Source organism: Apteryx mantelli, chromosome 2, assembly GCF_036417845.1.
Source record: "Apteryx mantelli isolate bAptMan1 chromosome 2, bAptMan1.hap1, whole genome shotgun sequence".
Lineage (NCBI taxonomy): Eukaryota > Metazoa > Chordata > Aves > Apterygiformes > Apterygidae > Apteryx > Apteryx mantelli.
Window position 1 is genome coordinate 2,997,651 of NC_089979.1, and position 144,179 is coordinate 3,141,829.

The following is a 144,179-nucleotide window of genomic DNA, read 5'->3' on the forward strand; positions in this document are numbered from 1 at the left end:
CCTCAGCCACCAGCAGTGTAATGAGCATGGCAAGGAAGGAAGGCAATGCCTGGAGTTCCCAGGGACCTGTCTAAATATTACTCCAAAGCTTGTAAGTCATCAGTTCTACCTCCCCTCCAGCAACAGGTGCCACAGAGTTTACTGCTGTAGCACCTTGCACTTGTCTGGTTAAAGATTTTGCTTTCAGATTTCCAATTTCCAGACAGCCACATCCTTCTGGATAAGCATGACGTGGAACAACTCAGCTGGGCATAGTGCTTCAGTGGGATTTTCCGATGCCCTTTCTTTCACATGACTATTGGCTTGCAGTGCCTTCCTTGATTTTGTTGGTGGTGGTGGGTATTTTTTTCATTTTATTTTAAGCACATTTTCATCCCTGTTGCCAACTGTTGTTTCTGCTCACAGGGGCCACTCAAAAGTGTCAATGTCCAATGGTGATGGCTGGAGCTCAGATGGGTGACTACACTGTTGATGGAGAAGCCAACATACCACCAGGGTCCCAAACATCTTAGAATGCCAGGGAAAAGGAGAGGACCCTCCTCTGAAAGCATTGGTGATGCTGGGGGCTGGAGGCAGGAGGGAGTGATGGAGGTCCCATCCCAAAAGCACTGACTCTGATCTCTTCTCCTCCACTGTCCATCCCAGTGTCTCTCCTCCCTGCCTACGAGGGCAGGAGGTGATGGTGGGCAAAGGATGGCTCTCCAAAGCCATGCAGCCAGTGACGCAGAGCCAAGAGTGCCAGGGGTCCTCCTGCTGCCTTCCCATCCCACCAACCACCGCTGATGATTCACACCAGCTCCAGCCCCTTTCCCCGCCTTTCCCATGCCTCCTCTATGCTTGTGGGGACCACAGGAGCCTTGCTCACTGCTTTTGGCCAAAGTGTGGAGGGAGAAGGACCCTCACCCTTCCCTTCCAGCCTGCAGCTAGCTACTCCTGCCCTGGTCCCAGCCCTGGTTCCCACCACCCAGAAGAGATGCCCAAGGACACTGGGCTCTGAATGCATCGCCCTTTGGCCCTGGGGATTTGAGTGCGGGGGTAAGAGATAGAGGGACACATCTACCCATCTCCCCAAGGGCTGAGCTGCAGGGAGACCATCCCATTGCAAAGAGTGAGGGAGAGGAAAGGGGGCAAGTCATCATCCTAATTCTGCAAAATCACCCCTCCAGCCAGATCCGCAGGGATGAATGAGACTCGCTGAACACCCCAGGGTGCTTCATTGAAAGACAAAAATTTTCCTTTCCCTGATCACGTCCCGGATCTGTAGATTGGCATCTCCTACCCACCTCTGTCCATGTCCTGGAGCTCTGATGTGCTTTTCAGACTTCTCGTGTTTGCAGACCCCTTACAATTCCCCAGTGCCTGTGGAGACCCTGGTGAGACATGGTGCAGTCATCTTCTGCAGACTCCCAGGGAAGGCCAAAGGCTAGCAGCGGGTCAGGGACCAGAGAATCACTAGTCTGAGGATAAAAGCAAAGTGCACTTTTAGCAAAAAAACAGAGATTTTTCTAACTAGTGGGAAGCTACTAAAACATTAAAGATGCTTGTCCTGGAGGGAGCTGCATTATATCTGCCTGCATTACAGTGGGGCGCAGAGTGACGCTATTGCCAATAAAGTCGAAACCTGATCATCCCACATGGTCACATAAAGGGAATCTCTCTGAGTTCTCCGCTCTCCCTTATCCTTGGGATAAATCATATTCGCAAGTGGAAAGTGCTGAACGCCTTCTAAAAATAGCAGTGGTAATAATAATTAAAAAGTCTTTTTCCCACAATAGCTGTTGGAAACTGCTAGCCACTTTTCTAAAACCTTGGTTAACGCTAAAGGTTTCTTCGGTAATGGAAGAACAGTTTGATTTGTACAGCTTGCCTTGAGAATGCGTTTCCCAAGTAAAGCTATAGATGGCAGTACGTAGTATTTACGGAGTCACTTCCCCAAGTAAATCTCCTTATTTTAGTAGAAGGAGAGAGAATTTCATTTCCTTGTAGTTACAACACACTCAGAATAAAAACTCCTAAATCAAGGGAGGAAGAGGAAATACACAGCAAGAAGAGCCCTTCTTGCCTGGCTATTTGCAAACAGAACTTGAAATGTAAAATACCTGTGCGCTGAATAGGATTGTCCGTTCCCTTTCACAGGGATGATACCTAGGGAGTTGAACGGGAAATCAATTTTCTAGATTGGAAAAAGTTTAAGATCACAAAACTGGCTGCCCTAGAAATCTGAAATGAGCTAAAAATCCCGGGATTGCTTTCACAAATCTGCAGTTGAGCTCGGCATGTGGATTTAGTTTCAAGCCAATAAAAATATTTAATTTTGATTTCAACTTATATTTTTACTTTGTTATTTCTTTGCTATCACTGGGTTAGCTTTCAAACTTCAAATTATGTCTAGGTAATAATATGATTTCTTCTTCAAAAATACCCAAATTTCTTTTTTTCTCCTCCTAGGAGTAAAAACACTCCTTTAGCACAAATAGAAGCTTAATCTCTATGAGCTAACATTTCTAGCCCAAAGAAAGAGCTAAGAATCTCACTAAAAATGTATGCAACTTGTAGCAAGCTGCTTTCTCTTCCTGCTGGGAATCTGATGCATAGAAGCTACAGGGTGAAGGGACCTTATCCTTTGAAGCTTATTGTGTAGAAACTCCTAGGCTTCCTAACTAATGGGTACGAGTCCCAGTTTTGCATCAGATTTGGTAGAGTTGGGGCAAGCTCACATCTCCTCTGTCCTTGCAGCAGAAGCATTGACACTTGCACCTGAAGTTAAAGAAAACTTTGAAAACAACAAAAAATGCCTCCTGCAGGAACACTCCTTCCTTCCACTTTTCAAATTCGTCATATCAGTGAGCCCACTGAAAGGTGGCATCTCTGCCAGTCATTTCTCAATAACTGCCTAGCAGGTGGCCAAGCCTTTAGGACATCTTCTTGTCCCCACACTCCCACCACTCAGTGAATATGTCTAAGATGGTTTACACAGCAGGGCAATGACTGAAGTCAATACAACTAAGCCACCTGGAAAATTTTGCCCTGGCAGGGTTGAAAAATTTCTCCAAAAGCTCATGCATGTTTCCAGTCTCATTTTGCAGATTGCAATTCAAATCACCTCCCAAGTCCAATTCTTGGAAGCCCAAGTGCCTCCAAGCTCTCACAGATACCAGTAGAGCTGGAGAGTGCTCAGGACCTTGCAGAATCTGTTCATTTGATGCTCACATGAATGAAAGCCTGTGGTTTTCCCATGGCTACATTTGACCCAAGCATATTTCCTACCAGCTGAAATGCAAGATTGATCCCATAACTGTATATAGCTCATTGAATTTACTTTGGAAATCCTTAAGGGTAAGGCGGGATTATCCCTGAAGAAGGAAAGAAAAATGATGCTTATAAGACTAAATAATGGATTCACCCAAACTCAGCCCCATGATCTTTGTGTGTTTTTTTTTTCCCTCAAAGATAATTATAATGTATGCTGGAAAGCATCTGTTTATGGTAATGGGGAAGCCACTTGTCAGACAGCTTATCATTGTCTCCTGCCATAAATCATTGAAATCGCTTAGAGAAAGGCTGGCTGTTGAGCTGTTCAGTACCAAAGTGCAATTTACTCCTTAACGCTACAGGCGTTCATAAACACTCTATAGAGGCTGCCAGCAAAGTTCAAAACTTCTCCAGGTGTAACGCTTTTTCTAAATGTAAATGCAATGACCTGCGATTTATTTTACTTCTTAATGTCAAAGTGCTATTTGAGAATTTACACTCTTTCCTCATCGATATCTCCAGGGCTTTAACCGTGGAGACCAACTGTAGAGGTTTGGCAGTATCCTGTTTTATTAGCAGTGCCACCGTAGCCAAATTCTGTAGTCTCATAACACCCCTCCAAAGCAAGGCACTTCTTTCATCCCACTGTACCAAGGCAGAGCGGCAGCACGCAGTGAATGAGTGGTTTGCCCCAGGTCATACAAAAAGTCTGCGGCAGAGGATGCAACTGAACCCGGACTTTCCCAGGCTCAGTTTGACCATAAACGACAATGAGAGTTATTGTGCTGATGGAATGTTTTATCCTCATCTTCCTCAGGGACACGCCGTGACACTGCATTAGCACTTCTCTGCTTTCTTCGTATTAACATCCTAAAGTTTTAAGATTATTCCCTTTGAACAGAGTTCAGCAATCGTTTTGTTCTGAGCGCTCTTCTAGGGAGAAGCTACTTTTCCCTCTTCTTGCAGCTGTTTCCTTTAATCTGAAAATAAGTCACTTTAGACAGAAAGAACATGTTTTTCTCCCTCTGCGTTTTAAACATAACATCGCTGGTTGTGCATTAAGCCTGTTTCAATTATGGGGAACTTTCTTCTGTCTTGTTAAACTTAAAACCTCTATAAATTCCATATGTATTTGTGGACAGAACAAGAGAACAAAATTAAATGTTTAAATAAGCTTATGGGACACAGTCAGGTCATATTAAGCTCAAAATGTACAAGCCATGCAGTCATTTTATGGGTTTTTCTTTTCTATTTTTTTTTGCCTTTTCCTTCTTATCTTGAACAATCCTTTCTCTCAAGTTTTGTAGCTCACTGTACTTCTAGACCAGGCAAATGGAAAATTACTATAGCTTGAGGGAAACCTACCTCATTATTTTCATTATTTACTTTACTGGAAAACAAGGTCGTCTGCTTAAATGGGGGGTTCCTACTTAAGCACGGAGGGATCTTTGCTCTCTTCCCAGCATTTCCTACCCAAGAGACCGCAGACTCTGCAAACCATCTTCTCCTCTGGTCTGGCAGGTATTTAGGGTATAATTGCAGTGTTTGGAGGCCGCTGAAAAATTTGGAAGGCAATCTGAGAGGAAAGTAAGAACCACTGACGTGTCATTTATGCAGGGAAAAGCTGCTTATCTGCTTTGGAAAACATAGGCCTAAGGAGATTAAGAGAGAACAATTGTGATCCAGAGGTGTGGGGACGGAGCAGATGACCATTTCCAGCACCAGTTGTACCTCTGATCCTGCCTCACCTACATCAGATTGATCAATGCAATCTAAAAGCCCCACGTGCTAATTGCGTTTGTGCCTTCCTTCTTCATTAGTGAAATTTCTTTTCTACATTTCCTTGGAAGAAGGCTGTGCTTTTTAGAGGTTCATTTAATATAGAATTGCCTGTGTTTGGGTTTTCTCTTTTTTTTCTTTTTCTTTTTTTTTTTTCTAATAGGAGTACTTTTTACTTCAAGACCAGAATTCACACTCAGACATTACTAATTTCCTTCCCCGTCTTCCCATTCCTCAGCATGCAAAAGTCTCACAAGAGAGTGGCTGAAAATGGGGATGAGATCAACCACTGATAAAAATCAGCGGGGGTCCACTGGGATCAACAGAACAGGCAGAAGCCCATGCTGAGGTACCGGCTGGTGCTGGGGCCATGAGAAAGCAGAGTAGATTTCATTTTAATTTATGTATTTAGAGCAGGGTGTGAGAAATAGCCTCCTCATCAAGGCATAAAAATATCTGTTTTGGCAGACACAGAGTACGTGGTCAGCCCTATGAGCATGCAGGCACATGGACATGTGCATGTGTGCTTTTTTACCCCAAGCACCAACCCAGTTTTCCTTCTTTTTCTCCAGACTATATCACTGACTCCAAAGCAACCCTGCCACAGAAGGCCCATACCCTTGGAAAAGAATTGGTAAAATGAGAATAAGGCTCTCCAAGGTTGCTAAAACTCACAAAACCAGCAACTTCTTAGGGGTGTAGGAATGACTTGAAATAACTGCTGAGACTGAAGACATCCTACTCACTCCAGCTGCATGTTCCTTCCCTAACCCTGGTTTCCTTTTGTTTAGTGAGCTGGTTTATCTCAGGCTGCATAGGAAACTCTTGGAGGGCATCATGTCTTTTCCAGTATTGATAAAATATTTGGCCCAATGGTACGAATCCAACATTCCTGTGTGCATCACAAAGTGTGGAAGCCAGTCAACAGAGTCAAACATTGTAAATGGTTTGGGGCAGAGACCCTCTTTCTGTTCTGAGTTCCTTGAAGCTCTACGGAAAGAAGACCTAGGCACAACAGAAATTCTTATAATAACCCATGATTTTAACAACTCATAGCAGGTCTCTTGGGTTTACATGCTTCTGCCTTCCCCCAGGAGGGCTCAGAGCCTGTGTGACGTTAGCCATGTGCTGTTGATCACTGATGGAGACATTGATGAAGCCAGGATAGCAGAGACCCATGCCTTTAGAGCATGAATATTTCTGTTCCACCCTTTTGCAATGTAATCCTGACTGTCTGTGCTATACAGCTATTAAAAATAAAAACACATGGTGTGGAAACAACTGCAATGGCCTTGCAGTAGCAGCAGTCCCACATGTGCAGCGAGACCAACGAGCGCAGATGCCCCTGCCTCTGAGCAAATACACTCGTATTGGTGAACAGCAGGACTTCTTAGTCCACCTCACTACACAGCTGAGAGGTGGCAGGTTTAGCTTCAGATTTGCACACGTTCCCCATTTTCCAGAGGGGGTTTTCCTCCCTCGACAAAGATTTAGACAAATCCACAAAGAGTAAATTCATCAGTGCCTATTAAACAGGGTGATCGGCGTGTAACTTCCAGCACAGAAAGCGTGAAACCTGCTAGTTGCCAGAAGCTGGGAGGATACAGAGAAAAAAGATTGGTCTCTCTTTCCTACCAGGTACTGTCCCAGACGTCTTTTTCATGGAAGAAAAGGAACTGCTCGATGCTGAGGGAGCTGCTGAGGGAAGATGTTTCAGATTTGTTACAGGGGAACTGGAGGGCAATGTTGCACCGTGCCCCTAAACAGGACCAACCTCTCACCCTTCTCTGAGGGCTTGGCAATGCCAATGGCCAGAAATCAACCCCCCCTAATACAGTCCCCCCAGCTTGTGGCTGCTCTTCCAACCCTATAAACCAGACTCAGTTGGAGATGGGCTTTGCAGGGCCTGAGAGAGCACCTGTATACCTGGAGAAAGATCAAGGGGATCTAAGATTTCAGTGGGAAGTTCTGGAGGAGCCAGAAAAGGGACAACGACCCGGTGCGCTCTGTGCGGCAGAGCAAGGTTGCTCTTTCACAGCAGCATGGGCACAGCCAGGGACCTCTCTGACCAGGCCAGGCATGCACTCTGCTCTAGCATAGCTGTCCTTATGCAGGACAAGAAATAGCTGGTTCTAGCATTTACTTGCAAAGGACATAACCTGTTTACTGTGAGTCCAGCAGGAGAAAACACCTTGCCTTCCCATGCAGGTCCAAAGCCACTTCCACTCAGCTCTTTGCACATTTTTTCTTAACTGGGGACATTGCTGCATCTAGCCCATCACAGCATCTTCACTTTCTCCAGCAGTGGCTGTTTCAAAAGGCACTTACCTACCTTTAAAGGATATAATTAAGTCATGATTCTCATAGGTCTGTCTTTTAAAAAAAAGGATTGATCACTGAACCAGAAGACAGCCCAAAGCAGCCTGAGCTCCCAAGAAATTTTAAGCAAACACAACACTATGCCACAAACCACAAAATTGGATTTTTTTTCACAATTTCTAGAAGTATTTGGAGCAATAGCTTTTATACCATCTTCAGTGTCTCTCCTAGTCAGAATAGTGCATATCTACAATGAGGAATCTTTTCTACCTGCTCTTGTGTCAGGTACTTTCAAGCTAAATACTGCTGTGAAGCACATGGAAAGTACTGGGCACAGTGGAAATTGCTCCAGTGCAGAAGAAAATAGGGGAAATGCCAAACTACTTAGTGGCTAGAAGTATCAGAGAGAGACAAACTTGCTGGTAGGGCCACAGCTGGTTCCCGGTCCCAGGCTGAAAGAGCCAACGTTCAGGAAAAGGATGGTTGGGAGAGTCTCTGTAAGAGGATGATGCTGTAGTAAAAAGTTTACTGACAAGCAGGGAGCTGAATAATTAGCTAACGCAAAAGTGAATAAGTATCTCGTAACAGTCTATCCTCCAGTCTTAACCATCTCTAGCTGCTTGTTCAAAGGAAAGAAAACACAAAAATACAAAGCAAATCAAAGCCAAATCAGCTAAGCTGGTTACAGCTCCTGCCCACAGGGAAGGAGGAAAAAGACATTGTTATTTCTCTTAAACTCACTTGTTATTTGTATTTTCACTGGGGGGAAGTGTGCATTGCTGTGATGGAACCCAATTTTTTATTTAGATAAAGATGCTGTTGTTAGTCAGGCACTGTAGCATAGAAAAATGAAGTTTCAGAAGGTGCTGCCATGCCCCTGCAGGCACTGTTGCAGAAGAAGTGTGTTCAGCATACCAAAGTACCTGGATTCTGGTGCAAATCGAAACTCAGATTCCAACACCGACCCACTCTGATGCATTTGCACCACAAATTTCAGTAAGCCAGTTGCAAGTATTCCTGTTCCCGGAAACCAGAATAGAAAGATATTGTCCAGAAGACCTGTCTGCATATGTTTGAAGGATGTCTGCCTTACAGTGTGATCTCTCACCAGTTCTAGCAGAAGTGAGAGGCCAGACCTCCTGCTCAGCTGACTTCACTGCTGCTAAGCTGGCTCTGCATCACTGAGCAGGATGTTTCTGGCAAAAAGGTTCCTCTGGATGAACTTTAGAGTCAAAAAGGCTGTCAATCAGTGGTCATGATGCAGCAAAAGTCCTAGAAACAGGTCACCTCACCTCTGCAAGTCTTACAGTGTCCTGTCTACACATCAATGAATGAAACTCTTTCAAGATTAGGGTCATCTCTATCATAGATTGGCCATGACCTGGTCCTTGCAATCCAGTAAGAGCTGCACAGGGCTGAGCTGGAAAATCATCTGCAATGCATCAAGGACTATAGTTCCTCAGCTGAGCTAAGCTCAGCAGCAGTTGCTCCTTGCTTGGCTGGCAGAGCATCTTCCCTCTGGCTTCCCCGGAGGAGCAGCTCCTCACGGTCACAGCGCCAGGCTTGAGGACAACAGTGACACCAGAGACCAACACCGAGAAAAAGCTGCTCTTTACCCAAAGTGAAGCATTTAGAAGAAAGGCTGGCTGAGGAAGGAGCTGAGTTGGGTTTTCACTCATTCACATCCAGTGTGGAAAACATAGTGAGTGCCACTAATCCCAAACTGCTTAAATCTATTCTATTATCATTATTATTGCTCTATTGTTATTTCTATTATGTATGTTACTTATTCTCAATTATCTGGAGATCTAGAGTAATTTCTGGACACCCCCAAACACAGACAGTGTCACATTGTTTGCTAAACAGAGATGTGGGAATAACTGTTTTTTCATTTTGCTGCCGATTCCGCAAGGTAAGCAAATAAATGTATAAATTGGAGGCAGATCTGAAATGAAGCTGAAAAAAAATCGGCTAACTGAAAATGCAAAACAAATAAACAGACTAACAAGCCCAGCATATCTGAGTTTATATCTGAGTTTAAAAGAATGTTGTCTTCCACCCACAATGAATTTCTTCATGTTGTTTTCAAGCTTTATGATGTTTCCTAAGCACAGTAGAAAAAATCTAAATGGAACATCAGATCAAATCAAAAAAAGAAAGAAAAAAAGAAGGGTCTCATTTAGCAGAAAATCAAAGTGAAATGTTTTTTTGTTTTGTTTTATTTTGTTTATTTTTTTCCATAGATGAAAAAAAAAGTCAACCTCCTTGTCAGAAATTCACATGGCGTCTCTGTAAATTTGAATCTACCTTTTCCAACAATGTTGTTTCAGATGGAAATTTCTGACTGGCTTATTGCAAGTGTCAGATAATCAACTCTATGTCTGGGAAGCTGGAAATCTAGACTTGTGCTTCATGACAGCAGTCTCCTTAACCTAGTCACGACCGTAAGTTTTAAGTCACTAGCAGAGCAAGACAGTGTATATTAAAGAAACATGACCACTTGCTTGGAATTTACCTGAAATCACTGAGAAAAGTAAGTTCTAGTGGGTTGCAAAATGTACCCAGTCAGAAATGCAGGAATAACTTCTACGCTTTAATGAATATTGTATGTTTCTGTAATTGCTAGACACATTGTAACTTTAGGGATATGCATCATTACAATGTGAATCCATGAATCCCACAGCATTCATTAATAATGCAGATTAATAATTAAGTATTCAAGAATTTCTAATAGAGGAGTCATTGTCTGAAGCAGAAAATTAATCTTGTCAGAATGCTACTTTTAAACTTTCTATGAAAAGCTATTGATACGCCTTTCTCATAAACATCTGTTCAGCAATGGGCACTGGAGGATAGAAAACTTTCATGTCAACAATCAACTGGTAACACATGACAGTGAAACAAAGCTTTGATTTTTCTTATGCATAGAGAAGTGTGGAGTTGAAGTTTTGAACAAGCCACCAACCATAAAATTCTTCACCCAACTTCCAGTATCTAAAAATCTAGCTATTCTGTGTTAGCTATTTGCCTGGGCTGACCCTCTCCGGTCAATGGGAAGATGTTGACCTCTCCTGGAGGGTGGCTGCCCCACCTGCCACCTTGGGATGGGTTGAGTCACCACCAGGAAGAGCTGATCTCTCTCCATTGCTCCCCAAACAACTCAGACCGAGCACCTGCATGTAGCCAGTGTCATATCAGGCAGGTGAGATGGATCCTGCCTCCTCATTGCACATCTTCTCTTGTTTCTGCACAGTTCTGTGGTACTGTGTTGCGTGGGCAGAGCTTTTCAAATGCAATACCCTTCCCAGGTCTTTCAGGAGGAAACAAAAAAGAAGGCTGAATATAAAACTGCGGAGAGAGAATAACTGTAATGCAGACCAGCTGAAGGTTGTGCCAGTGGAAATGGAATAAGGGATAGCCAGAGAAACAACCTCTGAGAGGAGACCAATGGCAGGAGATAATATGTCACTCTAGAGGGTAGTTGGGCTTGGAAAACTGGCAGAGCTTGTCAAGGAGGTAAGAAAGGAAGAGAAAAACTTGGATTTATGTCCCACAAAACGGTACCTGTGACACATCTGGCTGACCATGTGTCCCCATCGGGGTATGATCTCCCTTCCTCCTTTTGCTGCTTGCCGTACGGTCTTACAGAATAGCCTGCAGAAATGGTTTCCCACTTTGATCCTCCCCATAGCCCTTTGCAACTTCAGCTGAGCCCAGGAAGGCAGGTTAGATGGAGCTGGCCAGCCAAAACGTGACCAGGACCAAGGATAGCATCTCAGGGCCTTCTGTGTTCTTATGTAGTAACCAGTATTTCCATCTCATATCCAGTCCTCAGCATTTAAAGTGCTGTATAAGTATTTAATTTTAAAGTTAGAGACTTTGCCTAAAAGAGCATTCAACTGTCTGTCAAGTCACAACAGGGGTCCGGCTCAAATTGCAAGAGCAGCAGTTTCCAGGCCCCATCTTCTCACTAACGTATTTCCCAGAAAACCCTTTAAGGTCTCTCATGGAGTCAAGGAGCTTCATTAGTCCCAGTCAACAGGAAAAGAGAATGAGGAGAGTGTCCAACACAGATCATGCTCTCACTATTGTTGTCTATGGGCCAGCAAAAGACAAGGACAAACCACTTTAGTTTGTCCATCTCTGGCTGCAGTCATCAGCTGTGTGTGGCCACAGCCCACTGCAGCGCTACCTGGTGTCAGAAAAAAATGTATGTGTGTATATATATATATATCATACATCCCCAAATTTCCTGATAAGAGTTCACATTTCTCCAGACAACGGACATGCACAAAATTCCACTGGTGTTAGCAACTGGCAAGCTCAGGGAAGAGGATCAACCTTTCCCAAGCACTAATTGAAACTAGACAGGTTACTGCTGCTATCACAGCAGCTCTGTTATTGATTTTCTAATGGGAACGCTTGTCTCCTGAGCGAGGCTCTTGTAGCGATAATAAGGCTGCTTAAAAAAAAATACAAAAATAAAAAATAATAATTGCCTCTCTGAGCTCTCATTTTATTTCACATTCAAAATCCAATTGCAGATCCTTCCGATAGCTAATAATTTAACGGTCATTTATGTACAGTTTAGGGTCCATTGTTAGCAACTTCAGAGCGAATAAGCCAATTAGATTAGCTGGATCTTACGTTCATGTAAAACAAATATATATCAAAGCAATTAAATGTGCAGTTTAATCGCTCCCAACCTACGAAGGAGACAGCTGCCTGAAGGTTCCAGCTCTTTTCGTGCCTCCCACTTCCAGCTCCTGACATCGATGCAGCAGGAGCCATTTGCTGTGTGGTTTTGGAAGCGATTATTTAGTATGGCAAGATGTGCAAGTGAATTATTGATCTCCGTATTTCCCAAGTGGGGAGGCTGCAGCCCTGAGGGAAGAGCAGTCCCTGGAAGACAGTGAAGGCGGTAGCAAGACGGGGAGAGGTGTTTTTTTTTTTATTTCCAGCTAAGGCAAATCAAAACCCTTGCTGCCCACATGCACTTCTGCCCCACAAGGTTCGGTGTTCCCTCCCAGCCTTCTCCCACACAGGTGAATGACTGATGCTTAGCACTGCTAAGGGTTGACATGTTTAGACTGACAGAGTATGGGAGACTGCAAATTGTTGGAATCTTGAAGCAGTGATTGCTACCCTGACAAATGAGGGGGTGATCTAATCCACCCTCTGCCAGAGACCCAGAAGGAAGAGATGAGTCCTACAGAGGGTGTCTATTGCTCCTGGGTGACACATGGATGTCCCTGATAGGTTATGGGTCCTTCCATCCAGGGCTGCTTGCCACCCGATCCCCATGGAGGCAAAAGTCATCCTCATGAGCAAACCCAGGGAGCTCTCTCTATCTTCCCATGGGGCCGGTAGGCAGCTCTTTGCATTACTTGGTGCTGATTATTTTTGAAGTTTTCTTTAATATGTAGCCACCCTTGGCTTGGCCACCTTAGGAATCCTTTTCTACTCTCATCAAAGTGCCAGAGGAATTGATCTGGGTCAGGATTATAAGATCCTCCAATGCAAGGGTGGGCAGTTACCCTCTCTGCCTGCCAGTGTTTCATCTCCTGATTGAATGTCCACCAGCTCTGAGGCTTTCCTACTCAAACGCTTGTATCACTTTTTTGTTGCTCCAGTACAGCCTCTCCCCTGCTCATTTTGATCTCTGTCTCTCAGCCATGTCTGGCCTGATCCCAAGGCTCTCCATGAGTTAGCAGTGTTGCAGGAGTTACTTTGGAAAATAGTAATCAAAAGGGTTTCCCAGATCACTGCAGAAGCCTTTCCTGACTCGCCATCCAGCCCCAGGTATCTCCCCATCTGCATTGCTAGAAGCTCTCTCCCTTGGCTCTAAAAATCCTCCACAACCCACTTACACATCTTTGCAGGCTGGAGAGTAGGAGATAAGAAACACGGAGAAGATTTCAAGCTTCTTAAAGGGAAACATCCCTGAAGGGTTGTCTCTGCATGTGTGGGAGAAACTGTGGTTTCTGTCAGAGGAAGAACAAGAAACTTAACCAAGAGCACCCACTTTAACAGAGAGAATGGCTCATGCCATCTCTCATGTCTTGCAGTAGCCTTGATGGTCTGCTCTTTTGCACAAGGCAGGGAGATGAAAGCATCTCCTTTATCAGCTAAGGGATGATCTCAGGAGAGTTTCAGAGGTCAGAATATATATATATCAATATATATCAACTGCATTTCAGGGAGATGTAGTGAATTGGGCTCTCAAATTCAGACTCTGTTGTGATAGGTTATTTAGTTTAGGATTCATCTCACCTATGGTTACACACTTGAGTTCAGCAACAAGTCACAGCTGGACTCTCTAATGGATAGAGAAAGATTCACACTTCCAGAGGGTGATTTGTTCCCTGTTTTAGACACTTACCTTGATGTGGAATGAGTCTTCATGTTCAAGTGGGTAAAGAGTGGGAGAAGCAACCCGTACTCGAACTCAGAGCTGAAAGTGGCTCTCAGAAGGAAGGTCTCAGATGCTTGGTCATTCAAATGCAGTCATTTAAACAAGACAAACAAGAACCTTTAGAAAAATAATATTAGACTTTTTTATTTTTTTAAGGTCTATACAAACCAAGGCCACAGTGAAATCTACTGGGCAGAATTCACTATCGATCTTCTCCCATTCAGGTACAGAAAGTAGTTTTTTTCTCTCTCTCTCTCTCTCTCTCTGTGTGTGTGTGTGTGTGTGTGTGTGTGTGTGTGTGTGTGTATGCATGTGAATTTGCAGCTCCATATATTGCAGCAAGATCCTCCTTAGACACATTTCTGTTCTTCAGCTCTAATTCCTTTTGCAACTGAAGCTAAACTCTGCAATGTTTCTGCTTTTACTGATGGCATCTGCCTAACTTTGCTCAGGACATCAAACCCAGAGGTACCAAGTCAATCCACATTTCACAGCAAAACCCAAACGACACGCAACCTCTTACAAGTCTTGCAGACCAAGTCCAAGTGGCTGATTTTGGAACAGGATTATGTCAAGCACCATCCCATTTGTACAAGGCTGTCAACTTTCTTTCTCTTTCGCGCAGTCTTTCCAGCATCATCATTTCAGCTGAGCCTGGAAGCATGAAAATGCCAGGTAACAGCATTAGCAATTGTATCACCATAAATGCATAAGTAGCAATGATCTCACCACTGCACCAAGAGTAAGAAGAAGAGTGTAGCTATGACTCTGACAGCAAATTTAAACTTGGACAAAATATTTAAAAATATACTTTGAGTCAGTATTTAAGGACTAGTTGTGTTCTTGCATGTATGCAGATGATTCTAACCAACTGAATCACTTGGACTGTCTCTTTTTACTCTCCAGACAGTATTTTCAGTGTTAGTTCCCCCAGAACATACCTGTTAACCAATCCAAACAACTTTTCACACAGGTTATTTGGGTATAACCCTTCCTGCGTGAGGAAAAACGGTTGGACCCAAGAGACCATTCCTTGCAGACAGACATGGTTGGTGAGCCACAGGTATGACAGCAATGATAACATGCATTTCTGTAGCAGCTTTCACCCAAGGCTCTTCAGAGACAGTGCTTGTATTTCAGTCCTAACATCTCTTCAGCTCGCCTTACTTGTATTCGCTGAAACTATCAATCCTCTCCGGTGTGGAAAGAGCTCAGAGGAATGAATATCAGCTCAGGTAGCAAACCTTCAAGCACACGTTGCGGTTTGACAAGGATTCGCAAGCCCTGTCACCTGGGGCCTTTTGGGCTCTGGGGAGACAACGTGATCTAGTATGTCAGCACAGGGTTGAAAAAAAAAAACCCTGTGTTCAAGCTCCTGTTCTGCAACTGATCTGGAGAACATCACCTCCTCACTGTTTTTCCCTTTGGCAAAGTGGAAGGTGGATGATGGCTTTGAAAGGCACTTTGAAAGCCAGGTACAACATGTGCTGTATGAAAGCCGGGTACCAGTATTGCTGCTACTGGGAGAAACCTGGAGGCTATGGGAAGGTCTTGGAATCTAGACCATTCGCTGGCAGGAGTCTGGGGCTGTGGGTCACTTATCCGCTAAGGTGAATGAGTTCTCTGTCTCCTGTGCTGCACATACCAAGACAAGCTCAGGCCTCCAGGATGGATCTCGCTCTGACAAGCCCAGGAACTCAGTGGACTCACTGGTGGAATGGCTGAATCCTTCCTGCCCTTCCTCCTACCCTCTCTCTGCCCCTCCTCTTTCTCTTTTCTTTTTCTTTCTTCTTTTTTTTTCCTTTATTTCTCTTTCTTTCTCTCTTTCTTTTTCTTTTTATTTTATTCTTTCTCTCTTTCTTTCCTTCTCTCTCCTTCTTTCCTTCCTTCCTTCCTTCCTTCCTTCCTTCCATCTTTCTCCTTATACAGGTGTAAATCAGGGGCAGGACTGTAGTTCAATATTATTCTTCAGTACTATCTCACAGTGCTCAGTATTAGCAAAGGCTGTTACCCGTGGGTTTTCCTTACACTGAGAATCATGTAACAAGTCGAAATACAGGTCAGCTAAAAAAGATGTGAAATTTGCCAAGCACTTTATTGACTGTTACTCTCTGGCTTCAGGATGACTCAGGGCTTTGGTAAGTGGGTTAAGGAGTTTTCCTGTCAAGGTCAGTGGCAGGAATCTGGTGCAAAGTGGTAATAACTACAAGGTGTTTACATTTGCTGGCCTACAGGAAGTTGATGAGTTTGGGTCCAGCTCCTGCTGAGAGGACAGCAGCATTGCAAAAAGCCTCTAATAATATTCATGAAGGTTTTTATTTTCTTTTCGTTTTTCCTTTTTTTTTCTTTTTCAGGCAGGAAAATATTTGAATGAATGCTAAGAGGACTGTTTTCTCTGAGGCAGGTGATGAAAAGTGCAGGAGAGGACAGACTCCACCCCAATGGCACGGCATTTTTGCAGGGTCTAATAGCATGGAGCAGTGGTCCCTGGATGCTATCCCTCATCCTTGCAAATTCCCTGTGACTATGAATGTCCATGCTATCCAAAGCATGTGCCCTGAGGTCAGCTGGTTGAATTTTAGTACCAGAATGACCTAACTGACTACTGTCCTGTTGGAGTATCTGTAGAAAAAGGGCCCAATGTTAGAGCATTAAGGCTTTAACACTAAATGTCAAACAGAAGGGTACGATAACACATTTTTCAGGGTCCAGTTCATCACAGCTAATCTTAGTTGTCTAGGATTAAGCCATCTAGCCAGTTCTAAGAGAGGCAGACACTTTCAGTAAGTGGCTCCTCAGTTTACTTAGACTTTTGTCCTGGGATGGGACTAATCACACTCTGCGGTGCAGGTATGGACGATCTGACTGTAAGCACTTCCAGTGCCTGACTTCTAGACAACTTGAATGGGATTCATCCCTCTAAATTTTAGCTGTCCACAATATAGCATCTCCATCAGTTGGGCAAATCCTATCCCTAAAGTTAAATCAGATAAATCACAGCCTCAGCATGTGACTAGTGGTCTGGTACCTAGGTATGCTAAAGAACTTGTCCTCTTGCTGTAGTTGTAAAGCATTCCTGTTATGAAGGAAATAATGTCATGGACAGAGAGAACTGCACTCACTACTGCTATGTACAACTGTGGAGAAGCTTCTGGGAAAGCTCTGTAATGGTCTCTCTGCCTCAGAGCTCTTGGACTTCTGTCAGTCCAGTTACAAACATGGAAATGTGACTGAAGTGGCCTTGCACATGAATCCTTTCTTAACGGCCATACTTATATCCTGAACCTGTCTTTGTTCCACCCTGGCTTCTGGAGAGAATTGAAGATGTCTGACTTGACCCATAGGGTCTTACATATTACAGGCCCCTAAAACTTGAGGTGTCCTTCCTGAGTCTTCACCATCGCGAGAGGAGAAGAACATGGGTTGAATACCCTTCAGACTGGACAAGGAAGAAGGCTGGTACCAAACTTCCCACCTGTACACAACATTTTTATGGTCCAGGCTATCTTGCATCTGTGGACCTGCCAGCCCTGCTGCAAAGCTCGCCAGCTTCATATGTGTTGGCACACCAGTGAGGTATGGGGTTCTCATGTTGTTTTCCAGTTTTCTTATTTCTGAGATTTACTCTGGTCACATACAGATGCTGGTTGTTTTTTTTTTTTTTTTTGGTTTCTTTTTTCCTGCCTGCAAATCCAAATATATTAATATTAATTATTTTTCTTCAGGCTTTGACGCCTTCTTCTTTACTAGAAAAATATAACTCATCCAGTGACAAATTCTTGATTCACGCCCACAAACTGGGACTGTGAACTCAGCCCTGGATTATAACGGTTCATTTACAGACAATCGGTTGGAAAGATAGAGAGGCACTCAAGTACTGCTGCTAACAATATGCTGACAAGCTCCACTGACTTGCAACGACACTTCCAGCCCCGTTTGTAATCTGTCAGGGTGCCTGCAAGGAAAAGCGTCTAGCTCAACTTCAACCTAGCAAAACTGAGCACATCCTGGCTAACACGGAAAAAAAATAAATTAAGAAACTTTTTGAGAAACACCACTTTGTCAGTGTGTACTGAAGACTTGTTTGCATTTGCTGTTGATTTCAAACACCAGTTCACATCCTCACCCCTGGGTTTAATACTACTTATAAAGCCACTTCATTAACTAGTCACTTAAGGACTTTCTTCAGAAAACAAGAATACCTAAGAGGAAAAGAAAAGGAGCAGAAGAGACCAATATAAACAAAATACGAGGGAGAAAACAGAAATTAAATAAAAACTTGTGCATAGTGTGATTTAAAACAGCATAAAATGATTTAAATCAGAAAAATAAAAAAGATGTGATGGAAAGAGTTTGAAACAGGTTCAATATTTGAATTCATGACAGATGTGCTTTCCTTTCATTGGAGGAGATGAAATTCAACTACTATTTTTTCTCTTCTTCCTTTTATCTTTTTCTTCCTCTCTTTTTTATTGAAAATAGAATAGTTGTCCAAAAATAGTAAGAGTGGGTAAAGTAAACTGGCAGGTATTAATTAGCTGGACAGGTAGCAAAAGTAAAAACTCCACGGCTCCACAATCTGGATTTTTTTTTTCCCGCACAAATCACATTTAAATATTTAATCAATTCTGTGATTTTTTTTTCATCATTTTTATTATTCAGTTAAAGGAGAGTAAGATGAATACTGCTGGTGTCCCGTTTTTCCTTCCATAAAATCTCTGCTGAATTTCTTGTACCAAACTGCCTTCTGCACCAAAGCCAGCAGCATTTCAACTATGAAAACACAATTCCAAGTTCTGGAACTGGTTATGAAAGAGTTAAACACATCCTGTGCTGCTCTCTGTATGCTTCATCTTCTCACATCTTCTGGTAAGGTCAGAGGGAGCATGTTCAGCATATCCTAAGTCCTGTCAAAGCAAAGAGATCTTAATCTTCCCCTTGGGTCCTCCAAAGCCATAAGAATCATGCTCTAATTCTTATATTGCACTGCCTTACTTCCTCCTGTACGAAGCTATTTCTGGGCCTGCATGCCTTTGAAAAACAGGGCTTCATGATACAGATGGGAGCACAGAAAATTTTCAGGAGAGGTTACTGTTTAACTCCCATTTCCTTTTATTACATCTTAAGACCATAAGCTGTTTTTGCACATGTGTAAACCCCCCAAGACATTTTTTTAAATACTCATGAACACCTGACCCTTACTCTCTGTACTTTTCACCTTTCAAATTCAAAGACTTTCAAAGCCACTCTCTCATCTAACTGACTTGAGTAGTAGGATCTTTTGCAGGGTTCATATATCAGTTTCTTGCCTTGGCTGGTAGAACATGTTTTCCCATAGAGCCATGGCATGTTAGAGACATCCCATTAACTGTATGTCCACCAGCTCTACATAACTAGGACAGTGTAGGGGAAGGTTCTTCCCAGGGCAGTTTCATAAGCCACAAATCTTCTAGTTTTCACCTCTCTGGTAGGAAAGTCAAGAGAAATGTCAGTTTTTCTTTATACAGTCCCATCATTGTACTTGACCATTTTGGGGGAGTAGCAAAAGTCCAGCCTCTATGACCTTTTCAGTTCTTATTTTTTCTCCTGAGACTGCCAAACAGGAATTCAGGTGTCAGGCTCCTCCGGAGAAGAACCATGAGCTGGAGGTGAATCATGTTCTATAAATGCACGAATACTAACCCAGCTGAGGGTTATGTGCTCTATGACTGCACACCATGCCACCTACTTACTGTCATCCTTCAGTTAGAAATGATCTGGGGTCATTGTTGATTGAAGACTGGGCTTCAACAAGTAACTAAAAAAATATAGATTAGCATACACAGAACAGCGATTGCCTCAAAAAGATAACTTGATTAGTTAACTTGTCAGCAAACAAAATTATGGAGGTCACCTTCTTTCAGCAATGTGACTTCTCAACATGTCAAAACATTTTCTAGTATTCTCTGTGGAATTACCACCAAGGTTAATTTAGTGCCATAAGCCTAAATTCCCCAAGTATTTCCTCTTGGAAACAATAAAATACAATAGAAGTGAAGAATCAGACAAAATTAAAACATTCCAAGACTCATTCTACCTGTCTGTCTCATACTTATTATCACTGAAACAACCCAAGAGTATTAAAGGAAAGAGGAATATAATTTGACAATATTAATATCATCAATCAATCTTCACCTTTGCTAAGATGCACACACACTCATGTTCCTAAAGGCAAGAATGTGCTTAAGTGCTTTGCTGGATTAGGTACATGAAGGCAAGTGACTGCACACATTAGATATACCCTGTTACACGATTTGCCCATTCTGTTATTCACCATTAATTCATTTCAGAGAAAAGCAGAGATCATGGAGTATTGATCAGATAGCTCCAGAAACACTTGCATCAGGAAATGCAAGCTTTAAAGCTAGGATATGTTTTTACTGGTTTTAGCTATCAAGAACTTAGATAAGCAGTCAGAGACAGTCATTTGGCATGCTCCAACAGCTGATGGAGAAAAAGCCAAAGCACTAGTTACTCCATAATAGGGGTCTGGGACAGTGTTAACTGATTTGGTGCATTTTCTGAAAAAATTTCAGAATGACAGCATGTTTAACTTCTGCCTGTGACTTTCATTATACTTAGCTTCCATCTCTTCCCTAGCCTGAAGATGAAGGTCTAATCCCTAGGCCATATTGCCAAGTCCTTTTCTCTAGATGAAAGATGCCACAATAAACAGCAGATGGATATAAACTAATAATGCAACACAATGAAGTCATAAGACAATGTTTGGTGTGACCATGCTCAAGATACCCATCCCTGACAATCATTCTCTTTGGGCGCTAGTTTCTGTGGACAGCTGCTTGGGAAGGGTTTGCAGAAGGAGTCATACCGTATCACCCCCAGTTTGAGAAACTTTGGGCTAGAGGAAAAAGTACCTTTTTCCCCCTTATGTTCTAGGGCTCTGCAAAGTCCTACATCCTGCCATAGCATATGTTCCCAGCTCTACTGAGATGCTTTTTTACACCTCTCTGAAGTGTGTCTCCAGCCCCCTCTAGCCCCAATACAGAAAAGGTAGGTTGGAAGCCTGGCACAAGTAACCTTACCACCAAAAGTGGCTAACAGCTATGGGAACAAAAATCTCAGGAGGTCTAAAGGAGGCAGAAAACAAGTTGCAGCAAAGGAAATGTGATGAAATATTAGGAAAATCATTTTAATCAAGACTGTCGTCAAAGGTTGGAACAGGGGGCCAGAGAGGCTGTCAAATCTCTGTCCATGCAGATACTCAAAACTCCACTGGACAAGGACCTTGAGCAACCTAAGCAACCTGTTCTGAGCAGAGTGTTGGATCAGAAACTGCTGGTTTGTCCTTCCCTGTGTTATTCTGTGATTCTAACTGTAAAATGCACATTAACATCACTCAGTGCAATGAAAAAAGACAGCTGCAAATGCTGAATGAGCCCCATGACCATCGTGTCTGCATCAAATATTGTTTGCTTCTGCTGCCTGGGCTGAAAATACAGTTTGAATGGTCTCCCCTGTGGTGGGCTGGCATTTCCCTTGTCTGCCAGAACCTGGAAGAGCAGTGGCACATTATTAGGAATAGCACGCGTCTTTTGGTGAGTGCCAGGACCTGGAAAAACTAGGACATGGAAAGCTTGGAAAAGATAACCCCACCTCCCAAAAATGCAGGTGTTTTGCTTGAGGGTGTTAGTGACTGTCAACAAATGTTGTCTTTGATCTGTGGGCAAATTCTGAACTCACAGGAGACAGTGGGCATACTAGCTACTTTTCATTCAGATTGAAGAGTGAAGCACTTCACCATTTTCCTGTTTGGTGATATAAGAATCCATGGAAGGTGCTGCCTGATGGTTGGTCCATCACAGCAGAGCAGAGGAACAAGCTTAACTATGATTGCCCAGAAGCTTTCCTGGAAACTGAGGAACAGCGCAAGGGTGGACAATGACTTGAATCACTGTTCAGTGCCTGACAGGCACAGAAAACCAGCAAAAGTAAAAAGAAAAGGCAAAGGGAACCAGAAGGAGCCTGGCACCATGGCCTTGTGAAGAAGCCAAAAGAGGGAACACATTTTTTGTTTAGTCAAGATCTACAGGGAAGTGGGCTTTAAAATTCATTCTTCTTATCTCTTGCTACCATGCCTTATAGATAAGATCACACCCCAAAATACATCCATCCCACTAGAAACGGCTTGGCAAAATCCCCGATGCCATCTCATTGGCTGGGTCAAGAGAGGTTACCTCAAGTTCTCACGAGGAGATGAAATATGGCAAGCATTTCCTTCATCTTAAACACTGCTAGAATTTGCTTCACAGGCAGGGGAGCATCTCTCCACAGCTCGTCATAGTTTCAGACCATCTTGTAGGCAGACCGAACATGCGCACCGCTACACATTCACAAAGGAGGTACTTCTTCCTAATACAAGGGAGACTGCTTGGTTGCAGTCCAGCTGCACATCTAACAAAAAGAAGATAGTTCTCCATTTTCACTAGCTTTCACTGAATGCTGAAGCGTTTTTTACGTGAGGGGTGAGGCGAGAAAGGTAAATGTACTGTTTCTGATGGCTAATATTCATGAGGCTGAGCGAGATAAATCCATCAGGAACTACCTATTCACAAGCACTCGTGGGAAATCTGTCTGCTCTTATCTCTGTGTTAATAATAATGTTTCCAGTTTAGAATACAGGAGCTGTAATGCAAGAACAAATTAATGTTTCATCAAAGCAAATTTTCAGAAGTGGCCAATGCTTACCGCATTGGGAAAAAGTGGTGCCTTTATTTTCCCTCCTTCCCCCAATCAGTCACTTCAGAAATTTTCTTATATTCATCTCTGTATCCAAAAGTTGATGCCCCAGTTCTTTCCTGTACAAAGTTTAAGGTACTTCTGCTTGGTCCGTTCCCTCTTAGAGATGCTGTGGGAAGGGCTAGCAGGAAAGAGCTTTTTGTGCTGGTTCTTGTTCTAGTTTCATAACCTAACACCTTTATGAGAGCTGCAAAACTCTGGAGGGTGTCAAGATTAATTTGAAACACTTCCTAAAGGTTGCAAAGGTGCTTATGTGAAAGGAACCACTGCTAAATTTGCCACACACTGTACTCAATTTTCACCACTGATAATCACTCCTCTTCCTTTCAGAACAGCAACAGAAGTTTAATTTCTTTAGTTCAAAGAGAGTAAAGGTTCTCACTAAGTGGACTAAGTGGATGGTAAAATTGAAATGCAAAAATGACCTAAAAACTTGTAGAGACACTAAAGGGAGTTGAGGTGTCTGGTGAAGAGCTCTGGCAAAAACCATGGAAGGGGATGCTAGGAGACACCAGAAGACATGAAGTCCCTGCCTGAAATCCTTCAGCCTGTTTGTCAAACAGGTGACACGTCTTTAGGGCCTATTGAATTTCTCGCTAAAGGGAGGTAGCTAAATAGCATTAGGGGCTAGAGAGGTCTTTTTCCACTTCTAGCTGACTAATAAAGCTGGACCTTTTAATGAGATAAAAATATATCCAGTGTGATATTTGCTCTTTTCATCCTAGGATGAGCAATACAGTTTTGCTGCATATAAAGTTGAAGAAGACCCTTGCACATACACTCCAGAGCACTCACAGTGTGGGTGCCCTCCTTCTCCTTTGCACCAGCCATCAGATATGCATCGCACTCAAATCTGTCCCCTTGCCAAAAAACAGTGGAAAACTTCTTTTTTCATCCTGGCCATTGGAGGGCCAAACCCACCCATCTGGAAATTCAACCTTTTATCTCTAAAATAGTTTAAATGGAAGAGCTGGGATGAAGAGCTCAGAATTAAGAGGGAAACCAAACAACTTCCCAGGACAGTTCCAGTGAATTGAAGGCCTGGCAGCCTTGAAGGCCATTAAAACACCTCCTTTCTTAAAAAAAAAAAAAACCCTATTAGAGCATCAGTTCCTAAACAGATGATCCAGAAGGTCATTGGTATTTTAGGCTATGGTAACCAGTTCCCAGCTGGTCCTTAGGACCGTATAAAAAATCATTATCAACCGCAAGTTTCATGTGTCGTGGTTTATAGGAAATTATGGTAGAAGGCAATTGATGCAAGAAATTTTGGAATCTCTACAGTGAGGATAAGAGTAATATTCAAAGCTTTTCTTCCCCAGCACACCTTAGAAGCCTAAAAAAACAATCAAACAAAAAAAACCCCACACAAAATGAAGCATATGCTTAGAATAAGAAAGCAAAAATATCCGAGGAGAGTCCCAGCCCTGAAAGAGGGTATCCAGAGACCCCATGAATTCCCCTGGTGGAGGACCTAACTAAGGCATGTAGTTTCCCTAGGCTCCAGTGTCAATGGAGCAAGATGAGCTCTTACCCATCCCTGCTAAAGGGGGGCACTGAAATTAGGAAACTAGTTTTCCTCCTCAGATTTGTGTGACAGTTACTCAGGTCCCAGAATGGTGGATCTATAAAAGCAAAACAGACTGAGATAGCTCAACCTGTTCCCCACTGCATAGCACACCACAGCAACTCAAGGTCACTCATACTGAAAGTGTTTACCTTGCTCACAGCAGCACATGTATCTTCTTTTTTCTTGGGCAATCGGCAGTGCACTTGCCTTTGGCCTTTTAAAGTTCCAGCAGCTCCATCAAAATACTCAGGAGAAGCCTTCAAAGCAGCTTAAGATTTGGGGAAAGCTTTCCAAATATAGCCTGCCTTCAGTGAAACCACAGGAAGACGCATTATCAGTAATATCAGAAGAAAGCTGCTGAGCACTTTGTTTTGCTTCCTGTAGCAGGCATCACAAGTGAGCAGCAAGCTAAAGCTTACCTGGATAAGTAGGTGTCAAAGAAATGTTATCGAGGGTATTTCATCTTGTATTCTAAACACAGTTCAGAATCTGGAGAGCTTTGAGATAGTCTTGAGGCTCTGAACACGGTAACCACAGACAATAAAATTATTTTTAAGTATAATTTCAAAAAATCAGTGACAGAGGAAGGAAGCCAAAGGGTAAAATTAAAGATTCATTTTTTCTTCTTGCCTTGTAACTTTGGAGGGCTACCAGTTCCCTGGAAATGCTGCTCCTCCAGAATGCACCTTTTGGGGACTGGCTGCAGCTGGTTAAGAAAAGAATGATGCAAACCCACTTGGGGGGGGTGGTCAACAGAAGGCAGTTTTCTTCGTTCACTGGGAGAAGGGCAGGGGTTGTCTCTGAGAAGAACTTCTTTCTAGGTTCAAAGCAAAATGTGAGTGGGAGATGTAACATCAGCATGATTTCAGCTGAACTCTTCATAACTGATGTCTTTCTTCTGTTTCATTGTGCACCCTCATTCAATCCAGCTGTTACTTCATTAGACCAAATGGTGGTGCAAGTCTCTGTGGAGAAGTGACATCTGGCTTTTATTATTATACTTCTTATTATTATATACATTATACTTCTCTGTAGGCACCATATAAACGCCCAGGTAATTATGACATTTGGAATCTAAGAAGATGTGTTATCTAGGTCAAATTAAAAAATAAAATAAAATAAAATAAAATAAAATAAAATAAAATAAAATAAACCTCTAAGTTCTTCTACGATCAAAATATAAACAAGTTCAGGTCATCAGCTCTTTGGAGGACGTGTTTTCAGGGACCAGCCTTATTCAGTTTGCTATTGGGAAAGAAGAAGAACGAATGAGAAATAAATTCATCAAGTATGATCTTACAACTGTTCCATGCAGAGACACTTCTTGGGAGTTATAAGAACATATATTTGTTTTACATCCTTTCAAATTCCACTTTGTGTTTCAGGTTCAAATTAACCCATTTCAAAGCAGATTTGGAATTATCACTTTTACTCATATGCACAAAAATAATAATAATAATAATAATAATAAAAAAGAACTTTAAGAAGTTTAGTCACTAAGTTGTAAATTGTGTCAAAATTATGATTAAACCTCTTGGCAGGACACTTTTTTTTTTTTACAAAATCCTATAAAATGAAGAATCTTCAAATATGGATCAGTTCAGAAGCAGACAGAAGCTTCAGTCTCAGTTCTCTTGTCTAAAACAGACCCAACAAAGAACCCAAAATCAAGCACTCTCAGATTTCAGAAGAATTCAGCTCCAGAACTGACATCTACAGTTATGACCTGGCTCTGCATTTTTTTCAGACAAGCACAAGCTGAATTTTATGCTCAGAACAAAGCCCCAAGCAAGCCGAGTTTCATTCCAAACAGCTCTCTTCTCAGCTATGGACAACAAATATTTCAGACAAAGTAGGATGTAGTCTGAAACTCTGCCCCAAATTCAGTCTTACCTTTGCTTGAGGTCCTGAAGTTCACTCTCATTTCCCTCCTGTATACACATGAATTTTTAATTTTACAGGGAAGGGTGCCTGTACTTCAGAGATCTGGAAAAGAATCAGATGAGTTAAACTGCCACACAATTAGACCTGCGTTTCTGCACAGCACCATACTGCCTGTTCCGGTTGCCACATCCTCACAGTCTTCCCCTCTGGTAGGTATGTTATGTTCGCTACCATCCACTAAAAGATGTGTAAGGGCTCATGGGCTGGGTGTCTGGAGATAGGTCCTTAGTTTCTCTGCTGTGCTACTAACTCTGGGCATGCACTACCAAGTTCTTCTCTACAGCAGTGTGGTGAGGTTGGATGGATGAATGTTTGTAAGACGTTTGTACTGGGGTCAATGCAGGCAGCTTATAGGAGTTAACTCGAATCTGCTCTTACCACTATGACATCGAATGTCATATAGGTAATGATGACTTTCTAATATTCAGGCAGCATCTTCTGGCCACAGGCATACACAAGATTTTAGAACCATTCCACTGATGTGAGAGTTACCTGACTGCACAGTGATGTGCTTCTGCCTCCGAGTGAAAAGAAAGAAAGGGCAAAGGCTCCTGAAATGCAGTTGGCAAAAGTTCAGCAATAAGCTGGTGAGCAAAGGGACAGATAAAACCCTGGCTGGACTGGAGGGGTTGCATGGACCCAGGGACATGAACCATGTAAGCTCTCGTCTTTTCCAAACACCTCAAAGCCCACAAGGACTCCCTTTCTTCCCCTCATTAAATCAATGCCTAGGGAAAGTGGATCCAGGTGCATCATGGAATGAAACTTTAAATACATCTCTCCTTTTCTATTTTATGACTCTGAATCCTGTCGCCTGCTTTACCGGGTACTCTCCCAACTCTTTCGTCCCCTTACCTGTACAAAGATGCCCAATTTATGCCTGTGTTTTTTACCAGCCTGACTCACCCCTGTGTTTATATAGCTTGCAGCTTTGGCCTTTCCAAGGATTTGAACATTCTTGGCATCTTCTTGTATTAAGTTCCACAATTCCCTTTTCTGCCCAAAACTTACTTGTCTTTGTCCTCGCCCAGGCTTTTATATTCCAAACGATCCCCCACAGGGGTCAGCAACCCCAGCCCTGCGTAAACCCTTTGAAAAGGACTTGAGAAACTCAGAGTTGTTCCACCTTTTAAGTTTAATTGATCTCTATAAAAATCTAAGCAGCTCTGTTAAGGGTGTTATGTGAATGAACACACACAAATGATATTTCTAACCATAGGAGCTAAAAAAAAAAAAAAAAAAGTTGGCTATTTTTAACTCTTTAATGGATAAAAATTATGGACCAAATCGGACGTAGCTCTTGAAGTCCAGGCACTGGATGGTGACTCAGGAGCTCCTCAGTCAGCCTCAGAATTGCTGCCTCACCTTGGGGAGATGGTTTAATATCAGTGTTTTCAAGGCATCTAATGATGCACAGAGAAACCTAGAGGAAATTTCGGGCCTGTTTTCAACTCACTTAACTGAGTGAGCCTCATGCAAATATTAAGGATCTGGCATATAAAGAGACATCTTGAGATGTTTATGGGAGGAACCACATTGTCTTTGGCTTCTTCTGTGTTCAATAGAGGGAGATGGGCATGAGCAGTGACTCAGATCTAAGCTTGGCTGAGTCACCCCTGAAAGAGGTTGACCTTTCCTACTGAAAACCTCAAATCCTCATCACTAAAAGAAGGATAATAAGCCTCCTGTCCTTGCTTCTTGCTTTCTTTTTCTATGTGTTCGCCTTCTCTCCTTAGATAGCAGGTTCCCTAGGAAAAGAAACATCTCTGACTAAGTATTTTAAAGTGATGCAAAGCATGATGCATTCACGTCTTGTCCAATAATATAAATTAGAACAACAATAACAAACACCCTGGAAGTTTAACAGCTGCTTCTGTACCTGGAAAGAGCTGCCCTTTAAACCTGTCTGTTAGCCTCAGGGAAGCTAGGGTATAGATGCATCCACACAACCCTATACCTAATAAAAATATTGCCCTTTATAGTGTGATTATAGCTACATTTTAGTAGCATATAGTAACTTACGGCAAAATAGCAGAAAAATAATTTTGGTGGTTGCATATGAGATGGAAGTATAGAGGAAGAAAATAATAAGACCATAAAAAGGGACAATTTAGTGAAGGAACGGATTGAAAGAAATCAGTGTAGCTCCACTCCTGAACTGTGCTCAAAGGCCACACAACAACAGATTCTGCTGCTGTCATGTCACTGATATCCACTGGAGCATGGTATTATTCAGCATAAGTATGTACTAGACTGTTGTCATCAACAAGCAAGATTAAGTGAGCTATTTGTTAGAATAATTTTAGAGATGATGGAAAAAAATCCCACCTGTCCTTCAGATAGATACAGAGAGAATTTTCCATTAAGCTCTTCCTCCTGCTCTGGACAGTTTAGCAGTTGCAGAAGTTAGTAATTTCAGCACACTATCAATTGTTTCGTAATCTCTACTCTGGAATAAAAAGCAAATCAATATACAATTAACTAAAAATATACTGTAATAAAAATACTCTTTTCAGCACTAGAGCAACACAAAGTGTAAATTTCCCCCTAGAATAGAGCCAAAGACCAAAAAATATGTCGAGGCCTCTTGGCATCCAGCGGCCAGCTTCCCCATGGAGGGTTATGTATTTGCTGGTCTTCATCCCTTTACTCTCTTCCTCCTGCAGTCTCCTAAAAGTCCTTTTATTCCACACCGGCCTATACAACCCATACCATTTTATTGTCCCTTTCTTCCTCCTTAACTACCCCCTGCTCCAGGCAGTCCCTGCTGTCCTTTGCAGCAACTCCACTGCTGTCTCCTCTATTCACGGTCCCTCCTTTCCACCAATGTTTTAAGACTCATCTTCTCCGGAAACTGAACTCACACTGCTGAGGCTCTGATAGTCTGGTTCTGCTGATTCTTCTCCCCAAAAGCTCCTGAACTCTTTGACTAATTTCAAACAAATCTGAACAAACACATCCTGTTGGAGGAGAGAGACCCTGTTAGTACTCCCGTTCAAAGAAACTGCTGTCGCATGTCAACTCTTATTAGTCATTGAAGAGTCCACATCGGAGAGAGATTATCAGAGCGATACTACAAATGCTCACTACTGAAAGGAAAGCTTTGGTCAAAGCCTGAGCCAACCATGAGAGACAAATCCAGAGGATTTCACTGATCAGAAAGTTATGCATTCGCAATCTCTTCCTCAAGTATTTCAGTATCGCCTACTAACACAAGGTGCAGTTTTGCTGCCAGTTGAAGCCAATTGAAGACTGTTTTCGTGTTGCCGCCAAAAAAGACTGCCCCACTTCCCTCCATGTGCTTGCTGTGTGTTCCCACAGCCGCTCTGGCAAGTGGGCTGACACACCGTGACTCTGCTCCCCTCCCTGACCCAGCAGAAAATTACCATGGAAAAGACAATAATTATCAAGCAGGAGAAGAGAGAGGGGCAAGGTGAGCCCATCTCTTTTCACATCTATGGGAAGAATAATGTGTCTTTTGGTAGCCACCTGGCAGGCAGCAAGTTAAGCCAAATGTGAAGTCACGTGCTGAGAGTTTCCTGGGAGCTCTGGACAATGATTCTTCTCCCTTTGCCCACACACATGGATCTTTATGCAGGTCCATGTGCACACACACACAGGAAAAATGATGGGAAAGAGTGCCTGAAGGCCTAGCTGATGCAGAAGAAGGAGCATTTATATGATGTTAGAGCCAGAAAAAATATCTGAGCTTTTCTTACTTTTTTTTTCTTTCATATTGAAGTCACATCATTTCATGTTTTTCCCACTGCCATTTCTTCTCTGACTGTATCCTACCTACACAATTTCTTCTCTGCAGTTTTATCCATGCCAATTACTGTGGGGAGAATCGTCCCAGCACTGGGTTGTGCACCTAAGATGGTATCCACCAGCCTGCCTGCATGAACCCCTGCCTCTCCCACCCCATGGGCACCACACCAGGCACCATAGCCATGGTGGACACCACTGCTGCTTCAGCTGTCATGGGGCATCCTGGAGTGTGGGGAAGACCACCACGGTGTGCTGAAGGATTATTCAGCTTGGAAGAGTGATGACTGAGGTGGAGATGAGCAGGCTATAAAATCATGAGGGGCCCACAGACAGTGAATAAGGAGATGATCATTTACTTCCCCTACTAACACAAGGAGGAAACCTGTTCAAAACCAACACAAGGAGATACTTCTGCACACAACAGAAGTTGTGCTAAGCTGTGGAAACTCTTTGCCGGAAGATACTGCTCATGCCAGAAGCTTACATGGTTTAAGAAGTGCTTGGGTAGAGTCACATAAGAAAAATCTGTGCGGAGCTACCTGGTGCAATCACACCAGCTCTCATTCAGGGAGTTCCTGCACCATGGAGGGGCTGGAGTACCCAGGGACGTGCTCCAGTGCATTTGCTCTGCTCTTGCACACCCATGGCATCTGCTCTGGCTGCCCCAGGGCTGGACCACCCTTTGCTGTGACCCACTACTGCCAGTATGCCGAACCTGGGAAAAGCACCTGGCTGGACCACATGGCAGGAGCCAGTTTCAAGACTCTTGACCTCAACACATGAGACCTGACCAGCTCATTGCTCCCTGTTGTCCTCCTACACCCTTCGGGCAGTCCCCTCACCCTTCGCAGTACCCCTGGCTCTCTCCCCCTCTTCCCAGGGCTCTCCTTCCCTTCCCCTTGCCTGCAGCGCACCTCCCATCCCCGCACACACCGCCTGGTCCTCCTCTGCGCCTCCCTCCCTCTCTGGCTCCTTTTCTTTCTGCTGTCATGCTTTCCACAGCGTGCAGCCCACCTCAGCGCTGAGACGCTAAACAAAGGGGCTGACGTTATGTTTGTTGCCCGCCAGCTTCTCCGAGCGCTCCCAGGACTTCGCTATTGCAGCTGCCCCCCCCCCCCCCAGCTCCCCAGACCTTTACTGAACAATTATCTTTGATGGGGAAGGAGCTTGCTCTCTATTTAAGAGCCCTGCGAACCAGAGAGGAGAGTGTAAGTATTCAAAGTGGAGCTGCCTCCACCTCTGCCCTTGCCCTTGCTCCTGCCCCTTGCTGCAGCTGGTGGGGCTTTCTCTGTCAAGGCAGGAAAGAGCTGAAAGACCCGTACTGGGATCCAGCTAATCCGCCCCACGTAGCTGTGCCCACCACCACCACCACCACCACCACCACCACGCCGTAAAATAACAAAGAAGTCTTGATTACTGACTCACCGTACCAGCCGAAGGAGAGAGAGAGAGAGAGAGACAAAAAAATGCATTGCATTCCCGTATAATAGTGGGCTTAGAGTCTGCTGGGGGATTGGCTGGCATTTCGGCAGCTGAGGGGGCTGCCCTGTGTCTGAGCTGTCACACTGACTCACCTGCCACCGCGGCAGCTCTGAAAGGCACCTCAGGAGGAGTGGGAGAGAAAGACGGAGCGCGAGGAGCGGTGACGGTGCCGGAGCGTGTCAGGGACAGGCAGGGAAGGAGGGAGGCTGCTCTCCACGCGGACGGGCGGAGGGAGGGTGTCTGTCTCCTCCGCGTCCCACTGCCCAGCTCTACCCCACGGATGCACACTTTGTGCCTTTCGGATGTCATTCGCGTTCCTCGTGCTTCCCTCCCACTTCTCTTTTCTTTTCTTTTTTTCCATTGAGAAGCAAGGCAAAAATTCAGCTCTTTTCCAAGCCCCTCTCATACGTAATCCAGATCCCCGTTTACATTTGTCACTGAGCAATACACTATAATGAAACCCGAAGTGAGAAGGAGGCTTCACCGAGGCCTCCCTTTGTGGGGGATGGGACCAGGGATGAGCCTGCAGCACTTTGCTCTTCTGGTCTGGAGCACTATGTCTTCACCGGAGGATGACCATGACCTTCTCCATCAGTGCCCAGCGATGCAGAGCAGTCCCTCGTCCTGAGTATGGAGGCAATAGGCAACTCTGGGGTGACTTCTAGAAGTGCCTCAAAGTCCCTGTCCAGTATTCGTGAGCAATTCCAGCATATGATGGAGAAAATCAATGGTTTTTATATTACCAGCTGCCTTTTCCCTTCGGGAAGTTCCCCAGTGCTTTGGGACCACAGAGAACTGGTTGTCAGGACATCATCTTCATCTTCTCATCTTGGTTGCTGCTCCCTCTTCCTTTCAACCTGTCTGCTGCCTTTTCCTCCCATGATTTCTCATCCAACATCTCCATCCTGACCCTTTCCATATATTCTTCCCTCTATCCTTGCCTTTGAAAGTCCTCTACATGAAAACAGATACCTGAGTGCCTGCCATTTGCATTGATGAAATATTATCTGAAAATAGCTGGGGAAAAAGGGTGATTACTCCAGGTTTATTTCCCAGTTTTCTTTGTGGGCTGGTAACTTTTTCATTACACTTTTTTTCCACTGCTCAGAGACCAGCCAGTTCCCCTCATCTTTAATGGCATCTTCAAAGGATTCAGTTTTTGCTCTGAAGGTGTCCAAAAAAGAAACTGAGAGAGAAGGGGAGTGCTTTGATAAAAGATTTTCAGAAAAACAGTAAGGAAGGATGAGCTAAAAGATCTCGAGGGTTGGGACTTGAGAAAAGATCAAAGGTCCAGAAAGGTGGCAGGTAAGAGGTAATTAGCAGGACAATGTCCTAACAACCAATAATTTTTTTTGTATTACCCCATCCAGCTAAAGTCCTATTGACCTTGCAATGAGCACTTGGACGTCAGCCTCACTGGTGTGGGCACTGTCTTCCTGTTCTGGGTTCACACAAGGGGTTTCTCATGCGTGGCTGTGGCTCCCCAATGCTTCCAGATGCATAAGAGTTAAGAATGACAATTGTTAGTTACTATGAAGTGTAATAACCTTCCTTTCATCTCCAGTCCTCATGAGGTCCAGAAAACATCAGAACCCCAGGGACGTTATTCTTAGGGACATTAAATCCCTGAAGAAGAAATCTAATGGTATCCAAGCTGCAAACCACAGGACACCCATCCAACACAAACACAAGCAATGAGAGAGAAGTGAAAGAAACCACTAATTCTGTGGAATTTTATTTCCCCTTCCAATACTGTGAGCACATGTTGAAGCTGTTTTCTTTCTCCCTACATAGAGGGCTTCAGTGTTTGATTTATACCCTGAGGCCTTGTTTACTGCCTTGCTTCTCAAACTGACTTGAATAGCATAAGAGCGATCAGTGAAAGCTCGCAGTTGTTTCATTCCTGGCAAAAGGAAAAGGAAGGAAAAGAGGAAAAAAAAAAGAAAAGGAGGGGGGAGGAGAACACCACAAGTGGGTTCAAAAGTTTGGAGAAGCATTGGGACCTTTTTGTTCTTTTTCAAAGGTAGCCCCTTTCACTGCTAATCAATATTGAGCTGGGAATAAATCCACAGGACTGATGCACACACTATTCTGAGTTATTTTATTTTGGCCTGTATTGGAAAATCATTTCCATGGTGTTTTCTGGCAGTTAGTGCTCTTCTCTCCACCTCTGACATGCTGGATTTTACTAGTAAGCCCTGCACGCAGAGGAGAGAAATAGGCTTAAAAGAGCCGGAGAGGAGACAAAGTAAAGAGCATCCCTTGGAAAGTAGAGAGCGGAGGGAGATGAGACAGCCACGTGGCAGAGAGAGAAGATGGGAGATGGTTTTGTGGGGGGGAGCGTGGTTTAGTGGCCATACAGAGGTCAGCTGGTTCTCACTTGGGACCTACTTTTATCTGACTGATTTTTTCCACGAGTATTGATGTCACTAGCTTGCTGGGCGACAGTTTGAACCCTTTCCTCTACAGATCTCATTTTCATCTCCCAGGGTGGTGGGAGATGGAGGAGTAGTTAGCTCTATGGTGCTAACTCTGAGATTTACATTGTACAGGAGTGGTTATGGAGCACAATATCCCCATGTCAATGTTTTAAATCCTTTCTCTACACTGAAAAGTTAGTTTAAGCGAAGGGAAGAGCTTGATTGCCAGCAGAGTAGCTCACTGATTAGCTGCCCTTGAGAGCAGCCCAGTTTGGTAGGCAGGGAGTTGTGCTCTCTTCAAGGAGTCGCAGGTCATTTTCCCGATGGTTGCAATGTAGGCAAAAAACAGTGTGTTTTTGAGAGTCATAGGTTTATCTTCACTGCCGGGTTGAGTGCTTCTCTGATGCACTCTCTTCGTATGACTCACGCCTGTGCTCCGGCAGAGTAACCTTCTGGCTACGCAGCCAAGCGCTCTCCAGCGCAGGACTGTGGTCCCCCATTCTGCACCCCTTCCTTTTCATTCACTCACCATTGACATGGGGACCTTTTCCAGCAAATTGTCATGTGCGCTGGCAATATGAACCCACTGACTGCTGACCCTCCGAGGACACCTGCAAGCAGCAGGTCAGTGGGGAGGCTGGAGTCGGCTGAGGGGGGCTTTCCCTTCCATTGCTCCCAGAGGTGCTTTCTCAAGACACAAGTCCTGACCTGAGTAGCAAAATCCCCATCTACTTTGCTGTCTGTCCTTGCCTACGGATCTCAGTCTGACTGCTTCTTAAATTCTCTCTTCCATTACCTACGTGTATTTGAACTTATTCCTCTTTATTTCCTCACATACAACCTCATTCTGGTCTTTTCTGCCATCAGTTCTAAATTCTCAGCCTTTTGATTTACTTTTCTTCCTTTGCTGGTTGGTTTAATCCTTGGTGCTTCAGGCACCTTTAAAAAAAGAAGGCATGAATATGTTACAAACTCACTTTTTAACTAAGAAGATAATTAAAGCTTTCATGGTCCCTGTTTCCATTCCATCCTCTGTGCTACACCTGGCCATCTGCTTGCAGTCTTTTACCGAGTTTCCAATTCATGCAGCAATGGAAATAAATCCAAGCTTCTCTGAATTAATGCTTTGGGGAAGATTAATGAGACACACAGGCTTTTTGACATTCCCTGGGCCTGGATTAACCCTTCATTCTGCAGGAAAAAAAAAACTTTTCGTGTGCTTAAGGAGAGGAACCAGATTAGTTTGCTGATTTCTGATCCTCCCTCTCTTGATCTTTGTTGATAGGTAGCTTTTGTGGCGATTTCCATTTTTTCTGCTGGATTTTGAGCTTGTTCCAAAGGCAGTCTTAGGTACGAATGAAGTGTCAATCCACTTCATAGCCAAGCTGGCTTCTGGATGGTCAAAGCTTAAGCCATGCACAGCTAACTGACATTTGACAAGGATGTCCCGGGGAGGAATGTCAGTAGAAAGCCTGCCCAGTCGCTCCCTTCCTAGCCCTCTCACCAGGACCCAAAAAGGTCAGCATATCGTCTGCTGGCCACCGCAGCAACAGCTGCCAACTGCCATGTAGAGACACAAGAATCTGACCTTCTTGCCTCCACTGGTGTCAGAAGCAGCGCAAGAAGTTTCTCTCCCACACACAGTGTTCGACTCTCCGGTTTTTATCCCACTGGGAATGCAGGCACAGCACACGCCCCCACATGCTTTGCAGTCACTAAAACACACCAGGCAAGATGCTGTTACCTAGGCAATGGTTATCACAAGTCTCTGGAAAAGGAGTGGGGGGAGACATACAGGACAATGCAGGCTTGGAGAAGGAGAAAAGGAAGCCACCAGAAGAGCTCAGACTGATATATCAGACCTGAAATGCTGTGATGCTGGCAGAGTTGGTAATGGGAGACTGGGTGTTAGACTTGTTTTTCAGTGCTAAACACGTCTGTGACAGCCAGAAGGACTTTGGTCCTTTGATTTCTAACCAGGAAGAGAGTGAGAGATAGCCCTATCTCATACGTTTGTGACCTTGGACATCATCCTTCGTTGCTGATGTACAGGGCAGAGGGGCAGGTTCCTGGCCAGAGCACACAAGAATTCTGCTTGATACCATGCCTGGCCAAGATTTTGGAGCAAGGCTTATCCTTCACAGAGGTGGGCTTGAGCAAGGTCCAGAAGAAGATGTCTCCCAGTGCTTTTTTTTCTTTTTTTTTTTTTGGTGAGATCTACCATAGCAGGTGTGGTTCCTCTCTCATTGGCCTTCAACCCAGACCCTTGGCATGGGCTCTCTAACCATCCCCCAAAGTGAGCAACTCTGAGTTTACAGCATAACTGTCCCAAAACAGAAAAAAAGACCACCAACAACACGTGATTTGGAGGTTGCAATGTAAGGAAACCTTTCATCTGCTGGCGTGGCTGAGTACCATGGCAAAGACGTGGTATCTGGATTAACAACAACTTCTCTATCTTCTGCCTCCCAGCAAGCTCTTTGAAGGACTGCCTGACTGCTGACCCTGAACCTAGGTATAACTCTTGTAGGGGTTGGCTACCCATGCCTCAAGTATGGGACAGACTCCCAGATGAGACGCAGAAATACATTTTTGCAGGAAAGCAGGAGGGTTTAGCTTCCCAGCTGGCTATGTCACTTTTCTGGAAGCAAAGCCAGGGGAGCGCTCACAGGCTCTCACCCATACAGTGCCCAGTGATACACGTTTTCAGCACTAGCTCCTCTCTCCTGTCACTGGTGCCAGGCATAACATTAGAAAAATTGAGCCCAGGCATCAGTACATAGCTCACACAGGGATAACTCAAGATCACAACTGCAGTGCTAATGAGCACTTCTGCGAAGCCTCGAAACCATTCAGAGGCAAGATCTGAACTGTTTTTGTGGCATGTTCTCATTCATGTAAATAACATTCTGCACTGAAATCAGAATGAAGGAAAAAAAAAACTCTCCAGCAAAAACACATCTCCAAAAATAAGACCAGCTGCAAACTCACATCCTGTGAGATGCTCTGTTACCTGATGCTGTTTCATTCACTTTTGCTGGGCTTGTGCTTGACAGTGGTCAAAGAATTCAACAGTCCTCTTTTTGGATATGTAATAAAATATCCCACGTGCAAGGTCTGCCCCTCCAAACCCCCCCATCAGCTCTCCCTGGGCTCACACAGTGACCAGGATCACCCTGGGAGTTAGCAGGACACAAAACCCCAACAGAAGTTTCCACGTGAGGGTCCCGTCGTGGTAAGGATGGAGAATTTCAGTCCCAGCCAGCCTCCTGAAGTGCCCTGCTCCCAGGAGCTACGTGGGTGATGTGGGCATGTGCAAGACACAACGAGATGAAATCTTTCACCTTCCTCTTCAAGCATTGCAATGAGAGCAGCTTATGAAAGTGAAGAAAAGGAAAGCTTGGCGGGCGGGGGCGGGGGCAGTGCTCTGCTTGCAGGTTTCATTGTCACTTGCTTTCAAATCAGCAGCAAGGAAGGGAAATGCAGAAAAGGGGACATACAGAAAAAAAGGGAAAGAACCCCCCCCCCCCCCAAATGCCAATACCTCCTTCCCTAGCAGCTCAAGTGTCACGGGGAGGCGATGGATTTTGCTTGCAGCATTTCCTGTGTCCGCCTCCCCACCGGGTCTTTGTGGCTTTGTGAAAGGGAAAGGATGTTGTGTACAAAAGGGACCAAACTGCCGGGGCGGAGAAGCGATGGGGGAGGACCAGGGAAAGGGGGAAAAGGAGGAGGGAATAATAAGGGACACAGAAACATCTTGCAATAAGTAGAGGGGTCTGGCGAGTTTAAGCCGCTTGTTGGATTGTTTATTCTTCCTTCCCAAAAGCAAGGTTGCTGATTGGTGGCCAAAATGGCATGTTGACGGTTTCCAAGGTGGTGAGGAGGGGGAAGTGGTGAAGGAATGATGTAACTTCTGTGCACAGCTTGGAGGGAGATCCAACACTGGCAGAAAAAGAGAGGCCTTGTTAAGAAGGCAGTGGGGTGGTCCCTGTGATGGACAACCCAGACAAGACTCCTTGGCATGGCTCAGACCAGCCACTCACCCATGCTTTGCTGCAGGGTAAGTCGGGAGTCCTCCAAGAAGCCTGGGGAGAGCACTGGGATCCCTCCTGGAGTTAGAGATGAGCACAGGCCAACTCACAGCCATGGCGAGCAGAGACTCTGGGGCGGAAGTCATTTAATTCAGGAGCTCTGCTATAGTGGGAGTCTATTCTCCGTTCACCTCACCCTGTTCAGTTAGCGGATGTGAAAACAGTGGGACTGAAGCAGATAGGTTGGATTTGTGGCATATGACCTGAACCAAAATTCTGACACGTCCAGCAACCCTATCTTCCAGATGTCCAGAAACCCATAAATCCAAGTTCCAAACAGCAGGCTGGGAGAATCCTACAAAATGAATCTAGAAGAGGTTACCCTATTAGTGTGGCATAGCTTGTGCAGGACTTTTTGTTCCTAGTGAAATCAGAGTATGAAATTACAGGGCTGAGAGAAACAGCTCTCAGCTGCTGAACTCTACTGTCAGCCCAACAAATGAGCCCTTCAGATCTCCTTGGGGGTCTGGGAGGAAGGCAGTGTGGAGAAAGGTCTCTGTGCAGTTTCTTCTAATCCTTATCTCCTCCATGGATGGGTACACAACTTCAAACCTGTCTCACAGCCCAGCACACAAGAATTTGACATGCTAATCAGGGATAGCAGTGCATGCTTGCAGAAGCAAAATTTTGTTAGACTGGATATTCCTGTCCACCTTGGATTTCCTTCTTTTTGAACACTTCTTCCAGGGAAATCATCTGCCTGTAGATAATCTAGAGGAAAACCAGACTTGACCAGATAAAGCCCTTGGACGGGTCACTCGAAAAGGCCAGTGGCCATAAATTTCTGCCTAGAATATCATACATTTCTGAGATATATGAAGGTTTGCTAGAACTTTGTGAGTCCCATAATGCACTTCTGTACCATACTTTTCAGACAGTGGTGATTCAGCACTTTCTATTCTCTATCATGAGTCACTTTGCAAAGAAAACTCTGGTTTAATAGTAAAGATGTTGTGCTGCCAGCACCCTCATTTTCTGTTGAAAAAGAGGAAGGGAGTCTAGTCATCGAACATCCCTTGGCCCAAGGTCCCTTTGTCAAGACAAGATTTCTTGGGGGAACGTGGGCATAGACTTGCTTGCCCCCTGATCTGGAGCGACCTTTACCAGCTTACTGGTGGTAATGTGTGATGTATGGGTTCAGATGAAAAGCCTGTGTCCTCCATAGCTAACAATCTGATGATTGCTCACTTCATCCCGTTTCACTTGTCAGGTTAAGCATTTGCCATTACTTATAAAAAGCACAGGTTACTGACTTAAAGACTGCAGTTTATCTACCTGATGTGCATGGGGAATAACACAGGCTGCATCTCTGAGAGTTCCCAAGGACCTGGATTGATTGTGCTTCGCTGTAGAAATCAAGGCACAATTAAGATGCATAAACATAAGCATCCAGTGTCTTTTTAGGCACTGTAAAGCATCTTGCCAGCCTCTGGCTGCCTCTCCAGAAATGTAAGAGTCTTCCTTAAATCCAGTGTCGTATCCACCAGCCCTATGGAGGTGCCTCAGACACCCTAGAGCATCTCAAATGGAGTAGGCACCATTTTCAGACAACTGAATCCCAACCATTGGGTGGGATTCAGGTCAAGGTGACAGTCCTACATTTAGACACCTAGTGCACATGAAAACAGCAAAATGTGTACCTTAACCTTTTCTCTAAGTTTGGAGCTCAGATGTCCTTACCTCCCTCTGCCATCCATGGAAAACATACCTCACTGAAGAGGGAGTTGCTGGTGACTCTGATCTTGTACAGGCAGCAATGTTAAGTATCTAACGGTGGTGGGAGGAATGCAGGCCTGGCTTGTTCATACCAGGATGTTCAACTACCTGGGTTTTTGTTCAACACATGTGAACCCTCAGATGAACTGAGTCAAGGCCAGCTCAGTGGATTGTGCTTTACTGTTGACTTTTTCTTTGTCTAATAAAGTAAGAAGCATCCAGGACAGGTCAGGAGAAACAGAAAGGTGTTCAGCTGTCTTATTCTACAAGCTACTCCATGTTCCCTGGCCTTGACATATGCCAGCTGTCCTGATAAATCCCTTTTTTTTTTGAGCTATTACTCATACAGAGGCAACCTAAAAGTTCTCATACCACCACTAACCCTGGACTCTGTGTTCTTTGCTTTGCTTGCAGAGTCTTTAAAGAATGAGAAGATGCTGCATCTATTCAAATGTCTCCGACAAGCACTGTGAATAAGCAGCCTTTGCTCCTTGCAGAGGATTTTCAGAGAGTGAGTTTTTAAAAGCGTAGATTATGAAGACGGGTTTTGTGTCATCACCATTACAATCAGCTTTGCTGAGCACAGTCAAATGGAAAAGAAGAAAAGTTAGTACAAGTAGAGAAAAATCTCCAAAAATAATGAAATAAAGAGCAAAAACCACTGGCCAACAGAAGTGATTGGTGAGTGGGCAAAGCATTGCATGTAAGGGTTTGCAGCCGAATCACAGCTTCAGAACATTAGAAGAAGAACATCTTACTGCCAACATCTGCCAGAATGCTAGGATAATTATAAAAGCTGGACACAGGAGTATCAAACCTTTATGACAAGTAGGCCAAACTATTAGATTTCAAGCTGACAGCGGCTGACAACTTGCAAACGTAACAGATTATCTGCATTAGGAACATTTACCATAATCAACGGCAGAGTGTTAGCAGTCATCCAGGAGAAACAGAATGTAGCAAAAGAAGATGCTGCCTATTTTTAAGGATTTCCAGAAAACCAACCACTAAGAAAAAAGTAACACACCTAGCCAGACAAAGACACAAGAAAACACAGCAACAATAAAATGGGATCCAAAGAACAATTCCACCTTTCTTATGCAACCCAGCCACTGCAGAACAACGTCTCCTAATAACAGGGAGGCTCCTGCTTATCAGAAGGTCTCAGCTATGCCCATGACCAGCATCCAACAACGTGCCTTTTAACCAAGACCTATCTGCACATGGGATTAATCTATTTCTTACCTGTTAATATTTTGTGAAAACTTCTTATTAATTTTTATTTGATTAAAAGAGAAAACAAAACACACAAAAAAAAGGAAATCAACTTTCTTGTTTTTCTCTCTCTCTCTTTTTTTTAAATTGTTTTCCTTTTAATGAAACTTAAATTAAAAATATGTTGCTCTAAATACCAAAGATTTGGCTGGACCCTTGACATGTGAAAGGAGTTTCAGCTTTTGCATCTCAAAGCCATACTGTGTGGTGACTCTGAAATGTAAATTTACCTTCCACCGCACAGCAGTTACAGCCTACTGACAAAACACACCTAGCACGCCTGGAATCGCTAACCCTCCTGCACCTATTCCACTGGCTGAAATCTCCAGTCACTAAAAGGGTTGATTCAATGTACCCGTCTTTTCTGCTGACGTTGTTTTATCCCTTGTCTCCAGCGGGAATGTATTATCTTTATTTCTTCTCAGAGCACTCAACATGAGGGGAAAGCTGTTGAAAATAAATTAGACTAAAATAAACTCCCATTGGAAATGCTAAGTACTGCATGTTCCTGCTTTAGGAAGATGAAATACTTCATTCACATTCCTGAAACAGGACTTGGGACAACTTCAAGTGTTGTGATTTTTTTTAAATCCTCCAGAAATAGTAAGTGAGTGTTATAAATTCTTACTCTTCCCATATGATAAGGAATGTATTCATTATTAATGTATAGCAAAGGTTGCCTCGCTAATGGCTTGTTTAATCAGAACTGGGCTTTCATTAGCTAACATGTCTGTATACTGCATGCAGTTTTTGCCAAGTACCTTAACAATAATATTAAGCTTTAAATGCCAATGCACCTTCCTAACATTTGAAGCTGAATTTTGCTTTCTGTGGGAATCTGTATCTGATCTAATGTGGAGGGGAATCTAAGTAACAGACTTCAGACCTTCCACTTGACCAGTCCTACTAGACACTTTACCACAAGGGACAGTGAGATGCTTACTCATAATAATGGTGTCTGCACCAGCCTAGAAAACTCACCATTGACTCACCTCCAATGAGTCCTGTCCCAGGCTAGCATCAATCATCCAGTATGCTCACCTGTGCAGCCTCTGACTTTGCTAGTTCCAGAGCTGACCTCAGGACTCTGAAACACAAACCCTCTTTCCCAAGGCACTGAGGCAGGTTGGACAGACAGAGAGATGGACAGACTGCACTTGAAATCCTCAGCTGGATGCCTGGATGATATTTTGGGTGACTGGAGGTGATGTGGGCTCTACCTTCCTATGTGTCTCACTTGTGGTCCCTTGCTTCATCTTGACTAGTGAGCTCCTGTTCATCATGCCTTTTTCCTAGGGTCTGTATCCATGTAGATGAAACTCTAACAGTAGAGCACAAGAGTGTTTCATGCTGCCAGGATGCTTACCTCAAGGAGTGACCTTCCAGCACCAGCCACGGGATCAGGAGGGAACAAGCTGGGTGTATGAGGATGGAGAACAAGTGAAGTCTCACAAGGGCACATTCGTTCAAGAGAAGTCCTTCTCCCTTAAGTCTATTTGCCCCATGGAGTTTCTCCTAGTTCCCCTCCATTTTCCTGACCCCATCTGGTCCCCTCAGAGCTTCGTCCCATCTAATTGGTTTCTCTGTCCCCCTCCTGCCTGCTTCACCTTAAAATCCATGTCTGGTTTGTCCTTTTAGGCTATATCCTCTCTCTAGTTTGTTCTTAAGAGTCCCACAGCTGGTTCTTGTGATCTCCATTCCTCTTTATATACTATCCTTTGTGTCCTTGTCCTGACTGAGGATGACTAAGAACTACTCCCTCTTTTTTTCTCAGAGCAGGCTGGGATCTTGAAGCAGGAAGAAGCTTTGAAATAGAGCAGGGGAGGCAGGCAGGGAGAGGGGAAATGAGAGAGCAGAAAGGACCCAGTGGCACAAAGACTTTTTGCTCCTTCCACCTTTCTCCCTCTTCTTCCTAAGGCTCCTCCCTTACAAGACATGATGTGAAAGGGCAATAGGGTCACTGTAGGTGGACCGTGTCCAGCTCTACAGCTGAAATCATCTGTAGTAAGATAAAGAGTAATGCACAGGGAGAGAATTTCTGCTGAGATTTTGCTGTGTCACTCAACACACTTGGCAGAGACCTAATGAAAGGTCTGAAAACCTCGGGATGATTAAATCATACTAAATAATACTTTAAATTATACTAAATAATACTAAGGAAAGGAAGTGTGTAATGGATTTGAATCAGTTACATTCTAGAGGTGATTTTTTTTAAGAGTTTAAAATGTTAATAAATGGTTACAGTAAAGTTACCACTTGTACCAGTGCCATAGGGTGTTTTGTCAAGATGCCCACGAGAACTTTAATATAGTGACAAAAGCAATTGTACCCGACATAGACAAGCAAAACACTGTAGGCAATATTGCATAGTATTTTTTTTTTCTGTTGTGGTACCTACAAGTCATTCCCATCTGATAATGTTTTTGGTAAGCGATAAGCTCTGACCTTTGAGTTTCTGATAAGCCCCATTTGTTTCATTGATATCCAGCCAAACTTACCTCATTTTTCACTTTGGACCAGCTGGAAGGTCCTGTTCAGTCTGTGGCTGGGGAGTACTCCGGGTTCTCAGACCTGTCAAGTCTTATATATTGAAGAAGAGTCATACTGCTGACTCTCACGTCACTTTACCCAGCAGCCTGGCCTGCATATCACTCACTTCTAGAACTGTCCTGCCTTTTCACTGCAGCCATCCCAGGCCATCGATCATCTGCCTTCAGCATATGGGCTCCCAGTGCAGAGCAGGAAACACCCCTCAGTGCTGCAGTTGGTGGGATGCCACCTGCCAGGACATGGTGTCCGGTAGAGCCCTGCTAAATGGTCTCACCCACCCAGCTGCCGCTGCCCCCACGGTTCCCCTGTCTGAGTGCACAGCTGTGGCCCCATCTCTTGCATGGAGGAGGAGAGCGGGATGAGGAAAAGAAGCAATCAAAGACCATCAGGTCATCAATGCACACACATATTCTTTCCTACGAAGAGATGTGGAAAGTCAAGGTGACCACTGCTGACGGAGCATCCAGCGGGATGGCCAAAGATGCTCCCATCATAGCTCCTCCAAGGAGCAGTGTTTACTGTTCTCACACCTCTCATCCCTTTAAACAGTAGAGACAAACCTGACCATTCAGGGCTCTCCCTGCAGCCCTCTGCCCCTGGTTCCCTTTCCTTCAACCCTTTTTCTTCCCCTGGCAGCCCCTATTCAGCTCTTGCCTAGCCTTCAATCATCATCATTCAGAATAACAAACAACCTTTGATTTTGTCTAGGGTGCTGAGAGACTCTGAGATGGCTCTATCTTCATTGTTTACAATGATGTTGTGACTATGATGATGTAAAAAGAAATTTTGACTACCAGAAAAGGTAGCTCAACTCTTGACCATTGGACAAGAACTCTTCCTTCCTACAAGCTTACTTGCTTGGGGAATGTGTTGTCTTATGTCACTGGAATAGCCTAACTTTGTATCAAGGTAAATCCTGAAGCCCTTGATTAATTTTAATCAGTCTTTACTCAGGTAGACTGGATTGTCTGCTTAAAAAAGGCATGAAGAAGAATCTTACAAACTCTAGACTATACACCTCATTAGGAGTGGTGCAAACCAGGAGGAAAAAATAGACAAGGACAAGCGAATCTCTGTTTTCGAAGTAGCACTCAGCACATTTAAGCAGATTCATAAAGACAGCTCCAAAAACAAATGGTTGATTAAATTAAATCAGATTAAATAAACAAAAGAAACAAAGGGAAAGCAAAGCTATGAATTTGGCTCTGTGACTCATATTATCATGGGGAAAACCAGTTAATTTAAAGTTTAAAAAAGATGCTATTTGTCAGGGTAGTTTCATCTGAACAGATCTATTTTGTCTGTGATACATTGCCAGATCCACTCTTTGTGAAGTCAACAGGGAAGATTAGTGTTCATTTTACCAGACCAGAGCTATGGTGAGGCTGACATGTTAACATGAAGTTTTCCAGTCAGGGAGAGCACTCTGGGCATTCATTCTTTTATGCATGTAAAGAGTTTTGTAGATGGGCAGCCCACTGGAGCCACTTGCATTTTGCTGTCCCAGGGTGTCCTTGTCTCAGTGTCAGAGGGGCAGGGACGTGTCACTTGCAGCACTGCTGCCATTGCAGATCTAGAGCCAGTCAAGGGGTGATGCAAAATGAAGCACCAGCTAAGCCAGTATCATTTTAGACAATGCATTTCGGAGACTGGGCAGCGCTAAGAGAGCGTTTTCATGATGAAACAGGTATGGTGGAAGGCTTCAAACTGGCAGAAATACAAGCAACAGAATACAATATGGGCCAGCCATGTGCCTCATGACCAAGGAATCTGACAGTATCTTGGGATTCATTAGGCAGAGCGCTGCCCATAGTTTGAGGGAGATGATCCTCCCCCTCTGCTCAGCACTGGTGAGACACATCTGGAGTGCTGTGTCCGGTGCTGGTCTCCCTACTACAAGAGAGATATGGACCTACTGGAGTGAGTCCAGTGAAGGGCCATAAAGATGGTTAAGGGACTGAAGCATTTCTCATATGAAGCAGCTGGGACTCTTCAGCGTGGAGAAGAGAAGGTTTGGGGTGGATCTTGCCACTGCGTACAGATACCTGGTGGGGGGAGTACAGAAGACAGAGCCAGACTTCTCAGTGGTGCAACACAAAGTCTTGTCTTTTCTCTTTATTTATTCTGACATGTAAATGGGAAGGTCAGGAAGACTTCAGAAATCTAAAGATGAAGAGAAAAAGCCAGGATTAGCTTTCTCAAAGTCAGGGAATTTATTACTCACGGGGTTAATTATACAACACTGAGTGGCAGTTTAAGGAGTGAATATTTATAAAGCCTTGAAATTGGCAATCCCAAATCACTTGCAACACACACAGGTGCTCCTCTTTGTTCAACACTGAACCACCAAACTTGAGGACTCCACCCAGCAGCTAGTCATCCCTTGTCTCCCTTCACAATGAAGTCTCTCAGCTTCCCCTCATATGAGAGGCCTTAAGGAACCAGGTAGGGTAAGTGCAGGCCTAACTCCCCTCCACTCCAACAGAGCAAAGGATGTACCAACTTCCACCCCCAAAACCTCTGTCCCAGAAAAGAAGGGGGTTTTATGAGGATGCAGTAGCAGTATGCCATCTAGGAAGCTGAGCAAAGCAATAAGCCCTTGATGAGGATCAGCTGGGCCTGCCACAAGAACCAAAGGCAGGACCATGCAGGTCTTCTGTATGACTGAACCATCACCAAAGTGGTCATCAGACCAGTCCTGAATTGTCTCTACCAGAAGAACAGCATTTATCTGGCTCTAGCTAATATTCCAAGCACTCTACTGGGATCCCAACCAGCTGTGGGGACTAAAATGCCTATGACTCAACCATTTTCCATGTTTGTCACTGATTTCTGGTATACTAGCAGGATGTTGATGATCACAAGGCTGAAGCAGAGAGCTTGGTGTATTCTCTACTTCCCGGAACTCCACCCTGAAGGCATTTTTCACAGGTACAAAGGTTGATACCCAGACTGGGGATGCTGGAGAAGGTCCATAACACTGCGGTCAGCCTCTCTATGAAGGATGGCTCTTCAAACTTTTCACCTGCATTGTGGGCTCAGAGTTAAGAATAACTGGTGTGAAATCCCCTTTGTCCATATCCTCCAGTGAGATAGGTCCATTAAACAGGGAGAAATGGGGTATTTCATCGAGGCAGTCTTATCTTAGTCAGCATTACAATAGCCACTCATAAAAAATAGCTGGCTGAAAAGGGGTTTGGTGCTGAGGAAAAGTGTGATGTGTGATGTCCGAAGACCCATAGAGATTTGCTCAACCTTATGATACCTGTTTCTCTCAACATCTCTGTTTTCTTCATGCAGTTTCTCCATCTTCATGTGATGACTGCAGAATGTTTCTACTCTTTCTTGAATGGAAACAAGGGGCCATCTGAGGTTCTTCATTCCAGTACTTCCCCTCTATGATGATTTTTGTTTTACAAGCCTCAGCTTTTTCCTGCAAACAGTCATTCACAGGGAAATGTTACTAGTGGCCCATGCTGTTCTTGCTCTACCTCATTAATATTAATTAAAGAGGAATCTACCAGCATTGATTAGAAAACACTCACATTAGCTGCATAAATGAACACAAAATGAAGATCGAAGTGGACAACCCTGTGGATCAGGACATAACAGTCAGCGTAGCATTGAATTCTGAAAAGGGAACAATGAATATTCTTGATTGCAAGCCATTCAAATACTATGTTCTTGAGCAGCAGAATTGAATGAAGCCAGATTTTCCACAGAACTGTGCGCGCTATGTTTTGTAAACAGTCCTACCACAATAGTCTCAGCTTTCCTCTCGTGTGCAGAATTATCTCCACCTACTGTGATACATTCAGGTCCTCTCCACGTCCCCAAGCTTGACAATACTTCTGCTTCTTAGATCTCAAGATCTCCAGGCCTCCACATCCATGAAACACAATAGCAGATAGCAATTCTGCAAAGCCGTCAGAGGTACACAGCCACTGACTGATGTGCTGCCAGGCCAAGTGGAACAGATAATTCTGGTGTTCACGCTGAAACCCTGCCCTCCATAGGCTCACAAATGCAGTCTTTCTCTTCTGTACATTTCCAAGAACAAATTCTTGGGACTCTGAATCATTCTTTAAATTTCATTGAAATTGGCAAGCGGACTAAAACATTATTAGTAGGGAAAAGTAGGACTGACAGTCAGATAAGACAGAGGGACAGTTAAAGTGTAATCACACTAAAAATGAGGACCAAAGTAAAGAAGCATTGTTAAAATGTATCCAAAACTTTAGCTATCTGTCAGTCCTTGTGTAAGTGCAGATAAAAGGTTTTGAATCAGCACCACTTCCAGCGGGATTATACCACGTGACACCTGCAACTGTAGGCGATGAAACTCTGTCTTGTGCAGCCCTCTGCAGTCATAATGCTCCTCACTAAAGGATGCACACACCTGCAGATCTCAAGGGCAAGCAAGGGCGTAACCAAAAGCAGCATTTGACAGCCTGTCATCTTCCAGGTGACTAGCAGTTCTGGTTACTCAGAGTTTAGCATTTTGCATCATGTCATGGGAAAGAGGCCATCCCGAGGGGTCGTATGCTGTCTGCTGTGGAGTCGTTCATGGCTGAACTCTGCAAGGTCAAGACTAGGGCTGTGCTGGAGACGGTTTGCCCCGTTTATGAGAACCAACTGCTCTGACAGACCTTTAGCGAGCCTCATTACCTCTCAGGTTCCCAGGAGCCATGAAACCCCACAGAGGCACCCCGACTCCAGCCTCTCCCAGCAACTCAGCTCTACGCTCCTGTCCCAGCCCAGCACTGGCTGTTACTGCTTCGGTGCCCCAGGATCTAGACAAGCATCCCACCAGCTCTCCTATGAACATCAGAATGCAAATCATCTTGCTGAACATAGGTGTCAGCAACTCAGGTATCTCCATCTGAGCAAGTCTCCCCAGGTTTCCTGTACAGGCAGCAGAGAGCCAGTGGAGTTTGGGGAGAAATTCCTAAAAGTTCCTAAAGAGTTCCTAAAGAAATTCCTAAAATAGATGCCTATAGTAGGTCAGGTCACAGCCTAAACTCTATGGATTCCCTATTGACTATATTGGGAGCCTTCATACTGTGCTTGGATAGAGACCTACCCTCTGAATAGATAATATGGGATTTAGTTGCTTGAAGATAGGCAGGTAGTGCCACTTGAAATGCTCTTGAAAAATCCCACTGGGAATGTGTTGACATCCCAGAAGAGCATAGTAGGTTGTCTAGCGTATCTACCAGCCCTACGCAGATGTCTTGGACACCGTGGGAACTCCTAAATAGCACAAGACTTTTATGCATGGGCAACTGAGCTCTGCCTCTAAACCTAAGAGAGGTGCACCACACACATGGCACCTAAACATCTAATGGCCTGGAGGTTTTTCAGGCAGTCATAAAATTTTCCTATTCTTCACATAGTGCACAGTACAGCAGGTTATAATTTAGGGTTGTAGATCCTGTCATAGTAATTTTAGTAGTGATAATAATAATTAGAAGAATTCAGACATTCAAAATCAGCTTATGAGAGACTGTGACCAAGAAGTCTAACAGCAAGAAACAACCCCATCTGTTTTCCCATCTGAAATTAGCTGGAAATAGTCTTGTTATCCCTTTGGCCCATGTATGTCATCTGAAACCATTTCTAAACATACGCTTTTCAAAATATATTAGCTTTGTTTTACAGGGTTTTGGCATAACATTTTTCCATCGTGATTTGCAAAGTCATCAAAATCTCAACCGTTTTTTAAGAATGCACTGATTTCAATTCAATGTTTCTTAAAAGACCTTTTCCATAATGAATTTTATCATTTAGTTGTGAAACTTTTTTCATTTGAAATGTATTTTATGATACATTGTTTATTCTGTTTTCTTTCATGTTATATGCTTAATTATTATGTTCTTGTTTTACTCTGCATTTCTGTTCATATTTAATTCTATATTCACTTTCTTATTTTAATTTCATATTTTTATGGTTTTACCTAGTAAAAATGGAATACTAGAAGCCAAGCAAAATATAAATGTTGAAATAGCTTTGTGATATATTCTCATTGACCCCCAAACACGATGCTTTTTTAAAACGCATTTGAAAGGTAAAAATCAAAATGTAGGTCTACATTCCATATTTAACTCCAAAAAAAAAAAGAATTCAGAACTACGGAATTTCCTATGACATTGAGATTCTAGTCTTCTACCAGCTCAGCTATGCATGCTGATATATACTTATTTCCTCTGTCAAAAATAAACATGCATTTTTTCTATCTAACACTGTCATTGGTTAAGCCATTAAAAATTGATTTACAAATATTTTTGCTTTTGTGAATAAACAGTCCATTTTGCTATGATTTCTTGAATTATATCATTACTGTGCCTGCGTGTTGGTTGCTGAATGTTTACACTTACTGATTTTGAATCCTCTTCAGTCTCATTCTAGATACCTCCTATTTCTCGTTAGAAGAACTAAAGAACACAGAGGTACTGCACAAGCATATGTGGCATTTGCTATTCCTTATCCTCAGGCTCAAAACACCGATTTCCTCAGTAAGGGAGAAGAAGCAGAACAATGCAAATTTTGTTAATTAACTATACATTGCAAATTCAGAAGAAGAAATAAAACAGTCTGGGAACACCCACGTACCAACAATTGTGTAAGATCTTTCCTTTGCCTGTAACTATTTGGCCAGTATTTAGTTGACAAATATATTTGGTGAGAGTTAGGCTTCATGCATCACCAGTTTGCTAACTAAAACATGTTTAGTAAACCTGGCTCCAGTTTATGCTTCCCTACTCCACTAGCTCAGTGAAAACCTTTAGAGAATACAGTAATCTGCCTTCCTATATCCCAGTAAAGAGAATATTAGGTAGAGATCTGCTTTTGTTTATGATTGCTTTTTAATGTCTTTTCACTATGGTAGATAGACCTGACGTCATTAAGCCTGTTGTTATTATATTTTGAGAGGATTACTAAGAGCATAATTGATATCAGTTTTCCTTCCGTTACTGATTATGCACTTTGGAGATCTTTTAAGAAAGTTTGGTAGCATTTATATAAGCATATTTCCAAAATACCATGTGAGACAAGAGAGCAGAACTGTCTTTCTTCATTATTTTAGTCAATGCTGATGTGTGCCTTGGTTTGTTTTCTCTTTCCTTTCCTGGATATGAAACATTGTTCTATGAAACACTAAGCTTTATGCAGATATTTAAAAGCCAGTAAAGTAGAATGCTGAGAGGAATCAATGTAATTTTAGAGGTGTCAAGGAAAGCACTTCCAGCCAGCCGTCCGTGGCAAGGGCCCTCCTGGTCTCAGTCCTTTTTCTTATACATGAAAGAATCTTTTTCTTTTGTTTTCCTTTAAAACCCCCTTAAATTCCCCAGTTTCCCCAAAGTTGTTAAGTAAATAGACAGCATCCCGTCATCCCTATATCACCACGATGAGGATCTCAGGTACAAACAGATGGACAGGTGACCATCGTACACTTTTTGTATTGACTTAAACCGGAGTGACATAGTCCTTTCCATCCAATATAACCTAGTAGCAGTGGAAGAGCTGGTCCTGCCTCATCTCACTCTCTGCACCACGGTCTCCGCATCCTGGGGATAGGGACTTTGTGGTGCCAGGGCTGGGATGTGCAGTTGGTCGGGTGAGAGGGGAGGGAGGGAGTTGGGACCAGGCTCTGATCCATCAGGGCTGCAGACAGACACCCTTCTCCGTACGTCTGGCTGTGTATCCAGAGGTGTCTTCTACACTTTCTCAGCAAAGCCTGACCCTCCACACCATCGTGTAATGGAAAGCTGGGTGTGAAGGAGGCGACATGGCACAGGGCAAGTCCTGTTGCTAAAACCTCCATGCTCTGCTAGCCCTCCCCTTAGAGTCGTTCAGAAAGGTGGACTTACAAAAAGGTAAAATAAGGAAAGACAGCAAAAATCACCAAAACAAACCCTCAAGGTAGGTGGAATATGGCACAGAAGCAGCCTGCCTCACTGCAGAAACACATTTTCACAGCTCAGATGCTCAGCGAGGACCATCTAACAGAGCCAGCAGGGGCTTCCAGCAGCAGAGGTGACAGCTTAACAGAAAGGTTATTTGTGTCTCCTCTTTCAGTCTCATCTTCCAGAGTTGGGAGTGAACTCCCAAACTGTTTGACACGTTTTCTTTTCCGTTTTTCAAAGCCAAGGCTTTCTCACCAGCTGCTCTTCACTTCATCTGAAACACTGGCAATATTTTCCCAGGACAAGCCAGCGTCACCTGCCCATCCTGTTGGCTGCAGTACCCCATGAGGAGTCCTCACAAAAGGCATCCAGCCGTGTGATAATTTGTAGGGACTGTTCACTTCTGCCAGGCTGGTGAGAGCTGGTGCCCTGAACTGTGAAAGACCCGGACTATTAACACTGATTTACATCCTAGTTCACCTAGTAGAATTGCATATTTGTATTCATCTCAGCACTGTGGAAATGCCTCATGTGCTCTGAATCATATTCAACTGTTTTTTTGCAGGAACACTGAGTAGTAGCACGCTTTTAAGTTTACCACAGTGATAATTTCCCACTTACTTTTCTTTGGTAGATGGAGTTTGCTCATTAGTGTTTCCATTGCATTGAGTATATACATATTTTTTCTTTTGTTTTCTCCTGTCTCCTCCTTTGTCCTGGTCTCCTTCATCTTTCAGAGTGTTTGGATTATTGAGAAACACAAGTAATCTCTAAGGATGCAGCCACACTGTCAAATAATTTAGCTCTCAGTCCGTTTTCCAGTCTCGGTCTCCAATGCATTGTATGGATGCAGCCCATCTCCTCAAGAGGGGATGGATTAGTTAGCTGTGGAAATGGAGTCACAGTGACCACACTGAGGTCCTAACCCAGCACTGAGCAAATTATCATTGCTGAGGATAGTCTATAACACCTTTGGTGTCTTATAGGAAGCAAGGATGTGAGAATATGGTGAAATGCTGTATATCCAGAGTTTTGAATGCGGTAAGCCAGGGGGGTTTCCACTGCACGACACCCTCTAACAAAGACCCTCAAAGCATCCATACAACACAGTAAGTTTTCATTCCCTGAGGGATGAAGGTACTGGTAAATCATCTATTTAACCAGGGGGAGGCTGACCATTATAAAATGGTTATAAATCATCCTGTAACTTAAAGTCTGAATGTAATTTTGGAAACATGCAGCAGACAAGGGGAAGGGGAGAAATGAACTATTAAGAAACTGTTATTTTGTTTCCAAAGCAATTGAGCAGCATGTAATGAGAACCAGCAGGGACAGATACTGAAGGAAGCGGTGCAGTTTCCTGCAAAATGAACTGACAGAAAGCAGCCAGGCTTTTGTATTGCTTATGGCTCTACCTAGAGTAATGCTGGTCGTACACAGTGATTCAGTCATCGCTAGCCAGCGAGCAAACCTCATCTCCACCCAGCAATCCCCAGTCCCAGTGTGCAACCTTCCCTGACCAGGAAGTGTCTCCAGGGCTTTTGCAAAGCTGACGGGTTTCACTGAGAGGAACCTTCCTCAATGAGATGAGCAACGTCACAGCTTGAGAACTCTTTCAGATAAAAACTGATTCATGTTTTTATTCATCCCCATGGCTTCCCGTTGTCTATAGATGCCTTTGCCTCACGGGTTACATCTCCACTTCTGAATTCAGCTGTCCAGGGAAAGATCCCAGGCCCCGTGCTGGAGAACAGCTTGTTTCCCTGCTGCTCATCCCTGCTGGATCCAGAACGTCCACGCTGTGCAGCACTTGGTCCTGGGTCTCCTCTGAGCCCATTGAGATGCTCCTGCAGCATACCCATAGTGGGGAGCAAGATTTGGTACAGTCTCATCCATACTGCCATTTGGAGCAGTCCTTGGAGAGAGGTATTGCCTGAACTGCTCCAGGTCTTGTTTCAGGAGGGAAATGGTAGCTTGTCTCCCGAGGAGAAAGTCCAGGAGTGCAGCAACATTTGGGGATATCAGGACCCAGGAGTGAACTGGGGAGCTCAGTTATTTGGTAGGTCAGAAAGCCTCCTGTGATCCCAACCCATGTGCCCATGTGGCCAGTGTTAGCACAGACTGACTCAGAGAGCAGGAGTCACTGCGATCACTCAGAGAGGATCTGCAGGGAGCTGGATATAGGGCATATGTATGAGCTGGGGGAGTTCCCCGTCCTCACCGCTCTCAGTGGCAGACAGCACTTGTTTTGTTTGCAGTGTATTACATGTTGTTTGCTACAGTCTTTTTAAAAGGCACTGACAGGGCTCCAGGGAAGAACGCTGTTTGCTTGCCTTTCCTGCTGCTGCATATTGGGATTTTTGTCCATCTGCTGCATATCGGTTTCCTGGACCTCAGTGGGAAAAGAGAGGAGGAAAAGAGAGGAGGAAGGTTTGTTTCCTTCCAGGGAGCTATGGACAAGGTTAAAGGGGAGAGATCTCCCCTGAGCACAGGGAACCTCAGCACAGGAGTTGCAGTTTGCTGAGACAAGCAAGGGGCAGAGGCACAGACAAACCTCTGTGGTGAGGACAATCCCCCAAGGGACTTCATGGAGTTTACTGCAAGCCAGGGAACAGCTGAGCTCAAGCCTGAAAGAAAGAGCATGCCTGCAAGGACACCATGGTCCTGGGTGATTTGTTTGCACATACCTTTAAGGAAGATAATATACCTCTTTTTGATTTTTTTTCTACTCTAAAAAGGTCTTTGTTGTCACTTATGCTCTAATAAAACCTGTGTTTTGGGTTCAAAAGCCCCTTTGGCCTTTCAGGCAAAGCCACCATTGAGCTCTGGCCAACCTCTGTCACGCTCCTACTGGCTCATCACAGTCTTCCCACTATCACTGCAGGCTTTGTAAGGGAAAGGTTTTGTCTTAAGACCAAGAAAGCTGTAAAACTCAAACGTCCTTATTGTTTGCTGCAAGATGTGAAACAAAACTGCCCATATTTGTTCTCACAAAATACTTTCTTGCTCCCTGCAAAAGAGGGCTGGAGAATGCCAAGGCTAGAGTAAATTGAAATCGCCAGGTATCTAACAGTCATTTCAGCATCTCCATGTGGTCCTTTGCACGGCTGGGGTTTCTGCATTCAGGCTAGGAAAACATTCTGTCATTTCAGTAGGTGTTTCCATTCGTCTTCACTTCTCAAAGAAAAACCTCTGCGGAGATGCTAGCACCTGCCCGGCTGTGCCTCAGACAGGGCGCCGTTGAGCAGCAAGATGGGGGAAGGAACGGATCCTCTGGAGAACAGCCTGGGCAGCCTTTTTGGGGGAAAGGTACGACACTCGTTAGCAAAATACTACTTAGTGTCATTTCTCTTAAAATATTGAAATTCTCTGTCGTCCCTATTTCTGTGGGAAATACTAGAATATCAGCAAAAGTCTCTTGCAGAAATATTGAAAATGCAAACAGGGACTTCTGGTTCACACATTACCACTAACTAATGGATGGCTTCTGTGTTCAGCAACTAACCACTCATGTTGTCTGAAGCTGTGTATACTATTCCCTTAAGCACCAGGAATGCTCCAATATATCTAAATTCAGCACAGAATTTGCTGTGGTTTAGGCAGCGGTTAATGAAAGATCTGAGTTTATTTTATGCTGCCAGCATCGTAATCAGTTTACTTGGGGATTCTGTTTTGAGATTAACAACTTCACAAAAAATGTTACGTTGGATACAGTTCCCAGGGGTACAAATGCCATTTTTGACGTGATTAACTGAGGAAAATTGCAAATGTAAATAGACACATATGGAGCTGGGAGGAACTAAGAAGTTGTGTTGCAAAGGGATGCTCAAAGCCCATTTCCACCCTGACTGACACTTTCTGTCAGTGTTATGGCCACTGCATTTCTTAGGCAGCCCCCATAATTTAGATGAACTCCTGGGACTGGATTATTTGCCAGTGAAAATTAAAGTAGATCCACTAGCAACCATGAAGCTGTGGCCAGTTTACATTTAGAAAGGCAAGCTGACGTCTTCCAACCAAAGTATTACATGTTGCATTGCAAATTGCCTGGCACTTGAAACAGAGATGAACTTCAACTTATTCCTTTGTAGTTAGACCCACTTTCATGTGGTGTGAAATGCAGCAGATTTCAGGACATTTCATTTTAAAGTGCCAGTTTCAGTTAATTTAAAAGATCTGTATCTAGACTCAAATAGAAACCGCAGTGGTCGCTCATGTGCTCCCAAACGCTTGTGTGAAAAGGTCTTGGAGGGAGGGTTTTACATCAAGCCATTTCTGGCAGCTCTCTTTGCGACAGAAATTGTCCACAGTGATTTATGTATGAAAGACACGTAGCATAATGGACCTTCAGCATAAGATGAGCCTCCATGCCTTTCTTCAAACGAAAATAATAGCACCTTACAAACAGATAAAAGGAAATGTGGGAGTAAAGAAAGCTGCCCAGCCCAGGACTGAGATACGACAATTTCACGGAGCCTTTTTTTTCCTGCTCCTTCCCTTCCAGGTCACTTCCCGGAACTTTATGGGCATTTTCTTCCACCAGTTTTTACTTTGTTCACAGAAAAAATGTACAAACAAAACTTGATGACCGGGGTGATGCTGTTGAGTAGAGCCTGCCCTGTCAGCTTGCTGTTTCTGGCTGGATCCTTCTAAACTTGTGGATGGCTCTGTAAGCCTTATTTACACTTATTTACTAAACTCCATCTGACAGAGAACACATCAGCTTACTTCCCCTCCTCTCTGTCACTTTGAGGAAGGACTCATGCAGGCAGAAACACAGTGCCCAGTGAATGGCAGAAAATGTGATGGGAATGGGTGTGAATCCTTGCTGTTAGTGGCACGGAAGAAAAAAAGGAGCAATATTTGTTCAGATGTTTTCAGGTAGACCTCTGTCAGAGACTCTTGCAAACTCAAATAAGGACAGTGATGCTTCTTACCAGGCAAATACCGTACCCTCTTCTAATTCAGACTGTTTCCCGGAGTAGAGGGTGTCACACTTTGAGGTGGAACCGACCAGCTGTTCAGCAAAACAGAGCAGTACCGAGAAAACAACACTAGGCAGCAAAGAGAAATTCTGCCTGGAAATGAAATGGCTGGGAAAATTGACGCAGGTAGGATGTAATTTCTCAGTAGCGTGCAGTCACAACACCTGCAGGAACACCATTAATCCAATAAAAACACCACCTGCTTCACTGAATTCAAGAGTGCTCTGAGCACCATGATGTCCACTGGGGACTCTGCAGTAGAAATAAGATGAAGCTCGCGCATCCCCAGCTGGTTCCTTAGAGCAGCCCCCCAAAATTTTGGGCTTCTGTCTGTAGAGTTTGCCACATGTGTTTTGGATGAGCTCCTACAGTCATGTTGGTTGACTAGCTATCAGGTGAGGTGTATGCTTCCAATTCCCACCAGAGATCTTACGGCTCTTCTGTTTTTGAAGATAAAACTATATGGTCATAATCCAAGCAAATCCCCATGGATTCTCCAGATGTTTTCCAAACTGAAACTTGTTAAGGGTTTCCCGTTATAGGACATCTATGTCTACACACATCTCCTGCAAAGGTTTTCTTGGCCTCCTTGTTATTTCAAGTGGGTGTAAGTCTACAGCAAATGTAATTAGGGCAAAGACAAGTCACAGGGAGATCATTAAAGTCTTCTGAAGAGTTACCCTGCCACTAAGATCATTTAAAAATCAGTCCAAGAGGGAAGCAGGTCTGCAGAGCATGAAGGTATGGTCTTGATGGGTACCTTTCTAATATCGACTGCACTACAATACCCCAAGAGTGACATTAAACCCAGTGAATACATTTCAGAGATCCCTCCCACAAACCACCTCCAATTAAAAATTAATTAGCTGCAACACATAACGATATAGCAGACACTCTGCTGCTCAGTTATATACATACACTGCAGACGCTAATGAAATACTGAGTATGATTTACGAACACAAACGCACTTAGCACTGGGTTTCTCACTGGTATCTAATTTTGTGCAAAACAAAGACGACTGCCATGCTGCTGATCATTGTTCCTGTTCTTAAATGAATGCCTGCCTCAATGATGTAATTACACAGTAATTTATGGGCAGCAGAGAAGGCAGAAGCAGAGAAATGCCCTACATAAAGTGACATCGCCTTACCCAGCAGAGGCAGAAGATGGCATTACCTGTGTGGGTGCCAGCTCCAAGAAGCCTCAGTGCAGCTGTTCCCTCAGGCTCCTGCCGTGATGTCTTTTGATATTGCATTGGACTGTAACACTACTTCCCTCTGCCTTTGGCTCGGCCCTTTCATTTGGGGCTAACATACACCTGGTTTTCCAGACATATATTTTTTCTTCCACCTCAAAGTTTTGTCAAGGTAAAATTTAAAGCCTTATGTGGATGCCAAGTATGGGACAACCTGAAATCTTGGATGTATCAAAATTACTATTTTGGTTTCCCTCTTCTGCCCTCCCCTCCCCAATATTGCAGTTTTCACACACACGCTGGCCCCAAATCATGGAGCTACTGGAGCAAGTCCAGCAGAGGATTACTAAAATGATGAAGGGCCTGAAGCATCTCTCATATGAGAAAAGGCTGAGAGAGCTGGGACTATTCAGCCTGGAGAAGAGAAGACCGAGGGTGGATCTTATCAAGGTGTATAAGTATCTGAAGGGAAGGTGTCAAGAGGACGGGGCCAGACTCTTTTCAGTGGTGCCCAGAGATAGGACAAGAGGCAACGGGCACAAACTGAAACACAGACAGTTCCGTCTGAACATGAGAAAAGTTCGTTACAGTGAGGGTGACAGAGCACTGGAACAGGTTGCCCAGAAAGGTTGTGGAGTCTCCATGCTTGGAGACATTCAAAAGCCGTCTGGACATGGTGCTGTGGAACTTGCTCTAGGTGACCTTGACAGAGCAGGGGGTTTGGACGAGATGATCTCCAGAGGTTCCTTCCAACTTCAACCGTTCCATAATCTGCAATCTATAATCACTGGAATTCCAAACAGAATTTTTAGCTAACTGTATTTAAAAAGACAACTATTTGTGGTTCAAGGGAACCAAAGGAGGGAGGAAGTTTCAATGCAACGTTTGAAAGCAAGGAAAGATGCTCTTACCTTCGTAGCACTGTGACATTCAAGGCAGAACAGTGGCTGGATTTTCAAACAACTTGATAGCACACATTGCAACTCTATAGCACTCACACGTGGACATGATGGTTAATTATATACTGGTAAGTTAACCATTGCCAGGGAATGCTGGAGGGCACTGAAACTCAATCATCTACAGTGCTAGGTTGTTAGAATGGTCCCTGGCATGTTTTTTGGCCTTTTTCAACTACCCCTGTGCCAAGCAGTTCCTGGACATGATTTGGGAGATAACCTGGTGCAAGGATCATTCCCACTAGGCAGTTTGGACTTGACTGGGAGTCTACAGTCTACAGAGTGGGTCAGAGACATCCTTGAACACTGCACATGCACACAGGATGGAGCATACATGGATGTCTTTCTGCTGCGGAAATCCCAGACCACCATGTCAAGCACTTGTAAAGATGAGCTCTCCTTATTTTTTCCTCTTTTCTTGTGTTTTTCAATCCGACATTTAGTTATTTTTTCTTCTTTTACACTCCACAGAGAAGAAAATATGATTAGACTCTGAAATATTAAAAAAAGATAGGACCTGGGCACCCATGACCCAGGCTGTGAGAACATTCTTTGACAGTATTTTAATTTTGGCTTGCTCTCATGGGGCTAGCACAGAGAGGCTAACAGGTGATGTGTACAAAGGAGGTAGCTGGAGCTGCTTATCTCGATCTTGTTCCTGGCACTCCCCTCACAATGGTCTCTTCCCACTTTGTCCTGAGCTTCAGGATGGAGGATATAAAATGGGGCTGATGCCCAAAGGATCTAGGTCAATAAATAAATACAACAAGACTTAAATCCTAAATGGATTTGTGGAAGAACTCTGAAATTTTTCACCACAGCATCTTACAAAATTAATGATAGTGAAGCATCAGTATTTCTGATTATTACTGAATTCCTCTTGTTATTATTGTTTCTGTTGTTTCTACTTCTGTTGTAACTGTTACCAAAATTATCATTATCATAAGGCTTAAGTCCATGACCAGCACTTCTGGAGCTTGGCCCAGTTTCTATGATATAGAGAAAATGGATTTTCCCTACATTTTTTTGAAGAGTAGTCTTTTCAGATGATAAATTATAGTCATCCAAAAGAAGGTTTGAACTGGAGAACTCAGACTGAAAGCTGGAGTTTTGCAGTTTGAGTAAAGATATCCAGAAAAAAAGTTGAAAAAAAAATTAGTTCCATAGAAGTCCATTTTTCACTTTTCCAGGGAGATTAGGAGACAAAAATCGTATTGATTTGCAGAGAGATTTACTGCATGTTCAGAGCATGGAATGGATCACAGAGAAGAGACACTTTCCCCTCTCCTTCTACCCCACCACCCCACGCTCTGAGTGCTAGAAGGAAGGTAGATAGTTAGCCCTAATGAAAGTCAGAGCTTATTAATGCACATTCAGGAGAGCACTACTGAGGCTAGACATCTATCAGGCCCAAGCCAGAGTCTCTACACTGCACTACACTGTGCCATGGGGTGACATAGTTCAGCTACAACAGCCAGGATCACGGTAAAGTCCTCCAAGGTACACGCCACATACAGATCTCCAGCTCCACTGTGCTATTCCCTGAAGGTTATCCTTTGCACATGGTGCTTCTTCAAGGAGACCATGTGGCAGCAGGACGTGATGGGTTGGGGCCTGCCCGTGTGCTCCTCATTGCCATCCACTTGGCCAAACTGTATGAGTTCAGTGCATGTTACAGGTCACTTTCCATCTTCCTGGCCAGATCTCTGAGGACAGCAGACGATGGATTTATTTTGAAAACAGCATTATACGCTGTTTTGAATAACTAATGTGAGGTGCACTGACCAGGGCAATTGTCAAAATACAGAAATCACTGGAATGAATAAATAAAAAGGCATCCTTCACTGGAAGCATTTCTGTAGTGAAACCAACTGCAAAGAGAGACGCAAGACAATCTTGCCAGTAATGGATAGCATTTATCACAGTCACAGATTCATGGAGCCATTTCGCACACCTGAGGCTGCTAACATAGTGGGGAACAGGGGGAGTTATACTAAAGGCCAACATATGGCCAGTAAATCTGGAATAGCTGAACACTGATAAATTCCCTGTAATAATTCAAGATGCTTCTATCAGTGTTTTGGGGCTGTGCTGCCCCTATTGCCCTGTAAAAAGGCATCAGGGTAAGGGATTAAAAGCATCTTCTCAGTGATGATTTACATGCAAAATCACTGGGTCCAAAAAAAGGTGAAATTCAGCTTTAAGAGCAAGGACTGCTAGACAAGAAGCTGGCAAGTGGTTGAACCCACAGGAAAGTGTTTTTTTTTTTTCCCCCAGCTGATTCTAAAAATTAGGCAGAAGCCTACAATAATCAGCAGAGACAAATAGTCACCTCTGGACAACAATTGTCATGTCAAGAGAAGAGTCGTGACCCATCTCTGGAGGAGTCTTGTTCCTTCCATGGATCATACAAGGAGTCCAGGTGGCCAGTCTGACCTAGACGCCTAACTCTTTTGTGACTCCCGCTAAGCTGTGTGAACGCCACAATGCTTGTAAAGGACAGAGCATTGCAATAACAAGATCACAGAGGAGAAAAATTGATGTTTTAATTTTTATTTTACCGATTATTTTTATGGGAACTCTGTTTGCCGTATTCCTGCAACTCTCAAAGGCAAGCAAGGAGATAATTAAGACATAATCTCTTTTGCTTGGTAAAATACGGAGCTATAAATGGCTGTTAAGATTGATAAGGGGCTGAAGCAAAGCACAAGCCTGGGGTGGATTTCACCTTGCTATTTCTCAGGATGATGCAAAGAAATTAAAGTTGGGCCTCTTGCATGGAAATCACATGCCAAACTGGGAAAAATAAGCCTTGTGTACAGCTCCTTTCCTTGGGGTGAGCCTGAATCGTTCTGCAGAGTTTCTGCCTCACATTGTCTAGAAGAACTGGACGAAAATCAGCTTCTTTGAATGGACAATAACACTTAAAAGGAAAATATAACTGAAAGCCCAGGGCAAAATATTCATATACATTGAAATGCATGCTTTTCTGAGCCACCTAACAGTCCAGAAAACCACTTCTGTCTGCCCAAAGCAACTTCAAAGAGTTATGGGGACAGGACTGAAGCCAGAAATCAGCCAGAAGGTTTGAGTGCCAGGCCGAAGTGCAGGGGAGCACAGCTGGAGTCATGAATAACCCCTGTAGGATGGGGAGGACACTAGGGAGGTTGCACAGGGCAGAAGTGATTACGAGCAAAGCAGGTGAAACCACTGAAAAATGGAAATCCTTTCTGCAGAAAGAGACCGCATTTTGCAAATGAACAAGTAATTCTACCCTGTGCCAAGCTGACTTGCCCTCTTTTTCTCTTTTTCTTCAAGAGTTTCCAAACTTACTGCATTTTGGGAGAGGGTATTTTCAGCTCATCAGCTGCCTTTTCACCTGGCTGAATGCCTGCCTACCTGCCTTCTCCTCCCACTCTTGGGCTGGCTCCTATCGTCCAGCTACCTGCCTGCAGGCAAACCTATAAATGATAAAGATCATTGAGGCTGGCAAGCAAGGACCATCACTTCAGTTTTTCCTGATAGACAAACCACAGTTTTGCTGAAAAAACAGAAATGAGAAATAGTCCCATAAAAATTTCAGTGTTGCAAAAAAACCTTTTTTTTGCTTTAGAAAGTCATGTCATCTAAGTTTTTCTCTTTTTTACCCATTGCGGTGACTGCAGGGATTGACTGCTCCCATGGACAAGGGCAACTGCAAGACTTCCTGAGATTAGAGCTGGAGATAGCAGATGCAAGAGGCAAATCTGAACACAGGAATAGGTGCGGCTTTATATTCATAGTCTAGTAGTCAATGGGTCCACCGCATGTCTTTAACTGAGGGCACACTCCTGCAAAATAACCTGATATAATGATTCCCATTCTGTGGTCTCTAGATCCTGTGCGATCCACAAGGTCGCCGTAAGTGATCTGCAGGATGCCCAGGGAAACATAGTGAACAGTAAAATGCACAGTGCTCTGAATGCAAAATCTGATGGTAAAGCAAGCAGCGTTGCTGAAGCAATATTGGTATGCAGCAGAGGCCTGCTGGTCTGAAAAGAGATCATGTAGCAAACCGTGCAAGCTTCTCTTTCCCCTTTCATGATCTCACACAAAGATAAAATGAGCCTCCTTGAAAGATATATATATATTTTTTATTTCACTTTTTGGATAGGGTTATAGCTAAACCCGGAGAAAGCAGCTGCTGTGGAAGGTGAATATTCCTCAGATTCCACCTCTGACTTCAAATTTCTCTCCCTCATATTTGTGCGCGTTCTCCTCCCTATCTGTAGGTCAGATATTAATATAAAAAAATAAAGAGAGAGATAACTTTCTTTAGATCTGGAAAATATACTGGGAACCAGGAAGCGGAGAGCAAAACGTTGCAGCACTCCGTTCAAGGAGACACAATCCTATCACGGTGCCTTTGAAAGCTAATCCGGTGATCACCAGTATCTGAGGCTTCCTCTACAGGGTGTGATAAAGGAGGAAGCTGAAATGGAGAGGAAGATGCACAAAATAAACTAATACTTTGAAAAATAAGTGTGTCCCAGGTCTGAAAGGATGAAGAAAGCTGTGACAGGGACGTTCAGCTTGAAGCCCGCCTGGAGATTGATGGAAGCAATCTTTTTTAACACATGGGGAAAGCACTTGGATTTGATCAGTGGCAACTTAGAGATCTCCAAAATGAATCAGACTGCTGCTGTTTTCTTGGTTTTTACCTCCTCCTCCCCTTTCTGATTCCTATGAGAAGGCCACCAGTGACGCAGCGGAAAACAAGCAAGCCAAACCTTCTGCTGGGGTAACTCAGCTTCACTCAGTGGGTCTGGGGAGGCTGATCTCTTCCCACTGAGGAGTTGCCATCACGGGATAGAGTTGCACAAACTGAACAGAGAGGGAAAGGCTCCGGTAGTCTGAGCTGCTGCAATTTACACCCTGAGAGGAGGGCGAACGCTTGACGAAGTGGCCAGAGAGGTTACTATAACGTGCAGCCTTCTATACACTCCTGCTAGACACATTTATCGCTTCACCTCAGTGAACCGCACAATTTAGAGACCCTTCGGCTCAGCGATCCTTCAGTCCTTACGGGGTGTAATTTAGCATTGAGTTCCATTAACTTCAGCGCAGTTGCACAAATTATGCCAGCTGAGATCTGGTCTTCAATAGTCCGTTAGACCCACTAGCCCATGTAGGAAACTACTCCATACATTAAACCCACCTTCACCGCACTCCTTCTTCTCCAGCCCTCTTTTATACACCACCACCTCAGGGCAGTTATGCCAGACTTGCACTATTGCGTCAGTGAACAAATTCCAACTCTCCACCTAGAAAATAAGATGTTTCCTCTTCTGCTTCTCTTCCCCTTGAAGATCCAACATTATTCTACCATCCTGTGTGGCTGCCACTGAACTGGTGATGAAGCAAAACCACACAGGGAGTAGGATAAGCCAGGAAAAGCCAGCTGAGCCACAGAGTATCAGAGAGATCATTTCTCACACAAAACGTCCACAAAAATGAAAAGTAATGAGCTGAGCTGTCCTCACCACCTTTTCATAGTACTAAGCATTGGGCAGCCAGTCAGGTGGAGAAAGAAAACTTATTTTTTCTTCTTTCCTTTTATTTTTAGCCAGAAAGTGTATTCAGTCCAAGGAAAGGAAATCTGTCATGTTGGTGGCTAGATTCTCCTTGCCCCAGCAACACTCTCAAATGGATAGCTGATGCTTATTTGAAAAGAGTAGCTTGTGCAGACAGAACTTCTGTATCCCCAAGGAGACACTTTACTAACTATTCCAAATGGGTCACTTCTCCCATCAACCTTGGGACGAGCACAGCAGTGCACATGCAGGGCAAGGATGAAGTGAAACCTTGCACAGAAATGAAGCTGCAGGAGAACTGAAATGGGTCAGACGTAATTTTCCAGGAGCCTTCAGCCAGGGCCCATGAGTCTACAACTCTCTGCTATGTTTCAGCTCAAGTTGCAGCACTGGTCACATCTATGCTGTAAGATAGTTCAGGTCTAGGACCATAGTTATATTCTGCTGGGCCTGCTGGCTTTTGCAAAGATAGCAGGGGGATTTGATCTGAAACAAATCGCCTAAAAGGACAGCATGCAGAGAGGAGGACAGAGGGGACAGTATTCATGTCCCCCAGCTTTAGGTATTTAACTGAATCAACTTGTCTTCCGGGTTCTCTGTACAATCCACGGAGACACACTGTAGGTGGGATTGATTTACCTGCCTTCAGGTATCTACCATCCAGGTTTCTACATCTGAATTGGTTGTCTGGCCTCCTATGGGAGTGGAGATCTGGTCAAAGGAGTAAGCAGAGGTAATGTCATAGGTCCATCCATCCTAAGAGAGGTGCCTACTTTTTGTCAGCTAAATTGTACACTGAACCTGGTTCAATAAGGAGAACCCAAAGTGACCTGCTCAGATGGACACAGCTGTACTGCAGACACCTTTCCTAGGTCAGAAAAATTTCACATATGGAGGGCAATTTGAAGAAGGTGTGTGGCCTGAGCGTGCTATATCTCTCTCTGAAGATCTCTCTTAGTTCTCTCCAGTGACTCCAGAAGAAACCTCGGGCGACCAGCTGTCTGAGTGTGAGTAGGGGGTTACAAGCCTGAGAACGCTGAGTGATACGTTTCCTATTTTGAACACAAACCTTTTCATGCAAATATCAATTTAAAATCAGAGCTCATCTATCTGACATCTCATATAACACAGGCCATCAAATTCCACTCAGGAACTCCGTTATTGGGTGAAATGATTACTGTTCCCTCCTTGCACATGGAAATGACTGTACTACCTGAGCTGTTAGGTGTATGGCACAGAGCCTTAAAAAACATCCGGACAAAATCTGACGGAGAAGCGTTTTCTTCCTGAAACAAACACACCTTTTCCTTGGCAGGACATGCGATTCATTCCAACACTGACCCAAATGCTCATTACTCAATCGGTAAAAGAGGAGTAAGCAATGATTGTTAAAAGACAACATATAAGATCAGTAAAAGAAAATGAGTGGAGAAACTCAATACAAAATTAAACTCTGTGAAATTTGAAGTCAAATAGGAATCTCAAGCTATCCATGGGACCAGGTCTTCCGAGTGTGAAAGGTTGATACTGACAAGCCTTTATTTACAAGAACTACACACCAGCGTCCAGCGAGTGACATGTGGATTCCTGCTTACAAATTGCCTGGCAAATACTTATGCACATCCCACAAAAGCCTCCTAATTAAATGTTAATTAAATGCAACAGATTAGGCTTAGCAGACACTCTGCTACTGAGTTATATACATACACTGCAGACACCCTAATGAAATACTTGACTTTGATTTACGAACATGAATGCCGTTAGAACTGGGTTTTGTGCTGGTATCTAATTTTGCGCAAAACAAAGGAGGCCGCTGTACTTCTGCTAATGGTTCCAGCTTTTTAATGAATACTTCCCACGATGATGTAATTACACAGTAACTCACAGGCGGGAAAGTGACACACGCAGAGAAATGCCTTGCATGAAGGGAACCTCCCCTCCTGGCAGAGGAAAAATATTCTGTCTGCTCTCCAATGGTAAACACCCTTCATCCCTTGCAGTGATCTCATTTCAGTCTTCATTGCTTTTGCTACCATTACAAAACTTATGTCTGGTCTAAAGAGTAAGATACAGCAGGTACAGCTCATACTATGTCATACCAGTTATAGTCAAGATGACAAAGTGCTACAGGTGTAAATCACTAAGAGAAAACTAGAGGTGTCGTGCTTCAGGAGTGAACCCGTTTGTGCCGATGATTTCTGATAGAGCTTCTTAATGCCATATTCACTCATTACACATACAAAATCATTAGCAGATTATTAACCTTTATGGTGAATATAAGGAAATATGCCTCATTCAGGTCCAAGTATAGAGTAATCTCGAGATTGCTTACTTTTTTTTTTTTAACTAGATGCCCAGCACTTCCAATGCAGAAGATGGCCTGCAATTTCAGAGCTATATTTATCTTTATTTCCATTAAACAGTGTGTAGCCTGGTGCACGGGATAGTTCTGAAACTCTACAGTCTTTATAATAGTATTCATTTTCTACCGGGCTTTGCTGTAGGATTCTCCTTTAGCATCCACAAAAGGAGGTAGATCTTATAGTGCCATGTCTTACAAGTCTTAAACTGTGTGGTGGCCCCTCTCACCACAAAAATACACGGGCAGAGTAAAAGTCTTTCAGTAGGTTTCACGTAAGAAGGCCTCCAGAGCACTAATTAGAGAAGCTGCTGTAGATCAGCACACTGATGCTGTATCTAATAGAGTAGATTAAGTTATTTCCAGAGCTGTTCTCTGACACTGAGACCAAATGGCATGGTCTATGTCCATACCACTGAACTCGCTTACTTCCTAAAACAAAGTGGATGCATCCAAACTGCCTACTGGGAATAGTCCCTGACCTGTGTTAATTCCAGTGCTCAGGAAAACTTCCTAGCACTGTTTCATTTAGCCTAAATGACCAAATGACTCAACCTGGCCAACAGAAAAAAGCTGCCTGGATGTAGGAAGCAATGACTTAAGGGTATCTTAAATTCCAGGCCCTTCTGGGGTGGTGGAGCAAGGTCTGTTCACTCCTGCCCTTTGAAACTGCTTTCCTCGGTACCTGGGAGAGTTCAAGATTCACAGAGATGGATCAAGAAGGGAGAGAGGCACCAGGGCTCTGTAGACTTGGCACATTTAATCTTAGTTTAATTATTTCCTCTCTCCACTGTGACTATTCTCTTTTTAGATCACAGATACCTTTCTCACTACTCTAAAAATAAATGGCTTATTCTTCAGTGTGGAGAAGACCATTGTTCTCTGAGCAAGCCCAGCAACACAGACAAGAGAAACCTGAAAATGATAATCTTTGCTGGAGTGTTAGGAGGCTCAAGTCACTCATGTTGGCATGGTACTTTGAGATTCCCAGGACTGCAGACATGGATGAAATGCACATTACTGTCTCAGGCACTGGATGTAAGAGAAATGATCAAATGAAATAATGGTGAGGAGAGGCAAAATAAACAAGTTCATTACCTCCCCGAGGGTAGGCAGTGTTGATTTTATGAATGTAGGAACCTATTCTTATCCTTACACGGGCATTTGTGGAAAATGGTGTCACTGTTGCATCCCTATATGTATACCCTGTCAAAAAGAGTGAGCATGGGGAAATTTAGTGCACCTTACACATTCTGCAGGAAGGCTCGTGGAACCAACCACATCTTTCTGGAGGGCTCTGCGTGCACTGCAGCTAACTAAAGAACCAGCAAGGTCAGAGACTGCTTTGGATATAGTCCTAGAAAACCATCCAGGCGCACTAAATAAAACAGAAGCCAGTAAGCATCTGGGGAGAAGTGATCTTAATGCATTCAGATCAGAAATGTCGCCAGCAGAAGGCTCAAGCAGCAAAGCTCAGAACATAAGACCATGGGAAACTTTACCTTAAACAGAGGTCCTTACTGGTGAGGAAACATGAACGGGCATTGAAAATTTCTATTCTTCTAGTCTTCTCATAGTGCTAAATGGAAGGGAGGGAGTCTTTCTTGGGAAGTCTCCCTTGCGACAGCAGAAGAAATTTCAGTATGAAGAATGCATAACAGTAAATGCTGCACTAACAATACTATAACAAAGCTTTGCTGGACATAGAGAAACCTTACTGGTTATCATGGAGTATGGAGCCCATAGCCCAAAAGCTGTGTCTAGCCTGCAAGCAATTACCAGTGAATGGCCCTGAACACTGAGCTGGTCACCTTCAGCCCTCCTTATACCAACAGAGAGAAACAAGCATCTGATGGTGTCAGCTGACCTACTGAAGACTTCCCCTCCAGGATGAGAAGATTCAAACCAAACAGTGCCTGTTTCTCTGTACTGTGTTTGGAGGGCAGACAAATACTACCTTGAGTCCCTGTAAACAACCTACTTGGTTTTTTGGCAAGACTGGAGGCAATTTAAAAGATTTGGACTCTTCAAGGGGTACCATACATGAATTTTGCTTCCAAAAACCTACAGTGCTTCACTTTTGTGGCTCCAAAAGCAGCTTAATAAGCTACAGTCAGCCAGGAGCAAAACATGCCCTTGAACTCAACTCATGAGCTCCACAAACTAGTTACCAGATTATGCTGATAATTTAGGAAACTGAAAAAGCTCTTGCCTTAAGCTTGCCTTTGTGGTTAAAACTCTTCCCTAGCCAAGGTTGACTGGAGGTGAAATGCCGTCTAAAACTTACCTAATCCAGAAGTCACACCAGTTTCAAAATATTCCTTGATTTTTGACAACTATGACTTGAATATTAAACAACCCCATGAAGTCCCAGTGCCTTTTTTCCCTTGAAATGGTTTGTTCTTCTCTCCTTCTCTACATGCAATAACTTCTTTGAATTTTTTTACCAAAGGTATTATAATATATTGCTGGACCACAAAGAGCTTAAAAGCAAGCATATATCATACTTCCCTTAAGCAAATTTCCAGAGAGGGAAACCAAAGTCAGTGGCTTAAAAAGCTGACTGGTCCACCTACTGCTCAGAATAATCTACTGTCAGGATGGCAAGAACTGAATGAAGCAATAAAAGGTGATAGCATCTAAGTTAATTCCAGTGAAATCTAAACATCAAATACTTTGAAGAAAGTAAATGCTGCTTACCTATCCGGTGGGGAGGACAGTGAGAAATTAAATAGAAAACTATAAAGCACTCTGGGTAGGAAAATGGACAAGTGAATGATCCACAGCAAACAAGCTATGCTAACAAATCAATGGCCACCTAGGGCTTCAGATCTGTCACCATGCAGTTATTCTCAACTTTGCAGCAGCAGGAGGGAATCAAGCCTACAGCTGCCGAGTCCAGTGAGCATTGGATAAGGCTGTTAATGTGTCTAACAGAGTTAAAGTGGAATGTTTTCTCTCTAGTGCTTCATGGTGTGTGGTCAATAGGGCAAGAATTTTGGCTCCCCCCAAAGAAGTAAGTAGAATTTATAAATTAGTGAGTTCAAAGCACTGTAAGAAGAGAAAGTGAGTAGCTCCATGGACACCAGAAATGTTGAAACCTAGTTTCCCATGAAACTGCATCGCACAATGTTTTAGTTGATTATGCTAAAGATATAGTTTGAACTCAACTCTGTTAGATGTCAGAGACAGAAGAGTGTCTGAAAATGCCTCATTTATGGAAAAAGCTTGAACAGGAATTTCTGCTCTTTTAGACACCAAAGGGGAGCAGGAGAGAAAATTTGCTTCTTTGGTGTCTAGCAGGGGCAGGGCCATTCTCTTTCTGGAGCCCTTCCCTGAGTGGGCCCACTAATTATGTCACTCTTCTCTACCCGGAGTTCCATCCATTTTCACCCAAGCTTGTGAGAAATTAACATTTTCCTTCTTCCAAATTTGGCTGAAATTGGCAAATGGACTCAAAAGTCATGAGAAGAGAACAACTGACAGACTTAAAAATAGTATGCAGTCTCAGCTGACTAAATCTAGCTGAGCAAAACCCATCAACAGTGAATTACAACACCCAGAGCTGCAGAGGCTGCCAGGAAAAGAATGAGGCACTCAGATCTCAGATATTTGGAAGAGAAAGATCAAGACAAAAGTATCTGTGTAACCACCATGGGGCTGAGGTACAAGGGAGAGACTTAAAAGGAAATAAGGAGGAAGCCAAAGCTTAGAATGTGAGGAGAGTCATAAGCTGGAGAATATAAAACTCTGGCAGCCAGAAAAAAGTGGAGAAAGCCTAGGAAAAATAGAGTGACTGGTAGTACAAGCTATTGCAGTAAGCCAAGTAGGGGATGACGAGCATGGATTGAAGTCTTCACTGTGGAGGATAGTGATTTACTATGAAAATGCTTGGAAGCTAAAGAAAGTGAGAGAGCAGAAAGACCTTCCAATAGGGATGAAAGGAGATGGTCAATGAAGAGGAAAATGGCCATCTATTTTTAGAAAGGGGAAGGGGAGATGGTTCATAACAGAAAGTTTGGGTCAGGCAACTCTGTGATGTCACCTGATAAAGCTGGGCAATGGCCCCTGTCTCCATTTTGCTGTCATGTGAGTGTCTGCAATGAGATTCACTCTGGGGAAAAAAATGAGTTCCCAAGAATCACAAAGTAGTAATTTAGGGGATGGAAATAATTTGGTCCTTTGTCAGGAAGCACAGCACAAATATTGTGAAAAGACAAAAAAGATGTATCATCAGGACAAGAGAGACATGGGAATTTTAGTGGGTGTTATAGTAATCTTCTTCCATTTTAAGGGAGTAAGCAGTGGTCGGTTTTAACAATAACACATTTAATCTTTCATACTGGCCACAACCAATTATGCCTGTGAGCTGGGTGGGGTATGGCCAATTAATAACAGAGGTATCAAGTACCTTCAGACAACCTACTATTAAGCCTGGCTTCATCACACCTACCTAAGAAGTGGGCATCCAGTCTAAGCTAGTTGGTCTTGGCTCCTTCCTCACTCAGCAGAACAAGAACAAGATTGGCACCTCTGAAGGTGATTCATCTCCATCTCCCCCCACATCTGAGATACCAAGCTTAGGACGGGATGACTCATCCTCTGGAGATATCATTCAACCTCTATAAGCTACTGAGAGAACCTACCTGGCTGTCTTAACTAAAGGTATAACTTTGAGTTGGTTAAAGTATAAATCCAGCCCAGGTATAAACTTTGCTGCTGGGATGACTTCTCTCTGTCTGGGGCATGAGTCTTCTGAGTTTGTGAGATGGGGTTTACCACTTCGTTAGCACTCTTCCAGGTGGCAGGGGTAGCATTGAACCCAAACACATTCACTCTCCCCACAGCAATAGCACCATTGGGTCCATGCTCACTTTATACCTCAGATCTCTTGATATTGCCAAGATATAATTTATAGCTACAAGAAGGAAAAGACTTCACATTTTGAAAGTGAGGAGCTGCTTGTTTTTCTCATGGTCACTGGTGTGCAATACCTGGTTATCCAGCTTTGGGTGACTAAGAGAGCCACAGAGGGCTTCCGAGACTCATCTTTGCTGCAATTTGCAGACACAGCTGCGTGAGTAATTTCTATACAAATGACCTTGAGGAAAATAATAACATGCTAATGAATCATTTGCATATGCTGCTGAACATGTTGTCATTTCAAACAAAGAGTTTGTCCAGAGCTCTTCGTCAGCAACTGGAGAAGCACAACAAGCTCCGTGAATAACTCTTACACTGAAAATCTCAGCCTGATATTCAAAAACATTGGCAACAAGCTTGTATTTTTTTTTGTGAAATGTTTCGAATGCCAGGTCACAGTAGAAGCAATGAGACTTGGGCACAGTAAAAATGGTGCTCAGTACTCAGAGTTTAATTTCAATCCATTTTCACCATTCCTCTCCTGATGATTTCCCATATGCTATGGCACTTCCTAAACACCAGAAAGGCAGGTTTCCTAATTTTGAGAACCTGAGCATGACAAACACATTCCATTTGTGTTTTCCTTAAAACCCTCTAAAATTTGAGCTGAGTTTTTAACAACCAGATACACCCAACAGAGCGAAACATCAACCCAGCCTTGACCATAGAGGTTTAGATATTTTAACTGTGCCATACCTCTCCCTGGCCCAGATCTATGATGCTTCCTTCTAAGTGATTTAGAAACTTCCCCCAAATGCCATCCAAAGTAGAAAAAAAGTGTAGCCTGATCATTTCTTTCTCCCTTCCTAGTATAACTTTCTCTCTGATTGGGAATTTATTGCATTTATTATGGGCATAGAAAGGACAATCTCAAACATGAAATACATACTTTGTATGCTAAAAGGGCTAATTTCTCAAAGCTGAGACAAAATTTGAAAGAAATTGACATAAGTGTAGACAGGAAATTGTGAATGAAAATTGAGAGTCTTTTTGGAATAATTTATTAGATGGCCAAAAGCCAAGCATCAGCAATCAAGGCAGAAGATAACTTTGACTATAAAGCCATTATGGTTTTCTGACAAAGTGAAAACATCAAGTATAAATATGTATATACAGGCATGTTGTCTTTATGTCTGTGTGCATTTATAATGTCTAATTGCTTCCTTACTTCATCTTTGTATATATGTGTATGAAAAAATATTCATTTATATAGTTGTTTATTTATAAATCCCAGATCGTCAAGGGCAGGAGGTAGAAGAGAAATAAAGTTTTCACAAGGATATAGGAAGGTGGGGAAAATCCCAAACTGTCAGGAATTAAGGATTATCAGAATAAGGGTTTTTTTTAAATATATTAGAATAAGAATTATTCTAATAATGGCAGAGGCCAACAATTTAACCATCTTCATGTAATGCTATTATAGAAGAAGGATAGGCAAAGGATAAACATTTCTATTCTACATTAGAAGATGTACTAATTATGCAAGGATGGTAAGGCACTTTACACTTACCTGATAACTAAAGGGAATAGTAAGCAAAATTCAACAAAGATGGGAATAGACCTTTTTTTAAATCTGCAGATGAGATTACTCGTATCCAAGTTCTAAAGACACTTGCTGAGATTTCCAGTCTTGGTAATGTTAATTTTTAATACATCCTGGAATCCTGGAGACATTTCAGAAGGCTCGGTAAGAGTTACTGTTATTCTAATGCCCTAAAAAGGCAAACTCGAAATTATAGACTGCTTAACCTGACATCAGTCCCAAGCAAAATATAGAAATATAGCAGTTAATTGATAAAGAATGGAAGAACAGGCATATAATTAATGTCGGTCAACATGGTTTTGTGCAAAATAACTAATGCAAAAAACTCAATCTGATTTCATTCTTTCAGGTTGCTTGCTAAAAGTAATTTGGAGTATTTTTAAGGCATTTTTAAGACATTTGTAAGGAATTTGACTTAGTGATGGATGGCATTACCATTAAAAACCAGCACGATGCAGTAGCAATACCATGTTAAGCAGATTATAAACTGAGTGACAGACAGTAGGAAATCATAATTTGATAGACCAGGGGACCACTGACTGGTGGTGAGGCTGGGGCAGTCCTATGGGGCAGGCTGGACCAGGTGCCCAGCTGGGCCCATTCCAACAAAATGTGGTTGAATCCAACCAAATGCCAAGAAGAAGTTGCACAGGCTGTGTTTATAGACCAGGAGATGGTTTTCTAGCTCACAGAGACCCTGAGTAGGGTTTTGGAGGCTGAGTGTTATTCATGACCTCCCAAATCAATGTTTAGGCAAGAGAAGCCTTTGGATGGATGAACAAGGAGGACATAAGTAGGAGAGAAAAGCAATGCTATAGCTGCAGATCGTATTGGTTGGACTTCTACTGCTGGATGTGGGTCATTTCATTGTCCATCCTCTTTGAAAGATCACTGGAGGTGCTGGAAAGTGCTGCACTATAAATTAAGATATAGAGGAAGCTCCCTTATTAAATGAGACATAAAGAGGTCACGTTGTTTATCAAAAAGATGCAGTGCCTAGGTTATGGCATAGCCATATCTGCATCAGAGGAAATGGTGGAGGCTCATGTTTCTTTAATCTAGCAGAGAAGGGCAAAACAAATACCAGAAGCTGAAAGCCAAAGGCAGAGAAATCCAAATTAGAGAAAAGGCACACATGATTAATGGTGATTAATCACTGAAACAAACTACCCAGGGAAGAGGCAGAACTTCATCTTCTGATGTTTTCAGAACAAATGTATTTGCTTTCTTAGGCAGGATGCTTTCAGTACGCATGAGCTATGGGTCAGAAGGAAGCAGCAAAATTTTTTTTAAATGCATTAAAAAATGACCTAACAACCACTATTCTCTTATCTTTTCTTCTAAGGTTTGTATGAGTCTATGAATCTTCATCTAATTAGCTACATTCAATCATTACAGAGATAATGAGAACATCTCAGTTACATTAGAATCAAGATACATTTGTAGAAGACACCTCCAAACAAGCACAGAAGTCTTGCAAAAATTGGCAAAAAAAAAAAAGGTTATTAATTGACAATTGGAAGGAAGATCAAATTTCCTGTACGGACAAAACATTTATTTTTATCTCTTATAGATTTTTATTCCCTTCTTGCCTCAGGAAGTTTGTCCTGACCTGGACAGCTCTGATCTGAGATGATATGTATGTTTCCATATCTGCCATTTTGCTTGTAACCCTATAAAAAAATTATTTTCTCTCAGATGTAAGTAAGATCTCTTCAGTTTGCTGTTTGCTACAGAAATTGTATTTAATGCTCTATTTTTTGAGGCTGAGCATGCAGCATTACTGGGAAACACCTTTCTGAAGATGTTGCAGATAGTCATTCCCAGATAGCAGATATTTTTAGATGACTAGGTGAAGAGAATCATATACCTTCAGTATTTTTGATCAGAACACAAATATTAAAGGCTATCATATAGTATCTTGACACAATTCGGTTTATGTTAATATGATCCCAAAGAAAAATATTGAATGCCAAAATTATGGTATCATTACTATTATTATGACATTATTAAATAATGCCACAATTAGCATTTTAAGCATCTTTCTTCTCTAACTACCTAATCCTAACCCAGAACATAGGCCTATTACAATATATAATGCTAAGGTTGGCAGGCTGGGAACAGAATGATTCTGGGGGTTGGAGAACTAATTAAGAGTGACTGAATTCTGATTTATTCTATTCCCATTCATCATCAGTGCTGAGGTGTTACCATTTTGATTCGGTTTCTGCTATTTACCTCAATTTCTTTGGCTTGTTAGCAGAGCATCCAGGATTCCTAGGCAGTCTCCCACCTAACTACTAGCCAGGCCTGGAAGCGTTTCATTTCCAAGAACAGATGAAAGCAGACACAGTCATTCCAACATGGGCATAGGCCAAAACATTCAATGCTCACAGCCAACTGCTCGTGAACCATCTACAAACCAGGAGTTATTGGCAGGCGGCACACGGCAAATGCATTACTCTTCAGAAAACCGTGAGCTCTTTGCAGGCCACTTTTAAGTAGATAAATGGACAAAATGGTTTGTTATGAATTATATACACCATTCCTATATGTCACCAGATGTGTTTCAGTGTAAAATCACCGTTCTGTTCTCCAGCCCATAATGATTACTTTTCTAGCCGAGTATGAGGAGAGCGTAGGATAGGTATATTTGGCTGGAATGTGCTAGCCGGTTTTTAAACACTGCCAAGCTAAATCAAATTATGCCCAGATATCAAACTGTGCCTAATAAATACTAGTGCTGATAATGAGCACATGTTTTTTCCACTGATATTTCTCAGGGTTGCACCAAAGACTTGTCACGAAGAGCAACCATTGTGAGCCAGCATAAGACTGACTAGTGCAATTGCTCCAGTAATTGACTATCGTCATAATGCCATTGATAGCAATTCAGATGAGGAAGATACCTTCAACCTTTGCCTCCACGCCAAATACAGGTCTGGACTCGTATCACTCATTGCCATGCTGAGAAGGTAACCTCACTCTTTGGTAGACTTCAGGATAGTGTCTCTGAAAGCTTTCCACCCCTCTGCAAAGAATGTCACCCCCTCCCCGAACTGGGCACAGGGTCCTTCCAAAAGACTACCCCTGAGGAGAGCTACTGTTGCAGCCAAAGTGAAGATTAATAGGCAAGGTTTGCTTATTTAAGTATTTTTACCATGTATCAATTACATATGTTTGAGTCCTTCCTTGTCCAGCTTTCTCTGTGTTTGCCAGATACATATATACATATACAAATAGTCTGTTTTAACAAATGATGAGTTGCCACCAATATAATTTCTTTTTCTTCCTTATTTTCTAGCGTGGTCATTGTTCAGTTGTTACAGTTGGATTTTACCCTTCCAATTTCCTCCCAATTTCCCTCTTTTACTATCAGCTGTTACATCATCGCAGTAAGCCTTGCCAATGTTCTTAGGTCTTTCTGTGTTATATTCCACTTTAGACCAAATTTTAACCCTTCCCTCTTGAATTCAGCAAGGTATCTTGTAATTTAGGAAAAGGGGAAAACAGAGTCATTATTTACACAGCAAGCTCCTGTCAGCCTATTCATACAGTTGTATCTCCGCAATAAAATAAGAGTTCAGAAAGAACTTAAGGTATAAGCTCAGGCAAAATCTTCCATACTAGAGCCATAGGGAAGAGCTCTTCAATGAGAAGAAATTTCCTGAAAAGCACAGAGGCAATAAGAAACCTTGAAATAATTAGAAACCTGGAAAAGAGGGATCCATTCAACCTATAGCCCAGAACATCATGGTGATCAGTTAGGGCTCTCCAAAGCGGCAACAGGTTGTCGAGAAGAGCCAACACCATTTCAGTCAGTATCTCAGCAACAGATGCTTCCAGTCCTTACCTAGATGCCGATGCACAGTACATTCTGAAAAGACTGTGACATACCACCAAGACTATGGACCACCAAATCCCACGTGTACTGTGTACAGCCTTGGCAGTTCAATGCAGGGAGCACTGGGCAACCGAACGCCTGCAAAGTCAACCGTGCAGAAACACAAGTATATCAAAAAAACGGCATTCACTCTCTCCCCTGCCGTCTTCCGTACCCTTCTCTCAGACACTCAGACTTTCTGCTGGAATAGCTGGTTGATTGATGCTGGGGTGCTGACCCAGGCTGGAAGGTGAACTTTCTCTTCATGCTTACATAGCCTGATTTTAATTTAACGTTTCTCTTTCTCCCTTGTGGGTTCCTCTCCCTGCCTTGCTCTGCGAGTTCGCTGGATTTTATGAGTTATGCTAATCAGTCCGCTGTGTCTGTGCTAATTCATCATCTGTGCTCCAGTAGAGGAATCAAGCTGGATGGCTGTGCTCCCCCTCTGTTCCTTACAGCCTCCAGCAATCTGAAGGAAGAGGGTAGCGGGCAGGAGCTAGACCTACTGAGAAGAGGTAAGGAAGGACTACTTGGCAGAATAAAAAGGGCAAAGGGAAACCCATTTCGCTCCATCATTTTGGAAGTGGATCGCCTCTCTCCATGCAACTTTTCTTCAAGATGCCACAACTCCCCTGAAATTCAATTTGAAGATGGGGTGTTGGGGAGCTTCTGAGAGCAGCAAACGTGTCAATAAGCTGTCAGGAACCAGCCTTATTCATCATGGCTATTGGGTAACTGCCAAGGACCCTACAGTAATTTGGGTGAGTTTCTTCTCTGCAAAATGAGTTTACAGTGATGAATAGTGTTTGCTGGGTAATTTAATAATATTAATGGGATCTCATTAGTTTTTCATTCATTTACATTCTTGAAGGTGTATCCCCTGCTGGCAGTCTTTGGAAAGACTGGGGTGGACAGGAAAACCAATATCCTAATTCATTCACATCCCTAAATACTTCCAATAAGGTGAAGGTTTTAAAACACTTTATTGGTTCTGTTTATTTAATTTACATTGCTCTTTGTGTACTGTGGTTTTATTTCCTACACAGGCAGTAAAACCAATATTGTTTAGTCGAAAGTGCCCTCAAGAAAGATGATGTTAGAGTTAGAAATAGATATCAAAATGCCCAGAATTATTATTATTATTATCCAAGAAAGAGAGGATGGAAATGCAATAATTCACTCGAGATAAATATCTCTTCCACTAGGGCACAAGTAACCTATCTGTATTGAGACAAGCAGCAGTGGTAGGACTGTTAGTCGTTATCCTGGTCAACGCTCCAGCTATTGAAAAGGGAACTGGCAGAAAGAAGTAATTTGTACTGCTCATTTTGATCTCCTTGAATGAGAGCCTCTGTAAGACTCTTATTTTTCCATAGAGTGGGACATGTAGCATGTCTAGACAAAGAGGTTCTACCCTCATACATCCTTTGAGATGGCAGCTGACCTCCTCTCCCGGGCTGATGGCAATCCTGCAGGGTGGAGGGGATGGATGCACAGCATGAACTCACCATCCTTCCCTGGTTCACTAACTGCAGTTGCTCCAGCCTCGGCAAGAGTTTGTGGCAGCTTAGGGACTGCTCTCAACCTCTGTGGATCCTAGAGATATTCTAAGATACAGTCATCTGCAATTCACCTTGCTATCCACACAACCCCATTGCTGGACGAATCAATATCAGTGAGGGTCGAAGGGACCCTGGTGCAGTGGAGTCAGTACAGGTCATTTGTGTACCAACTTTTAGTTTACCTGATGTTTTGGAAACAGGATCAGGAACACCCCAGGGCGTTTTATCCTGAAAAACATCTTTTCCGTGTACTGAGGACCCAATGGAAGGGCCACTGGTATCAACTGAAAGAAAATCACTAATCTTTTCAGTCTGGCTCTTGGCTATGAGTCCAAAAACACTAGAGATCTTAACAGTCCTCAGCCTTGCTACACTCCTATGATGAAGATCCCTGGCCTTTGGGACTGCTGGGGTCAGCGCCCGTGAGACTTGGTGGAAAGTTTGTCATAGGGTTGGTCTCAGGCATTTGGAGAAGCTCTCTTAGCCCATATATTGCATGACCTGCAGACCACTGAAGGACTGCTTGCCGCAGTATGTTTTGCATACTTAGTGTAGTCCAGTTGTCAAGCTAAACAATGCGAAAGTAAAGCACATAAAACCCAGAAATGCCCTCCAGCTAGAGTGCGGCAGCAATTGGCACTGCTGTAAGTTTTAGCTTTTTTTCATTAAATTCCATATGTCCTGTTTGAAACCTCCTCTCTCTTTTTGTCTCACAGGAGACATGACAGCACAAATCATCATGTGACATTATCAATAGGAATAACAGGATCAGGGCACAGAATCCTTCAAGAAGTGAAGATGCCACCAGGAGCCAGGAAGCTCCAAAAGATGCCACAGTGGCAAAATGAATGGGAAAGTTAAGTTAAAAATTGTTTGGAAAAAAAAAAAATATATATATATATATATATGTTTCTATGCTCCATGTTCCCATAGCCCTCTTAGGTGAAGGTAACCAGATCATAACATTGAGCGCAACTTAATTTTCTGGGACAATGAAAAATCTTCTGCACAATTTTTCCTTGGAGACTAGTGTGTAAGATACTAGCTTTCACCCATATGCTCCCTGATATTTATTTCTTCCATTTTTTTCCTATTCAGATCATTTCTCAGTACTTTTAAAGAAAAACTTACTCTTAGGAGCTTATACTAGAGGTAACTGTAAAAATCTTGATTTTACAAGGAAACTTTTCTCTTCAGTAAACATTAATTTCCTTTTTTGGGGGAAAAATGTAATAAAATGAAATTTCAATTTTTTCATCTTTACTTTTCATACTTTTTATGTTTCATGATGCTGGCTGTAATATTGGATGTGGGAAGGATTAAACAATTCATTATTGTGTTGCATTTTTATTAATTTTTTTAATAAGTATAGACAAGAGGGATATTTTTAATAAAAGATATTATTCAATCAAAAAACCCCCCACATTTTTCATCACAAATTTCAGATGGATTTTTTTTTTTTTTAGGCCAGCTGTAGTTTACCTTTAATACCAGAATAAAAATCCCTATCATGCTAAAAACCTCCACATCCTCAGAGCTCATATTTCATGCCATTTTTGCACCAGAAGAGTGAATAATTCAGCAGATTGGAGTAATGAATCATTTTCTCATCCCAAGGTGGCTGCTGCTCGCGATGATTAATACTGATTTATTTATTACTCACGACAGTCTCAACCAGGTCAGGGCCTCACTATGTGACATACTGTACGAGATACAATGAATAAACGGTTCCTGCCCCAAAGAGCTTGCAGTGTAAGTGTTTGTTTTTCAGGTGACATCCTTGCGAGTGGATAACTGTCCTGAGCGAGCAGTCAACCTTTACCCACACCAGCCATGGGAAGGGGTTATGAATGGAGGGGAGAAGGTAATTCCGTTGCAGGGGAAACCCTGCCAGTTTAGCAGTTTATCCTGCCTTTGATAAGCAGAAGATACTTATTTTCTCAACAGCCTGACTTAATGTCACCTGGCAAAAAGCTGCATGATGAGACGTTTCTGCAAACAGGGATCCCACTAAGAGACATTTATAGGCTTCCTGACAGTGTTATCAGGAGTTGCAGTTACATTATTCAGCTCCCCGTGCCTGGATGTGTGTGTAGGCTTTTTGACAAGCTGAAGTCCCAGGCCAGCGGGGAGCACAAAGCTGAAATACAGGCAACACGCAACCCTGTTTCTCCGCATGCATTAGCTGTGGTTCCTTTTAAAGAAATACTGATGAGACTTCAATATACAAGCCCACTGATCCATGCAAAGGCCACCAATTAGGTTATGTTCTCTTTGCAGTGGAAGCAGTTTGCATAAAGCTGATTCTGCCCAGGAAGAAGAGTCAACCACTGTACAAGTGCAAGAGAAGAAGAATTACTGCACCTTCTCAAAATAACGCAATAGACTGCACTTTCTGATCATGGTCTGTTTAGGAATAGCAAAAAACAAACAAACAAACAACAAAAAAAACCCTTTTCACTTCTAAGTATAAATTTTGTCTTAGGAGTCCACGTTTTCTCAGAAACACTGAAGAAGCCTGTGTAGGTAGAGTCTGCACTATCATTCTTATTTCCCAAGAAGAGATTACATAGGCCGTTGTCAAACAAAAGTGTCAGGGCAATAAAAGAGGAATCCTTGGCTTTGTCCATTGCTCCATTCGGTCCACAATACGGGACTGCACTGATCTCCCTGGCACCTCTCTAGCTGGCCAGCTAGACTCTCCTTCCATAGCAAAACAGGGGAAGGAGAGGATTGCTGGGATCTCTTAGGGAAGTGCTGGTTTACTTCTCATCCTGACATTGCATTGAGCTATATCTCTTAATTCCCTCCAGCATCATAAATGACATCTATTAATTCTGTACCGAGCAGTGTGTGATACCGTTCCACCCAGAGTCCCATCTTCCTGCCATCCCTGACAGGTGCTTTTATCCAGTCATCTTTGAAAAAAATAGCTCTGCTAAATTCAAGCTAAATTCAAGCTAACAGAGTTTACCCACAATTCTTCTTCTCATTCCTGCACTCCATAATAAGGAATCTTTTGAGGAATCTTTTGCAATTTTATCCCTGAAGGAGATAATTCCGTAGAAGGAGCCTGACTCACACATGCCCAGCTACCATATAAGTGAACTGGCAACTGCAGACCAGGATCAAGTCTCATCTTTAAAATAGGATGGTTTAGCTGTCGAAGGCAAACCTCTTGTCTGTGGACGATGCTCTGTAAGGCTCCACCTTGGAGGAGAAAAAGAACTTTATTATTCAGAAGCATCTGCCCAGAAATATTCAGCAGCCATCACTAAAGCTACATCAGCGACACATCCATACCTGCAGAATGTGTCTCCTGCTATTTCCTTTTCAAACAAGCATCTTTTCTCTTGTTGCCCTGCACTAGAGAGGAACAATCACAATCATTTTCAGCATGAAATCTCCGCTAGTCAATGATTACAATAACAGGGACATTATTCCCCCCCCTTCCCCCCCAAAAAAAAGGAATTATCATGCTGGCCTGCATTTTCTGCTGGAGAGTCCAAAAAGCAGTTGCATCAATTTATCCTGACCAGTAGCTTCTCCCTGAAGAAGAAACACTGTCCCAAGCTCATGTTCACACTCTCAACTTGCTGTGTCTTGTACTTTGAGGTAATGGGCAGATCCGGGATCACCTATTTGTCATTCTTCATCTCTTCTGTCTCCTTTTCGCACTATTAACTATTAAGGGATTAAGAGTTTGTTTGGTTTTGTTTTATTTTAGATTTTCTTTCATCTCAGTCTCCAGATTCTGAGCTCAAGTCTTTTGTGGAGGGTCCCCAGACCTCCTCTCACCACTTCTCTCTGAAACTCATCTACAAACATACATTCAACTACTGTCTTTATGCAAGGGCACCATAAAAATACTTCTCTGTGTCGGCTATGTCTGCTTCTGTCCAAATGGATATCTTATCCTTTCTCTCTGACGCTGCCTCCTAAATGTCCCATCGTCTGCTCAAATTAATCTATTTTAGGTTATTTCTTTCCCACCAGTTCCTTCCTCTCCCATTCCCCTCAGTTGAAAACACCCAGACAAACCAGCCAACCAACACAATCTTTTATGCTGTCTACTTTCTTAAACTCTGTGGCAAACAATTTTCTGAACTGTCATACAGGTCCTTAATGTGTAACAGCTTCAGATTAGACCTGTCTCTCATTCTCACATCCCGCGTGTGCCGTGGACTTGCAGATTCACCCTGAATAATTAGTCTACAATCTCACCTTTCTAACCCCTGCTGCTAAATCCATAGGCCAAGATCTCCTTGCGCATCTTGCCCACAGCGTCAGCCTTCACTGTGCTCCCACCACACATAACACTGCTGTGAAAGTCATCTTCACAGGCCATGTAAACATGTCTCTGCTGACTCCACCGCTTCTGCTTCTCTATAGATAAAACATACGACACAGTATTTTAAACACAGCCTGCTCCTCACCTCCCTGCTCTTTCTTCTTCCTCTACCATCTCTTTGGGAAGATGCAAACGTGCTTCCCCATGGGCAGGATTTCTCTCTACCTGGTAATTCCTGTCCCCCTTTCCGGTGTGAGTGAGACCATAAGAGCCCAAGAATTATTGAGTTCAGACACGTACAGAGGCTAACTTGTGAAACCTACTGTATATTCATCCGTACCAGAGCTTGTCACTTAAGGTTCCCTATATAGTCTGCGAAAAACATAGATATTCTAGGTCCAATTGACCCACTTCATTTTTAGAGGTCTATTCTTGAAGGCAAGAAGAATTGTACCCAACACTTGACTGACTATACTGAATATATCTTCACCAATTATAGTGGAGCTGAGGGTAACTGTTTCCAGTGGGGATGTCACACCGTAGATCTCTGCACACACTTACATGAATCCTGCTTATATTTTCAAGTGCAAAAAGAGTTTGTAGCTGTCAACTGCACAACCTTTTTTCCCATGACCAGGTGAAAACATTTAGCTTGCTTGTAGGAAGAAGCCACTGGCAAGATGTAAGCTCTGAATACAAATCCAGAAATAACACTTGAAGAACTAACTGCTTCCTTGGGAATGAAAACACAGACAGAAAATTTATGTGCTTTCAGCCTGGGTCATTTTATTCAGCGTCCACAACAGTTTCCACACAGGACACTTTGGGTTAATTGGGTCAGCTCAGATTAGTCAGAGCTCTCTTAAGGAACATTTTTAAATAGGCCTCTCTTCTAAGGGCCGTATGCAATTAGTAATAGTCTGGTCAAAATACATGCACATAACAGCACTTTCTGGGCTAGGGCTTTAGAAAGTTTACTTAGAGAAAGTCATTAAAAAAGCCAAGTTCTAGTTCAGCTCCCCCTGAGCTCTACGAAACAAATAGTACCCCTGTAGCTCCAAGATTTGTCTCTGGAAGTAAGCAAAATAAGGGATACTTGCCCTCTCTGCCCTTTGATTTCAGACCTCCAGACTAGACTGATGGCTGGCTGCCCATACATTCAATAAAATGTGTCCATTATTACAGTCTGTAAAATAGAACAATAAGGTCGTGCTGCCTTACAGAAAATACTCAGAGGAAAAATAATGTTGTGGTGGGTTTTTTTTTTCATGACTGCTGTTCTGTGTCACCTGTGCCATCCTAAACCCTTCATCCCTTGCCCCCAACCATCCGAGTGACCACTGCAATTCAGAATAATTCTGAGCTGATGAAAAGACTCTGCAGGGTGCAGTAGGCCCATATCTATCTAGTAGATGTGATCGTGTTGTGGGTCCCAGGGCTACAACTCACAAGTCTAGGGACCTAGTGAGCACCAAAACTTGTAGAATCACCTCTTAGATATTTGCAGGAGGCCCAGTGGCCACTGCGCACATGGTGGGGTAGTCACATACCTGGGATCCATGGAATGTCCTTCAGATGGCTACCCAGCAGCCCATCTCAAGCCAGTGTAACTCTCAGCGACGATGATCCTCCCGCTCCTTTTGCTGACCCTGCAGGTACTTCAGCATGGCCGGGGGTTTGCTCCGTGTGCGTTATGGCTGGGTGAGGTCATTCCCTCTATGGGCATGCTCTCTCCGGGTGGATATGATTGTGGTGGAGGGGTGGGGTGGGGGCCATGACAGCTCAAGCTCTTGGGCTGTGATGGATCTGCAGAGAAAGCTGGCCAGAGCGGTGTCACGCCTTGTTGCGCCTGGCCTCATCACCATGAACAGGCAATAAGGGTGATGCTCAGGGATGTTTCAAGTTAAATTCCTGTCTCTCTAAACCAATGGCATCCTGCGTAGGTACTGGGAGAGGAGAGAAAGAATGGGACTGGAAGAGCTAATATGAGGTCTGGCACAAGATCTGACCCACTCTCCCATTCCTATTCCCTCTGACCCTTTGGCTAGCCCATGCTTCTGCTTTTTCCCTTATAGCTTGCTAGGATTCCCCCCAAAGCTCCCTTACTTTTAGCTCTCACTGAGACAGATGACCCGGAAACAGGCCCAACAGTGTTTTGCCCTTGTCCCTCAGGTATTACTGGTGGAAGAGGGGGGTTTCCACTGAACAGGTCAAGCATTTGTTGAGAAAGGTTGTGCCCATCTCATCCTCAGCCCCTTTGGGATGGAAACAGGCCATGGCCAGCTGTTAGCACTTCCTGAGGCAGTAGAGGAAGAGGTTTAACTGTCTCTCAACCCACCACCTCTCCTGGGGTCTGCCAGCCCACCAGCAATGGCAGTACATTGCTCTGTGGAAGAAGATCCCCTGGCCTGAAAAAGAATTGCCAACCTTGGCTCGGTTGTAGGTCTCCCTCAGGTTTTTACCTCCATCCACGTGCTGGTAGCGATCTTGCCAAGGCATGTCTTAATGTGTATGGGTGGTTACCACAAGTTCTCATTCCATAACTATGATCCTGCGCACAATTCTTCCAAATGGAGCGGAAAACATAAGATTCCTCCTTCTCCAAGTTGCAATCTCAGTTACAGCCTCCAGTCTGGTGGGGATGCTGTCCTAGCTTGCACTGAGGTGAATTAAAGAGCTACATGCTTTGCCTTTGCTGTGAAGATCTGAAGTGACTTACCATGAATGGAAGCAGGCCCAGCACAGCCCATGACAAAGAGGCTCCAGGGACAGAGAGAGGTCAATGCAGGCAGAAATAGTCTCCAGTGCATCTCCAAACAGGTGCGCAGGAGCCAAGGCAAACAGGGTGCATGTTCGTCCATCTGCATTCCTAAAACACGAAATGACCCCAAGGCAAAGACTTATTTTTAAAATAGCCTTTTCACTCTGATTTGTTGCAATAGAGAGAGGGGCCATCTGTCAGGAGCTGACAGTCCTCCCAAATCCCCTACACACTTTGAAAGTCATTTTTGCAGGAGGGAGTCAAAGAGCTAAGACACCCTCACACTTGCTTTATATAACTGTTACAGGTGTGTTCAGCATGATAAAATAACATTAACTAAAAGGAGAAGGCAAAATGAACAAACAAAATATACAAAACCAAATAACAGGACAAGAATTGACATTTCAAAATGTGTAGCATAGTTTATGAAGTCCTAATAGTGACCATCACTATTATTGGGAACTGAAAGTGGTTTCCTGAGTCCAGTTTTATACCCACTGTGTGTAACAGTGGCTGCTCCTACCAGTCTCTGCTCCTCCTGGCAATGGTGTACTGTCCACCAAAAGCAGTGTAGAAGGGAGTCCATGGGAGAGGGGGATGAAAAGAATAGAGGAAGCTCTCTGAAGCTCCAGGTGCAAATATGCTGGAGCTTTCTGGCACTTTCTGACAAATAGAAATCTTTCAGCTTCCGGAATAAATTTCTTCACGTCTCATTGGATCTTGCACCAACATGAAATTTTACAGATTTAGTGTAAAGCTGGATATATACAGACAGGTTTTTACAGTTCAGCACCCATGTGCTAATCCCTGTACGACAGGCAAACAAGTGTCCAGCAAGAGCCTTTTTGAGCAGGCCTCTGGCTGAGTGCCGTGAGGTCCATCTGAAGTTGTGAAAGAGCTCACATGCCGAATGTGGGTGAGTTACACAAGCATCGTTCCAGTTTCTGTGACGAACCTGACACCTCTCTCCCCATTTCAGACCTTGTGCTTGCAGATGCAGCAGGGCTGCACTGACACCACGAAGTGACAGCTTCAGAGAGACTTTTAGAAGCTCGCTGGAAACATCTCAGGTGTGTATTTTTAGCATGCTACATCTGGAAACTATTAGAACTGCTCACCAATACTCCTGCACTATCGCTCAGGCTAAAGAAATGTGGGAGCAGGCAGAGAGGAATGTGGAGCGTGTCCTAACAAGGAATTAACCACCATCAAATGATCACCATTTGGGTACCAGAGACCTGAACTTGTGTCCCGGTTTTACCATCTTCCTTCCTTTTTCAGGTTGGCAGAAATGCAGGAAGGGCCAAATCATCTCTAGAGGGACTTTAACAGAGGAATGAAAGTTTTGGGGAGGAGAAGTGCAGCCTTCGTAGGTGCCCCAACAAGCTCGCTCTGATGTTTTTACTCAGACTTCTGCACAGGGCATTAAGTGTTTCACGCATAAATGAGCAAAATGTTTGGTCTTGCTGGCCATCTACGCCTCACTCCATCACACCATGTGTTTGCCATTACTTTCATTTATGAAGGGAATTTTCAAAGCAAGGCCTCTCTGTTCTCAGGACTAGGTAGGAATGGACTTTGCCACTGAAGACCCTCCAGATAGCAATGTCTGGATGGTTTGTGGCCCAAGACAAGTGTGATTTGAAGGTCTGGAGGGCCTTTCATGAAGTAGGGTGAGGTGTCAGCCACCAAAAGGAAAGCCAGAAGTGTTTGAGCATAGAAGAACTGGGGGGAGCAGGAGCTTGGAGGGGGGCATGAAATTCCTGCTTAGTCTGTTACTAGTCCACATGAGAAAATGCATTAATTAAATTAAACAGAGACTGCCACAGAGTATGCAGCTAGACAATAAAACCTAAAGGAGCATTATAGCTAATTCCAGAGCAAAAAGTCAGCTTCAGTTCTGCAGAAGGGCAACTGGTCAGAAATTTAGCATGACAGAGGTTATGCTGCTTGGGTACATTGCTTAAAGCCTGGCAGAGCTCAACTAGACAGGAAAGACAGAGACCCACGGAGTCTGGAGCTGCGGTAGAGCATACTGACACAAGGAAACTTGATTGCTAGTGCCGCAAGGTGGCTCGGCCCCTTTAGAAGCTGCCCCTGTGTCCCCTGTGCACATTCCTGGAAATGCTTTTAGAGGTCCTCACACTGATATTGTCCCTTTGGAGACTCACACTTCCCCCTGGGGTGAAACAGGCAGAGGCCATCATCCCTCTCCCTTGGGATGTGCATCAGATGATAGCTGCTGATCTGAAGTCTCAGCTGGGAGTTGGAAGACGGGGAGATTTCTAAGCAAAAATCTCAATAAAGATTAGGTAAATCTAAAACCTTTGAGCCTTTCGGAAACTGAAAGAAACTCTTGCACCCAGTCATGGTCAGAAAGTTCTGGACCCTTCATGGCTAGGATGGCAAGTGGTATGGTGAGAAAAACAGTTGTTTGGAGGCTAATTTGAGGTGGGATAAAAGGTAGCCCATCATGGAAATAAGGCAAGAAGCCTGGTAGGGAGAGCAGTAGCAGAGGCAAATGGCCCATTGGGAATGAAACTGAGCAACACCTGCTATTTTTCTGAGACTTGATGTGCTTTGGATTCAGAAGAGGTTCTGATTAATACTCATCCTGCATTTACAAAATTAAATTAGGCTATTTAAAATTAAAAATACATATTTATTTTAACCAGACTGGGTATTCTGAATGAACTGGAAAGGAAAGAGGACGAAATATTACAAATGAGACAATTAAGCAAAGTGAGCAGGAGAAATTGTATAAAATACAGTCCTATGATGAAATGGTATTTTGATATGGGGGAGGGGAGATGGCAAGGACTCCAGTGGCCAGAGTTGGAAAGCACTGGGGAGGGGATGGTGGAAAAGAAGTTACAGAAAAAAAAATAAAAAGAACGCTGAGAAAATCAATTAGTATTGATTTAAGGAGGTAACCAAGGGGAAACAGTCTCAAAAGGACAGGATGAAGTGGTAACATTAACACATGAAAGCTCAGGGCCTTAAACAGCTCTTTAGACTTCATTATTACCCTCTGGGAGAGCTTCAGGTCCAACTCCAACACCTCCTGGCCTGGCTGGATTTCCAACACCTGCCAGCTATGATGAAGCTCATGGGTGTGAAATAGCATCAGATCAGACCTGAAAGCTCTTCCCTTGGACAACATTCAGGATGAGACCATACATAAATTAGTAAAAGCAGAAGTAAAAATGGTTGCTGGGGTTGGATGTAAGCCAAGGGGACAAGAGAACCAGCAGCTTTCAGTTCATGAGTGCCAGTGTGTTTATTCAAAAGTTGTCATTTCTGGAACTGTCTTCAAGGAAGATTCCAACAAACCCAAAAGTACAATGAAGAGCCCATCGTCCTCCCTTTCCTGTATAGATCACAGACCACTATCAGAGCAAAACATCTGTGCAAGAAAACATTACAGGAAAGGATGCAGCTTTTCCAAGGAACAATAATGTCCTGTCGACTTTTTTACCCTGGGATTTTGGAGCATCTGCTTTTACCTAGGAGGAGAGGAGGAAGCCGGCCATGGACAGTGTTCTCAGCTTGCTGGAGACTACAGAAGCTCAGGGCCTTGAAGAATCAGGCTCCAGACGTGCAAATTATTCCTGCATAAAAAACAGACTAGCCTTTCTCTTGAGTATACTGAAATGTTTCCCTTAGTTTGCTTGAAAGGAAACATCAGGGTGCTTTTGCAAGAATGTAGGCATATACATGAAGTTTGACATATGCCCTTAAAAACATAGCCATGCTACACAAAGAGCTCTGAAGTACATGAGCTTTACTCTGTGAAGTAGGTCCTCAACACTGCGGGGTATTAGAGGAGGGTCTCTATAACAGGGGGGCAGAGAGTGCATGCAGAGGGGTTCTGGAGCAGTCAGTCTAGCTCAGCTGGACCCCAAAGAGAAGGGAAGAGTCCCTCTGTTATGTTCCTCATAGAGTTGTCTTTAAATTCTGTTGTCAACATATCACTGAGATTTGACTTTATGTGTATGTGGCTATGCAAGCTTCTATGCATGCTTAAAATACATGGTTTATATTCATTTCTTGAATAATTTCACAGAATCACAGAATCATAGAATAGTTGGGATTGGAAGGGACCTCTGGGGATCATCTGGTCCAACCCCTCTGCTCAAGTAGCGTCACTTACAGCAGGCTACCTAGGACTATGTCCAGTCATGTTTTGAATATCCCACCCACCTGACATGCGGACATTTCACCTGAGCTCTTATACAAGTCCTGTTATAGCTGCCAGATCCTAAAGTCATATTTTCCAGTGTATCAAACTTTCTCTTTTTAATGTTTGATCAGGAAAACTTGTATATAAAAGCCCCAGGACTCCTGAGTTCTAGCCCTATATTGCTCACAAACTGCACAACCTGCCATATCCCAATTTTCCAAAATACAAACTGGAATGAAGGAACTCTGCTGGCCCTAGAGACTAATCAGTATCTGAGCCTTGCAGACTTGTCTCCATGAGGATGATAAATCAACAAACTGGCTCCGGTTTATTCTTTGGTGCAGTCCTGCCTATTTGCAAAGAACATCCTATTTCCTGAACATGGGAGAAGCAAAGAAGTTGCAGTTTCTTTGCTCCTCATTGCCTAAGTGGGTCTTCTTGCAGTTGTGTGCCCAGCACAGTCTGTCTGCCTGCTTCCATCCTCAGACATGTTCATTCTACCACTCTTCATCCCTGGCTTTTTCCTTTCCATTTTTCTCACCCCCTCCAATTTCTAGTCTCCATTTTGCAAATAGTCCTAGGGAAACACTTTTTAGTCTTTTGGTATTTGTTGGTACAGGTGTGGGTTTTTTGCTCAAAATTATCCCAGGGATCCATGCCTTGGCAGGCACCAATTCTATTATCTCTAACTATGTTATAGATGAAGGGACGTTTAATTGCTTCTTCTACTTATCTTGTGAGATGGGTTCTTTGCAGACCTATCAACTGTAGTTCTTGGATCAGAGATCTACTCAATCACTGACCTCAGTACTGTTGAATACAACATTACTTACATTCTTTCAGAGCTTGCTGCACTACCCTGTTTAGCTATCCACTGCAGAAATATATATATATAAAACTACTATATAAATGCAAAGTGGTATTATTAAGAGGAGAATAGAATTGCCATATCAATCTAAATAATATGCTGTTAACTGTCAAAGAGCAAGCACACTTTCTGCTAACAGGTTTTTCTAATTCTAGTGGAAGAATAACAAGGCTGGAGGCTGGAAGACATTTAACAGCAAATATGAAAATAGGTTGGTTTGTTCTCATTCTTTGTTCCCTAAACTCTCTGCGCTTTGCTGCATGCCTGTTTTACAAAGCTGAAAAGCACTTTCACCCTACAGCAAGCTCTGAAAGCAATTCCACATGGCCAGCAGAGCTGAAGGGGGGGGCAAAGGGGAACCAGATTGACTTTTCTATACAGACAAATGAAATAAGACATGCAGAGACCCGTGAGACAGGGAGGCAGCATGGAGAAAGAACGAAGCTGCAAGTTTGGATCTCCTAGGGGCTAGTATTCCCTTCATGAAATTGGTTTCTGGTGATATATATCCATTTGGATTCCTTCTGGGTCAAATATTTTGTGCTGAGAGAGTTACATTCTCTGAAGCAAAACATGGGGAGCTTAGCCCATTCTCTGTCTTCCCCTCATGCCAATATAAGGTAGAGATGCTCCACTATCAACTGAAAGCCACACAAGAAGCCAGCTGAGGCTTAGAGGCCAACCCAATTACATGGTCAGGTAACTGGGCGATAGCGTCTTCTTCTGCCCTAACCACTGGTCTGCATTGCAGCCTCCTATTCAGGTATCAAATCTCTCCTCTTCAGAACCCAACATGTCAATAATAGTCAAGTTTGAAGCTTACAGGCACATTTTGTTGATGTTCCTAGGGCATCTGCAAAGCAAAGGGAAGCAGTATTGCAGTGAGCCCCTGTATGATTCCAGATGTGTGAAGCAGATAAAAGATATCATCGATCATGTTGTTTCATGAGCTACAGATGGTACACAGATACTTCACGAACAGGAGCAGTAGCTGAATCAGTACAGAAGAAAATGTATGTGTGTAGTCTGTGCTTAAATTGCCACATGACTAGTGCCACATAAGAGTATTACAAAGAACGAGCACTACCAGGAGGGCAATATAGAGATGTTCAGCTCAGATCTAGAGATGATCTAACTGGGATAGTCAGTGCTGTCCCCGAGCTAACAAGTCCTGACTCCTAACAGGCTATTCTAGCCTCCCCAGCATCTCTGCTCCATGCTTCCCTATGCTTTCTGATGAAGGATGAGTTGTCCCTGTCAATGGAAATGTGCCTATCCTATTTTCCTCACTTGCATCTCCAAGGTAAAAGAGCATTTCTCTTTTCCAAGTGTGACACAAGTACAAGACCTCATTTTCATCTCACTTGCAATAGCATCTTCACTCACTTTGTCTGGAGGAAGCAAAAGAAGCCTAAAGATCCGCTGGTTCTTCTGCATAGCATGTGTGAAGTGTTTGGCTTAACAGTCCTGCAGAAATGATGCCACAGTTTATCATGAGGAGACCGTTCTGTCATGCTATATTTCTATTCACAAATAAAATGTGTCAGAGCCTATCTTCTGGCTCTAAGGTCAAGTTACCCCTTGTGTGGTGTAGTTTTATCCACAAGACTAAACTTCTCCACCCCTCCCATCCAAAGCATAGTACCATATATTTCTGGCTCAATGGGAACAATCTGTCCCCCCAAACCTGCCAAGACGTAGCCTGAGCATTTGTTGGTATGGGCCAAATCTGTGCCGGGGAGCACATTAACAGTTATACAGGATGGATGATTATGGGAGAGCATCTAAGCCTGTGCCAAGGATGCACAATGTACTCTCTGGATATGAACAGGAGAGGTACCATAAGGAAACCTTGACACTGTGATGTGAGAACCTGAAAGGTTCAAGCTGACCGTGATGCTCATGTTTCAGATCTGCAGGACACACAGAATGCTGATGCCTGTCACCAAAATAAGAATCAATAAGGAGGGTTGTGGGTCAGGCAGATTAAAAGCTTTGTTTTGGCCTTATTAGACATGGTTTGAGGTTAGCCACCAAGAGATGCTAGATGAAGACAGTGTGCAATGGTAGTCTGGGCAAAAGCCATAGCATCGATCTCATTTAACTTAAGGGATCTTTACTATAAACCGTCTCCTCTTATCGAATCATCCAAAGTCCCTTCAGTCAATGGAGAGATGTGCATTTCTAGGGTTCATTTCATCACCTACTCAGAGAGACCTCTGGAGTATGTCTTAAAAATTGTGTCTGAAAAGTATCTATTTATCTCTGTTGACTATAAAGATAGTTTTCATAATTAGCTCAGATGCAGAATTGTCTCTTGAATTTGCATAAAATCATGCAAGTTAATCCCACCTGAAGAGACCATCTGATGCAAAGAGAAATTCTTGAAGCAGTTACGTAGAGGTGGGAACTGAATTTGTGTCTGTAGATGAAACTCTCTGGTATACGGAACGGTAGACAAGAGAAACAGGTACCCAAGCTTGCCGAAATCCTGAGCTAGTGCAAATATAAGGATAATCCTTCTCAGGAGTTGTGAGAGGGACTGGAAGACAACAAAGTTATGGAAATGAAGAGAGGACAAGAGGATTCCACAGGACTTTGGCACTGTCAAAGTGAGCGGAGAGCTCAAGGAGAGTAAGGAGCAGTGCTGGGGCTCGTCTTTGGCTTGTAGAAGGTCATCATTTTTCCTGTTTCATAGCTTACCTTCTGGAAAGCACTAATATCAAGAAACTGTGCCGGCATCTGGAAGAACTGTTAAACTTCAGCAAAGGACAAGGTGGAAATTTCCCCACAGACATAAGTCAGATTTTTCTTAATTTTATCAGCATCCCTTTGTTCAAAGAGCCCTAGTGTTGATTCCATGAGTCACATTTTAAATAGTTCTGAGAAAAGTCTTTGATAACATTCTTGTCATTGAACGCCCTGATCAGGAGTAGAGAGATGCGAATTCACCTATCGGCTGTGGCACCAATTCCCTTTATGGTGTCAGCCTATTATATTAAAAACTCTCTGCCTCAGTTTCCAATCGCTAAAGCAAGTTTAAACCTATATTCTTTGTCCTGTTTATTCATATTATAAATGCCTGAAATTTCTTGCTCTGGGTTACTTCAGCATGTAGAGCAATACAATCCTGATCTCATCTGAGGTCCTGCAAGCACTGTGATATAAATAACAACCATATCCAATTTCCTGCAGTCTTACTAAAAAGTTTTTTCTCCTTCTGCCTCTCTCCATATACATATGTATGAATATTAATCCTGCCAAAAGAAGGGGGGGAAAAAAAAAAAGACAGAGAGAAGGGTGATAAAAATTCAGTACATCAAACTGATTTTTCTTGATTTACAGCAGATAATTATCATTCTTTACGCACGGCCAGTCTCCTGTTGTGAGCAAGCAGAGCAGGTGGAGCGCTGCTTGTCCGATAGCCTTCCCCCCCCGACAATCCCCTCCACCTGCAAACTCCCCGTGCACCTGCACTGAGAGAGGCGTTGTCAAGACCAGGCACAAGGATGGATGAGAAAGACAGATGGAGGCAGCTGAACAGAAGCAGCTGGAAAAGTTGGTTTTGCCCACAGTTGGACAGGCTTGAAATCTTCCTTAGCATCCTCTTTCTTGCTTAACTTGCTATAGCAATGGCTCTATGTTTTAACTGTGGGGATTAAAAAAAAAAAAAGCAGTAAAATTAAAGGGCATAAAAGAAGTGTGGATTGATAATTAGAATTTTTCCTGTAATGGATTAAAATTATTACAAGTTCCATGATCTAAATCTGAATGGTGGGGGAAGGGGAAGAGGGGAGTAAACTGATAGGAATTGATTTTCAAAGAATACTAAAAATTATTACAAGTAAAATTTACAAGTGCTGTAGATCACACTCACTGCTGCTTTATTTGTAACAGAAATATCCAATTCCAAAATGAATTGGGCTGTGCTAAAACTAACTCTTGCTGATTGTGGCAAGTTGTTAATTAAATGACACTTTTGTGGTGTTCATTCTGAAAGTTTCTGGAAAGATAACCCAAAGTTCTCAGCTCCTGAAACAACTGGGGAGAGGTGAGCAAGCACAGTCTTATAGACTGCAGGGGAAGAAAAATATTCCTTTCAGGGATATGGTCCAAGGGACAGGATTTTATCACATAGACAACAACCAAGCAGGGGTTAGACGCTTTGAGGGGAAATTGAGGGAGCTAATTGGGACGGTGTCCACAACTCAGAACTGCACGCTCTTCTCTCAGAAAATTTATGTTGCTAAAAGAGCTATTCTGTGATGAGTTCAAAAGGCTCCTAGGTGCCCCTGGACCATAAAGCTTTGGTTTGGCCGTGCACTGTGGGATGCAACACTCTGCCTAAATTCCACGGGGCTGTCAACACAGGTAGCACTACACAGGTGCATAAAGCCTTGGCTGAAGGAAGATCTAGGTGCCCTGTTGCCCAAACCACTTCCCACCTCAGTTAGTTATATTGAGCCTTGGGTAATTCCTTCGGCACTTTCCATTGGACTTCTCTGCCTGACTTGATAAATACGTGGCTGCATGAGTATAAGCGCTCCAGGTAATCTTTAATCATGCACCCTCCCAGCGGCGTTGAGCAGTTAGAGTTTTACAGAGGGGTCTAACAAGACAGAGAGACAAGTCCTGCGTGAAACCTGGCTGAATCTCTCCACCCTGAATCCCTCCACAGCATTTTAGTACACTCCTAACCCCAAACTTACGTAACTTTCCATAGGCCTTAGAAGGGATCTGTTATGGAAAAAAATAACCTGAACTCCTACAGGAATCACTTACAGGAATGGCTGTAGTCTTTGTTTCCACATCTATAGCTCTGCCAACCACCCACGGAAGATTTAAGTATTTCCCTCATATTTGGTTAAAAATCAGAACAGGAGGAGCCAGATTCACCTTTGGTATCATCAGACACCTTCCCGGTGAAGTCAGTGAAGCCATGTCTTTTTCCACTAGAAGAGATGCTAACACGAAGAATATTTTGGCTCCCTGTCAGCAGTCAAAATCCACCCAGCCCAGGCAAGTGGCAAGGGAAAGTTATTTCCTTTCAGATATCCCTCTTCCCATTCAAATCGCTGCACTGGGACACAGTGACTGGCCGTATCAGGTGATCCTACAACTGTTACTCACCGAAACAGACCCCACCTAGGTTTTTCTTACATTTTTCCTTTGTTTTCTTCATGCAGTCTGTTCCTTGGGCCTCACACAGCTGACAAACTTTTCATTTTCATGCTGATCCTGCCATCCTATCCTGGCACTGTTCTCTGCAGCCTTTACAGGGAAGAGTGAAATATAGCTGGAGTGGTTCAGCTTACTCATAGAGTAGCTCATTCCTCACTTACAGGCAATATATTTTTCACGGTGGGGATCTTATCTCTTTCATTTTACTACCTTTATTTATTTGTTTCATACAATGGAGCAGCTTATTTTTGACTCGTATTTTTGGGTGCAGGGGGCTGGTTTTAGTGATGGCAGTGAGAACAGGAGGAACTTACTAGGAATAGGAAAGGAGATTCTAACAGCTGGGGGCATTTGACTCACCTTCTCCTATCCCATATACTAGGTGGTAGTGTCTCTCTGACCAGCAGAGACCTGGGTTGTCATTTATTCTGGAGTCCCACCAGCAGGCATGGAATTATCAAAGTGAATGAGGTAGGGAAAATGTTAACAGGGTTGTATCAGCTCAATCCCCCAGTTTGCCCGACCAGTTCTCGCTTACAGCCCTGGGCTTTAGGAGAGCAGATTTCAGCCTGTTCAGGGAGCTGGCTGGGGAGTCCTATAGGAGACTGCCTGGAGGGCAAAGGGGCCCAGAAGATCTTCAAGGAAAACCTTCTCAAGGCAAAAGAACAGTCCATTTCAACGTGCAGAAGCTGAGCAGGCATGGCAACAGGCCAGCATGGATGAACAAGAAACTCCTGGAGGAGCCCAAGCATTCAAAAGGGGGGATGAGGGAATGAATAGGCTACCCAGGAGGAATATAGAGGCATTGCTCGAGCAATCCAGGGATGGATTTGGGAAAGTCAAAGCTCAGATGGGGTTGAAACTGTCAAGGAATATGAGGGTAAACATGAAGAGCTTATCTAAGTACATCAGTGGAAAAAAGAAACCTAAGAAAAATGTAAGCCTGCTGTTCAATGGGGCAGGAGACCCGGAAACAAAGGACATGGAAAACTGAGGTAGCCAATGCTTTCTTTGGCTTGGAGTTTACTCATAAGGTTTTCCATCAGGCCACTCAGGTCCCTATGCTCGATGGCAGAGTCTGGGGGAGTGCGCTGTTACCCATGGTAGAGGAAGATACAACTAGAGACCACTTGAGCAAATAGGACAAGTCCATGCGACCATGCATCTGGAAATGCTGAGCAAGCTGGCCAATGTCATTGCGAGGCCACTCTCTATCATATTTGAAAGGTCATGGCAATCAGAGGAGGTTCCTGATGTTTGAAAAAAGGCAAATGTCACATCCATCTTCAAGAAAGACAAAAAGGAGGATACAGGTAACTATAAGCTGGTTAGCCTAGCCTCAGCCTCTGGAAAGGTTACGGAACAAATCCTCTTGGAAACAATACCCAGAAACATGAGGGACAAAAAAGTGACTAAGAACAACTAGAATTAATTTATCATGGGTAAGTCATATATGGCCAACTTCATTGCTTTCTATGATGATATGTCTCATTCCATAGAAAGAGGGAGAGCAGTGAATTGTCATTGACTTGACTTTCGCAATGGGTTTCAACATAGTATCCTTGTAGCTGTATTGGAGAGGGACAGACTGGATAGGTGGGCTAAAAGGTGGATGGAAAACTGGTTGGCCAACTGAGCTCAAAGGGTAGTGATAAGTGGTGTGAAATCCAGCTGGCAGCCTGTTGGATTCTTCCCCTTTATTCAGCACTTGTGAAATCACCTTTGGAGTACCGTGTCTAATTTGGGGCTCCCCACTGCAAGGAGAGGCTGAGAGAACTGTCTCAGTTCAACCTGGAGAAAAGAAGACAAAGAGGGTGCTGTCTTCCACTTCCTAATAGGAGATTACAACAAAGATGGAGCTAGACTCTTCTCCAAGGTATACAACAAAAGAATGAGTTGGAACAAGAAAATTTCAATAGATATTACCAGAAAAAAAATCACTGTAAGGGTGGGCAAACATTGGAATGGATGTCTGTGATAACAGGGCCTCATGATGCAGCCACTCTTTTGTCCAGTATGGATCCGATCCTCATTGACAGTAATAGTTCAGAGAGGCAAAAACATTCAGGCAAGAGTCAAGCTAAAGGTCCAATGCTGAAAGCTCAAAAATGTGCCTGAAGTCACATATATGAAATATTTTTCTAAGATTTCACTCCAGAATAGTGGTAATCTTCTCATATCATCAAGATTTGCAAAGTCCCAGACCTCTGCATCACAAAAATGGTGAGAGAGAATATCCAACTCCCTACGTCTGGGACAGAGCTGTGGTCACATGAGAGGATTTGTGCCCATTTTTGTGAACTCCAAAATTCAAAAGGACCAGATTCAAGGATATTCCAGGTTCCAGAACATATTCAGGAGCAATACAAAATTCTGGTCAAGAGTCAGAGAACAGCTGAAATGTTTGATCAAAATGCTTTTGCCGCCAGCTCCCTCAGAAAGACAATAGTTAAGACAGTATCTGTGCGACTGTCATGTACAAGAAGCTCTCCTATCCTGGGCATCATCTACCAGCTGTATATCTAAGAGGGGAACAACCCCTTTTGCGTCTCTCCAACTTCAAGAGGTAAATATTCAACCTGGGTTAGACTAGGGTCATGTAACTGCAGACGTCTAGAAGATCTGGGCTGAAAAAGTCAAAGCAAGCTGTCTTTATAATCAATGGAGAGATACAGTCATTTTTAAGGAGTGAGTCACCTGACCTGTTTGTAAGTCTGCTTCAGAATTAGATGAATCATGCCCTGAACTCCCCTGTCTGTGTTGAGTAGCTCCCCGTTTACTACTCCAATGAAGATATTTATTTAGTCAGATGCCGCCCCAAGCATACGCAGGAAATCACCTCTCTGTACCTGCCTTGCATTTATAGTCTTACCAGAAGTGTTCATGACCACCAGCTGTCACAGACAGGATAGCTGGGCTGATGGGCAGGCCTGACCTGCTGGAGCTGCCATCACAGTCCTCTTTAAATCATGCTCCTTCACCAAGTCCTCCACACGAAAAGGCTAGAAATCAGACCCAGCGTCACACTGATGGAGAGTGATGGGGAAGAGATGACGTGAGCTTTGCACAGAAGCAGAGACAAGCAACCTGATGTCCTTTTCCACGAGCGCCCTTTACCCATACAAATCGAAACGAGAACCAGGCTCACAACAGCTTATCAAAGAAATGTTTCCAACACGACCTGTAGGTCTCCTACATGGTGATCACATACGCACTCTGCTGTTTCTCCTCCTTCTTCCCAATGGCCTGAGCATGGCAAGGCCACATCCTGCGGAAGGCTTTACTGTAATTAAGATAAATCCTCTGGGAGTTTGTTACCTATTGTCTTTAGAGAATCTGAGCCTAAATGGCCCAGCTCTTGGTAGCAGGGACATGGGATCTTCCACCTCTAAATTCCCAAATCCTCAAAGAGGATCTGCAGATCCTCTTTGAGCCTCCCAAATCAGGATTTGAAAGATCTTGGTACAGTTTCTGATGGTCACAGCTCCCCATCCTTAAAATGCCCACCTCCTCCCCACAACACCTGGCTGAAGAGCCAAAAAGGAAGAGAAGTCCAGAAGCTGCCTGGGCCCGGCTCAGAGGTCAGACTCCTTGGGATGAGTGGTGGGGAGGAAAGAAAGGGGAGGATTCACTCGTCAGTAGCCCATGCTGAGATAATCCTGTGGCCAGAATCAGTCTAGTCTTTCTGATCAGAGCCTCGAGCACAGAAGCACCACAAAATCATTACGAATAACAAGCAGCATGGAATGAATGCAAAGGGGAGAAAGGAATTATACCGGGGGGAAAAAAAATGTTTTCCTTGACAGAATTATAAAATTATTGGGTGAAGGGAAATTTGCAGATTTAATACGCCAGTTAATGACGTGGCATTTGAAACAGTCCTTCACAAAATACTGCTCACAGTATTAATTGGTATTGTCTCTGAGAGGACTGCTGGGTTTAAAATTGGTGAATGCATAGGAAACAAAGAATAACCTTTATCTAGCCAAGTGTATACACTCAAAATGCTCTCAATAAATTTCAATTTTGGTAAAAAACATTAATAATGTCTTTAAGTACTAAAGCACAGGATTTTGTTTTGCTTTTCTTTTCCCTTTTACCAGAATACAGAAAAATCAGCTCTCAGGAGTTTAAAGTAATTTGTTGCACAGAGTGTTTTCAATATAATTTAGAGCAATTCCATGGGATTTACCCTCTCCTGTTGGCTGTGGCAACAGTTATATCGGATGCCTGACTGAGAGACCTAACTCTGGTCCAGTTAGCTCTGGTGACCAAATGAGGTGCTGCACTAAGTGACTGAGGTCAATCAAATTACTGCCTTGCTGCGTCCTGACAAGTGACAGGATATACAAACCTCTGTTTTTCCAAACACACAGTGAGCTACAGATTGGCCAGCCGGCCAGTCGACCATGTACTTCAGTCCTCAGTAGAGAAATGTTCGTGTGGCCATAGATAATACAGTAACCGCACAAACTTCAGTAAATGCGTCCCGAAAACTCCCCCCTTGCAGAAGGGCAGTATTGTTAATCCTTCTGTATTGAGAGAAAAAAATAGTTCAAATGAACTAACACCTCTGTGCAAACTCATCCAGAAGCTAAATGAGAGGAATGGACAAAAATAATAAATTAAAAAATATATATATATATATATATCACCAGAATCCAAATCCAGTACCTTAAAGACAGACTGTCCTACTTTGGGCTATAGTGTATGTGTGAGTCACAAGGAGGTGTCACTTGCATTACAGTGTGGATCAATCTGCTTAACAACCTTATTAGCAATATGGGAGAAGGACGTCAGAGAATCGTAATGGCCATTGCAGGTTGGAGCCTGGTTCAGGAATCAGTAAGGGCATAGGGAGCACACAAGGGAGGAAACAACAAAATGCATTCAACTTGATAGAGGACAATGTCCTACAAGGAAGCTGACTCGTGGGGAAGACATATGATGAAAGCCAGTCCATCGCCACAACTTCCCTTTGGAAGAGGCAGAAACAGCAGTCCTGGGAGGACTGAAGGGGTGGAGAGTTAGGATCAGACCTAAATGCTGGACAAGTCAGGGAACAGTCTAATCTTTTTGAGTGATGCACGGTTATAGAAGTTGGGTACCGTTGTTCTAGGTGTTTGGTAAAATGGAATATGCCAAGCACTGTGAGCAACCTGAAAATGGTGATTAGAAAATCAAATGCAATATAATAGCATGCAATGAAAAAGAAAAGTGATAACAGCTCATGTCAATGATGATATCTGAAGTGTACAGAAAGGATACAGGAAAACCTAGAAACATCAATTAAAAGGTCATGCACTTTGGGAAAGAAAGAAGAAAATAATAGTGATGTGGAGCCCAGTGCTAGATAGAGATGGTCCATTTTTATAACATCTTAGAAAAATAAAGCATTCAGTAATTATTTATCTTTGTCCCTTTGGAATTAAAATAAAGTGGAAATGTTAACATCCTCTTAGGATAGCAAAGCCTTTCTCAGTCAGTCAGAAACCAAGAGCATTCTAACACATATCTACTGATAGGAATGTATTGAATATTCAGGCAAAGTGACTCTCATCCCAAAATTCTAAAAGACAGGGCAAATAACTGGTCAGCTTTGGAGATATCTTGGACTGTGAGAAGAAATCCAGAACAAGGGAAGAGACACATGGAAGGAGATTCATATTACTCAGCTACAACTGTGCTGGTTATCTTACTCTTTAAAGTCAGCTGAGAATAACAGGCACATACAGAGCATGCGAAATCTGTCCTCATTTAGACGTTGGCTTCAGATCATACTCAGAAGTGTCCATTCCTCTCCACTGGCTATAAAGGCACTCCAGAAACCTAGCTCAGAGACACGTCTGCAAGGAGCATCAAGCGACGAATCCCATCTTTATTCACATATTCAGTTTTAATTTCAATGGGCCGAGTGGTATTTGAGATGTCAGCAGTTATCCGGACATCCAATGGGACTCGTGGATGAGACGCAGAATGTGCAGGGACCGAGGTTTTTGTGGAGCAGCAGTAGGAGGCTAATGGACTATCATCGGGCAACTTAAATGCAATGTTCACATAAGTATACCATACCCTTTGTGTCTATCTTTAAAAGGGTGAACGTGAAATGAGCTGTGATCTAGGACTCGAATAATGAATGTGCAAGAGTGTGAATGCCAGTCCACACAGGTCTGTGGGAACTGGAATCAAACTGGTCTGGTGTTACAAAGCTATAACATTGCATTCTTCTCCTTTTATTACAGGCTGAGTAACTGACCTTCCCAAAGCATTTGAATTAGTAGCGATGACAAAATCAGCATTTGAAGATATTGGTAAAGCACATGATAAATAGATCTAATGGTTAAATAGAAGTTAGTAATGTCTAGTCATCAGTGGGGAATGGAGGTGTTTCTAGTGGGATATCGAGTGACGACTTCGGTGCCTGATCCATTCGGCACGTGCACCACCAATAACAATAGCATTAATAAGCATCTGTGGCCTGATTCAGTGAACTGGTAAATCAAGAAGGGAATGAAGGCTCCTATAGAGAGCTATGCAAATCTCTGGGCAAGCCAATCACCATGATTTTCCGATGCAGTGCTTTGGTAAAAAGACATATTTCAGTCCCTGGCTTTATGGAGTGATGAATAAGAATAATACTTCTATTCATTTCTTCTATTCCTCTCTTCCTCCTCCTCTTTCTCTCTCTCTCTCTCCTTTTTATTTTGGCAGCAGGTAAGGAGAAAGGGAGAAAAACAGAGAGAGGAAAAGGACTGAAAAACTGTAAATTGAACACTGATGGATTTTTACCACTAACAACAGGAAAATGTGAAAATGAGAAATAATGCTTTTTTTGTTTGTTTGTTTGGGGGAAAAAGTCATTTTTATCAAACAGAAAACTTTAAAAGAAAATATTGCAAATAGCCCTACTTAGGACTCTGGAAACAAGGCTGAACTTAAAGCCAAGGAAGCCTCTGTAGAGAGTAAATGAGGCACCAAAAGACTTTATAATTGCTCCATTAGCCTTCTTTCATCTTTTACATCTATGACACAATCAACACAGACACCCTGAGAGCCTGGGAGAAAGGGTTTTCACTTGCATTCTGGATGATACTGTATAGTACAAGATATCCAATTTGCACTGAACTCTCCCAGCCCAGTTAATTTATGCTGCAATAGGGAAAGAGCAGCCTCAAAGGAATTTATTATTTCTTTTCTTCTGCCCAGAAAAATAGAGGAACGAAGGGCACAGAGTCACTGCCAAGGAGTCGCACGGTTGTCATCTAAACTGTAATTCACCCAGAGCAGAATGGAGGGGCATCAGCCTTGTTGGGCCTGGAGCTGCAGAATTAATGGAGCTGAAGTGGAGGAGAGGCTTTTTTAAATGCAATTCAGGAAATGTCTAGACTTTGTGAGAAACCTGTTAAATTAGAGTGGCAGGATGTTGGGAAGAGGGAAGTTCTTGCTCTTGGCAAAAGGATCAGTTAAGGTAGCGGGGGAAGCAGCAGGATTGATAGCTGGGTGGTTTCTGGTTGTTGCTACTTGGGGAGTGACGGAGTGGTTGGCAAGGTGAAGCATGACCTGACTCAGGACTCCTGTCTCTAAATGAGGGTGGCGGATGGCCTGAAGGCCTCGTAGATAGGCCTGCAATGAAATTGCAGCCCTATGGCAAAACTGTTGTTGATCCCAGCAACAGCTGGGGAGGAAGGAAGAAAGATTGCCAAGACTGGAAGGTCAGAGAAATCATTTGGGGGTCTTCCTGTCAACAGGAGACCATCCTGGTTTATTTAGATATGTGTTCAAGCTTTCCCAAGCTGAGGCTTTTTAACAAGCACAAGAAGACAAGTCACACCAGGTTGACCAAGGTCGCTGCGAGTATGGTTGCCCTGTGTGATCCATTGATGGGATCAGTTACTCTGTTTAAGACAGCACAGGTAGTAACTTTCCAACTGGACAACAATTTCCACCAACTCAGCCTGTGCTTGCTACTTCAAAATCCCTTGCTGCTTCCACTAAACCCTGTAACTTCTGTTACTACCTTGGTTTCAGTGCTAGCTCCAAATCTTCACTTTATCAGAACTGATTACGCCAACAAATACAACTGTTTTCCCAAGATGGGATACTGGGTCTTATGAGGAGGAGAGAAAGAGCAGAGGTTGCATCCCGGCATTAGAACAGCTCTGGACAGTGTTTCACATGACATTTTCCTATGCAAGAAAAGGAAATGCAGTGCAGATGAACTTGAAAAAAGTGGGTACTCAGAGCGATGATCGGTGGCACAGCGTCAAAATGAATGCAGGCATCTAAGAAGAATCTGCAGGAGTCTGCTCTGGGCCTTGCTTTCTTTCGTGTTGTCATTGCTGACTGGGACACAGAGTTGGGAACGGATCATAACCTGAAGATGAATCAGCAATATCATGCTATTATTAAAAAAGAAAATTAAAAAAAAAAAAAAGGTAAATGAGACTAAGATATGCACGCAGGAGTGCAGCTTACAAGACACACACATCTTTGCTCAAGGCTACTATCCACTTTTTTCAGCACTAGCGAGGTCTCACATCAAGTCACAGTTTTGAGAATCACACTTTAAAAAACGTGGCGCTTTGGTGAAAGCTTGTTAGGGGAGAGCAGTGAGAAGAATGAAGTGCCAGAAAGATGGCTTGGGAGGAAGGGCTGAACAAACTGAGACCAAGGAAGAAACTGGGGATGGGAAAGATGGTAGCAGTCGTCCAGAACATGGCAGGCTGTCCAAAGAAGGAAGGGCAATTTCTGTTCTCACATCAGTGCTGATAAAGTCCTGAGCTTGGATCACAGCAAGTAAGATTCAGGTTAGACTTTCTAACACCAAGGGTAGTAAACGCAGAACAGATCACCCGGGGAAAATATCATTGCTAAATCTGCAGGTCCGTAAGAACAACCTGATAAAAAAAGGTCAAGAATTACTCAGATGCAGAGGAATAGGCAAGGTGATTTTTTCAGGGTCTCTTAGCCCTGTGATGCTTGTCCTTCAAACACAGCTCTTACCTCTGTGTGAAAACACCAGTGCTCTCGTAACTCATAAATTATGCCCTCCATGAAGAGCTTAGCCATCCTTTGAGAAAGGAGGTCCTATGTTAAATGGAATTTAATTGGGACACATTTTCCAGACATTTGAAGGCGGTTCTGCATCTGTGACACATAGACACGGATTGCCCAGGGAAGCTCCCTATGAAATGCTTTCAGAACCAAGGAGATGACTGAAATCCTGGAGAAAAGTTCTCCAGAACTCTGCTCCTCAGGCATGGTCTTAGGCACAGAAAAAACGAGGAACAGAATTAAGCCAAAGAGAATATCTCTGGGGAGAAAACAAACAAACAAACAAACCTTATAGTCCCATTTCCCTGAACATATTCAACTGAATATTTAACCAAGATGCATTCTTCCCCAGGATGAGACACCCAAAATTGAAGGTTAAGAGGCCAACAAATTAGGTGGGAGCTTTCCAGGAAAAATGTGACATTCTTCTGACACAGAGAAAACATCTTTGGGATGAAATAGGGATTCCCCTGGAGTTGCCACAGCTCCTTCCTCCGGGGAATGGAAAATGAACTGCGAGAGAAGAGGATGTGGGTTGGGGGTTTTGTGAAGCAATTGCTTAAAAAATGTGAAAGATGCCCTCACACTCAGATTGGCCTGCCACTACCAGCTGCTTTGCACAATTACTGCTCTGGCTAGGGATGCGAGCCCAAGTAAGGCACAGATTCAGGCTGACAGTCACACACAAGGGAAAGTTTGAGGGCCTGACAGACACGCATATTCTGATCTACCACAGCAGCTTGGTCATTTCCTAAATCTTTTATAGGAGACACCAGGGAATGGGCCTCTTTCTTCTCCACCCGCTCTCATTCTGTCACTGCTCTTTTCATTTTCTTTATCTATAATGTTAATAATCCTAAAGGTATTTTTAGTGGATTCCCTAGGAGATATAACTCTTCCAGTCTTCATGTTTCCTCGAATACCAATAGTTGGAGATAGTGATATCATGATTATCTGCTAAAATGATTTAATTAAAAAAAAATAAATTTGCCCACTTAAAAATTCAATAAAATGTGGTTTCCAAATTACTTCCATCCTGTGAAAGTATCTGCAAGAGAAAATAGTTTTTAAAATGTCATTTGTTACTGCTATATTTTCAAATTAATTGCAAGTTAATGAGAATTATTGTTCCAGACAATCCCAAATGAGATTTTCCAAACTTTTTTTTCCCATTGATATTTGCCAGCTATGATCATCTTTCATAACTCACAATGCAGAATTATTCAGTAGTTTTAAATGGGAAAGCTCATTTGCTTGTTTGTTTACAAAAATGGAAAGAAAAGCCTCTTTTTTACTGAATAGGCATTGATTCAGCAAAGCGTTTAAACTTCTGCTGTTCCTCACAGTTCCCTCATCATGACTAACTTGAATAACTGTGCATTAGGTGTATATTTAGTCACATTGTTGCTAGCTGTTTTCTTCCAGAGCATGAATGACTGTATTCTAGAAACCTGCCCCTCATTAACATGGTAAAGGTAATAAAGGTAATAGCTGTGCTCTTTCCAGACATGGTCTCGGGCAGCTTTCTCATATCTAAAATGAAAAGTCTTTGGAAGATGGATCTGATTCCAGCCTGTCGTGGGACTAGGGAAGCACTGACCTTGCACTTTTAGGATTCAGCATAAAGAGGAGTGAAACAGCCAGCTGATGCACCAAAACGTGTTTTCCAAAGAGCACCTATCCTTTCTCTTCCCAAAGTCCTTTTCCAAAAAACTCTCTCTGTCTGGTATTTCCCAGACAGGCAAAGACTTTCAGGAGAAGAAAGAGGGGACAGCTAAAGCAGAGAAGATAAGACAGTAGCGATATAAAATGAAGGTGCCTCCAGCCCTGCATAATCAATGTCCTAAATCAGCCAAAACATTCTGCCTGGGTTAAATAAAAGAAGCAGTTTCGGGATGCGCTTTGTTTGTCTACTGCTTGGCCAGAGAGAAACTTGACAGTTCGGAGCAGTAGCTCAAACTAACAAGTGTCTGTGTCCTTACTCTGCAGCAGAGGCAACTAGCAGGCAGCAAATTTATGTGCTGGTGAAAATCACCTTATTATTTTCAGCAGTAAATTAAGCCCTGAGCGCCCGCAGGCAAAGAAGCATTCACACGCCTTGGCTCACAAGCCTCGATGCACGCTTACACGTAAGGGTACATGCACACATGAACACACGCTAACATAAAAATGATTGCATAAAAACACGTATAAACCCTGAGCAATGCATTCACAAGGTCATATACAGGTGAGGATTCATCCCTGAACAAAGCTGCAAATTTATATTAATGATTAACAGCGCAGGCCCTGCCTGTCCATCCGCAGAGAATAAGGAGCGATTATGTTGAGTCAGTTCTAGGGCGATGCTAGCCCCAAATCTTCCCAGTTATCAGGCCCTTAACAGTGACGTGAAATCTCACATAACGGCTATGCAGCTACGTGGCTATGGGGAAACCTGTCTTCCTACCACGAATAAAACAGTCACCAACTTCCTCAAAATGCGATGCTCATTCAAACACAGGGAAGCTTCGTTCAAGAGAGTTGTTCTTTACCTATTCTAATAAATGGCCAGAATCATTCACTCAGATCTCTATTAGTTATAGACCTGCTAGGCTAGAAACAAGCCTATGGTCTCCTGCGGACAGCACTGGCTGAGATAGCTCCTTCAACCCACATAATTAAAGGAGCTGCTTTTTAAGAAACATAAGGCTCAGCTATGCGATGCTGTCGGTACGTTACCACCCAACAGCTGAGCTGTGGTAATTATCAATCTGTATGTTTTCTTTGCTCACTAAGGTTCAAGCTAAACTATTGCAATTCCCAATGGCATTGGGCTAAGAGTACGCTCGAAAACAGTTATTGCAGCTTAGCTCAAAGGCAGTAGCCAACTGTGCACCTGGGTCTCAGCGCTATCCCTACTCAAGGACCTTTGCTACCTGTGAAGACGTATGTTCACAGAGTTGCAGGAGATGCTAGGTCATGATTCAGTAAAGGAATCACTAATTCCCAAGTCTTCAGAGTCAGTTATCTTCACCAGCACCCAATTCACTCAAAAATGCCAGCACAGCTAAAATGAGATGGTAGTTGCAGAAAAGCATATTAGCATCAATATGCTGGCTTTAACTGCGTTTTTCTTTTTTTTTCCATCTTGCACCAAAATAGTTTTCCTACATATGGAAGAGATCATTCCAAATGATTTATCTATCTCATTGACTTCCTGGTTCCATAGCTTATGAAGATGTGGGGAGGAAGCTCAAGTAAGCATCAGAAAGAGGCAAACTGGGTTTTCATGGCCCCACGCTACTTTATTCAATTACACTTTCCCATGTGAGGGCATCCCACTGGGGTCTCACCCTTGGATTCACTCTTTTTAATGATAGTCAATCATTTTGTGCTGAAGACAGTCATTTTCATAGCTGCTTGCATAATAAATTCACAGAGTTACATGCTCACTGGTTCTCTAATTATACCCCATTCCTGCACAACAAAATGATTAAACTGAGTTTCTACTAAAAAAAAATTCTTGTGAATCAGCAGTTTTATTTTACTGAAAAAGTTTGAATCCATTTGTTTTCGTTTGAGATTTTCTTTTGCAGATTGGAAGCTCACTGTGTATAAAGGTTAAAAAATAAAATAAAATAAAAAATTATTGGGCCAGCAAATCTTTGCCCAGTGAGTTTGGGGGAATATTCCGTATTCTGCTCCTGACTCTACCTAAATTGATCTGAGTGACCTTGGGAAAGTAAATCTGTATAAGTTTGAAGTTTGTGATACGGTGCTATGCAGAGATAGCAGGACCCATTTGAACTAAATGAGTTTCAGACCTGGAGGCAGCATAGCTCCTACAAAGAAAAAAAAAAGAAAGAAAAAAAAAATCATTCAGTAGATGTCTGGTAGAGAATGGAGCATGAACTATTCATCTATATTTAAGTTAGTCCAATCACATAACTCAATGTAATCTAAAACTGGTTTGTTTTCATGTTTGTGAAGTTACTAGGTAAGTAAATCTGGGAAGCTCCGGAGGAGGTGGTGGTGGAAAAGAACAGATCTATACAGGTCTGGGTTAGTATTATTTTAGGCATTCTGTGTTAAATATTGCAACCAACTGTTGGCTGTAAAGTTTTCTGAGCATCTTCAGTTATCACAAATCATTGTAATTCCCCTTACTTCAGTGGTTCTGCAACAGGTGATACAGGTTGAGGATTGGCATCTGGACATGCAGGCACTGAATTCAGTTGTTTCAGGCACTGGCTGTACCAACTATTTGCAAGACAAGGCATGAATATGGTTCAGAGCTGAAGTCCAGCTGAACATGGGAAGAAGAAAATTTCCCAGGGGTAACCACAAACAATAAATCTGCAAGGCTTCGCCAGTCTTCCTAATCCATGCCACAACATCATACCACCCTTCTGTAAATGGCCCCTCCAACACAACCGCTGGGCACAGAAGTCTCAAGATGTAAAAAAGCACTGACACAGACTGGGTGGAAGAAGAAGGGTAAAACATGCCTCTATGGACATGCTTGGGTAATTGTCAGTGTCATCCAGACCAGCCCTTAGCTTCGCTGATCTGCCACACTGAGGAACCTTTCCAGTTAATCATTTGCAGATGCAAGGAAGTAACCAGGAACAAAGGCGATGGATGCTTAACTTATAGGTCTTCCCTGCATAAAGAAATAAAAGTTTCTTTCCTTTCCACTACGAAAAATTTTGGTTAAAAACACCCGTGCAATCATGACTAGCGGACTTGCTAGACACAAGCAACACATGCTGACACTGTCTCTTCTGCAGCTCAGGAAGACATGCCCAAAGTATCTTTAAATTATCTCACTTGGGTACAGCCAGGAGTGTGTCTATGGTAGCAGGGAGCTCAATATGGGTTTAATCACCTGCAATCAGTTGAGTTTTTCCAGCAAGCACCAGTGCATCTACATGCAGTCTCTGCAACTGAGCAGGTTGCTGCTCTGCAGAGGCAGCAATGCAGGCTTGTACTGAAGAGGGATTCACCTCACCTGGCTCAAGGGATAGGATCTGTCTGACCAAATACAGACAAAAATGGGACGGCCAATGCCCTAAGCACAACTGGCCCTACTGTCTCTCTCTCTTCATTGACTGTAAAGGGAGCCAGGAGTTACTGGCTTCAACGATAGCACTTCCAATGTAAACAACATCTTAGTCAGGCAAATTCTGCCCTAAGCAAGTCCAACTCACTTAACCAAGCTTTCCTTCTCACACCCATGCACGATATAGCTATCCTTACGCTCCTGTTTTGTTTCTCTCAACTTTGGCAAATACATGCTTTCCCATGTTTATTATGGTAGATATTTTGGAGAAAAAAATTCCATCTCCTACTCTTGCTATCAGGGTAGAAAAGAGGCCAATATATACCTTAATAGGCCACCCATGAGTTGAGACTGTGGTCTTCAACCTTCTTCTGCTGTATGGCAGCTTTGACCACATATTGTCTTGGAGAGACTGGTCTGTACAATCCGCATTTACTCAGCACAGTCTGTCTTGTATGGACCTGGCGAGTACAGTCAGTGATCAATAAGCCTGATATAGTCTCAGTTAACAGAACCGTGTTTTGCAGGCAGAGCAGTAGGAGTTTGTCTTCTGAGAGGGCAGTGGGTAAGTCTGCACAGCCTACAGCCCATATGCAGTGCAGGATCTCACCTTGTGCTGAAGTTGCTAGCGGCTGCAACAGCAAAACGTCTGAGACGCTCACAGTTCTCATGTTCCCTCCGTCTCCTGCCAGATCGCCTACCCAGATGTCAGACTTCAGCATCCTCATTTTTAAGGCACTACTGGAAAGATCCTTAGTCCTTGGCATATGCATAACAGAACACAGTTAATTGCAGCCATTACTGTGTGGAGAGAAGATCTGCACAATCACTGCTTGTTTCCCACTGCTGGCTTCTGTAGCCACCAATCCCTCATCTTTGTTGCCTTTCCAGGTCATAATTCTTCACAGCACAGAACTTGCTCTCTAATTTGTCTGTTAAATGTCTAGTCTACAAATTAGTCCCAGCCATCCTCATTAGCAATAGCTTGTACTTATTCCTTCATAAACTGATGGATGAAAAGCTCTATAAAAGTGCAAAATAATATTATTTCCCCCAAGAGGAGGGTTTGCAATGCCATTGCTCAAAGAATGCAGACTTTCCCATCTAACTGAAATCCGCCACAGCACAACTCTGTTGCCAGAAGCATATCTTGTTTTCCTCTCCCTTTTTTAATTTTCCTTTATCTTCTGATTGTTTTGCTTATGAAATTAAAAGAGATTATGATTTTAACTCTCTGGTTTTAGAACCATGAGCAACAAGAGCTTCTAGTACTGCCATCTGCAAATTGCAAGAGACATAAAACAGTGTAAAAGAAAGGAAAAATAAGTGTTTTTCACTTAACGGTGTATTTCAGCAGAAAATTAACTTGCTGTCTGACACTTGGTGCCTATTGTTTGCAAACTCCAGGTCTGCAGCTGCATATCAGGCTGAAAATGTCATCTAATTAAAGAGGAGGCGATCTAACAAGAAACCATTCACATATGTCTTCCTTCAGGTTATACACTTACCACGTGTATGAGAAAACTATCACAGGAGCAGAGGCCCACGAGCACAGGACACATCTGTGCCCATAAAAGCCTCTTCCCCAAGAGGTTATTTCAGCCAAGCTATGGTTCATGCACTCACCCTTATCTCAGTAAAGACAAGGCATCACTGATGCCATGGCACAAGCACTCTTGAGATGACACCCCGACCCGGCGTGCAGTTCTGCCGACTCCTGTTCCACAAAGAGACGTTCAGGCTGGAATAGAAGAGAAAGTCTGAAGGATGAGCAAGGAAAAAAGGGAGTCCTCTGGGTCGCAGAAGACAACTTTTAAGACATGAATGCTAAAGTGAGAAGTCAACACAGTGATCCAGGGGATTCCTCTACTCCTGTCTTCCGTATGAGTAAGACTTTGCTAAAAGAATGGGCCAGGAGTACAGCCTTGAGTACGCTGCAGGAAAAAAAAGAATTTTTTTTTTTTTTTTAAATCAAGACTTGTTTGAACTCTATTAAATCTCTGCTTCACTGGTTCTAAGCCTGTCTCAGCCAACCTGAATGATTATTGCTACTATTAGTAACAGAGCACTAAGTGAGAAAAGAGAGTTTTTATTTAAATAAGTTATTCTTCCTGCAGCTGGCTGTGCTGCAGAGGCCTGGCCACAGTTCATATTACGGACAGTAAAGATTCCTTAGAGCTTTTCATGTGAGAAGCTTACCTTGACATTCTTGTCAACTCTTCTTTCCCCCATTTGTTGTGCAAAGATTGGATGATGCCCTCTCCCAGCAGTAACTGCATTTTAAAGAACTATCTGTGCAGCTCTCTTAACTGAGGACTTTTCTGTGGTATTTCTATTCCCTGCTGTTTACCAAACAAACCAGTTTCGTGAATTAAATAAGGTTTTCCTGTTCTTTCCTACCTGGCAGATAAAACTCAGCTGTAACTACATAAATCTATAAAAAAAATCAGCACAAAGATCTGGGAAATAAATAAACAAATAAAAAATAACATTAGAACAAATATACTGGGTCTGATCAAAAAACAATTTCAGCCCATGTCCTGATGGAGAGTGGTCACAGAGGAGTACAAGAACAAGGTAGGCATACACTGATACTGTCCCAGTACTCTCCAGTGATTTATAATTAAGAAAGTTCCTGAGCCAGATGATGTATTTGTATTTAATGACCCTCGGTGGACTTTTCTTCCACAACTTTGCCCATAAGCAAACAACATCATCCTGTGGCCACGAGCTCCACAGCTCAACGATATGCTGCTTGCAAAGAAGCTACCTCATTCCCTGTCACTGATTTCATCCACTGTCAGCCCCATACCCCCAAATTAGCTCTTTTCAAGCCTGAAGAGCCCACATCTATTTAATCATTCTTTCTACTGCAGCTGTTCCTTACAATCCTTTTATCATCTTCTCTGAGCCTCTTCCAGGTCTGCTGTATCCTTTTGGGATGGAAGGACAAGAACTGCACGCAATATTCAAGATGCAGGCCCAAAATGGATTTATACAGTGGCATTACAATGATTTCTGTTTGTCTTTCTATTCCCTCCTTAATAATCCCTAACATTCAATTTCCTTTTTTTTTTGATTGCTATAGAGCAGCAAGCTCGTAATTTCATTCAGCTGTCCATTATAACCCCCAAATGTCATTCCTCAGCAGCAATAATCAGCTCAGAGCCCACTGCTGCGTATGCAGAGGTAGAACGTTGTTTTCCCCTGTGTGCATCACTTGCATTTATTGCCACTGAATTTCACCTGATATTTTACTACCTGGCCATTCAGTACAGCAAGGTACCATTACATGAGGTCAGGAAGAGGCAAGAAGGGGGCTGCTCCAGTGGGGAAGGTGAGTTGGAAGCCAAGGGTGACACCAAGGCAGAGGGAGCAGCCCCACCAGCAAGGACACAGCCCCTTGGTACCCAAGGAGGACAAGCAGAGCATGGCAGGTGGCAATAACCGGTCCCACCAAAACTCCAGTGAGCACGCAGCAAATGCAAAGCGACAGGTCAGGCCTGAGGTCAACCTAGGAAACCCAGTCAGCAAGTCAGGAGTAGCAGGGCCAAGCACAGACCTATCTACAACACAGCTTAAACAGGGCTTGAGGTCATGAGTCTGAGCTTAAATGGAGCTCCTGGGCCATGGGGGACTGGAGGTCCAGGTGAGGCTGGTCAAAGCAATTAATGCCTGTTGGTGCACTCTGGGCACCAGCATGGCCTTCTGATTTACCATCCCGAAAAGCACAGTGTCATTAGCAAACTGTCACCTCACCAGTTAGTGGAGTAGTAATTCCATATATTGGGGGCTTTCTGGGTAAAATCTGCCCCTCACACCTAGGTTGATCCTTTCTGATCCAAACATACCGCTCTCCTCCTTTTGGGTGATAGCACAGCCTTCTTTAGAGTTGTGTGTTTGACTTTTGCAAACTAATTAAACAGTTTCTAGCCTGGCCAGCTGACAGAGATAACGTAGTATTGCGATCTTGCAGTTCATTTCAACTGGAAGTGTCTGCTGCACCAAATCACCTCATGTATTTCTACTAATGAATCTCAGTAGCTGTGTTAGCTGTGTTAGAGAAAACCTAAGTGCTCCCAACTCAATCCCCCAGACAACTATAAAGTCTTTCCATGTAGCCAAATAAAGAGTTACCCCAAAATAAGATAGCTGATACTGGGACTCTTTCAGGCTAGACCCCAGGAGTCCTCTAAGGAAGAGCTGTAGATGATCTTTTCTGCTGGATGTTGTCACCAGAAGTTTAGCTAAAGGCTTCACATATCAGTAGACCTGTCTGCCCAGCTGGTAAGTGAGATAAATGTGGGATGCTAGAAGCATGGTACAGCCACGCTTTTCTTTGCAAGTACCGACTAGGATGGCACCCCCTGCGTCCCCAAGAGCTCTTCTGCAGAGAGCTGTGTGGTTGGGTAGGTAACTGCTGCAGCCTGAGGGTCAGTTCGTACCTCCGTGGGGGCACAGCTATTAAAACTAGGCGCTGGGAAGCCGCGCAGGCTGCATGACATCGTGGCGATGGCTCAGTCCTCTCTGGTGCCGCCGCTCATTTTAATGACTGGGAGTCTCTCTGCAGACAGCAGGCAGGGGATGCTGACAGAACAGAATGAGCTGACCCGAGGAACCTTTGGTTCACCAGACTTGACAAGTGCTTCTTCTCAGACGTTCATTAGCTGATGTCAAAATTTCAGAACAGAGCTATTATTGCATAAAATAGAAAGGAGTCGCCAAAGGGCTTTGCTGCGCTCATCCAATACAAAGGCAAATTATTGGTGAGGGACGCAACAGTCTGGTTTTCCAGTCTCTGTGTTGATTGCTTTACTAGGTAAATGTGTTAACATGGTCCTGCTCCTGTTTTGTGAAGGGATTATAAAATAACTCTCTCTCCACACAGTAGTTCAGTGAAGAACTTTAGTTAGCAGAGCATGAGGTACGCATCGAAAGGCCAGAGCATCCTCCACGGAGAAAATGTATCTTCTGAGGTGTTCTGCGTAAAAGACCATTTTATCTTCATGTTGTTCCCCATTAGTAATAATGCAAGATTTATCCCAGTGGAAGTAGAACATTGCCCCAGCTCCATTTAAAGGGATATGCTAGAAGAGGCACAAAAAAGAGTTTTTATTATAAGAAAGCGCATATGGACATGGGCATTTGGAAATGTGCGGAAAGCTGGGTTATTACAATGCTGCTAATGACAACAATACATCATTTGAACTTGTTGATTTTTCTTTCTTTGATTTCCAGATTATCCGGCTGTTCCTTATCCCCTACCCATTCTGGGAGCAAACAAAGACACCATGTGCCTGAGCTGCCAAAAAAGTTACTTCCAGCAGCAATTAACTTTTTTTTTTCCCTCTTCCCCTCACAGAAAAGTCAATCTCTTATCCTTCTCACTTACATTGTATTCTGCCTATCAACATGATCATCACAGTCACTGGATTTTACCCTCATAACATCTCAGTGAGTTATGGAAGTATTATATCTATTCTAGACATAGGGAAAAGTGTGTCAGAGGGTAGCTTAATCTCTTGCATGAAGTCCCACAGGATGTCTGCAAGAGGGTTAGGAGGAGAAGCTGCTTCTCTGGAGTCCCAGCTCAGTGTGCTCAAGGCTACCCGAACGATGGACTTGAACCAGATGCCACCAGGAGGGAATTTTTCCTCACGTCTCACCAAGACCCCAGACATAGGAAATCTCTGGTATTGCTGTGGGAAACATGGCTTTCCTTACCCTTCTCCTAGTCTCCTGGAGAAGTGCTGCAGTGCAGTGCCATCCCCGGCTACAAGGTGCAATACCTCATCAGGTCTGGTGAAACAAGAGCTAGAGCACAGCTTCCAGCTCAAGGAAGTGTAGGAAAATTATCCAAAAGGCCTCAGTGAGATCCCATGGGCCTCAGCAAGATTGCCTAGAGGTTCTCTGTAAAGAATATGGTAGCCTTGGATCTATTTGCTATTTTCCTTCTCTGTTTTGGATGTAACCCTCTTTTGTCATGCTTGCAAATGCTTTCATATTTTTTCCAGGGAGCAACTCTGTTTTGAAAGGGCCATGAATCACATCCATCAATCTTCAAGTGAAAAATAATCAACAGATGGTCATTAAGCATCACATGATTCCATTTAAATCAGGAGATGTAGCAGAAAATGAGCTCTCTCTTTCTCTTCATTATGGTTCTTTAATGCAGTCATGCTTTCAGCTGAGCCCAGGCTAGCAGGAAACACATGATAACGCCAGTGCTTTGGGTATGGTACCAACATCAACACACAAAGCTCCAGCTTCTCCAAACATAGTCAGAGAAGAACATTTATCCCTGTTGACCAGAAGGAGAAACGGAGGCATGTATTTCAGGCCGCAGGAAAGAAATACGGTATTGCTGAGAAACAAGTGCAGAGGTTGGGTTCCAGACCGGTGCACAAGCCACAGCTCTCTCCCAACTTACCATCTTCCTTTGCACATGCACACACAAAAAACCCACATCCATTTACAACACCAATAATTGTGAGGGAAAAGCTTCAAAATGGAAATTAAGTGTATCTTATGCAGAAGTGTTTATCTGAGCTTGCAGAGAGCCTTAGAGGTGTCAGCTAACCAGTCACTGCAGTAAGGGATTAACTCAGACAACCAGTGTGGATACCGATTATTTTTGCTTTGGACAGCTGATTTTAAGTGCAAGGCATTTTGAAGGATGGAATTTGTCCCCAGATATCTATTATTACCCTTTGATTTATGTCTGTGCTGTACGGGACCTAGCCAGGGCTGGAACCCAGAGCGCACCAGCTCTAGCTCCCTTATTGCCCTTGGAGCCTGCCTGAACTCAAATCGCCAATGATCTCTCGCTGTCCTTGTGACAGATGTTTCAGGGGCCTTTCTAAGCCTGTATGTACTGAAATGGGGGTCATTCTCCCGGCCAACTGGATGCCCTTTGATTCTGTAATAATGACAGCTAAAAATAGAACTGATCAAAAAATGATGGCCATATGCTACAGAAACTCCTAAGGGGGTGGGGAACAGTTGAGGTATACTTATTTGTGATATTATAGAAAAAAAAATCCTTTGAAATACTAAAATTTTCTCTAAAACTTCTCTAAAATGTCTTCCAATATCTATTCTTTTCGGCTGATGCCTCAAAAAGGAAGAAGTTCATGGTCCGGAACCCACAGACAAAGGTTCTGTAAAGTCCTTTCACTGATGATGTTGTAACTGTTGGAAAAAAACCCAAAGTCATCAAAGAGGACAGGAGGCATCCTGTGCAATTACTTACTTAGGGGAATGAAAACATCTTCAGGGGACATTTTTAGCAGCTTGCTGGGAAAAATCTTTTCCCAATTTCCAACAGACCTTGGAAAACAAGTTGTATCTTCCATTTTCACACACATACTCCTTCATTGACTCATTTTTCTGTCACTGGAGGAGGAACATGCTATACCTCTGAGGCAGGGAGGTATGTTGAGAGGTTTTGGCTTTGGATTCATTTTTTAAATACACACCTAATCACTGGCATGCTTTTACACTGTGCTCCACACCTACACAGCACGCTCTTGTCTAGCAGATAGATACCACGACACGAAGCAAATGCAAGGGGTAAAGAACGCTTCCCAGATACATAATCCCAGCTTGGCTGTTCCTTTCAGCCAGAGTTTTTGGCCTGGGTACAGAAAGCATTTTGGTTGCAGGCAGCAAGTATTTCACGCCAACCTGGAATCTGCTTTTCTTGCCGCAGTGGGGCAACCACACATACTGCAGATTCTCTCAGGGGTCACTGTGAAAGCAAAACACCCAGGTAGAGTTTTCCCATCATTTTTATCCAGCTCTCGAGAATGACACTTTTGCTTTCTTCGTGTTTTATCTGCCCCCAGTGACTCTCCATTGCAAAATGAAAATTGGATCAGAAAAGATTTCATTTCAGATAATCACTTCCAGTTCCCAAAGCCCACCTGAATCACCCCAACATCAGTGTCTATCATGAGTAATGCATGGGATGGAACCACACACAGTCTGTTCAAGACACTGAAACCATGGAAACACTCCTGACGAGAGTTGTTACTTGGGATGATCATAGGAAATAGCGGCTAAAGGAAGCTCATCTTGTCCCTCCCTCTTGCCCAAGGCCAGATCATCTCTCCCTCAGTGTATATAGTATTAGGGACTTCAAGAGTATCAGACTTCACCCCTGGAAGACTGCTGACAGTTTTAGTTAACAGAAAATCCTAAATAAGACCAGAAATTGGCAACTGTTGGATTTCACCTGCGAGATCTAAACACTCAGAACTGGTAGCATGGGTTTCAGGTCTGACTCCATGTGACCAAACCATCTTCATAACCTCTGGTTACCTTTGGATGCAAACCCAGGTGTGGAAGCAGGACAGTTTACTCCAGTTACCCCCTCCGGTGTGGTCAGCGAGATGACCAGGACTGTGGGCCATACTGTGAACAGTGCAGCTGCTTCATAGCTTAGACACACTCCTTGATTTAAAAGACACCTTTTGGTGAAAGGCCGAGGAAGGGGAGGGCTGAAAGAAGGAAGAGGCTGAGGAAGAGCTTACAAGAGCTGCATCTCACCTCTGTAATTAGCATGTTTAGGAAGGTATCCACAGCACTCCAGAAGCGAGTTGGGTACTAGTTCCTTTCTTCTGGGCAGTTTGTCTGCACTGCAGGAAATGCCATAGTTAAAATAGGCTCCAGGTTTTCAAGAACATCATTATGGGGTTGTTGAATTGCTGTGCAATGCTCCCCCTGATATCTTTGGAAAGACAGTCCAAAGATGGGCACTTAAAATTGCCAGTTCTTTTACAGATTTTGGCTGTGTAGGAGTACAGGCCAGGGAAAGACTACAATAATTGGTAGGCCAGATATGTCTCAGGGAGAAGGGTAACTGGCAGAGGGAAACGGCTTACCGAGTCTGAGATGTGGAAAGAGCAGAAAGAGCATCAAAGATTAGGTAGTCTCCAGTCTGCCTCTTGTGCCCATCAGCCTCCCTGTTGAGACATTTTAGTGATGGGAGAAATTAGAATAGGTGGAGGAAATACTTCTTCTTTTCACTTTGTTTTCTAGTCATGCTCATGATAGTTAGACCAGTAACAAGAGCAGTTTAGATGTAATATCCCAATTTCTCAGTGTTGCTGCATGCCACAAATTCTCAAAAACAATTTATTTTTCATGAGTTTCATCATGCCTTCTCCTCCCCTCATGATCAGCTTTTCCAGGCTCAGAACAAAACTCATTCCTTCACTCACACACACAGTCCCATGACACCTGATCCTTCTCCCATCTATTCGGAAGCGTTTCCAAAGGCAGGGCAGGACCCTCTCTACTTATGGGGCACATTTGAATGACACAGAGCAGTAATTACATCTAAAACAGCCATCCTTTAGAGGGGAAGCAAAGGCTAAAAGTAAGCTATAATCTGAAAATTTGGAAGGAAAAAAAAAATCTCAGGCTAGTTATTTTGCAGCTTCTTGAGTCACCCATGTGGAGGCAAGCAGCTGCTGGGTGAGATAGAGTGATACATATACTGCAATGGAGCTTCTTCCAGGATCCAGTGAAGCTTCAAAAAGTATTAAGGAGATATATAGCACATATTTGGAGTGCTACATCCACCTCTGCAGTGAAATGGAAGAAAGGTCTGATGAAAAAACTCCTAAAAACATCTGTGGGCTGTGGAGAAGCCATGGCTTTTCAACAAGGCTCAAAAAACTTGCAGCGACATCAGAGCCTGAGTCAGCAAGTTCTTGAGTAACTTTTCTTACCTGAACAGGTCCAGAAAACATCAAAGAGATTGCCACATACTTAAAATAACTATGCACTTAAATTAGTGGCTTCCAAAAACTTCCCCATCTGTGAGGTGGTGATGAGCCTGAGCATAGCTAGGAACGGAGTCTAAATCTGGATGTGAACCAGAGTTTAGTCAATACTTTTAAGCTATATTTCATGTCTCTCCTCTTTCTCTGTCTTCCCTCATCGACGTGCATAAACAGCACAGCCTGATTTCTGATCTCAGTCTCGCTTCAGTGAAGAAATTATGTCACTTTTTAGTGGGTGAATCTTGATTCATAGGAGATGAAGCAAAGGGGGACACAACCCCGTTGAATAATGGAAATGGCTAGTAATCATCTAATGTTTCTGTTCCTAGGTGGTAACTTTCCCAAGGAAAACTCATTCTCCTTCATCAGCAGAGGAAGTCAAACTATGTTGCATTTCAACAAAAGGATGCTTGCTAGTGTTTACTGCTACTTAAATTATTCTGCATATACCATACACCATGAATGCCACATTATAAAATGCAGAGATGACTTAATAAGTAATAGTCATGCAGCTGTGTCATTCTTCCAATATGATGGAGAAAGTGTTATATTTCTGATTTACCAGGTGTCCAGTAAATAAAATTAGTATATTATATTTCACAATCCCTGTAAGTGGTATTGTCCCTGTTAGAATTAAAATAAATGACACTAATAAAATAAGCAGGTTAGAATATATTTTTAGGAGGGGAGATAAAAGTATATTAAACTTGTTGATATGCATATTAAAATCAATGTGAACAAAAAAAACCCCACATTTTCCCATTAAAATGATTGATTAAAGAGGCAAAATCACAGTGAAAGAGGATTGGACAGCTCTGCGTAACTCTAAGGCGAAGGGGCACAAGAATTCCTAGTACCTGAGTTCTCTGTTCAGTCTGAGCAGCAAATATGAGCACAACAGGGAATTTAACCGCTACTCAGATACATCTTAACGGATCAACTGATAGATTTCAAGTAAAACAAGCAAGACAGCCGGAGTGTAATGGCAATTTTAAAACTATTTTACAGCCAGTGCTAAGCAGTTATCCTTCTTGATCAGTTATGAACACAAAGAAAATACGTGACTGTTGCAGTTCTTGGCAGCTGGCGCTGAAGTTTGTGAAAGATGAGGCAGGCTGGGTTCAGCTCAGTAAAATGTGTTTTAACTCCTCTCTGTGCAAGGTGAAATTTTAACAAAGAAGAATGGGAATTGCAGACAGGGAAGGGGACTGTGCCTTGTGCAAAGCCCCTTCAGCCAGGTACGTGGATCCCTAGTGAACGGTAGCTGCTGTCCTCTGTTGTAGAGGGTGATGAAAAAAAACTGGAACAGTTTCAGACCAGACCTGTAAAAGTGAGCCAGGACCTGGAAAGCTGGAGGGATCAAGGAGCTGAAAAGCAAAAGGGAATGGGATCAGCCGTATTCATGCAACGCAAGCAAAGCACCTGGCAGTCTTTTGGGTGAGCTAAAGAAACTACTACAGGCACTTGAACGTCGAACGTTTTCTCTAGCCTTGCAACAACATTTGCAAGCCAGACCCATGGCCAGGGGTGTAGATGTGTATTTCTGTTTTGAGGGAGGTTTGGTAGTGACGTGGCAGGAGTCAGGTGAGTGTCTCCCATTCAACACGTGTACAGATATAAAAAGTGAGTTTTCTTCCCCATTCTCTGTGTGTTTGGTGCAGCCATGGATGCCAGGGCTGAAAATTTTCTGTAGTTTCTTCTGGAAAGCTGGACTCTATCATGTTATGAAAAAAGAGTGGGAGTTCACAGCCTTTCATATTCCATCATATTCCATTAATGTGCACTGGTTTAAAGAAAATAATAGATCTGGTTGGGAGTTTCCCAATGGAATTATGTTCTCAGAGAAACCTGACATTCCAGTTTATCAATTATTTTCCTACGGGAAAGATTTTAAATTTCGCCAGAAGTTTTCTATATTCTGCTGCTACATGGTTCTTGGCTTTCCTTCAGGATCATCAGCTCCCATCTTTTCCACAGCTGACAGACTGGGTTCCAGGCTCTTCAGTGAGCTTCAGATATGCTTCAAAAAGATTTAAAGGAAATTCCCTCACACCATCTAAACTGAGCGTGCTAGTTCCCATTCCACAGGAGATTTGAGTTGCATTCCATTTTAGAAAAAAATATTTATAAAAAGGAAAAAAAAAAGAAAATGGGGGGGGGAATTTTCCGTGGAATTTCCAGGGAGTTCCAGTTTCGAGCCAAATCTATAGATAGACATAGTTTATTCAGTGCTCGGAAATAAACTGTGAATCTTTCTAGCCAGTAGCGAGGATCCATCCAGAATGCAACAACTTCATACGGGATTCCAAAACGCACAGAAATACATGGGCTTCTTGCCGCAGCTCAATCCTTGGCAGAAATCCCACCCCTCATTCAATTATATTTTCAGAGAATCCAACCTTTTCTATATTGCAGCCTCCTCTGGAGAGAAAGTCTCTCACGGAGTAGAGCAGTCCAGTCTGAAAAAAGGCGGATATGTGCACATATTTGTCTACTTTGTCTAAATATTCTTCCTAGTTTAATAAAGGTTATTGCCTCTACCTACAATCCATGTCTTGCCTACAGCATGGATAAGGATACCCCAGTGCTACTATCTTGGATACCCCAGTAGTACTGCCATTTGGGTATGGAAGATACTGAGCTTGAAATGGAGACTACAAGACACAGAGAAGAAAGAAGTCATACTGCACCATGACTCTACTTCCTAAGTTCACCTTTGCTGGTATCTACTTTGGAAGCTTTTGCTTCAATTTCAGACCTGAAGAAGAGCTAGTGGGCACTAAAGCCTACAGTCCCAGGTGTGGTAATCAGCATTTTGAATGTGAAGCTTAGCCATTTTTACTGTGAAGTCAATCGTTTTAGGCTTGGTTGCAGGCCCAGCCAAGAAACTGCAGTGAAGACAAGCCCTTAAAGCAGAAGTCAAATTAAAGGAACCATACCTATTTCTTATGCCTTTAAGCCATTACAATTAGAAAACTCCACCAGTGCACAAATGTACTATTACTTATATACTTTAAAACCCTGACGCTTCTAGGTAGACAGATACCTGGCATTTTGGAGCTGGTTATGCAGGATGGCCAGAGTGTGTGGTGGAGGGAATACCAGCAGGAGATCTCTCTGCCTATATTTGAAGCTGGTGAAGGATGAGTTCACCCCTGAAAACCGCCCAGCCCAGTGCTGTATGCGAGGTTCAAGGCCCAGCAAAGAGGAAGGAGATAAAAGGTGATGGGCAGCACCATGCTCATACAGCTTCTGCAGACTGGCTTGCATGATGTATGAGGCCCTGCAGGTCTGCTTGTGCGCACAGACACGTCTTGAGGAGTTTAACTCCTCCATACATCCCTGAAGGTCCCCAATGCCCTCTGCTGTGTAGCCCTTCACTGGGGGCCACCTGGCCCTTTTGTTGCCTCCTGGTAAACTCATTCGTGTCTCTGCCTTGGGCTACAGTGACTGCTGCTTTCAGCTGCTAAAGCCTTGGTTCAGGTCTTACCGCCGGTCCCTCTTGGAGGCGTTGTTACAAGACAACAAAACAAACCAGCTAGGGCTTGCTTCACCTTTGCAGGAACCCCACCTCACTGTTTTCCCTCTCCTCCGTAAATTACAGCGATCTACATTTAACGTCGGAATAAAAAACATTCTCTATTCCAAGCAGGCAGCAGGCTGCAGTCACGTGGACCTGCCAGTTACCAGCGGCAGTGCCTGGACGGAGCGGAGAAACACAAACAATCCCTCTGTACTGTACGATAATCAACAAAAATTAGCTGCCTAAGGGAACCAGGAAACTGTGCCATGAATGCAGCCGTTAGAGACTGAGCCTATTTATTTAACAGGTGTCCCCTGAGCTGGGATGCCAGGCTCTGTTTGCCAAATTTGCGGAGAGAGGGAGACAGCTTGAATAAATAGGGGCAAGAGGGAACAATCCTGAAGGCATTTTCTTTGTTTTTTTTCTAACAACTTTTTTATTGTAAGAAAGTATACGCTAGCTCTTGGCTGCGCATACTCAGAAAGAAGGAGCTGTGTGACTATCTCGTCTCCCTCCTCGTGATGGTGCGTGATCTAGCTCAGCCACAGGCCAAAGTGAGCACTGCTGGATGGCTTCATGATTGGTTTGTTTGTTCAGTTTAATTAAAATACAGTATGGGGTATGGCTTGGCTTTAAACCCACACCACGCTGTTAAGAAGCCGGAGCCAATAACGTCAGGCTGCTCCGTCTAAATCATCTCCCTACCCGTTCTCGAAGCAGTGGAAAAGTGCCTCTGAACACAAGTTCTTGTGATTATTGCTGTAGTGCCTGGAAGTCTTGGAACAGGTCAGGTGTCACAGCACCACGCGTTGCACACGCTGCATCTCACGGTCCCTGCTCCAAAAACACTCACTCTGGAGGCAAGAGAGGGGCGCGGATACACTGCCTCTGAAAGAGAAGGCAAAGCCAAGCCCCTCACGAAGGATTTCGGTGAGCTCCGGAGTGTGTTAAATGAGGAAGCACAAGTGAATCCTTAACTTCCTTCTGGAGAGGTCTCCTCCAGTGATTCTTTTGCTATATATATCCCTCAGTGACTTACAGTAACACCGGAAGGCCAGTGCAAGGCAGAGGAGTCAGCGGAGAGACTTTGCAGAAGGCCCACTGCAGCATGCAACAGGGCACTTTGCAATCTGCAGGCTCCTAAGAAACAGGTATCTTCTTGCCTGTGACGTGCTCAGATGGGTGCTCACGGGGTGCACTGGGGAGCAGGGACAGTTTAGATCACACCCTGTCTGGGGCTCCTGTGGACAGTAAAAGTCTCACAGCAGTGAGACCCTGTTGACCAGCCTGAAACGCAATGTTCTGGCAAGGCAACGGTTCAAAGCTTCGGGAAGAACAGAGGGCTTAATTATCACTGAGGAGGACACTTAAAGAAAGGATTTGAAAGAGAATAGTCACATGTGTGCAACAACTTAAAGACTTAGATGATGGAATAGGCTTCAAAGAGAAAGGGGAGTGCAGCAGCCCCAGTTAACAGCCCAAGCTGAAGGGAGTGGGTAAAGTGAACTATCTTCCCATCTGGACATCAATTCTCAGAGAACACCCCAGGCAACTCCCCCAAAATAATATAAGTAGAAAAAAATATCTTCTCCAGCCAGAGGTTTCTGCCTCAGAAAGAGAATTGTCACCGACTGCAGAAGCTTTTACTGACTGTTCCTCACAAGCTGTAGTAAATGTTTGTCTACTACAGTGGTAGGCTGAGAGATAATCTGATAGATAAATGGCAAGACTACATTTAGTTTTCACTTTTGCACTCAGTTTTAGTGTATCAGGCGCTGGCCCTGTGATATTCGTTACACAAAGCACACAGATTTCCAGGCTGATGCCAGCAGTCTCAGACTCATTTCTTGCTGATTTCTATCATGAACAGGCCTGACATTTGCATCTCATATAGCCAGAGAGGACACCTGGGAGAGGTTCATCTCGGTGGTGAGACAGAGATGTAAAGGTCTCGGCTCATGCCTCCCTTCTTCAGCAGCTGCGAGCTGAATGGACAACAGCACGAGCCGAAAGCTGCCCGAGGTATCTATCGCTCCGTGTTGCCCACGTGAAGCTTGCAGCAATCGTAAGCGCACTACAAAAAGCAGCTTGTCACCGAGTCCTGCCCCACAAATACTTTCGCCCTCAGGTCTTCCACAGCGAGGGTGAATCCAAAGACATTGGCTGCGGTGCAAAGCAAAGCAAGAGGAGCAGCTTTTGTCCTTCAGCTCTGTGGGTGCCACAGGTGTGCAATGCAGGGCTGAATTCTTCGTCTGCTCAGCTAGCCTGCTTGCAAGCGTCCAGTCCCGCTGTCCTCTCTGTCAACGGCTGAATTCATGTGACCACACATCCATCAGCGCTGCCTCCCACGCCGCGTTGCCCTGGGCAACCTCTGCCACCACCTCTGTGGCAGAGCCTTCTTCTCTCTAATCACCCCCAAAAGCTCCTTGTGAGTGACAACGAAATCTTCGGCAGCCCAGGGACAGATCAGCTAACTCACGAAGAAAAACCTGGAGCCAGGATGGGAAAACAGTCACCAGGCTTCTGCCAGCTGCGATTAAAGACATAAATAAGGATGAAATGATTCAAGCGTCCTCCCCTCCCACCCCCGATCAAGATTTCTATCCTGAAAATCCCAACAAAGCCTGAATACATCTTGGACCCTGCTGCAGAGAAAAGAAACGAAGATCTCTCCATTAAATAAAAGGTTCAGATAGCTGTGTTTCACGGACCTAGCTGAAATGACATTACCAGTCTCAATCCACAGTCTAGTAAAGGGCCGTGTGACTCATTGAAGACACCCGGGGTGTTTTTACCCAAGCTAGCAGACCTATGGGAGAGGCTTAGGACTGCATTACAAATTCTTAGGTCTGGGAGAGATCTTAAGAGGCCACGTAGTTCATTTTCCTATCCCAAAGCAAGATACAGTATTTTTAGGTCACTGCTGCCAGATCTTTGTCTAATTTTTAAAGGCCTCCCATGACGGAGATGTCACAGGCAATTCATTCCAGTGTTTCACAGTCCTGACCATCGGAAAGTCTCTCCTCATATCTAACAGCAGCCTTCCCTGCAGCAGTTTAAACCTATTATGTCTTTTCCTATCCACTATGAACGTGGAGATCGGATTTCTTTTCTTCTGATAAACAGTCCTTTATGAATTTGAACGCTGCTACCACATTTTTCTGTCTTCTCTGCTCTGAAGGAGATAATATTTTCAGTCTTTCCCTACAGGTAATTTTTCCGTGACTGTTGGTTGTTCTTGTGGTTCCCACCTAGATATTCACGAAGTAGGCCAAATCTTTCTTGAAATGGAGTGCCCCACTTTATATACTCTCCTCTGACTGAGGCTTTCCCAGGGGCGAGCAGAACATTGCTTGCAGGTTACACAGCGTAGTACAGCATTTATCTTTTTCGTGACAGCATGATGTGTTGATTCAGGGTCAGCCTGTGATTCATTACAACCCCCAGATGTTTCCTGAGAACAGATGTCTGACCGGTTGTTCCCAGCCCTAGATCTGTGCAGTTATTCCTTCCTAACGGCACACTTTGCATTTGTCCCCACAGTGTTCCCCAGTCCACAGACTGGGGCAACCAACCTTGGCAAGATGATTTGAAACTTTGATACTGTCCCCCAGGTACTTGGCGAGGGGAGATTTATCACCACCTGGGATTAAGGAGAAGAAGGAGAAGATGGAGCACATTAGGTACTAGTTGTATCTTGGCTACTGTCGTGGTCAGCAGTGGAGGGTGAATGTCAGGCTGCCAGAGCTGAGTGCTTGAGTCTCTCAGCAAAATGATGGAGACTCACCTCGTACTAATAGTCTTCATCTCAGGGTTGGGGATAAGGGTGAGATGACTCCCACCCATTTGGAAGCCCAATTGCAGATTTCTTACTGGTAAGCACCTAAGTCTGTTCTCAAAATCTCCTAGTGAGAGGACAAAGGTCTTGTTCTCCAAACGCTCATCATTCACTTATCTTAAACACTCCTAGGATGAAGGATTTTAGTTCTCTCTCCATACAGGGAGCTGAAGGTGACTAGTTTGGACTTGAACTTGCAGTTTAACACTACTCCGCATGGTGAAAGTACACTTTGGAGACTCAAAAACTAGAAGAAAAATAAGAAGAGCCTCAGTCTGAGTGAAAACAAAACCGGTAAACGTAAAGCTGACGTTCAGATGATTGTTTCTGCAGTGGGGAATGAAGGGCAGGAGCTCTGGAGGACCAGCAATACTGAAATTATTGTAATCGCCAAAACCAGGGAAAGAGACTTTGTGAACACTCTTACACTGACTTAACAGTGACTTCTTCTGAGTTGTTGAAAATAATTAGGAAATCACTGAGGCTAAACTTCCTTAAGGAACTCTAGCTCAGGCCATTCTGGAAGGAATATCAAGCTATGGGCTGGGTTTATGCACACTGTGTCCCTTGATATAGGATTTGCCATCATGGCCAGGACCAAAGCGTATCTTGCCCAGTCTCAGATCAACTGATAATGGGCCTTTAGAGGCAAGTTTAAGAAACTGAGGAAGTAAAAAGTGCTAATTGAGAGCAGATCATTGTGCATGCAGTTATCCCCTTTTTATTTCTGTCCTCCATTACTTGGCTTTACCTCAGGCTCAAAGGGTCCATAATATTCTGAGTCACCAAAAACCCTGGGTTCTCACCCAGAAAGATCTCATGTCTCAGCTGAAGCTTCCTGGTTCATAATGTGGACTCAGACTTGCACTCAGCTGAGAGCGTTGACATATGCCTGGGTACTTCTGTGTGGCTTTTTTTTGATGTTGAGCCAAGCTAAAATCCAGAGGAAAAAGAAAATTCACCTCCATGTTCTGTGCCACTTCAGGCCTGATTAAAATCAGATCAAACCTGCTGATTTCACTGAAAGGTTGAGCTTCTATTACCACCCTCTGTATTGTGAAAGAGAAGAGAGAGAGACACGCAACTTCTAGACCAGAGGCCATTTCATATGACTGGGGACCACAGAAGGAATAAGTACAGCAAAGATTTCTGAATCATGTGCGTGTTGGTGTCTTGTCAGTCCTACTCCAAATCAACTGGGGGGGAAAAAAAAAAAAAAGTGTTCCCTCAGTTCATTATGGTAACAGTCACAGCCTGCAGAGGTGAGAAACTGGCTGTTAGATAATATTATGTTACCTCTGTAAAGTTAGGAGCTATATGGAGGAAAGGGGAGGACAAGGAAAGGTCACAGTTATTCAGCAGCTGCTCAACAATCTGCTGACTCAGAACCACTGACTTTTAAACAACTCTACCTATTTTTCCACCAGTTTCTCCCCTCCAACAAGGAATTTGACACCAGAAGGATAATTCTTCCTTTAGCATTCAAAGGGTACCAGCCTTGGAAATGTCAGTGTGAGTTCCTCCAAGGCTCACAAGCCTAAGTTCTGGAGCACTAGTGCTGCTCATTCCTAGCAGCCACCTAGAAGTTCACTTGACTCATTGATGAACCTCATAGGAAGGAGCCCAATTAGTTCCACTCATGGGGAGGTTGGTTCTGATAGGCAGCTTGCCACTAATGCTGAGACATAGTCCCCACCCTCCTCCAGACCTGTCCATGCTGTTAAGTGCTACCAAAGAGTAAGCAAGAGCTACACTGAGACGGATGGATAGGACTTCAATCTACCCATGGAACCATACAATTCAAGCCTGTTCTGGATGCATCAGGGTGAGATGACTGTAAAATGAGTTGGGGGCCCCTTCCCAAGCTAGCAGAACTTGCATGACTCTGGCATGTCCAAAAGAAGGCACTTTTCAAGCAAGTGCTAGTTTTACAGCCTCACGTTATTGGATGGTAGAGCCTTAAAACCAGTTGAGCCTGCATTATTACTTTCCCATCAAAGCTACCCCAGCAATGGCATGAGCTCCTCTCCAGCCATCCCTGGTTGCTACTCTGGACCTTCTTGGGGTGCAGAAGAGGAGCTGAATTTCAGCAAGGGATGCTTTCTGTAATTATGGGCACTTCTGCAGACCCAACATTGGGAAAATACACAGGAAAATGTGTGACATTTCCAACACCCATTGCTCAGCTGTTGAGAACCCAGCCTTGAAGACCAAATTCAGACCTGGCCCAAGTGGCCATAATTTCATTGTGTTCTCATACCCCTTTCTACACTTTGGCAATCAGCCTTAGGCTTCTAACTTGAAATACATGAAACAAAAGGTTTCTCACATATGTGTCTGTATAGCAAAGCAAGGAGCCCTGACGCATCCAAGGTCTCTCTCTTTCAACCTGCATCCACACTTTTTGAGTATGATGCCCTTGTATCCGGGCATGAGTTTCTAAATGCCAACATGAAATGCACTACGGCTGCAAGGAAGCTGAACATCTTTGATGCCCTGGCTTTTTGCATATTAAAAACCTCAGCTGGGATGCTAATGACTTAATTTGCATTCAGACTGTGGGCCTTTCTAGCCAGGTTCTCAGCTACATAAGCAGAGTCATAGAGGAGGTCTAGGGACAAAGTTTATTGTGTGTCAGAGAAGCTAATTAGGAACAAAAAGTCATATGACTACAGCAAGGGGCACAACAGGTACCTGGGGCCAAAACGAAAACACAACCTAAGGGCTTCCCTGCTTGGCAAAAAGTGCAGAGATTATATTCTGGGAGCAGATTAGACCTCAGTAGAGAGAGGGCTGCAGGAGCATCCTAGAGAGACGGAAGAAGATAAAATGTGCAGAACTACTTTTGAGTAGTTAAGACAGGAAACTACTAATTGGGAGATTTAGCATCTCTTCTTAAATCTGTCATGGCAAGAGCTAGTGAGCATTAATCAGTCAGGGCATTCAACCCTCCAGTGCCTCTGTTCCCCTGCCTGTGAAAGAAGGATGGTGCCACTTTCACGGGGCCCTTCACCTGCTAAAATCACCCCAGATGAAATGGTCTAAAAATGGACAGAATATTATTCTGAATGCCAATGCTTCTCACCCCATGCTGGATCTGCTATCTTGAAATCTGCAGTGTGCATATTTGCAGGTACTCTGTTCCAGATGATGTTGGGAGTGAGGGACATGTGATTCTCTGTTCTGTTTTTTTAAAGGATAAGCATAACATTTATTCAAACTGAAACATCATAATGGCATGAGGCAGCAGCAGCACAGAAAATTAGCCTAATTTCAGGGCTGAATCCAAAGAAAAAAAGCAGTTACAGGTGTGCGAGTTTAAAGAAGAGCTCCAGCCTGTTAAGAAACATACTTTTCTAGGGGTGAAAACTCTCCTGTAACTATAGCTGCAATGCAGAGCTTGCAAACAGACTTCTTTTTCTCACCTCTGCGCTGTCAGTAAATGTATAGAAGCCTCCATCCAGCTCTCTAGAAAAGTCAATTTCCCGGGGCTCCATGTTACAGAAGCCCAAGTGCACATGCACGTGGGTGTATGGATGTAGGTGGTAATTTAAGGGTCTTGCCATAATCAACTCTTCTGGGAAAATTTAAAATACCATTCTCCTGTGGGTGGGGATTTGAGGACTTTCTCCTAGCAAATTAGAAGCTTTTTTTTTAAGTGCACGCGTGGGTGGTGAAACTGGGCTCACCTTCGGCAACTCCAATATAAAAATAAAACTTGTAAGACATTTAAATCTTCAGAGAGGATTTCAGTCCTTCCTGCAGACAAATTAGCAATGAATATCTTACGCATACGTAGAATACACAGAGCAGGAGAGATACGGAGCTGGTTATTATTAGCACAACATTAATATCTCTAGAGGTTCGAACTGAGACAGAGGTGTCATTGCGCAGGATGCTGCAGACACTATAAGGGGGGGGCAGCCTTTTCTTTCTTGGTTATTTACTCACTGATTGACTTTTTTGCTAATTCTTTATTTCCCCTACACACTACCCAGTGCGCTTTTGGTCATACCAAAAAGCTTTATGAATCTGGGTCAAATTTCCAGGTTAATTTCAGCTAAAATAAAAGGTAAATCGTAAAATAATGGCACTGTCAGGCTCCCGCTCGGCAGCTTACCAGTAGTGGGGGAGGCAATTTGCTTCGGGAGGTGGCCGTTATGGTCTTTTCTCACCACCTTTGAATCAAAGCTTTTCCCTCTTGCTGTGCTCTACCCATGAGGCTCTAATGCCATGTGTGCCATTTTTTTTCTAATATGGGACACATAAATATTGACAGACGGCAAGAGAGATATATGACTGTACAGTCCAGGTCTTAGAGCATTCTTTTGAGTACAGAGGACCAAGAGTCTTCCTCCAAAAAACTAACCAACTATGTTATGGAAGTAAAACTATGTAAAAAACACAGCCTGGAGGTAACCTCAACCTCAAAAAGCCGAGGAGAGGCTCAGAGGCAGGACTACGCTCTCTCATTTTCTCGAGTGTAAGAACTGAATCTGTTTCCTATTGCATAGATTCAGGGGTTAACACAAGCCAGGGACCCATCCCGCAGTTGAAAGATGTCTACTCAGTTTGGAGGGTCAGAGTTCAATACGGTGGACATGGGCTCTTCCAAGCCAGTGTCAGTTCCTCAGTCCTTAGTCATGTCACAAGCAAATTTAATTCACCAGCGTAGATGCAACCCTTCTTTAGGTGGAGATAGCTCTTGTGTTGGTTGTAGCTGGGTGGAGATCTGCCTTAGCAGGATTCAGCTAGACAGGCAGCCCACCGTGATTTGTAGATGATTCACTACGGCTCTGCACATCACCAGTTATATCACAGACCACAGTTTAGTAGCCACAGCTCAAAGGGTCTCTGATTTCCTGTGGTTCTCCTCCAGATACATTCCAAGTCTCCTTTAGACATCTGAATGTAGGCTATGAACACAGTAATGAAGCAGGCTTGCAAGGAAACATATGATGGCTACACGATGGCTAATTAGAAGAAAAATAGAGCAAAGATTGAGCCTGTAGGCTGCAATTGGTTTTAAATATTCCTTGAATCTGGTCTCTAGGAACCTTTTCCTCTTGACAGCTATTGTGATCTGGACAACCACCTGCACTAGGATCTGCTATTCCCATCTTCCAACTCTCATCCATCCCTCTCATGCTCTTACAAAAGTTTCTCTCTCAAAAACTATTTAAGTCCAGTCCAAGTCACTAGTGAGTAGAGGCTGAGATCCTTGCTTTCATTACAGTGATTTATGGATGGTCTACCTGACTGCTAACACTTTCAACAAATCAACAACATCAAGAGGTAAATAGGCACGGAGGTGAAAACCTGTCAGTGACACAGGACCCAACAACACAGTTGTTAACATTCTCCACAGACCAAACAGAGGTAAGTTGGGATGTCTGAACTGCACTCTTATTCTCGATATAGTCCTTCTTGTTACCAGTTGAGATTCACCTTGGATGGAAAGTTTTCTGCGCTTATGTCTTATCTTGGGTCTGCCCTCTGTGGGATTCTCCTAAGCTCTCTTGCATCTTTACTCTCTCTCTCTCTTTGGGTTAAAGCCAAGAGAGACGTTTTCCAGTGGGATTTACTGTTTCTGATGTGCAGAAATGGACAGCTGATGAGACCACGGTTCATTTCTTTAGTCTGCTCAGTTCTCCTTGAACACAAATGTTCTGTAGTTATATGATAATGATGAGTGCCTGAGTCTTCGTAACCAAGGTGAATTCCACTTTCATAAGGTTAAGATCATCTGAAAGCAAAAGACCTAACATTTCTGTGAACTCTCAAGTTTGAGGGTAGAAAAGAAAGGGAAGGAATTTCCTTGAATTTCAATGGAAACAGTGTTAGCTGAGGAGTTTCTCCTGGAGGATTGTCAAGATTCACTGTGTCTTGGAAGTTCAGAAGAATGCTGGAGCATCGGCTTTGTCCCCATAATGTAGCTTCCAGTAAAATCAGTTTGAAAGTCATGCATGCGTGGCATGATAAAGTCTATTTCTCACAGTCTACCTTTCTTCCAGATATATTTCTGGCAAATATAATAACATAAATCAGCTACTCCTAACAAACAGAAGTATTGTTAATGAAAGCAGTTACATCAACAAGAGAAAATATTGGATTTCAGAGGCATTTATTCCACCATTATATATATTAAAAAAAAAAAATAACAGAGACAAGGTGTCATCATTTGGGGAGCAGAAGGTGAGGAAGAAGGAGGAAGAAGATAAAAATTGACTCCAGGGGACAGTAACAAATCTTGGAGAAGAAAAAGAGGAGACAATGATATTTACCACAGACAGTTTGGCAATGATAATTTTTATTAAGGTTGTTTAAATTTCCGCTTTGGACGTGTTATATGTGAGCACCACTTACTACTCTAATCACTGCCAAGTCACTGCTACCTTGTTTTCCTGCCCTGTGTTTGACCTAGCTCTCTACAATCTGTTTTCCTGCATCTAGATTAGAAATTCCTGAAGACAAGGACCATCTTTCCATTTTCTGTCACTGCTTTAATGCTTGTGTATGGAGTCCTGGATTCTAGAAAAGTGCCTGGAAAATATCAAGCAGTAAAAAAGATGTTCAGGAGTTACTGTTTTTCCAGAGCTATTACAGTCATCTTAGTATCCCGCAAAACAGTTGAGTTTCTTCTCTTTGAAATGCATATATATGTATCTATTCAGATTAGCCAAGACTGGAAAAGATCAAGCAGATCTGCATTGGGGCTGAGGTAGTTTGGAATATAGTTTCTGAGAGCCCACCTTCTTACAGCTGCATCCATTTAGGATACCTCACGTCAGACACCTAAAAAGGGAGGCGCTCCAAATCACTAAGCATATCTTAAATGTCTGAAAACCATTCAGACAGCTCAGTATAAGTCAAAGCTACAGGCAGGAGAGCGGTCAGGGAGAGGCAATAGCTCAGAGCAATCAGAGGTCTGGGAAGGTACTGGAAGAGCGGATGGCTCCGCAGTAAATGTTCGCTCATGTTGTTGATGTGTCTAAACCTCACTGCTGCTGAACAGCAGTTTTGTTGTGTTTGTTCAAGATAAGCCATGAGTTATAGACAAATATATGGGAAGTACTGGTAGGTACATTTTATTAACGCTTCCTAAGACTCAGCAAGATCTTAAGAAGTTGGTCTATGACAAAATTATTTTCACTTCATGTCTGGGCAGCTAGCTCCCTTTCCTGGTTAGAAATTGCTTCCTGCCCTGTGTCTGTCCTGTAAGCCCAGCAGTCCCTCGCCATGGGGTTGCCAAGCCTGGTGTTCACGGACTCCATTCTCATTTTGTGAATAATGGCCATGCTCGGTTCGGTGGCAAAGGCTCATTCGAGCTTATTGTCTACAAGGAGCGGCTCTAATACTCGTGATTTAACAGACAAGGTCCTAAAATGCACGACAAGATATAGGCACAACAGCATACAGGTCCCTCTAGGCCAATACAGAACTTACATAATTTCCAATTCTCCTTTTAGGCAGTAGTCAAACATATATTAGATTACACTTTTACCCTGCTCTGGAAGTTCCCGTTCCATTATTATTCCAGGGCACTGGGACACACAATGGCCAATAAATATATCTCCTTTATTGCCTTTTTCTCCATCTGTTTTATTTTACAGGACTGTTCATCATGTACCATCCGCTCTTGCTCATTAGCACATTCTTGTGTAGACAGCTCATCTATTGGTCACAGCTTCTATGGAGCCTGTTTTGATTAATGATTTTAGCAAAGCTTTTCTGTAATTATGTGAACTAATCAATGCTCCAAGCAAAGCCTACAGAATAAAGGACAATACTTTATTGTAAGAGATATTTTAGGGAAATACTGTTTCTGTTAACATATGATGCCTTTTTCTCTCAAGTGAACATTTCTGTTGCCTTCAAATATAACACCAAATTATTATGAACTTCACTTTTATAATTTTAAAAAGGTCTTTGCCTGTTGTATGGTATTTCATAAAATGCCCATTTTTTAATCTATTATAACTTTTTTATATTTACAGATATAAAGAATTTAACCTTGATTTGAAGTTCAACCTTAACAGAATCGATATTTATCAGCTTCTGGAACTTGTTTGTTTACACGAAGAAAACATTATTTTTACGGCTGCTTTGGAAATAAGAATGACTAACAATGAATAACACAAATTCCACAAGCTTTAAAAATGGACAAAAAAGGGATTTTCAGAAAAAAATCTGATCATTTCTGAATACAAGATTCTTGAGGGATGTGCACACAGTCTACTGAATCTTTCAGTTTACCCCATCCTCTCACAAAAATCCATATTCATATGCTTGCTGATCCCAATTCTTTCATAATGTTTATGACATCCCCCAAAAGTTAACTTTTTTTTAAAGAAGGTAGATTAAGAACATTTTGTTCCATGAAATCAAATGTCAGGTCAGGTATTTCAAAAGTAGTTTACATTGCTGAATAAAATTCTTTTTCATTTTTTCTGCTTTCCTATCTCACCTTTTTAGATAAAGGATAAATTTATGACCATTTTTTCATCAATTATTTGTTATAACTTGTCTTGCAGTCACTCTTTTATGTCTAAACTTCAGTGCAAGAAAATCAGATTATTCTAAGCTTAAGGCTGAATCATAAAAAACAGCTAGACTTTAAACACATTTCAAAAAACACGTTAACACGTAAGTGACTGTCATCCCCATTTTTGTTTTCTTTAAAGAACTTAGAAATTGCAATTGAGCAATCTTCTGCTAAAATGCAAAAGAAGGGTTTTTTACAGTATGAAAACACAGTAAAATGTTTTGTAATCCATGGCACAAAGAAAACCATCTTTTGTGGACATGTCTAAACATTCCTGGATTCAAGATTCACTCAGTGAAATATCTCCTGTAAATCTGAAAGCTCCTTTTGGAGGATTAGGAAAGGTCATTAAGAACTATTATACAGCATCCAAGGCCTTCCTGATGTGATTGTGAGGCCTCTGTCTATCATCTTTGAAAAATTATGGTGATCATGGGAGGTCCCTGATGACTGGAGAAATGCTAACACTATGCACATCCCCTTTTTTTTTTTTTTTTTTTTTTTAAGAAAGGGTAATGAGGAGAACATGAAGAAATGTTGTCATCTCCATCTCTGAAAAGATTATGGAATCCAACAGGAAGGGCAAGTTGTGACTGAGCAACCTGATTGCCTTCTGCAACAAAATGACTGCCTGGATGGACAAGAGAAGATCATGCCTTGACTTTAATATGACTTTTGATATCACTTCCCACTACGTTTTCATTTGGAAGCCAAGGAACTGTCGGCTGGATGGACAGACTGTTAGGTAGGTTGAAAACTGGCTGGACCACCTCACTCAAAGGACAGTGATCAATGGCTGAGTGTCTGTCTTGCAGCTGGTAACCAGAAGAATACCCAGAGGTTGATAAAGGGCTTGATATTTTTCACCATCTTCCTCAGTGACCTGGATGATGACAAAATGCACCCTCAGCAAATTTGAGGGTGACACTAACCTAAGAGGAGTGATTGACATGCTGAACGGCAGAGCAGCAATCCAAAGCAATAAACTTGTAGACTGGACCAACATCACCTGGTTCAGTATGGAAATTTGTGAAGTTCTGCATCTAGGACAAAATCATCCCATGAATCAGTACAGGCATGGACCCGATCGGTTGAGTTCAGCCCTGCTAAAAAAGACCTGGGAGTTAGGGTGGACACAAGGCAGCAGTGCACTCTCATCGAAAGTAAGTCAAACCATGTCCTACACTAAATTAAGAGGAATCTGTTCAGCATGATTGAGGGGAATTTTTATCCCTCTCTATTTGGCATTGGTAAGACTGCATCTGGAATATTGCAAGTGGTTTCTGGCTCCCCATTCAAGAGTGATGTGGAGAAACTGGAGGGGTTTCCAGCAAATAGCTATTATGATAGGTGCCTACAGCACAGGTCCTATGAAAAGATATTGAGAGAGCAGGGATTTTTCAGTCTGATGAAGAAGTGGCTCAGGGGCAACCTAAAAGCTGCCTATATTTTTATAAACTAGTTATATAGACAACTGGGCCAAACTCTTCTTGGCAGTGCTAGACAATATAAGCAGAGACAATGTCCACAAATTGCAGCTTGCAAAGTTCATGTCAAACATTAAGAGAAAAATATTCACTGGGAAAGTAGTGCATCCCTGGCACAGGTCACTAGAGAGGTCATGGAGGTTTAAAGACTTGACTAGAAAAAGCCATGACTGACTTGATTTAGTGTTGACAACAGTCCCGATTCAGGTGGGAGGCTGTACTAGATGGACTAGAGAGGTGTCTTCCAAGCAACATTTCTGAGATTCTGTGAACTTTTCTGGCAATTCAAGTTTGAAATTGGACCAACAGCCTTGAAAACTAACTACTAGTCGAGAATAATCAATTCCAGTTTAATATGATTGTATTAAAGAAGTAGACAATTTAAAAGAAAAGAAAAGCTCTTCGGGGTCTGTGGAACACATGACAATGTTAGGAAGATGATAAATTCATTAGACCCTATGGAAGAGAAAAAAAACCAGGTAATTATTGCCTATTGAACTGCATATATATTTTATCCAGTGTCATCATATGCCAATATGGAAAATGAATAGTGAAAATGTGTATCATCACTAGCATAGCTTGTACACAGAATTGATAGCAGATAACCCACAATTACCAGTGAGGGGAAATTTTTCATGAAACAACCACTCAACCTTTGATTTTTATGCCCTGATCCTTAATAGCGGTCCAGATAACACTTTCAAAAGAAGATCTGAAATCTGAATTTCATAACTGTACTAGACAATGACATTCAACATTCAGTAGAGATATCATATACATTGTCCATACCTTAACAAGTTCCGCTTTTTAGGAATTATCCAGATCTTGGCATTCAGTATTTCAAAGGCAATAATTAACATTTTCTCTTTGCGTCCAGGAGATGCTAACCACCTTATCACCTCTCCCACTACCAACAGCTCTCTGACTCCACAGATACTTTGCACTTTTTCTTTCAAAATGTCCACTTGGTTAACATAAGTGAGTTTAACTTTGAAAAATGATTCTCAACCTCTATTGAACTTGGAAGGCTCCTGATTCTACTTCAGATTTGAAGAAGACCTTGTGTGCCTAAAAGCTTATTAGTTTTTTGGTAGTTTTTTGTTGGTTTTTTTGCTCAGTTATATCAAATTGTCTAAGAAAAGATATCACCTTTCACTGCAAATTTTGCTTTCTTCATATTTTCAGATGACACTGACCAACAACATTACCAACATTACTCATACCATAAAAGTCAGTAGTAGCTTCGTCGTCTGCAAATGACAACACATTGTCAAGCCGATTGATTTTAGCACACTTTTTGCGTTTTAAAGTACTTCTAATGCAGTTTTACTATTGTACTGAAAATAATTAAACAGCCAATGGATCACTCCTCTTTCAACTGTATAGGAATGAACATCTGCCAGAAACATTTAAACGTTTCCACAGTTTGAAGCATCAGTGGCCACAAAAAAAATATGCCCTTTTCAACCAAGTCTTTAATGCTTCTTTCAATTGAAAATGGAGCTAGTGCATTACCAGAAATATTCAATACAAGATGTATTATTTTAACTATTGGTAAATATTGCAGAACAACCCTATTTAATATTTTCTTTCAATCTAGCCATCTATATGGATGGCTGTAGATAATACTGTGGCAAACAACTTGCTTCTGTCGCTGCCAGCATGCCATTTTCTTCACATCTTAATCAGGGAAAAAATTTCAAGCCTTCTGTGCTTAGACCTTATGCTAAAACTGTTTAAGGAGTTGCTCTGTTTGCAAGCTGCCTTAGATGTGACGGGCAACCAAGAACAGTTAAGAAAAGCCTTCTGCATCAACTACAGTAATTATAACAATAACCACTATCACTGGTGACCATGCAAATGTATATCTTCAGTGAGTGTAAAGTCTCTTCTTTATATAGGCTAAATCTTGCTTTATTGGTGGAGTGTTACCACCTAAGGCACTGTCAAGACATGGTCCATATACAGGTGTAATTCAATTAAATCCACACATGTAAGTAATAATCCAATATAGCTGTTGACAATGATCAGACTGGCAGCCTTGGATCAAGTGTTGTTAAGGTCCTGCATACACCGATAGGTCTTAATTGCCCTGACCAGCTTCACCTGGGGCCTCTGATGACACACCTTCCTGCCATTGCTCCAGGAGCTGCATTTAAGCTCAGACTCTTGACCTTAGTCCTTGCCTAAGCCATGTTATCAGTAGGTCTGTGTTCAGCTGTGCACCTTGCTGCTCCTGACTGATTGACTTTGCACCTGCCTCATTGCTATGGGCTTGCTTGGTGATCTGGACTCTCACCTCAGCCTGGTTACTGTCACTGGCCTTGCTTTGTTTGCCTTCCTTGGGTGCTGTGGGGATGGGTCCCTTGCTGATGAGGGCTCTGCCTGCCTTGCTGTCACCCCTAGCTCCTGTCTCACCTTCCCTTGTGGAGCAGCCCTGCACCCTCCCTGCAGCTCCCTGACAGCTCTGACCTCCTTGAGTCCTGAGCCAGGCACCGTGGAGCTTGGCCCTCAAGTAGTGCAAGATCTTGCCCCAAGACACCTCCCTAGCTCCTTACTGACCTCCAAACCCTGCAAGAAATGATAGCCAACGTGTAAAGGCAAGTCACTGCCCTACAGGATTCTCTAATGTCCCTAAATCTTACATCCCCCATGCCCCACCAACTTCCTAGACCCTTCAGTGGGGATCAGGTGAGTATATGGGTGTTCATTAGTTGGATGTGGCTAATCTCTACTGTCTGCCTGATATATATTAGTTGCTCAGTGATAATCACAGAATCAATGAGGTTGGAAGGTACTTCTGGAGACCACCTAGTCCAACCTCTTGCTCAAAGTAGGGTAGTGGAGGGTATGGTCAAGCAGCATAGGTTACTCAAGGCTGTTTCCAGCTGGGTTTTGAGTATCTCCAAGGATGGAGACCTTCCCTCGGCAACCTGTTCCAGTATAAAACCCTCAGAGGAAAAAAAAAAAAAATCTTTCTAATGTTTAAATGGAACTTCCTGTATTTCATTTTGTGCTCACTGCTTCTTGTCCTGTCACTGGGCACCGCTGTGGAGAGTCTGGCTCTGTCTTCTTTATTACCATTATCGAGTATTTGTACTCATTGATAATAACCTCCCGGCTTTTAGGGATGACCTCAGATTGGGTCACTCCCCTATATCAAGTGTAATAGCATGGTGCCACAAAACTCTAAAACCGGATTCATTATTTAGAGCATTTTTTTGGGGGGGGGGACTGCAATATCGTTGTTGATCAGCAGTTAAGACCTACTGGTGCATTCAGGGTCTGACAGCAACCTAAGGACAACCTGACCACTAATGCGATGACCTGCACACTCAGCATCTACCCCATGATAAAGATAAAAGACAAAATCATCAGCAGACAATGAAAAACTGATTATACAGCACAGTCCTAGCTGTGGTTCCACTAGGTAGACCAGAGATATTCTAGAATCAGCTTTCAGACTTTTGAACTGAAGTCAATCTCCTTAAAACTTATAAAGAAATATAGAGTCTTTGTTGTTAAGGGCTATTCAGATTAGTAAATTATTGTCATTTTATTACACAGATATTTTACTTGATCTCAAACAAAGTGATTTAGGGAAGGCAAAGTGCCTTTGATGAAGACAGTTATGATTCCATTGCACAGTCGGAGTTAGGAGATGTATTTTCAGACCTGCTTTTCTCAGGTTGTCCATCTCAGTGCTCTTCTGAGGCCACTTCTCTTTGGAGTTTAAACGTCCTACCACCGGTCTCCCTGGATATTCTTGCAACGCCAGTATTTGCTGCAGTCAGACTCAGAAGCTACTGAGCCTGGAAGAATGCTTCTAGGGACTTGAGATGAAGCTCCTACCCACAAATGTTTAGGACCCATCAGAAAGATCTCACTTGCCACTTCTCAAGGCTTTACCCAATGAATAACTGCTTGCATTTTTGTAACAAGACATATTGGTCTGCATCTCTGGTGAGCATCTGCTGTCTACGGAGCTGTTAATGAGCCTTTCACAGGTCTGCTTCCTTGCATGCCATTTCTTTACTTGAGCAAAAAGTGCAAAAGCAGATTTATGGGGTAATATCACATTTTGACAGGCAAGGTCCATTATTTTTATTTCCAGAGTGTAATTTAGTACTGCTGAGGACTTTCCTTAAAATAATTTGTAGAGGTTTGGGCTCACTTTCGTTAAAGGTTTCTCAAGGCAGACTTTGCCTTGAGCAAACAGCAACTCTGCTTAGTTTTGTTCTGCAAAAGTTTGCTTGATGATTAAGCTGCTTTTTTAGTGAAGTAGAAGACATGACTGAAATAGAGCTATTATTTAAAGTAAAGGAGAGCTGGTCATCTTTAGGGAGGTCTCAGAGAAGGAAGCAATGACCCCTTAAAACAAGGGATAGTCAGTCCATCTAATTACCTTTCCCCATCTCTTCCTAACTGAGAGTGTCTTTCATCCCTAAACACAATCACGTCTTAGGGGATTTGCAGGAAGGGACCAGTCTGTCTGTGATGCCTTGTACCCACCTGTTCCTCATCAGTCTCCCCTTGGCAGGCACTCTCTGGGTGCTACCCTTGCAGTTGAGTGCTCCTCTAGGAGAGTGCTGAGGATGCTGTCCTCTGTACGGCCTCCTTAAACACTGCTCTCCAACAGCAGCTTCTCACAGACTCCTTGTAGCAGCAGGAATGTAGGGTCAAGAAACATCTAAATGAGAAATTAAATTGCAGATGCAGCTCTGGTCGAGTCTCTCCCAGCAGCTCCTGTGATGTTTGGGGGTCTCCAGCACCACTGGCAGTAGAACGGGTTTATTGATGAGGGATTCGTCTGTGTGTACATTGCCATATGCTATAGTGCTTTGCAGACCACCTAGAGACATTGCCAAACTCCTTGTATGATTAAGCTTTCGAGGAAGGTGGAGAGGTAGACTAGAATAATCTGAGGCACTTGTGACTTTCATACAGTTCTTTCTCAAAATGTCAAAGATTTGTTCTTAAGTTGGACATGACTAGTTTAATTCTCTGTGCTTACAAAATTACAAAGGTATTTCTGTGCTGGTTGCAATTGTAAAGCGCATGTGGCTTCAGGTTATACTGCAAGCAGCATCACAAAATTTTCCACGTTGCTCCAAGCTAATACCAGCAAACTTAACACAGCTGTATCATAACACAGTTGCACAAAATCTTTTCTTTAACCACTTTATTAAATAATGATCACATGCACGTATATCTATGACATCTATTTTCAGACTTTCTAGAAATAATAGTTTTATCTCAACCTTTTCTCCTCCTCGTTTTCTTTGGACATCTGAATTTTACACAAGTATCACACAATACATTTTTCATGTAATTTTAAACCAACATATAAACTGTTTCCCAGGGAATGTAATGTGTACTTCCATTGTTTAATTAGTTAGTTGCTAAAATGTTAATGCTTTTGCATACATTCCATTATTCAGTACTTAAAACCTGCAAAGAGAAAAAAAAATACAAAATCTTTTCGATAAAAGCATCAGTGGATCATGTGTTTTATCTCACCTAAAATTCAGCTGGTGCACTACATTGGTATCCATTCCAAATATTCCTCATTCTACCACTTAGGGCTTGCTGTGTTTAAATCATTTGCCTCTCGACCTACAGTAAAATTCTTCTGAGGTTCCCTCATCAATAAACACTTATGCAGAGGTTAATTTTAATCATGTGAATAGTTAATTGATTTAAGCAGGATTACTCATATGGTCAATGTTAAGGAAGGTAGCCTGATATAGTACTACAAACCCAAATACTTAAAAAATAGTAATTATTTCTTCCTCCCTAAAAACAAAAATCAAAAAATCAAGAAGGATGAATGTTTTAAAGTGGGTTTTGGATCAGATTCACAAATAGGATGGGGAATGCGAGCATTAAAATTGCAGAACATCTAAACTTTAATACAGTAATGGTATCGTGGGCTCAAATGAGCTAAGAAACAGTGGTTTGGTCTCCATTTTTTAATCAGTGATCAAATACATTTTGGAAGAGGAGAAAAATAGAATTTCTTCATATTGCAGCTAATTAATATTGTAGGTGGAATGGTTTGGCTTGGCTTCATATTTTTGCTTTTTTTTCCTTCTCTCTTTCAATAAACCAGCTCATACACCAACTAAAATTACCTTTAGCACACTAAAATAGAACCAAATGCACTGTTATCATACACCATTCATGTTCTGAGCATGTGTAATATAGCTTTTCATCTGTGGGCTTTTAATCTCTCATATACAAAAGATCACTGAAGTAATCTAAAAAAATTTCATTTAAATGCCTCTTGATTATAATTCTGTCATAAAACAGGTATTTAAAATAAAATTTGCTAAAAATATGCATGCTCGTACACACGCCTCAGTATGTAACTCTGATGTGTAAATAGCATTCCTTTTTTACTTGTACACACTTTAATCTCTGCATTAAAAAATTGTGAATGCATAAATTTATATTTTAGCCTATCTGTTGGAGTTGCAGAGCAAAGATAGTTCTCCTAGTTGCAGGTGTTCAAAACTACAGTTAATGTATCCAAGGAGCAACGAGCAATAAAAACGTATATAAAACAGAATATGTTGGTCACAATTCTCTTATTTCTAGTGTAAAAGAGGAAGGTGTGACTTCTTGTGGGTCAGGACTCAATGTCACATCCTGTGCCTTTCTGGATCTCGAATTATGAAGGAAATTCCTCATTCTGAAGAAAGAGATATCTCTAGCAGATTGATGTTGCAGTGGTAGCCACCTGCATTTGGACAGCTTCTTCCTGGCTCAAGACATCCATAGATAAGCGAAGTATGCGCAAGGGAGTGAAAGCTAGGCAAGCTCCAGTTTACTGTGTAATGCATCAAATCTGGTATAAATGTGTAATTGCACCCCGGCTAAAGCTGATATCCATGTAACAAATAATTGTGATGGGAAATAAAAGGGTTATCAGTAGCTGAAAAAGCTATACACTTACTAGACAGAATCGATCTGATTATATTATTTAAGATCTTCAATTAGTGTAAAAGCACAGTGACAATGTTATTTATAATAATGAAAACATGCGCTCCACAAGGATATTCTGTGTCTAACCGATGTCATCTTATCTGCGTTCTCTAGAAGGAAAACATATCCTAAAGAAACCCATACTAGATTTTCTAACTTTCTCTAAAAAAAATACAGGGAAAGGGCATTTAGAGCATAAGTTCAAGTCTTCATCTGGATTTTCATCCATGTAGTTAACTACTACCTGGGCTGGAGGGTCAAAAGTGGCTGAACGGTGTGATAACACTTATTAGCATGAGCCAAGGCCAGTAGCACAGTGGGATACCCTTATGCTAAAGAGACTTTTGCTTTTTATTCAGCTTGACC